Source organism: Pipistrellus kuhlii, unplaced genomic scaffold (assembly GCF_014108245.1).
Source record: "Pipistrellus kuhlii isolate mPipKuh1 unplaced genomic scaffold, mPipKuh1.p scaffold_m20_p_1, whole genome shotgun sequence".
NCBI classification, from domain to species: domain Eukaryota; kingdom Metazoa; phylum Chordata; class Mammalia; order Chiroptera; family Vespertilionidae; genus Pipistrellus; species Pipistrellus kuhlii.
Genome location: NW_023425404.1, coordinates 160554449 through 160698627, shown reverse-complemented (window position 1 = coordinate 160698627; position 144179 = coordinate 160554449). Strand labels below are relative to the sequence as shown.

General features: G+C 38.4%; 2 protein-coding genes, 1 non-coding gene and 1 pseudogene across 8 annotated transcripts; 2 read left to right on the top strand and 2 right to left on the bottom strand.

The window, feature by feature from the left end:
- Window positions 1-34341: 34341 nt before the first annotated feature.
- Window positions 34342-88110, bottom strand: CENPC (centromere protein C). 5 transcript variants are annotated; one of them, XM_036415061.2, is made up of 19 exons: window positions 87885-88106; window positions 85759-85805; window positions 84597-84667; window positions 83795-83889; window positions 82228-82333; window positions 74945-75227; window positions 73662-73877; window positions 68900-69489; window positions 65039-65230; window positions 60657-60948; window positions 58665-58811; window positions 57447-57529; window positions 50406-50465; window positions 45300-45404; window positions 44387-44515; window positions 39622-39717; window positions 37800-37954; window positions 35647-35737; window positions 34342-34554 (listed from the first exon to the last, which is right to left on the bottom strand). In XM_036415061.2, the coding sequence occupies exons 1-19, from the start codon at window positions 87900-87902 to the stop codon at window positions 34484-34486; spliced, it is 2847 nt and encodes a 948-aa protein (XP_036270954.1). In that variant the 5' UTR covers window positions 87903-88106; the 3' UTR covers window positions 34342-34483. The 5 variants fall into 5 exon arrangements, with proteins under 5 accessions (XP_036270954.1, XP_036270969.1, XP_036270983.1 ...); XM_036415076.2 differs by lacking the exon at window positions 45300-45404 and having other exon boundaries at window positions 87885-88110; XM_036415090.2 differs by lacking the exon at window positions 65039-65230 and having other exon boundaries at window positions 87885-88107.
- Window positions 88111-98462: 10352 nt separating this feature from the next.
- STAP1 (signal transducing adaptor family member 1) lies at window positions 98463-139431 on the top strand. 2 transcript variants are annotated; one of them, XM_036415025.2, is made up of 9 exons: window positions 98463-98672; window positions 111839-111910; window positions 116495-116608; window positions 118551-118607; window positions 121480-121652; window positions 123330-123458; window positions 129202-129271; window positions 131811-131907; window positions 139370-139431. In XM_036415025.2, exons 1-9 carry the CDS (start codon window positions 98553-98555, stop codon window positions 139429-139431), a joined length of 894 nt encoding a protein of 297 aa, XP_036270918.1. In that variant the 5' UTR covers window positions 98463-98552. The 2 variants fall into 2 exon arrangements, with proteins under 2 accessions (XP_036270918.1, XP_036270900.1); XM_036415007.2 differs by lacking the exon at window positions 139370-139431 and adding an exon at window positions 133253-133689.
- On the bottom strand, window positions 106763-107844 carry LOC118705903 (annotated as a pseudogene).
- LOC118710236 lies at window positions 124107-124218 on the top strand. The gene has a single exon (XR_004985340.1). It is a non-coding gene; the product is annotated as a U6 spliceosomal RNA (small nuclear RNA).
- Window positions 139432-144179: the final 4748 nt, after the last annotated feature.

Genomic DNA, 144179 nt, shown 5'->3' with positions numbered 1-144179 from the left:
GAGCCTCAGAACGGAGCGCCCCGAACTCCCGGTCTGGGCCAGTCCCTGGGGACCCAGGCTGGGCAGGGGGAGACGGGGCTGTGAGGTGGAGTCCTGGGAGCGCGGCGAAAGGCCGAGCCCCCGGAGTCGCGCACACTGCGCGCAGAGGACAGTCTGTTGACTCTGATCCTGGACTCCCCTAGCGGGAGAGAGAAAGAAAGCTCCAGACTGGAGGATCGTGACGAGGAGCAGGAGCCCCCGCTGGACACCTGCCAGCCCGGTGCCAGCAAGGAGCCGGGTGACGGGGCCTCCAGGCGGGGGGGTGCCCCTGAGCCTTCGACCACTGAGCACAGGCAACAGAGCCAAGGACCGGGGATGCTTCCTGGGCGGCGCCAACCCCAGCGACAGGCTGAAGCAGCGCAGGAGCCCGCGGAGAACAAAGGGGTGCCACAGGCCAACCTGCTGAGATTCCAGGACGGGAAGGAAGAAACAATAGAAGTTCTCAATGTGAAGAAATCAAGTGAGAGCAAATGATAGTAAAATTACTTAAGAAAGAATGCAAAGTATATCTTGAAAAATCAAAGACTAAGTCAGAACTCAACTCACCAGCCAACATTGCAACATAAATGCGTTTTTTAAAAAAAAGAAAGTAAGAAAGAAAGAAAAAGGGACAGAATGTTGGAACAGCGGCGACCAGACCTAGAGTGGCCAGGCACAAGGCAGTGGCAGCCGGACCCGGAGCAGCAGCGGCCAGGCCCCAGAGCAGCAGCAGCCAGAACCAGAGCATCAACGGCCAGCACTGGAGCAGCCAGACCTGGGGCAGGGGCAGCCAGGCTTGAGGCAGAGGCGGCCAAGCCCAGGGTGGCCAGTCCAGGAACACCCAGACCCGGAGTGGCCGGGCCCGAAGAAGCCGGGCCCAGAGCAGCCGGGTTGGGAGCAGCCAGGCCCAGAACAGCAGAAGCCAAGCCCAAAGCATCCAGCCCAGGTGCGGCCAGGCTCGGAGCAGCCGGGCCTGGGGCAACTGGGTCCAGAGCAGCCGGGTCTGGTGCGGCCAGGCCCGGAGCAGTGGCTGCCAGGCTGGGAGCGGCCAGGCCCGGAGCAACCGGGCCTGGTGCGGCCAGGCCCGGAGCAGCGGCTGACAGGCTGGGAGCAGCCAGGCCCGGAGTGGCCGGGCCCGGAGCAACCGGGCCCAGAGCAGCCGGGTCGGGTGTGGCCAGGCCTGTAGCAGTAACAGCCAAGTCCAGAGCAACTAGGTGGGGAGTGGCAGTGACCAGACCCGGAGCAGCGACTGCCAGGCTGGGAGCGGCCAGGCCCGGAGCAGCCGGGTCTGGTGCGGCCAGGCCCGGAGCAGTGTCTGCCAGGCTGGGAGTGGCCAGGCTCGGAGCAGCGGCTGCCAGGCTGGGAGCGGCCAGGCCCGGAGCAGCCGGGTCTGGTGCGGCCAGGCCAGGAGCAGCAGCTGACAGGCTGGGAGCAGCCAGGCCCGGAGTGGCCGGGCCCGGAGCAACCGGGCCCAGAGCAGCCGGGTCGGGTGTGGCCAGGTCTGTAGCAGCAACAGCCAAGTCCAGAGCAACTAGGTCGGGAGTGGCAGTGACCAGACCCGGAGCAGCAACTGCCAGGCTGGGAGCGGCCAGGCCCGGAGCAGCCGGGTCTGGTGCGGCCAGGCCCGGAGCAGTGTCTGCCAGGCTGGGAGTGGCCAGGCCGGGAGCAGCGGCTGCCAGGCTGGGAGCGGCCAGGCCCGGAGCAGCCGGGTCTGGTGCGGCCAGGCCAGGAGCAGCAGCTGACAGGCTGGGAGCAGCCAGGCCCGGAGTGGCCGGGCCCGGAGCAACCGGGCCCAGAGCAGCCGGGTCGGGTGTGGCCAGGTCTGTAGCAGCAACAGCCAAGTCCAGAGCAACTAGGTCGGGAGTGGCAGTGACCAGACCCGGAGCAGCAACTGCCAGGCTGGGAGCGGCCAGGCCCGGAGCAGCCGGGTCTGGTGCGGCCAGGCCCGGAGCAGTGGCTGCCAGGCTGGGAGTGGCCAGGCTCGGAGCAGCGGCTGACAGGCTGGGAGCAGCCAGGCCCGGAACGGCCGGGCCCGGAGCAACCGGGCCCAGAGCAGCCGGGTCGGGTGTGGCCAGGCCTGTAGCAGTAACAGCCAAGTCCAGAGCAACTAGGTGGGGAGTGGCAGTGACCAGACCCGGAGCAGCGACTGCCAGGCTGGGAGCGGCCAGGCCCGGAGCAGCCGGGTCTGGTGCGGCCAGGCCAGGAGCAGCAGCTGACAGGCTGGGAGCAGCCAGGACCGGAGTGGCCGGGCCCGGAGCAGCCGGGTCTGGTGCGGCCAGGCCCAGAGCAGCGGCTGCCAGGCTGGGAGCGGCCAGGCCCGGAGCAGCCGGGTCTGGTGCGGCCAGGCCAGGAGCAGCAGCTGACAGGCTGGGAGCAGCCAGGACCGGAGTGGCCGGGCCCGGAGCAACCGGGCCCAGAGCAGCTGGGTCAGGTGTGGCCAGGCCTGTAGCAACAATAGTCAGGTCCAGAGCAACTAGGTCAGGAGCGGCAGTGAACAGACCCGGAGCAGCGACTGCCATGCTGGGAGCGGCCAGGCCCAGAACAGCCGGGTCTGGTGTGGCCAGGCCCGGAGCAGAGGCTGCCAGGCTGGGAGCGGCCAGGCCCAGAGCAGCCGGGTCTGGTGCGGCCAGGCCAGGAGCAGCAGCTGACAGGCTGGGAGCAGCCAGGCCCGGAGTGGCCGGGCCCGGAGCAACCGGGCCCAGAGCAGCTGGGTCGGGTGTGGCCAGGTCTGTAGCAGCAACAGCCAAGTCCAGAGCAACTAGGTGGGGAGTGGCAGTGACCAGACCCAGAGCAGCAACTGCCAGGCTGGGAGTGGCCAGGCCTGGAACAGCCGGGTCTGGTGTGGCCAGGCCCAGAGCAGTGGCTGCCAGACTGGGAGCGGCCAGGCTTGGAGCAGCGGCTGCCAGGCTGGGAGCGGCCAGGCCCGGAGCAGCCGGGTCCGGTGCGGCCAGGCCCGGAGAAGCGGCTGTCAGGCTGGGAGCAGCCAGGCCCGGAGCGGCCGGGCCCGGAGCAATTGGGCCCAGAGCAGCCGAGTCGGGTGTGGCCAGGCCTGTAGCAGCAACAGCCAAGTCCAGAGCAACTGGGTCAGGAGCGGCAGTGACCAGACACGGAGCAGCTGGTTGTGGAACAAACCAGAGCAACAGAGGCCAGGCCCGGAGCAGCCTGGCCCAAAACAGCTCGCTCCTCACCTGTCCCTGCCCCACGGCTGCCTCTCAGACATGGCTGGAAACTTTTGCGGGAACTTGAGGGTCTGCTGAATCAAGTGATGAAGGCTTAGATCTGGATGTGTTGAGTTAGTATAGTCCTGGGGTGTTGATCTGTGAGTGCCTTGGGTGGGGCCTGGATGAGGCTGGTTGTCCTATTAGGAAATGTCTTTTGTGTGAAGTGTATCATTGGGCATGTGGAGGTATTATTGATATGAGAAAATGCTAAGTAACAGATTTGCTATCTGAAAAGGGATTTACTATCGGGGAAAGGGAGGGAGGAAGAGACTGAACATAAACTGTGCACCAATGGATGAGGATGAGGGGGCAGAGCGTGGGGTGGGAACCTGGTGGAGGGGGGAAGAAACGAGGAACCTGTGTAATAATATGAACAATAAAGATTGATTTAAAAAAAAAAATAAAAAAAAAAAAAAAAAAAAAAAAAAAAAAAAAAAAATGTTTATGCAACCCCACTGCTCACTGACTCTATGACAGATTTAAAAACTTGCAGTTTATTTACGTAGTAAAATATTACACAGCCATAAAATATATCGCTACAATCATCATTATGTATAAATTTTAACAACATTATGACAAGTAAAAAAAACAAGCCCCAAAGACAGTGTATAGAAGGATGTCCTTTTCCAAAGTTTAAGAATAAGCAAAAGAAAATGTATTATTTAAGCAAATAGCTCTATGTGCCTTTTTATTTAATTTATTGGGGTGACACTAGTTAATAAAATATATAGGTTTCAAGTATACTGTTCTATAATAATACATCTGTATACTATGTGTTCACCCCAATCAAGTCTCCTTCCATCACCATCCACCCTCGACTAAAAAGAAAAAAAAGAAAAAGAAAAAAGAAAAAAACTCATAAGTAAAGACAACATTATTCCAGAGGGAAAGGCAGGTAACAGGAGGTAGAAGAAGATATATGTGATTTTTTTTTTTAAAGGAAGAAAATGACCATCATAAAAATTAAAATAGTGTTTACTTTGGGAGATGACACAGGCGATGGGAGAGGGACAAACACCCAAGGAAATACAGTTACTGGTAAATACAAAGGACTGGATGTTTATGTCCCCCCCACAAAAGTCAGATTGGTTTGTTTCAGTTTGGTTCAGTTTTAGAAGGAGGAAGATAATATCTGGAACATGAGTCTGGAAGCCATAGAATCTTATCAAAGGAACTACTTCCTCCAACTTTCAGTTTTCAAACTTTTCTCCTCTATACAGAAGGGGCAGTCATTGGCAAAAATGTGGCTAACCAATCTCTATACTCATGTCCTTTTTCTCTTAGTTTGTCCCCTCAACCCTTTACATTAAGATACCCTTTATCATCTTACTAAAGCGGTCCCTTGGCCTGGCCTGCAGAATGGGCTGAAACCAGCTCTGCAACTAAGGGATCCCGAATTGTGAGAAGGCACAGGCCAGGCAGAGGGACCCCACTAGTGCACAATCGGGGCTGGAGAGGGACGAAGGAGGTTGGCCAGCCAGGGAAGGACTGCGGGAGGGCTCCAGGGCATGTCTGGCCCATCTCACTCAGTCCTGATCTGCTGGACCCTAGGACTTACTGGTGAGAGCATCTGCCTCCTGGTGGTCAGCACACATCATAACAAACAGTTGGGCAGTCTTAGCATATCATTAGCATATTATGCTTTGATTGGTTGAACCAGTGTTTCCCAAAGTGTGGTACTTGTACCCCCAGGGGTACGGGAAGAGTTTGGTGGGGGTACACGTTGCACCAGAGTTTGGTGGGGATATGCACTGCACTGTGCTTAGCTGTGCCTAATTCTACATTCTCATGAGTAAGAGGAGTACTCAGCATTACGAGAATTATAGAAGGGGTACACATATGTCAAAAGTTTGGGAACCACTGGCGTTGAACGAACTACTAGATGACCAGACACTTAGCATATTAGGCTTTTATTATATAGGATTCTCTCCAGTCACTCTTCTACAAAACATGGTTTTAACAAGAAGCCTGAACTTTTTTCCTCTTTAATATATTCCTCTTCTCTTCTCACTAAATACGTTCTCAGGGCCATCTCAACAATGATGGCTTCAACAGTCCTAAATGATGATAAATCCCAAATTTACACAGTTCTCTCCTGAGCAACAGAATAGTAACTCCGCTCTTTTGTCATCTCCATTTGATGTCTGACTGACACCTTTATTTAAAACATACAACAATCACTATTTTTAACCCTCCCCCCTCAAAAAAAAAAAAAATCTGTTCTCCTTCCTTCCCTCCTTTAGAATGATGAATGCTACCACTGATACTGGAGGAATTAAAGGCCCAGGTCCCCCCGACATGATGTTCTTGAGGCCCCACTGAAATGTGCACTTTCAAAAGTCTCCCCCCACATACACACCGGAGAATGGGATGTGCTAAAAGGCTTTATTTGTGTGGAGTTCCATTTCTCAGGTTTCAAAGACCCCTGCTCCTTAACCTAGTCCTGAAAGAAAGGCAGCTGTGGGTCCAGCAGAGCCAAACACAAGGCCAGTGTCCAGAGCTTCTGATCCATGTTGCATCTGGGTGTAGTTCAGCATTCAAGCCAATTATTGTAAAATGCATTCGTCCGTTGTGAGCCTGCAGTGGCCATGCCCCTCCTGGCCACTGATTTGTTCCCAGGTGTGACTGACAGACCGGTGGACACCTTCCAATGTCATTCAGACCTTACTGGGTATGCCTCTAAATGGCTTTTGTCCAGACTCTTTCCCCAGCCATCAGTGGGGAGCAGACTTTGAGTTAAACTATTATAGCAAAGCTGTATAAATGGCATGCCTAGATCATCTAGTTCTCCCTTTTTTGTTCAATAATAACCAGCATCACTGTCAGTCACCCCGCTTCTAGAACCATGGTTCTGGAGTTAACCCTAGACCATTTCCTACCTTTCAATACCTGGGACAATGTTGCTAGCTTTCGCATGGGACACCTGGGCAAAGACCAATGGTTAGGAAGGAAGACCGTTCCTAAAGACATGAACCCCACCCATGATTCCCCTTATGGAACTGTGGAGGGGTGGGACATGGATTTTAAAAAGACCGGGTTCTATGTTATCGGGTAGAACCATAAGCCAGAGGAATTGAAGTTACTCAGTTTTACTGCTAGTCTACTAAGACATTGAAAAAGTCAAATTACATAGTTTGGATGTCTGTTTCTTTCACTATATTATAACTCCCTAGAAAGAGTGGGCTATGTTGCCGAAGCCGGTTTGGCTCAGCAGTAGAGCGTCGGTCTGTGGACTGAAAGGTCCCAGGTTCGATTCCGGTCAAGGGCATGTACCTTGGTTGCGGGCACATCCCCAGTAGGGGGTGTGCAAGAGGCAGCTGGTCAATGTTTCTCTCTCATCGATGTTTTTAGCTCTCTATCTCTCTCCCTTCCTCTCTGTAGGAAATCAATAAAATATATTTTTTTTTAAATAGAAAAAAAATAAATAAATAAATAAAAATGGTGGGCTGAGTTTTACTAATCTTTGATTTCTCCATGCCTACTATGGTACACATGTTTCCCAATATATAGTAGATAGCGATACTATTTATTGTTTAAATGAAAAAAGTCAGTATGAACTGTAACTCTGCAGAGCTATTTACCTGAGTCTGACTGAGGAAATCTGTCGGCAGAGTGAGCCACCCTGAGCCCTGGTCACGGAAGGAGCCACTCCTCACTGCGCCCATAGATCAGGCTATTCCCACGGAGAGAAGCATTTCAGAGCAGGGTTTCCTGGTTGCTTGTCAGCAAGTTATCTTGCACTTAACATATTTTCTAGCTCCACATAAATAAGCAAACGGTAAAAGAAAGAAGGGGAAAAGGCAAGAGTTCAGGAACACATAGCTTGCAATGTTTTGGAAATATTTGCCTCCAAGGATTTGGCAGCATGATTCATAATCCTTTTGTCTTTGTTTTTGTTTTTTCCTGAAGCATCAACAAATAATATCATCAAGAGAAGCACAATGCTTTCACAGAATGTAAATGAGGTGAAATAAAGAGGATGTTATTCCTAGCAGCATAAATATTTACCGATCTGGTTAAACTTTATAGAAATCGTGATGAATGGGTGCCTGCCCCTGGTCAGGGGAGTGCTGTACATTTGTTGTAAGCTTACCCACTGGAAACGGATTGTTTTCTCTCTTCTATAATTTTAATGTCTTTTTAAGCACGTTCATTTATTTACCTGGTGGGATTCCACAGTTTTGTCAGGTCATTTCCTTTATGATATAAGAACCGATGTCAGATGTTCATTGTGGTGACACTTGTAAAGCCACCCAGTGGAATATAATGAGGCCTGCAGTCAATAAATTAATAGTGTTGACCTGAAAAGAATAGTCAAAGCACAACTTCTCCCCACCAGTCACGACTGACTACTAACTGCTCGACAAATGCCATAAAAAGAACACTGTGCCATGGCAACCCAGCAGTCTCACTTCAATGGTGGGTTTTTATTTAATTTTTTTTTTTGGGGGGGGGCGAAGGGAGGGTGGATGTGCGTTCACATGCCCACCCATAGTTAATAATAACTTCTAAATCTGGCATTTCCTGATAATGCAACGAGCTTATACAGCAGCTTTCATCCAAGACCTTAAAAATGCCTAAGATCAAGCCAGCGTTACCCGCATTTGAAAGATAAGAAAACCCCCAAAAGATTATGCAATCTGCCCAAGGACAAACAGAAAAACGTACTAAAGCAAAAATATAGCTTAAAGTAATCAACTCCCGGTCTGTCTGTTGTTCTAATTAGACAACCCTCTCCTGTGCTGGACTTGAAACTCTGCCTTAGGTTCTCAGAAACCTCCAACGGACCACTGAAGTCCAGGGAATGTCCCCAAAGGGCTGCGGTGGTTAATTGAACATCCTGCAACTTGCAAGATCCTGTTATTAGTCTCATTAATTAGTGTAAAGCATTTCTCACGAAACAAATCCTCAAAACACACGAAAATTAAGGATTTCCCCCTTGTTTTGTAGTTTCACAAATTAAGTCGTTAAAAACAAATTATTATCTAAATGAACCTGTCCCATTTTCACTCACAGCTCCGGGAAAAAGAAAGCTACCAACTGTACTCCGTTAAGGTCACTGCGGAGAGGCTGGAGGTGCAAGGCCTCCCACGAGTAACCTCTTCTTGGTGCAGAGGACGCACTGAATGAAGCAGCACACACAAAAAAATAACTTGAGTAAATTGCCTCACAGGCAAAGCTCTCAAAACTACTGAGGGATAATGTCTAAGAGATTTCCCTTTCAAGTTTGGGCTGCTGCATTTGCTAATCCCTAAAACCTGACCACCTTTCCACTCTCATCTCTCCTTCTTCAAAGTCAATTCCTGCGAGGCCCAGCTTGGGTATCACCTCTTTTCCTGGGTCCTTGCCTATCCTCTTTTTTCTCTCTCTCATCCCTCCAGGCTAGAATATAGTCCTCCTCTGTGCTCCCATGACCCTCTGGGTTTCTCTCTATCAACCACCTAATTTCTAGTGTTTGAATGATCTCTCCCGGCGTTAGACTGACCTCCAAGGAAGCAGGGCAAGTCTTTCCATTGTGTAAAAGAGAGAGAGGGAGAGCAGCTAGTGATTATTGCTCATTTCCTGTGATCCCGCTTGATACATAGAAAAGTTTAGGAAAATCTTCCAAACTGGAAACGAGGACTTTCCTATTTCAGCCCCAACAAGTAAAGAGCTTAGATGTTGTCGCCCTTATTATCCTCACAAGAAGAAAGCTAAACAAACTGAAATGAATAACTTCTTGCACCCATTAGGTAACTGAAATTGCCAGGGAAAGAGCCATTCCAGAGTCTGAAGAAGCAGGTGGATCCAGAGTTGGAGCCAACATCTGCTCACCTGGACAGGTGGTGGATCCAGAGGCAGAGAGGAGATCTGCTTACCAAGAGCGATGCCCCCGGAGCCAGGAGCTGATAGAAACATTTAAAAAGCAATTTTGAGGAATCGCGGAAAGCTGAGTGTGGACTAGTGTGAGAGTGATAAACTCTTAAGGAGCCCCCACACTTCTGTGGGTTTTGCCTCCAGAACCTCACCAGGTATTCATGGTGGAAAGCCAAGACATCTCCTTGTGGCTCTGGCAGAGGAGAGGGGGAAACCACCCCTGCGAAGTGCCTGGCGCATTCTCCACAACAAAGGCCTAATTTCCAAGGAAAACAAGCTTTGCCACAGCTTTATCACATCTGGGGAGGGCGTTTTTCTGACTCCAACTCTCTCCAGCCTTCCGATATCACAAAAGGGGCAAAGTGAAACTAAGACACACTTGTGAAGACCGAAACCCAGGTCCACTAACAGACTGAAATGTGATCACAGATTGCAGAACCCTTCCCTTGCCCACACCTTACCACCACACCAACAGGGATGCAATGTAATAGGCATGGACTAAGCTGAAAGGGCTGTGAGGTGAGGACTCTATGCAAGGAGAAGTTCTTAGGGAACGACAAAGACAACAGGGAAATGTAAGATAAGGACACTCAAGGAATTTGAAGACTCTGACACCGAAGCTACAGCAAACATTAAACACGGCCTAACTCCTAGTCAAAAAAAAAAAGCCAGAAACCTTCACACTAATGGTCTAGTCTATTCACCTCAAGTCCTGTAACTCAATATAACATACACAAACTTCAACAAAAATTATACAGCATGCCAAAAGACAGAAAAAAGACACAGTTTGAAGAGGCAAAGCAAATACTAAAACCAGAGTCAGATAAGATATATTTTGGAATTATCGTATAGAATATTTAAAGTAACTGTGACTAATATAATAAGGCCTCTAATGGAAAAAGTAAGACAACATGCAAGATCAAATGGGTAATTGAAGCAGAGAGATGTAAACTCTAGGAAAGTATCAAAAGAAAATGCTAAAAAGCAAAAACACTTCGAAAATGAAGAATGTCATTGGTGGCTCATCAATATACTGATCACAGACAAGAAAGAATTTGAGACATTAACAGTAGGTAAATAAAAACTCCCCAAACTGAAATGCAAAAAGAAATAAAATGATATTTTTAAAGAAAGAACACCCAAGAACTGTGGTATAATTTCAAACGGTATAGCATAGCCTCGCCAATGAGGCTCAATGGTTGAGCATTGTTCCAGGAACCAGGAGATCACGTTTTGATTTCCCATTCAGAGCACGTGCCTGAGTTTTGGGTTTGATCACCAGTTGGAGGCATGCAGAAGGCAGCCAATCAATGATTTTCTTTCATCATTGATGTCTGTCTCTCTCTCTCTCTTCTTCTCTCTAAAATTAATAAAAATGTATTTTTTAAAGGTATAGCATATGTGTAATTGGAATACCAGAAAAAGAAGAGAACAGTATGAAAGGAATTTTTGAAGTAATAATGGCTAAACTGAGACATATCATATTCAAACTACAGAAAACAAATGACAAAGTGGTGAAAGAAGCCAAGGGGTGGGTAGAAGGGGTCTTACCTAGAGGATCAAGGATAACAATTATAACAAACTTTTCAGTAGAAATCATGCAAGCAAGAAGAAGAGACTGAAATATCTACTGTTAAAAAAAGAAAATCAAAGTTGAAAATAAGATTTTAAAATGATTTATCAATTTTATAGGGAGAGGGGATGTTCTTTTTAACAACTTTCTATATAATCCTACATAATAAAAGGCTAATATGCAAATAGACCAAACGGTGGAACAACCAAATCAAAGGAACAATAGGTCCCTATGACATGCACTGACCACCAGGGGACAACATGGCAGGCATTGGCCACGATGGGATGGTAGAGCAGGTGAGCGGGGGTGCCAGACAAAGGTGGAATGCAGGTCACTGTCACTGATGCGAGCCTCTGATGGTTACTGAAAATTCTTTGCTCCCACGTGCTACATTTCCACCCAGAGCTGACATCTGGAACCTTTCAGTCCGCAGACCAACACTCTACCACTGAGCCAAACCAGTTTAGGCAAGTTCCTGATCTTTTGGTACAAGATTTAGCGTATCAAGATCTGGGTAAATCAAGGTCCTATTTGTTCCTCATTCGAAGCACATGGATAAAGATAAGAAATCAGTACTGATAACAGGATTCTGCCAGTGCCCTCGGGCTCAGCTGATAAGAATTAAAAGAATGTTCATGTGCCTTTCCAGACGGTTCTCTATAGCAACCTGCAGGGATCAGACCGAAACTGGCAGTCTGACATCCCCCAAGGTTTTTTTAAAATAGATTTTATTGATTTTTTTACAGAGAGGAATAGAGAGTTAGAATCATCAATGAAAGAGAAACATCCATCAGGTGCCTCCTGCACACCTCCTAAGAGGATGTGCCCGCAACCAAGGTACATGCACTTGAGCGGAATCAAACCTGGGACCTTACAGTCCTCAGGCCAACACTCTTATCTACAGAGCCAAACCAGTTAGGGCAATGATTTTTAACTTTTCCCATTTTATTTTATTTTATTTTATAATATTTTATTGATTTTGTACAGAGAGGAAGGGAGAGAGAGAGTTAGAAATATCGATGAGAGAGTCATCGATCGGCTGCCTCTTGCACAACCCCTACTGGGGATATGATGCCCGCAACCAAGGTACATGCCCTTGACTGGAATCGAACCCAGGACCTTTCAGTCCCCAAGCTGACGCTCTATCCATTGAGCCAAACCAGCCTCGGCAATTTTTCCCATTTTAATAGGTGTGCAGCAATATTTCCTGGTTTTAATTTGCATTTCCCTGATGACTCTCAAGGGATATTAAACATCTTTTAACATGCTTATTTACCTCCACACATTTTCTTTGTGGATGTATTTATTTCCTCAAATGCTCTGCCTATTTTTTAGTTGAGATTTCTGTTTCCTAATTGAGTTTAGAGGGTTCTTTATATATTCTTGATGAAAGTCTTTTTTTTTAAATATATTTTATTGATTTTTCACAGAGAAGAAGAGAGAGGGATAGTTAGAAACATTGATGAGAGAGAATCATCGATCAGCTGCCTCTTGCACAGCCCCTACTGGGGATGCGCCCGCAACCAAGATACATGCTCTTGACTGGAATCGAACCCGGGACCTTTAAGTCCGCAGGCCGACGCTCTATCCACTGAGCCAAACCGGTTTCAGCTTAATGAAAGTCTTTTATCAGATATATGGTTTGCAAATATTTTCTTCCAATTTATGACTTATCTTTTCATACACTTAAAAGAGTGTCTTTCAAAGAGAAGTATTTAACCTTGATAATATTCAATTTATCAATTTTTCTTTTATAGATCATGCTTTTAGTATCATATCTAAACAATTGTTGCCTATATCAAACTTCTCAGATTATCACTCACTGAGTTCTCACATTACCAGGAAGAGACATGCCCTTGAATGTACATTTTCCTATACCACTGGGTTCCCTAAAATAGGCACAGATTGTGTAGTCTCCCTCATTAACTAACATCCTATGTAAAATTTACATTTCTCTAGGAATTAAAATGAAGACAAATACATACAGTATGCAGATGGGGTTCAGGATAAGCTATCCCAAAATATAGTACCTTGGCATAATTTAATATTTTAACCTCTGAAGCAGGTCAGAAAAGTCTCATGTGAGAGGTGCCCTCCATGCACCTGGAGGGAAGGAGCGTCCTTATCGCTAAAGATCAGGAAGAATTCAAACCAACAGGCAGGCTTTGCTCAGTTTTTCCCAGTTTCCTAGGCTCACCTCATGCTCTCTGGCCTATCTTATTTCTTTACCTGCCCACTCTTCATCAAACTGAGCCTGGCTGGGAAGAAACTAGGAAAATTCCTTGGCAAGTGGAATGGGAAAACTGAGACAGTTTCATGGCTGAGCAATTTACTGCCAGACAATAAGTTCAAGGTCCTATCTTCCCTAACCAGAGACACTTAGAAGCAAATGGTTTCCACATTCCAGACAGTGCAGGGTCAGGCTCACGGTGGTCCAATCCCTTTTTGGTGACATTCTAGGAAGGTGAAATTGATCAGAGAGTAAGCTTAAACCCTAGTGCTCATTTTAATTCATCAACATATCAAAGAACAAGCCTAGAAAGCTGATGAATATTCTGATTGAGACCTCCCCTTAAGTTCACACCTTTAGAAAACAGATGAAAATTTTTAAGACAAAGGACACAGTGTGATCGCTCCCTTGAACTCTCCCATGCACCACCCCCAGGTCCCACATCTTGCCTTCTTTTCTCAGGCATGTATCTTGGCTTCCTTCCTCCTAAGCTTCCCAGGAGCTTGAAACCAGGGGAGTGGCAGGCAGCAGCAGCTCCTCCTGGGCTAACCCCCTGATGCTGTCTCTAATTTTGCCTGTTTCCTGAGTCCACACAGCCCAGAAGGCTCACTTCTTCTGCCTCTGTGACTTTCTTTCTAAAGAGCCAAAGCAGCCTTGCCTAGGCTCACTCCTGTGGCCTGGTCTGAGCCCTTTCTTTGTTTTCACTGTCCCAGCTTTAATGAACGTACTCTCAGAGTCACGGGGACTCATGTCATGAACTCTTTCCTGAAAGAAGCCAAGAACCCACACATCCCAGACCATGCCTTAGTCTCAGTCCTGTTCCAGTCACAAAACCTGGTAGGAAAGACTAAGGAATGTTTCTTTGAATCTCTGTTACCTTAATGAAAGCTTCATGTCACATAAAACTTACATCAAATGTATCCTTCTCTCTTGTTAATCTTTGTCAGTTTAATTTTCACACCTAGCTGGTAATCTTAAAAGAGACAAATAAAACTTCCCTACCCAACAAAATACAAATAAAGGTGAATGCAATTGAAAAGACATTGATACCCGGCAGGTGTCTGTAACTGAGGGCTCATTCGTCCCCGAGGACTTAAAAAAGGAGACTGTGGAAATGACCATTCTCTGTGGACAGGGACCAAATGTCGGTCTGACTTTACACATTCAGAGCATGTGGTTTTTTATGGTGATGGTGTCTTCTCCTTCTTCAAAATGCCAGGGGAAACTCTCCATAAGCACTCCGGCACCTTTTAGTATGGGAGGCCTGCTTTGTAATGGAGTCATTATCTCGCTGAGGACTGAGTAAGAGAAAGTGTTCCTTCTTTCCTGTCTGTATTAAAGTGCCTGCTCCTTGACTCAGTTATTTAAATGAGGGAGCAAATAGCTCCTTGTTCTAATTTTCCTTATCAGCCTCCACAGGGCCCATTTCAGGCTGTCTGTGAAGTGTTAGAATGCAATTGTGTGCTTGAATAAAAAGGAGAAACTGAATTAGAGCCTCTTAAGACCATTATACTGTCTTATTTAGTGACACTGTTTGCTTCACCATTCCTAAGCAATGACCTAAGTGTTCTTCCCGAGTAATAATAATAATAATAATAATAATAATACCCACATTTAACTAGCACTTTACACTTCACATACATCATCCTTTTTGATTCCTGCAACAATGTGGAGCAGATCAGGGGGCCTGCGCTGATCATCAACTTACAAAGGAGGGGTCTGACTCAAGATTAAGTTAAAACTTCAAAGCCAGGGTTTGAAAGCCGATGAGCCTGGTGTTGGAGCAGAGCTGCCCTCCCTTCGTGGGAGACACAGATGGCCATAAGGAGCTCAATACTGAGACTCCCTGCAAACCTCTAGCGAGAGGCCTCTGGACCCTAACTTGTTCAATGATTAGTCTTTAAAGGGACAGAGGACAGAAATGAGGCAAGTCACAAATGCTTCAAGTTAGCAGGCATAAACCTGAATATTTGTTTTTGATCCATCCATTATGGAGAACATCATTTTTTAAAGTGTTTGAATTTTTGAACAGCTGTTTTAATGTGTCTTTATGTAAATATTATCATAAAATATTGTCATATTGATAGCTAGACAATATCATTTGGATATTGTCATATGTCAGGAAAAGTCCACATTTTATAAGATGTTGTCACAAATGATCTTTGATTGTGAATGACTCCAACAAGTGTTTATGCTCTTTAAGAAATAAACATAATCCTGGAAATAGTTGTATAAACCAATTTCGTGACAAATTAAATTTTAAGAATTTTCCTTATTTAATATTGTTAACAAAAAAAACATTCAAACCTGTAAAGAAATTTTGTGAGTTTATTTGAGTCAAACTGTCAACAGTTGCTAGGAAGCAGAATATAAATGTATTGGAATAATGCTCTGGAGAATGGCAGTTTTTTACCTTGTTTTATACATTATAATCAAAGGAGAAGGTGTAAATGGGTTACATGAAATCTATTGGTGATAGATTAGGGAGGCAGGGAAAAAGCAAAGCAGAGTGTGAGGGTGAACCTCTGGAATTGTATAAAAAGTAAAATGGTAGACACATACTTCTTTTAATATGTATATATATCTCCTACATACTATTATAAAAAGAGTAATATGCAAATTAACTATCACACTGCTACACTCACAAGCCATGCCCACCAGCCATGCCCACCAGCCAATCAGAGAGAATATGCAAATAAACCCAATCAAGATGGCTATAGCCACAGAGAGCAGGAGAGGGGCTTAGATTTCCCAAACAACAGAGGAAGCCAAGCTTTCCGCCTGCCCTTGCCAGCCTAAGCCTCCACTCAAGGCTTCAAAGTTTCTATTATAGAAGGTAAACAAATCCAAACAGAAATGGCTGCCGCCACAGAGCAAGCAGAAGGCTTGGCTCTGCTCCAGGCTACAAAGTTTCAATTGTAGAAATAAATAAATTCCAGATACCAGGGCCTCCATTTGGGCTGCCAGGGGGCATGGCCAGCTTGCAAACCACCACAGGCCCCTTGCTCAGGTTGCCCCACTCCCCAAGGGAACTCCCACCCTGATCTGGGACATCTTCAGGACAAACCAGCCAGCCCCCACCCATGCACCAGGCCCCTACCCCATCTAATAAAATAATAATATGCAGATTGACCATCACTCCAACACACAATATGGCTGCCCCCATGTGGACACAAAATGGCCACCACAAGATGGCCAGCAGGGGAGGGCAGTTGGGAGGCACCAGGCCTGCAAGGGAGGGCAGTTGAGAGGGACAAGGCGTGCAAGAAAGGGCAGTTGGAGGCAATCAGCCCTGCAGGGGAGGGCAGTTAGGGGTGACCAGGCCAGCAGAGGAGGAAAGTTGGGGGCAAATAGGCTGGCAGTGGAGCAGTTAGACATCAATCAGGTTGGCATGGTAGTGGTTAGGGGGTGATCAGGCTGGCAGACAGAAATGGTTAGGGGCAATCAGAAAGACAGGCAGGCGAGCAGTTGGGAGCCAGCAGCCTTGGATTGTGAGAGGGATGTCCAACCAGATCGGGCCTAAACTGGCAGTTGGACATCCCTCAAGGGGTCCCAGATTGGAGAGGCCTCTAGTATATATATATTTGTTTATTTCAGAGAGGAAGGGAGAGGGAAAGAAGGATAGAAACATCAATGAAGAGAGAGAATCACTGATTGACTGCCTCCTGCACACTCCCTACTGGGAATCGAGCCTGAAACCCAGACATGTGCCCTTGGTTGGAATCAAACCTGGACCCTTCAGTCCACTGAGCCAAACCAGCTAGGACGACACATACTTCTTTTACTTGGTGGATGCAGGATACTTAACAGTCAATAATTAACATGATAACAATAATAATGAAGGAATTTGTGGTCTCCATCCTTGCACCCAAGTGCATTTGGTCCTGTCCTGGGGGGTCCAGAAAAATGGAAGTTACAAGTTACTCTGACATTTAACAGGTTTGTTATCTTAAATGCAAAAAGACAATAGCCTCAGTAAGGATCAAAGTTTATCTTTGTCATGGAAGATAGTGACCTAGGACATGACTATCAACAATAAACCACTTTTTAATGAATTTTTTTTAATTTCAGGCCATCTTTTGTGGTTACTTTAAGTCTCTTAAATGTGCAAGGTTGCCTTGCAGGCCTTCCCTAAATTAATCAGGTTAGCATGTGACCCTTTTTTCGTCCACAATATAATTCCTATTTAAATAATGCAAATAATCTCCACTTGCCTAACTGATCCATTTGTATTTTGAATAAGTATAAGGTTTTATTCAAGAGGAATGCATGTATATGACTTTTAGATATTTCAATTTTCAGGCTTTTTTTAAATATATTTTATTGATTTTATACAGAGAGGAAGGGAGATAGAGAGTTAGAAACATCGATGAGAGAGAGTCATCGATCAGCCGCCTCTTGCACACCCCCTACTGGGGATATGCCCGCAACCAAGGTACATGCCCTTGACTGGAATCGAACCCGGGACCTTTCAGTCCCCAAGCCGACGCTCTATCCATTGAGCCAAACCGGTCTCAGCTCAATTTTCAGTTTAAAATCTGCTATTGCATTGTTGAACTGCTACTATATGCCAGGACTCTGCTAGTGACCTAACAACCAAACACTGGTTGACTGGTCACTATGATGCACACTAGCCACCAGGGGGCAGATGCTCAATGCTGCTGCAGCCTGGAGAATGGAGTGGAGTGACAGTGAGCCTACCAAGTGGTGGCAGAGGTGGGTGCAGGGAGGCTGGGATGAGTGGGAAAGGCATAGTGCCCGGCCAAGGCTGCCTCCTCCCTGGCTGCCTGCCACTTGGGGCACTATTACACCCCTTGGGGGATGTCAGACTGCCAGGTTGCTGTAGAGAGCGGTCTGGAAAGGCACATGAACACTCTTTTAATTCTTATCAGCTGAGCCCGAGGGCACTGGCAGAATCCTGTTATCAGTGCTGATTTCTTATCTTTATCCATGTGCTTCGAATGAGGAACAAATATTAGGTCTAGTAATAATTAATGTCGTTTTCTAATACTTTTTTTAAAATCGAATTTATTTAAACAATACAACAAAATTTAATCAACAATATAGTTGCCGTTGTTTTCTACTACTTGTGCCCAACGCTCAGGAAGCATTTTAATCCCTCTGTTGTAAAATTCTTGTGATTTTGATGCAAAAAATTCGGTCAATGCATTTTTGAGGCATTCTTCATTATTAAATTTTTTTCCAAGAAGAAAGTTTTGCAAAGAACGAAACAAATGGTAATCGGAAGGGGCAATATCAGGAGATTATGCAGGTTGAGGGAGAACTTCCCATTCCAACTGGCGCAGTTTTTCAGCAGTGATTCTTGCAGTATGCGGTCGTGCGTTATCGTGGTGAAGAATTACGCCCTTCCGTTTAATCAGCGCTGGTTCTTTTTCTCTTAAAGTTTGGGCTAACCTTTGCAATCGGGCACTATACACTGCACTTGTAATGGTTTGGTAGATGGTAAAAGTTCATAATGAAGAATTCCTTTAAAATTCCACCAAACACACAACATCACTTTTTTTGCATGCAAGTCAGGTTTTGGCGTGGGCTGCGGAGCCTCATTTTTGTCCAACCATTGAGGCCGCCTTTTCAAATTAACATACAGCACCCATTCTTCATCTCTGGTAACAATTTGCTCTAAAAACGGCAAATGGTTTTGACGAGAGAGGAGCGAACTGCAAATTGTGACTCTTTGATTATGGTTGTTGTCGGTCAACTCATGAGGAACCCATTTTTCAAACTTTTGGACTTTGCCAAGTGCACGCAATTGATTGGAAATTGTTTTTTGTGAACAATTTAAAGTTGTCGCAAGCTCTTGTTGGGTAATTTGAGGATTTTGCACCAAAAGAGCTTGAAGAGCTTCTTGATCAAAATTGGACACACGGCCTCGACCACTCTTGTCATCTAACGAAAAATTTCCCTCGCGAAATTTCTCAAACCAACGCTGGCATTTTCTGGCGCTAACTGCGTCTTGACCAAGAGCACTACAGATGTTTTTTGCAGCCTCACTTGCTTTTCTTCCTAATTGGAACTCGTAAAGCATGCAGTGCCGAATATGCTCTTCATCCGCCATCTTCTTAGCCCTAGTTTTACAACAAAAACCAAACCAAACACAAACTTTTTCAAGCAAAACTTGTTAATTGCACTTCACACGTTCTGTAGATACCACGTGTTTGAAGGTTATGTCAATACAAGTCAACGCCAAGCAAGATTTTAAACGAATGTTTTAAAACGACATTAATTATTACTAGACCCATAGGACCTTGACTTACCCAGATCTTGATACGCTAAATCTTGTACCAAAAAATGAGGAACTTGCCGAAACTGGTTTGGCTCAGTGGTAGAGCGTTGGTCTGCGGACTGAAAGGTCCCAGGTTCGATTTCGGTCAAGGGCATGTACCTTGATTGCGGGCACATGCCCTGTAGGGAGTGTGCAAGAGGCAGCTGGTCAATGTTTCTCTCTCATCGATGTTTCTAACTCTCTATCCCTCTCTCCTCCTCTCTCTAAAAAATCAATAAAATGTATTTTTTTTAAAAATGAGGAACTTACCCAGATCTTGATGAGTAGGATCTGGGCACACCCAAAACTCCTTTTGACCTTAAACTCCCCTTTGGAAACCAATAAATGTGCTGTGTTATCTGTGGTGGGTGTGGCTGCCTCTCCATCAGAGAGATGGCGCCCACCTATCGCCCAGCTTGATGAATCTATTTCTGCCTCTTGTCTCTTTCTTTCTCTAATTTTCTTAATCCCCAGCTCCTCCACTCAGGAACCTGTCGCTTTCCATGCAGGACGTGGAAAACAAAGAAAATGCACACCGCAGTTGCCTGAGAAAATCTGGCCAAAACCAGCAGTCTGATACCCCCGAGGGGTCCTGGATTGCAAGAGGGCACAGGCCAGGCTGAGGGACCCCACCAGTGCACAAGTCCATGCACTGGGCCTCTAGTTCAAAGATAAAAATCCCAACCCTGTGCTCAGGTTACTAACAACCCTAAGTGGGAGAAAACTAACAAGGAAAATTATCTTCTTCCATATTGGATGGTTTGCAAGTCCCCAGAGATTTCTAAAAATATTTGAGTCATTAACAAAAATAGCATCTTATCTTACTTAGACTGAAAACTCTAAAATGTGGAGCTTTGGCAAGGTTGAAAGGCCATGCAGATGGTAACGGGAAGGGAAGGGAGGCAAAGGAGGTTGTGAGACGATACAGTAAGGCACCACTGTGTGGGCTCTCACCTCAGAGTGAGCCAGAAAGCTGCTGAGCAGGTGTTAAGCGGTAAGCAGAGTGTATTTAAAAATTTAAGAGTCTGAGGGAAAATTGATTTGAGTCGGGCAGAACCAAACGGGAAGCTGTTAGGATCACTCCACTGGTGAGAGCTAGAGTAAAGACTTCTCTGGAGAAGCGGAAGCAAAGCAAGGAAATAATTTGATTGGCTGTAGTTTTAGCTGCTGCCTTATTTGGGAAAGCCTCATTGGCTGTTTGTAAAAGGTAATCTTTGGGTTTTGATTTCTTAACCTTGAGGCATTTGCTTATGTTTGCATATATATAGGCTACTAAGGTATTACTGCCAGCTCTGTTTAATGGCCCCCTTGTTTAATTAACTTAGCACAGGCCTGTGTACTAGTAAGGGGACTCCTTTGGAAAGGCTATAAGGAGCTACTCCTCAGAATAGTCCTTGCAAGAGGGGAAGAAGGGGGAGCTTATGTTTCAGTCTTCTTTAAAACAAATAATAATAATGATCAAGGTTCATCCCCTGGGAGAGCTACATTGTGCAAATCACGCCCTTCTGTTCACTCAGGAAGTTAGTTACCACTCCCAGGGGATGGTGTTTTACTCAAGTCCAAGCAGGGATGGAAAACTTGGTGAGAGTAAAGGAGAGAGAGAGGGAGGGAGGGAGAGAGAGGGAGGGAGGGAGGGAGGGAGAGAGAGAGAGAGAGAGAGAGAGAGAGAGAGAGAGAGAGAGAGAGAGAGGAAGGGAAGGGAAGGGAAGGGAAGGGAAGGGAAGGGAAGGGAAGGGAAGGGAAGGGAAGGGAAGGGAAGGAAAGGAAAGGGATAGAGGGAAGGAAGGAAGGAAGGAAGGAAGGAAGGAAGGAAGGAAGGAAGGAAGGAGGGAGGGAGGGAGGGAGGGAGGGAGGGAGGGAGGGAGGAAGGGAGGAAGGGAGGGAGGATGGAAGGGAGGATGGAAGGGAGGGAGGATGGAAGGGAGGGAGGATGGAAGGGAGGGAGGATGGAAGAAAGGAAGGAAGGGAAAGAACTTTGAGATAGTATTCATTCTCATTTCTATGTTATACACTCAATACATAAAACAGTTACATATCTGGTTTTTACTTCCATTACTCATTGGGGTAGGGGGGTGGATCCCTCAGCCTGGCCTGTGCCCTCTGCCAGTCCGGGAGCCCTGGGGGGATGCCTGACATCCTTAGCATTTCCATGGAGGCAGGAGAGACTTGCACCACTGCCACTGCACTCGCCAGCCATTAGCCCGACTTCTGGCTGAGCAGCGCTCCCCCTGTGGGTTAGTGTCTGCCCCCTGGTGGTCAGCACAAACCATAGAGACCGGTCATTCCATCATTCAGTCATTTGCATATTAACCTTTTATTATGTAGGATACACTGTAGATGAGACCCCCTAGAACCATAAGAAGTGCAAAAAATTCACTGTTACCTCATTCTCAAATTGCCCCTGTGGGGCTGTGCTGCACCTTGGGAACCACGGGGCTTGACACTTTTCCTCTCTGAGCTTCATTTCTGAATACATACACGTATACCATGGGAATTGTAATCTCTTCTCCGCCTACCTCACTGGGTTGTCAGGAGGAGGTTCCGAGCTAATAAACCTAGAAATGTTTCATCAAGTAAGTGATGTCTAAATGGGAGGGAATTGTTATTTTTAAGCTCACGGGTACCCTCGCAGGTGGCAGGTGCTGATTAGGGGAGGAGGGCATGATTGTTTCCTGGGGCTGGAGCTATGGAAGCTTTGCAGAGGGTTCCATAGGCCTAGGAGGGGTGGGCTCTGGCCAGCAGCCCTGTAGCAGTGGTTGTCCCTGGAGGCACTGGCAGGGAGCAGGGCATTAGGGGGACTCTAGGGGGGGGCGGTGAAGCCAAAGGGGGAGTGACTGTCAAACCTTCCCTCTTGGCGCCATTCTTTAAATTGTACCTGGCTGTTTCACAGCTGTACCTGCTCAGGGCAGGGCTCCAATCTCCTGGAGGGGGGTTGGGGCTGGGCCAGGGCGGAGCCAGGTGGGCTAGGAGGGCGGGTTTAGCCGCGCTGCCAGCGAGGGGTTCAGTGTGCTTCTGCTGTGGAGACAGCACTGCTGGGGGGGAGGAGAGGGAGAGGAGGGTGTGACCTGGGGGGTCTACTCAGGCCTGTCTCTACCCAGGTCCTGAGTAGTTGGAAGGAGAGGTCTGCCCAGCCCCAGCAGAGGGGGCCAGGCAGCAGCAGGCCATGGGCCACGGGTGTCTCCGGGCGTTGATGGGTGGTCACAGACATGCTATTGTTGTGGGCGCCCTGGAGGGGGTGGAGGGGAAAGAGATCCGGAGTCAGAGGTGTGGGCTGCAGCTACCCCCAGGCTGGGTCTTCCCATTCCCTGTCCCCCCGGGGGTGCGGGGGCTGGGGTAGGGGACAGGGAATGGGAAGACCCAGCCTGGGGGTAGCTGCAGCCCACACCTCTGTGCAGGGGGATTGGAACAGCTCCCCATGGCTGCTTCCTCTTCCTTCTTTGCAGTCTGGGCTCCTGTCAGGCTCTCTCTTCAGACCTCTGGGAACTTGGCTCCATCTCCCCGGCTGCTGCTGCAGGCACAGCCTCCTGCTGGTCTGTCATTACTGGGACACCATAACGGACAATTAGCATATTACCTCTTTACATGTATAGATGTCTCCAGTAGCTGGCACTTAGTACTTGCTCAGCAAATACTGGGTCAATTGAATAAATGGACAAGAGTGCTCAAGACTTCATCACTGAGTTGTTAGCATTCAGCAACACCTCGCTAGCTCTCTGGTGGTGTAGATTTATATATTTTTATTCTTTATCACGTTTTTGAATAATTTTTTCTCAATGTGTATAAATATTGTCAACTTACTTTTTTTTCTTTGTGTGTGTGTTTTTATTTTTTATTGATTTTAGAGAGGACAGGAGAGGGAGAGATAGAAATATCGATGAGAGAGAATCATTGATCAGCTATCTCCTGCATCCCCCCTGTGAAAGAAAAAAGCCACATGCTAACCTGACAAGCTCAGGGAAGGCCTGCGTGGCAGTCTTGCAAACCCAGAGACCTAAGATAACCATAAAAGATGGTTTGAAAATTAAATATCTAACAGGTTATAGTAGGTAGTCATGTCCCAGATATTCTCCCAGACAAAGATCAACTTTGATCTTTTTACTGAGCCTATTTGCCTTTTTGCCTCTAAGATAACATATCTGTGAGATGTCTGGGTAATTTTAACTTCCCTTTGTCCGGAGCCCCTGGGGAACAACCAAATGTGGTGGGCGCCAGGACTGATGCCTCAAATTCCTTCTTTATCATGTTTATTGTTCCTGCACTCACCTGAGTACAGGTCCATCATTTTACTTTTTATCCAATCCCAGGAGTTTCCCACCACTTTGCTTTCTCCCGCCTCCTTACTCCATCACCAATGAATTTCATGTAACCCACCTATGTCCCTCCTTTGATTTCAGTGTATAAATAGAGAAATGTAATCCACCATTCTTTGGAGCATTATCTCAATCCCTTGAGGTTCTGCTTCCCGGCAATTGTCGACAGTAAGGCTCAAATAAACTTTTAAAAATTCTTTACAGGTTTCAATGTTTTTTTTGTTAACACCCCCTACTGGGGATCGAGCCTGCAACCTAGGCATGTGCCCTTGACCGGAATCAAACCCAGGACCCTTCTGTCCACAGGCTGATGCTCTATCCACTGAGCGAAACTGGCTAGGGCTCTTTGTGTGTTTTTAAAAGTCTTCCTTTCCTTCTTTGTTTCTATCTTTGTTTTGTGTTTTGTTTTGTTTTAACAATGGAAAGAAATTAGAGGGAGGAAAAAAGTATATTTTTAATCATGGATGCTGCCGGGGTCACTCAGAGACAGGTGTCCCAATGCTGGCTCCCTTGTGAAGCGAAGCGCATGTGCGCTTCCTTTTGGGGGGAGTGGAGGAGGAGGGGGTATTCTCCCAAAGCCTGTACTCTGCAGAGTTCCTTGATGTAGGAGGTCTGCTCCAGCTCAGCTTCCCCCGACACTGTCTAAGCTCCCACTTCTGGTGGCCCACCCCTCAGGCTCCTTCTCCAGGGGTCCCTCACTGGCCAACCAGCCTCTTAGGCAGATGAGAGGAAGGCACTGTCAACTTGGCTCAAGCCAAGCTTCCTCTGAAGTATCCTGTTGTCCAGGAGGCTTCCTTCTCACAGTTATGGCCATGTGAAGGGGTCAGTGATTCCTCTCCCCAAAAAGAAAGGGCAGGGGAAAGGAAGGAGGGAGGGGGGAGGGAAAAAAGAAAACATATAAAACTGGACAAAATTATCACAAGCGATCTTTTCAGGGCACTAGACATCCTCACTCCAAGCTATCGATCTTTGTTAATCCTCCCCTTCATCTGATTTTCTGGCCTCTGTCCTTTGCATCCAGATCACTAACAGATGATTTGACAACGAAGCTAATCTAATTGCTGCTGTGGTGGTATTGCTAAGTATGAATGATGTAATGGATTAGACTCTCTAGATAACACATTTGCAGTGCATTGGGTCCTTCAAAGTCTTACCTATAAGAGAAAGGAAATACCGTTATATATTTTTGAGCACTTTCACAAACCAATGATGGGGATATTTTAGATAGGAAAGGGAGTGATTCTTAAATCTATCATGTATCTAAGTTGCTGCTTCCTCTCCTTCCTAAGAGCATTAAAATCTATGTTTGTACTTAGAGAGAATTATCATCATTTTATAAGATTTTTATGACACCTTTTGAGATCATCAAAGACCTCCTTATGTCATATAAACTTGGGACTAAAATTCCCTGCACAAAATAATATGGTAGCTTGTGGAAAGCTTATACATGTAATTCCCAAATGAGACCAAATATCCAAATTCTCCCTCCAGAACCTTGATTCCAATCCTTATTCTGATTCACCTTCACAGAAGCTACATGTGACAGCTGAGAGGTACTATAAATTAAATGGTGGTCAAGTCTTTTTCTTTAATAAAGTTGAATTTTCACTATTAGTCAGAAATTGATTTTGAGCTATTTAGATAGGTTCAGAGCACCACCTGCTGGTATAAAATGTAAGGCCATGCAATTTTCTATTACCAAAAAGCAAAACAATAAAATTTAATTTCAGAACAAAAGGAATTCATATATGTAAGAACATGCATATTATTTTCCTGAAATTCTTTGAAACCTTCTAAGGAGGAAAATCACTGAACTCAGAGTTAGAAAACCTGACTTGGCTCTACCAGTTTCTAGCCAGGGCTCTATGAGCAAGTTTTTAATATCACTGAGCCCCAGGTTCCGATCTGTAAAATATGGGTTGAAAACATTGTTCTGGATGAAATAAGGTATTGTAGGACGCTGAGGAAGGATGACAAAAGTGTCGAGGGCAGGGGAGTCAAGGCAGAATAAGGAATTTACTTAAACATTGATCCCAAGTCCTATGAGATTTGCAGTTTGGTGGAAAAAATGAGAAGGTCCTGGTAAGAGAATAAGACATTGTATAAGGTTGTAGCCTGATAAGAAAAAAGTAAAACCTAGACCTAGAAAAAAACAAAAAGGCAAGAGATTACGAGGTGAGAGAAAAAGTTAACTGTAAATAAGGAAGTGAGAGGCCCAGAAGGATAATAGATAACAGAATCCAGATGATGACGATGACACAAGAGTGGATAAGAGTAAATCACACTGGGGTAGCAGTACTTTGCGCAAGGCTAGGTGTTGGCTAAACTGTCCAATGAGCACTGAATGGTCAAAGGCAGCAGAGAGAAAACACCATCAGCAGGAGTCAAAGTCTTTACAAAATATGAGGGAAAGGTCGATACAACAAGGAGGCACAGAGGGTGGTGTGGGCAGGTGGCACCAGTGGAATTTTTGCTTCAAGACCGTGATTTCCTCAATGTCTCCAGATAGATAGATAGATAGATGTCCCAAAAGTCTTAGTGTAGTTTTAAGCTTTAATAACTCCAAAATTATAAATACCACCAACTTGCAAAATATATCATTTGAGGTATAACTAATTTAAATACTATTCACTCTTATTTACTTTTGTGGCTTTTTAAATATAAATTTCTAGTTTTAATTTGTAGTTTCAGTCAACATTTGCCATCTTCAATCAGAGCAACATAATGTATTTATTCAGTTAAGATTGGTTAAGACCAACCAAACTACTAAGATTCACAAGCACCTCCTCTGCCCCCAGCACCAGTGGAGGCAGCTTTGATTCCTATTTCATATAAATAACTACTTGTTATAAGGAGGTTGAGTCTCCTTTCCTTCTCAGTATGACCAAGTTCACAAAGAAACACGTATTTACACACATGTACACATAAACCAATTCAAAAGCCTTGAACTTGGGAAAGCTTGCAAGTTTGTTGCTGGAGGTACACAAAGCAGCTAGTCCACTATTAAGATGTAGCATCATTTCCATTTCAAAAAATAAGGTCCTACCCCTGGGAAAATGTTATTAAATGGCCCAGAGAATAGCTTAGATTCCCTGGATTTTAACTTGTTCTATCTTGTAAAAAGAATAAACTACATAAAAAAAAACCAACAAGCTACAGTCAATTTTATTACCAATAGGGTGTATGTTATATATTAGGTTGTGTTCAAATATGATTTATTATATTTTATACTATGCATGAAATGTATTTTCAAATGCAAATTTAAAAAACAACAACTGACACTGGGTTCAGGAGTGAGAGAGTAGAATAGTTAAAGCAAGGACTCAGATTACCTGGGTTGAAAATGTGGTTCTACTACTCTAGCACTTCAGTGAATTAACCACTTTTTTCTACCATAAAATGAGGACGGTAACATTACTACTCATCTCAAAGGACCATGGGGAGGATTTAAAGAAATAACATATAGAGAGCCATAGCAATACACCAGAGAGGTTGTCTTTTATTATATAAATTCAACCTTCTTTCCATCAAACCTCTCCTCCTCTTTTCCTCCTCCACATATTAGAATGGACTACCTCCAAAGTACTGTGAAGTGGGAAGTCACCTAACTAGATATCCTGAATTTTCTTTTTCCAAATCCACTGTGGAAGTGTTCTCCCTTTTCTGCTTTCCCCTCCCTAAACAAGAATTTAGGACCAAACTGTAAAACAATGAACTTCATCTGACTTTCAGTGAGATTTTAGCATATTTCATCTCCGTGTCTACTCACGATAGTTGACTTTAAATGTTAAATCTAATTCTTAAACCAAAGAGAAATGTGTATTCTTGGCGAGACAAATTCTATTCGTTGGTGTTCCCTGAACACAAATGAAATGAAGATTATTAAAAGTTTAAAATATTTTTGAAAACTAGACTATTATGCCTAGTTTTAGCTAATTTATTAACCCTTCCATTGAATTAATGATGGTGTTAAGTAGGATACATTACTTTGGAGGAAAAGCCTTGGAGATTAGAGTCCTTCTCCTGCCATCTTGTGGTTTCACTCCCACACTGCAGTGTGTTAGATGTCTATAAAAGCTGTATAGATGCATTCATTTGTTCACGAGTATAATTCTGGTTTGTCTCAGGATAGTATTTAAAGCTTCCATTTAAAACTACCAGATGACTGCATTTGGTCATTCCCCCTCCCCTCCCGCCCCCCCCCCCAGGCAAATGCCATTTACTCAAATATCCAGTCTTGATTAAAAGGGAGAATGTTTTCACATACAGCTGTCAATGAATGAGACACGCCGATCAGAGGAGCAGCTGACTTCCCAAAGGAAGGCTGAAACTTGCAGTTCTCTGGGATTCTTCCATAGAAGGTGCATTCTCTACACGTGTATCATTCCTGGTTTCTATCAGGACAACTGATGCCCCTGAATATGCCATCAATACAATTCAGACTATTTAAGTTGGAGATAAAATGTTAACTCTCCATTCTCATATTTAGATAAACATTTCCTTCACCTGCCTCACTTCATTCAAACTGCTGACAAAGTGAGAGCCTGAAAGTTACCCTCATCTGCAGAGCCCTCTGCAATGGTGAGAAAGACACAGCATCAGGAATCACTGTCACTGTTCAGGACACTTTAAATGATCTAATCCCTGGTTTACTTTTATTTCCATCACAGACTTAAAACATAATCTTATTTACATAGCACATGTAAGACAAAAATTCTCATGTTTCCATTGCTCAAAAAAAAAATCACTATCTTTGAAACTAAAATACAGCCCCAAACTAAAACTAGCAGGTCCATAATGTTCCAACTAAAATTCTAACTGAACATTGGATTGCAGGTACATCCATCCATCCTTAAATAATGCCCTGCTTTGTCTCAGACTGTTACAATACACTAGGATTGCTAACCTGGATCAGTTATCTAGTTAGCGATGGTTAGCTGAGTCATCTGTATCTCTTAGCTGAAGTCTTATCACTGCTCTGTATTCAGTGTATTGTAATATGTTGTTTTGGTTGAAATATCTGAAGAAAATCTGATCATATATTGAGAATAGATATGCAGTTGGAAAAGGGAGGAGTGGTAGAGGGCATAGAGAGAATAAAAAGTGATGGAAACAATTAAATAATAAAGTACTGCAAATTTCTATATAAAAAAGGGAGGAGTATTTTAATAGCCTTTCTAGATTGTAGTGTATATTCTTTGATACTATGACAAAACTTAGTGCTACTGTCTTAAAGGTTAATTGCAATGTTACATCTGAAAAAACATTAGTGAGTTTTTTTTAACTCCAATGTTAAAATCCATTTTTCTCTTATGCTTTGAATGAACCTTTTACTCATACATGATTTTGTATCATACATGGCTCTTTTGAAAATATTGACTCACCAAGGCATGCAAATCTTCCATTAGTTACCAAAAAGTTACTTTAACTTTCTTATCCAATTGCAATATTTTGTTCTGATACAAAAACTAGAAAAACAACAAGATAGTAATTTGCACCTACTTGGCTATAATACCAATAAAATACAAAAAACAAACAAACAAATGTTGACAATGATATAGACAGATTGGATCCCCAGTGCATAGCTGGTGGGAATATAAAATGGTATATCTATAGTGGAAAATAGCTTAGTGGTTCTTCTAAGGGTTAAATGTAAAATTACCAGATAACCCAGCAATCCCACTCTTATGAATATACCCCAAAGAACTAGGAGGATTCAAATAAATACTGTACAACAATGTTCATAGCAGCATTATTCACAATAACAAAGCAATGGAAATAACCTAAGCATCCATCAACAGATCAAGTGATAAACACAATGGGGTATTTACATCACAATAAAAAGGAAGGAAATTCTGATACATGCCACATGAATGAACTCTAAAATATTACGCTAAGTGAAATGAGATAGACAGGACAAATACTGTATGATTCTAGTTTTCTGAAACACCTAGAATAGGCAAATTCATAGAAACATAAAGTAGATTAGAGGCTACCAAGGGCTAGAAGTGAGTGTGGAAAGTTATTGCTTAATAGCAAAGTTCTTATTAGGGATGATGAAAATGTTTTGGAAATATCAATAGATAGTGGTGATGGTTGCACAACACCGTGAGTATAATTAATGTTACTAAATTGTACACTTAAAAATTATTAAAATGGCAAATTTTATACCATGTGTATTTTTAACCAATAAATATAAATTGTAAAAACCATGATAAAATACACACAACTAAGGAGACAGTATTGTGTGTGTGGTGATTAAGAACAGTTTAAGTAGCCGAAACAGGTTTGGCTCAGTGGATAGAGCATTGGCTTGCGGACTGAAAGGTCCCAGGTTTGATTCCAGTCAAGGGCATGTACATTGGTTGCGGGCACATCCCCAGTGGGGGGTGTGCAGGAGGCAGCTGATTGATGAGTCTCCCTCATCGATGTTTCTGGCTCTATCCCTTTCTCTTCCTCTCTGTAAAAAAATCAATAAAATATATTTTAAAAGAAGAACAGTTTAAGTAATTTCTGACAAAATACTGAGATTTTTTATAACATGGATGGACCTTGAGAATATTATGCTAAGTCAAGCAAGAAAAGGTAAGAATGTTTCACTCACATGTGGGATATAAAACTGAAGCTCGTGGACACAAACAGCAGTGTGGTGGTTGCCAGAGAAAAGGGGGTGGGAAAAGGAAAGAAGCCTAATATATGGTGATGGAAGAAGATTTCACTTTGGGTGGTGGGCACAGTGTAATATACAGATCTTGTAACACAGAAATCCAGAACTGAAACTTATATGATACTATTAGCCAATGTCACAATATTTAATAAAGACATTCAAAATTTATTTAGCATAATTTGTGCTCTAGATGTACTAAGCATGTTTATATCAATTTGAGTTTAAGACAATTTGAGTCAAGTATAGAGCAAACTATTAAGAGAGAAAATGTTATCAAATATATGCAAATCAAGTAGAACATGCATGTAGACATAGGCAAATTCTTCAAAAACAATTTATCAGAACTAGAGACAGAAAACTGAATATTCTGATACTTATTAAAGAAGAAAAGTTATAATTTAAAATATTCCTATAAAAATATCAAGACCTGGATAGTTTTACTGATAATTCTAACAATTGCAAAGGAAATATTACTGATCTTACAAAAGAAACCATTTCTAATTCATTTTATAATGTTTAGAGCCCTTGATATCAACACTTGACAATGTCATAACAAAAAGAAAAACCAGATTGCTATTCCCTAAAGGGCCTACACATATTAAAAACAAACAAACAAAAAAACTAACAAAATAGGAAGAAACTGAATACAATATTTAAACAAAATAGTACATCATATCCAAGTGGGCTATACCCCCAAAATGCAAGGGGAGATCAAAATTTAAAAATGTAATTCACCAAGTGGTATATTACAAATGAGAAAATCATATAATCATTTCAATATAGATAGATCCTGGATTTTAAAAAATCTTAGCAAACTAGTAATGCAAAGAACTTCCTCAATCTAATTTAAAGAAATCTATTAAAAGTTTATAGCCAATATTATACTTTTGGGTGGAATGCCATTAAGATTGGGCACAAGACAGCATGGCTGTTTTTTCTAGCCAATACTTTGCCGGAGGTCCAGTACAGTAAGTTAAGAAAAAGAAATATAAAGTACAAAGACTGAAATGAAGTCAAAACTCTTTACCTATAGATGTGATGGTATATATAGAACACATTCATAGAAAATCCTAAGCAATCTTTGAAAAACAAAACTAGTGACTGAATTTAGCATAGTCACAGAAAATAAACTTTAATAGTCATTCAGCATTTGATGGAGAGAGGCGTCACTAGGTGATTTCATCATTGTATGAACATCATAGAGTGCACTTACACAAACCTAGATGGCATAGCCAACCACACTCCTAGGCTACATTGCTCCAAGACTACAAGCCTATACAGCACGTTACTGTACAAAACAGAGTGAAATTAGATCAAGCACAAGAGAAAATGATGCACTCGAGACATGGCAAAGGAGATGAAGCCTCTACCCACGTAACACACCATAACAGCTTTACAGCAATTTTTTTTATAAGTAAAATCTAAAATGATAAAAAGTAAATACATAAACCAGTAGTATGGCCATTTATTATAACGTATTATGTACTGTAATTGCTATACTTTTATACGACTGGCAATACAGTAGGTTAACGCCATCATCACAAACACATGAATAATGTGTTGCATTATGCTAAGAATGCTATAATACATAATCACTAGTTGATGGGAAATTTCGGTTCCATTATAATCTTACTAGAGGCCCAGTGCACGAATTGGTGCATGCATGGGGTCCCTCAGCCTGGCCAGTGGTTGAGGCCAATTGGGGGAGAGGGAAGGGCAGCGAGCCAAGAGGAGGGGCCAAGGGAGGTTGGCCAGCCATGGGAAGTTGGCTGTGGGAGAACAATGACCACCAGGGGGCAGCTCCTGCATTGAGCATCTACCCCTGGTGGTCAGTGTGTGTCATAGCAACCAGCTGACTGGACGTTCAGTCATTCAGTTGTTCAGTTGCTTAGGCTTTTATATATATAGATAGATGAGACCACCATCATAGATGCAGTTCATTGTGGACCAAAGCATCATTATGTGGCACATGACTGTTTGTAAAAATCAACTGTACTCTGTAGTTTAGCCACAAAACTTGAAAAAGAAAATTAGAATAGCACCAAACATTGCAATGCCTAGCAGTAACTTTTTTTAATTAGCAACTCTTACCTCTACATTGAAACTATAAAATAACATCAAGAGAAATTAGGATCTAAATAAATGGAAAGATATAGTATTTGTTGAAGAGGATATAATAGCCAAAATTATCTAGAAACTCTGAAGCAAAATTAGAAGACGTACAGCATTTGGATAAGTTTTCAACAATGATAACTGGGTATCCATACAGGAAAGAAATTTGCCTTTGACCCCTAACTGACATAATACAAAAGATACTGAGATGGATCATAAAAAATAAAACAAACATAGAACTTGTAGCTTCCTGCCCTGGATGGTGTCGCTCAGTTGGTTCTCCCTTGCACTGAAGGGTTGTGGGTTCTATGCTGGTAATGGAACATACCTACGTTGCAGGTTCAATCCCTGGTCGGGGCATATACGGGAGACAACCGATCCATGTTTTTTCTCACATTGATATTTCTCTCTCTTTAAAACTAATAAAAATGTATCATTGGGTAAGGATTTAAAAACAAGAACTTGTATCTTCCTAAAGAGATATCTTTTAAAAGCCACTGGAATGGCTAAAATTAAAGACTGATAACACCAAATATTGGCAAAGATATTGGCAGTTCGCATAATTTGCTAGTAGGAGTGTAAAAATGAAACAATCACTCTGGAAAGGTGTTTGGCAGTTTCTCATAACATTAACTATACACATATACTTTAACCTAGCAATTCCATCGTAGATATAAATCCGAGAGAAACAAAAACTATGTCCATTAAATAACTTAGTAAGAATATCCACAGCAGCTTTATTCATTAATAGTTCAAAACAGGAAACAATGTCCAAATGTCCATCAAGAAGAAAAAAAGTGGTATATTCATATGGAATTCCATTCAGCAATAAAACATAAATGACTGATATAGACACCACAGTGAATGAATCTTAGATATTTGCTGAATGAAAGAATATATTATGAGTTCATTTATATAAAGTTCTAGAACAAGTGAAACCTACCTACAGAGGTAAATAGAATAGTGCCACAAGAAGTGAAACTGGGGTAGGCAGGAACTGACTTAAAAGAGAAGCTACCTTGAATTTCAAGAATTTGTGAGTTACTTAGGTGTCAGATGTCCTCATCAAAAACGCATTAAACTGTAATTAAGGTCTATATATTTTACTACATGTAAATTATATCAATAAAATAAATGCTCCCCTTCAAAAAAAATAATTGAGCCATTACAGGTGATGGTCCAAATTTTCACCACTCTAGGTAAACATGGAAACACATCTAGTTATATAACTCTTGATTTGGAAAGCAAGTATACCAGTTTCTCTAGTAATAAAAAGTTTATTCACATATCAAACTCTTAAACTTCTTATGGAGACACTAAGAAATATAATCCCAGAGCAAGCTTCATATAAAAAGTGATACATTTACATTGATTTTTTCTTTTTTTAAAGCAAGTTAAAGCACACTTCTGTTGAATTGTAATTCTGACAAATGAAACTAAGATTTTGGGATAAGTATGAGTTGTGTGTGTGTTTTTTTAAGAGTTTCTTAAAATAAATTCAGAAATAGTTGCTAGCAACTTGTTTCTGACATTTAACCATTTCCCCCCTAAATCTCTTCAGTTTTCTACATCATCTTTAACGCATAGTAAGAAGAAAGCCTGAGTCATTCTGTAATGACCATCACACTGATACTCCTATTAATAGGAAGATAGGTTCTAGGCAGAAGCATTATTGTGAAACCTACAAGTTTGAGAGAGCATGATTTCAGACTTCTAGCCGCCTAAACTGTGAGACAATATTTTGTTTTAAGCCATTAGGTTTGTACTATTTTGTCACAACAACCCTAGGAAAGTAATACAGATGTACCACTTACCACAGTTCTCTATTATTGGATTATTTTGATTAGTAACTTAAAATTCATATTTAGAAAATATTTTTAATTGAATAAACACGTTAATCAGATCTCTTCTGAAGAAGAATGCCCTATATTTCACTATGGGAACAGTGATTGTGGCATTCTTCTTATGGTATAAAAATACTAAGAATATGGGCATCATTACAGGCTTTGTGTATATTCGTAGAGAAATTAAAAGATACATATAGGAGTTTGAAATATTTACCAGGTACAAGTACACACAAAACTAATAAAATTTTTATTTAAAAATATCACAAGTAATTACAAATCAAATGTCCCAACTACATAAACTATCATATATGTGAATGCATGTATGCATATAATATATATACACGTATTTAAATTTTGCTTCATCTTTCATCTTTTTATCTGAGTAAACAGAAGAACACTTTCCTCATTCAGAAGATTTTTGATGTTGTAATAATTACCTAGAAGTGATAAGAAAATAAAATTAAAACTTACTCCCATCAGATCATTTCTTTTGATTAAATGTTTGGCCATGACTAAGATAGTTAAAATATATGGTACCCAAAATCAATTCATCTAACCCAAAGTACCTCTAACTTAACTCCATTAATTGAAAAATCCAAGAGTTAACTACCCCCTGTAATCCACATAAGGCTTAAAAGGATGTAAATTTCACATCACTTTGATAGTAAACATAAAAATAAATTAGACAAGGATGCAAGAAAATAAAATCTCTCTGAGCTCAATGGTTATTAGGGTTCGGGACTGCTATGGGTGCCTTTAAACTAGACATATGTATAAATAGGTAACTAAAAAAGGTAAAACGTTTAGTAAAATAAAATCTAAAAGGGCAAATGCTACTCTTAAATAAATTAGGTAATAAATAACCGCTAAAGTAAGATACAGATTAACAACAAACAAAGGCAGATTCATAGCATTGAGTACCATACTGTGACTTTTATATATTAGAAATTGATACATACTAAGATGAACTTAAGTAAATATAAAGTGTTCATAACAGTGCTGACATACATAAAAGACTATATAAACATAACTACTATTGCTGTCTTCTTTCATTAGAATGTAAGCTTGATGAGGGCAGGAGTTTTTGCGTTTTGTTATATATCCCACATTCTTTGAGCAAAGCTTAACAGACTTTCAATAACATTTGTCAAATGAATGAATGAACAAATTAAAATTCCTATTTCCAAAGACTTGTGTTCTTCAATAACTGATGACTATACTATTCTATATGTTTAAAATAAGCTGCTAAAAATTGTTTGACTACATAATGTCTTAGAGATAACACAAGGGAAATAATTTTTCCTCCAACCTGGATACAACAGTTTTTCATATTCAGTAATAAAGACACTAACTCATTCAATTTTCATGTATTGAAACACTAATGTACAAAATGCAAAGAAAATATTTATCAAACTTCTTTGGCATCAGTCACAAACACTTCATTTTGACCATACTACATTTTTATGTGCTCATGAGCAACTTCATAAATATTTAGCCATGTGAAAGAAAATGACTTCAATTACTCTTACCTGAAGGAACATAGAATGAATCTCCAGTTGTTATTATATAAGATGTTTCATGTAAGGTACATAAAAGGTCACCAAAGTTAACATAAAAAACCTGTAAAATTCAAAATTAAAATCTCATTTCAAATTGAACCATCACAATCATACTCCAAAGAAACATAAGAAATGTGGTAGATAGAATAACTGCCTTTGAAATATGTCCATGTGCTATAATCTCTATAATTTGTCACGGAATATAGCAAAAGGGACCTCAAAATGGAAGGATTATCCTGGATTATCTAGATGGGCCCTATCTAATAGTGTAAACCCTTACCACCCAATTTTTATCTGCCACACGTGGGTGTGGGACAGACCAGCAGTTTGCTGTCTCCACCCCTCCTACCAGTCTCAATGTGGCTTCTTTAATTCTCTGGTTTTGAATGGTGGCTATTCTGTAGTTTAGTTGTAATTTTGATGTGGTCAGTATTCAAGGTTTCATATCTTTCTTCAATGAAAACATCTTCAAGTTAGATCCTGAGACCTTATGATTCAATCATCAAGGTCTTTGAAAGTTCGCTACCAGGTCTGATAAAAATATTCCAAGTTCTGATAAAAATATTCCAAAGGCCTGGAATCAAGACATTTCTCAAAGAAACTGGATCTTCTAAGTGAGTTACTGTTGCTTTTTTGTGTTTGTTTTTATATTTGGGAACATTTATTGCCTAGCTTTCAAATATTTCTACACTTTGCTCATTTGGTTATTTTCTCTCTTCTCCTGCTTTATTTATGTTCTTCACACATCATTTACTTCTATATTTTTCTACTTTTTACTTTTTGTCTTCTGGAAAAGCTACCATAATTTTTTAGTTCTTATGTAAATTAATTTTAAGAAATATATGACTGCTTCCCTCTCTATCAAACAGATTCTCTAGCACTAAGTTTGAAGGAAGAGTTAATAACCTTTGCTATTTCTCCATCTTATCCCTCTTTTGTTTCTCAAAAACCTATATTTAGATCTTGGATGGCTAGCTCAGGTGATTGGAGCATTGTCCTGTACACCAAAAGGTTGTGGGTTCGATTCCCAGTCAGGATACATTTTGGTTGTGGGTTCAATCCCTGTTTGGGGCATATGCAGAAGACAACTGATCGATGTCTATCTCTCTCTCTCCCCCAAAATTAATAAACATGTCCTGGGGTGAAGATAAAAAAACAAACAAAAACCCTATATTTAAAAGTGCTTCATGTTTTAAAAATGTAAAATTATTCCCCTTTTTATTTAAAATAAAAAGATCTAATTTTCATTATAAAAAGTTAAAGGCAATATTTAGAAAAAAAATCAACTTAATCAACTAATAAAACATATTATCTTTCTACAGTTTCTTCTAGTTTCTGTCATTCCATTTCTAAACTGTAGCCAGAAATAAAGAGAATATTTTACCTTGCACAGTTTGCTTAAATGTTTATCTCGAAGGTCTGCTTGTATGGCTATTCCTTTCATTGTTAATATAAACTCAAGGGTCCAGATGCTCTTTTTTCTTTTCAGTTTGCTGCTTTTTTTTTTTTTTTTTTTTTTTTTTCAGCAAAAAGAACTATTTTGAATGCACTACCCCCAGTAACTCATGATTTCATAGATTCCTGAAATGTTACTTCTGAAAATTGTGTCTTAGATGTAACATTTTTTAAATGCTGGTATAATATTAAATGTTCTTAAAACTTAAAAGGGATTTTAAAATTCTATAATTTTCAAACTCAAAATGCAGAAATATCATATATACTAGCTCCCAATTTTCAATCTGCTGCTAACTACTTACATCATTTGGAAGAGGTTTTTTAATCTTTACTGCTAAACTGCATGATTGAAGAAGTGAGATTTAGAATAAATCTTAATAACCACCTCCAAGACTAAAATTCTAATAATTTCTGTGCAAACCAATATTCTAAGATTTACTCAAGTAATAACTATTCCTTAAACTTCTGAATTTCAAGGGCACACTGCTATACACTAAAACTGAACTTTTAAATAACCCTTGGTAGATTAACTTGAAACAGATATAACAAAACAAAACAAAAAAATTATCTGGGCACTATAAGGAAATAGCATTTTTAATGCCTCATCATACCCAATAAAATATAATAGAAATGTACCAAAGCAAAAATATATGGAGAAATATACTCACCAATGTATCCAGGCCAACATGCTGCTTTCCCTTTTCTTGCTGTGGCCCTAATATCAATTTTCCAGTAGAAAAAAGGGGTGTATCCAATGTTTTAAACACTCTCAACTCATCCTGCTCAACTGAAAAAGTGTATGTATCTCGTGGCCTTAAAAGCTCTAAGGGAAAAATTGTAATATAAGTATAAAGCAACAGCAAAGACATTGCTCAACAATATAACATATATACACATAATTACAAAACTCATTTCTAGATATATACCTGCCTTAGGGCCCTCGCAGATTTGGCTCAGTAGATACAGTGTCAACTTGCGAACTAAAGGGTACCAGATTTATTCCAGCACATACCTGGGTTGGAGGCTGGATCCCGCCTGCCCCCAGTTGCAGGTGTGCAGGAGGCAGCCAATCAATGATTCTCTCTCATCATTGATATTTCTCTCTCTCTCTCTCTCTCTCTCTCTCTCTCTCTCTCTCTCTCTCTCTCTCTGAAATCAATAAAAAAGTATATAAAAAATAAAATAAACCTGCCTTAGAAAGACAAAAGAAATGAAATAAAGATCATTGACTCAGGTGCTAGAATGCAAAATGTCAAATTCTGTCTTACAAGCTGTATAACCTTAGCCAAGTTACTTATCCTTTCTCTGTGCTTACATTGCCTTTTCTATAAAATAATAATAGCTCACCTATGTTAAATATCAAATGAGTCAATTTGTGTAAAGTATTTAAAGCTCTGGCACAAAGTAAACATGAAAGTCTTAACTTTAACTGATTATTAAATAAGATTTTTATTTATCAGGTAAAGGCTCTAACTGGAGTTCCTAACTGTTTCTTACAAATTACTATTTCCCTTTTGAATTTCTTTTTACTCATAAAATTTTGCAGTTCAATAATAAATACATTCTTCTATCATCAGCTTCTGACTGTTTCCTTGGATATTTTGGAATGTTTTCTATATTTCATATTAAAAATAGAAAATACATAGAATATAGAAAATAAACAGACTCAAGAAACATATAAAATATGATGAACTCCTAACAATAGTCACAACTTTTCTAACCTGGTGCAGTACAGCAATGTTTTTAAATGTGAACATCTTAGAGCTTCTCTAGTTGGACCTATTTGTTTTATGACTTAGGATAAACTGTCCTTGGTACTCACTAAAACAGTCATAACAGTTGTTTAAACATTTAATATTTCCTGGTTGGTAAATACCTAGTGTCTCCTATTTACTCCCACCACACTACACACATTCCTTGGGACCTCCAATGGCCATCCAAGACACTGTTTAATGCCTATTCAATACAGCAGCAGATTTCTGCCTTGTGTCAACCCTAAGGTTAAGTGGCATCTGTTTGGCTGATTGATGCACTTGCTAGTCATCCTCTCAAGGTTTCACGTCCCAGGTATCACTACTGGAATCTCACTGCCAAGAAGACTATCTAAATCCTGCCCACAATTCCTTTCTGGTCTCATAGTAAGAGTGTATCCTAGTGTCTGCCAACTAACTTGCTACTCTTCCCCCAAAACAATCCTCGTCCCCACGTCAAAGAATGCCTGGTTTTCCTACTGGGGAAGCCAACAGTCCTAATGGTAGCACTTAAATCCCAGAGGACAAATGCATGGTGCTATATGCCCCCTGAAAGTTGTTTGCTGTCAATGCTCCCCACAATATTCCTCATATGGCTGTTTATTGGAATTAGACCCTCTACTGGACTTTGGCTCGGAAAGAACTAGGAGAGGAAGAGAAAGTAGACAGGTCATCAAGCCAGCAGTTTGTACTTCTTAGCTATTAAATTAAGCATGTTCAATATCATTCCTGATCTTACCCATGAGAATCATCTTTCTTGTTTCCGGATCCCTTACCCTCGTTGGCTGCAAAGGATCTCCCAGAGGTATATTCAGATCTATGACTAATTCTTTCTCTGAAAAAGAAATACAATTGAAATATAAATTACCTAGTTAAAATTATTTTCAATTTTTTTTAAAAAAATCTAGTATGAAATAAAGCTTTGGACAGAAGAAGAATTGCCAGAGGCATAACAATCTCTTCCTACTTATAAATGAACATTGATTCACAGTAACTCCAAAACAATAATTTAATATAGAAGCAAACATCCTAAATTTCTTATTTTCTGTAGGCCTGTTGAAACGTGACAACTCTTCAGCTTTTGCATCAAGAAGTTAAATGGTTTTGCATGTTCTCTAAGATAGCAGGAAGTATGCAATACATTTTAGAAAGAATTCATCAAGAAGTCTATTTTAACCATATGAAAAAGGTAAGCTTCATTTGACAGGGCTATTTACTAATGTGGAAATGTTTTACACTATGCTATTAATGATTTTTATTTTTAAGACTAAAATTAGTTTGGACTACCCATTAAGATGGCAGAGTAGATAAGCCTTGTGCACTCCACCTCTCATACCCACAGCAAAATTACAAAATTATGGAACCACCACCTGGGAGGACCACCTGAAGACAAGCTGAACAGAAATTCCTATAACTAAGGACATAAAAAGAAGGCACCTGGAGACTGGTAGGAGTGAAGACATGCGACAGGATGCTCCTGTATCTACTTGTGGTGTTAAAAATGAGGAGATTTATCTTAGCTGTGGAGATGCCCCTGAGAGTGAGGGACCCAGACCCACACTAGGCCTGCCACTCTAGACCAGCGGTCGCCAGTTGGTGGTTCCTGGACCACTGGTGCTCCGTGGGGTCTGAAAGGTTGGTGACCACTGCTCTAGAGTACCAGTGCTGGGAAAAATGAGTCCCCACAATATCTGTGAACTTCAGTGGGGATTCTGTCTGGATGAGACAGAGAGCTACTGGAGACCCATGCAAACCCAAGCATAGACTCACTCATTCACAAACATTTACCCTAAAATTGAGTCAGGACAGCAACTCAAAAAGTCCTTGGGACATTAGAGGAGAAAATGAATTGTCAGGCTTCAGGGCAAAGGTTGAAGGGGCAGCTCTCTCTGGACAAAAGTGCCATTGTTCCTTTGTTGAGCCCTCCCCATGCAAAGCCTACAGGAGCAGGTGGATGCCAAGTCTGAGTCTCCTGGCTAACAACACTCCCCCATGCCCCCTGTGATTCCCTGAGGACCTACCCCACCTAACTCCTGCACCTGGTCTAAACCTCTCTCAGGGGTGTTCCACGCAAATAACTTGCCTTAGTCAGTGCTGGGGACTTCCCTAAAATCTTTCAAAGATCCACAACCACAGGTAAGTAGTGGCTGGCCTTGGTATGCTCTGCAATAGTGACAGCTGGTCCAAAGCCCAGCAGTGACAGCTGGCCTCAGTTTGCAGCATAGCTTTTCCCTGGTGCCTCCAAGTTCAGGACAAGCAACAATCACAGATCACACTGTAGCTCTTACCAGATGGTCCACACAGGACACAGTAACGACTGACCTGGGCCTGCACCACAGCTCCTCCCAAGAGGCTCCAGAACTAACACACACAGTGTCTGGCTTCAGACAGTAGCAGGGCACCTTACAATTAGTTCTATAAACAACACACCTAGAGGGTGAATTCAGTAGGCACCACAGTCCTGCTACAGTGAATCCCACTTTGTGGGGCCAGACCCCACATAACACTTGTCAGGTATAGTTAAGGCCATTCCACACAGCCAGTCAGCCAGAGTCAATCCTACCAACTGATGAGCCAAGAGCAATGTAGGCTCAACATAAAGGCACATAAAGGGACACACCAACTACGGTGACCAGAGAGATTGTACATAGGTGGTTAAATGGATAAGAAAATAAGACCCATACATATGTTGCCTATAAGATTAAAATGCAAAACACAAAATAATAAAACTCCTAGAAAAAGAAAACATATATACTTTCAACAATAAAAATTTTAAAAATAAAATAAAACTCACAGAAGAAAACATAGGCAGTAAAATCTTATACTTCACCCTAAGTAACAACTTTTTGGATACGTCTTCTCAATAACCAAACAAAAAACAATCCAATGGGGTTACCTGAAACTAAAGTTTTTGCACAGCCAAGGAAACCACTGAACCAAACAAAAAGACAACTTACTGAATAGAAGAAGAAATCAGCCCGTGATACTTCCAATAATGGCTTAACACCCAAAATTTAGAAAGAACTCATACAACTTAGCAAAAACCAAGAAATCCAATTTGAAAATGGCCAGAGAATCTTAATAGACATTTCTCCAAAGAAAACATAGCTACCAACAGACATGAAAAAGGATCAATATCACTAATCATCAAAGAAATGCAAATTAAAATCTCAATGAAGCATATCCTTTCCAAGTAAATTTTCTTTCTCTCTTTTTTTTAAAATATATTTTTTATTGATTTTTTACAGAGAGAAAGGGAGAGAGAGATAGAGAGCTAGAAACATCGATGAGAGAGAAACATCGACCAGCTGCCTCTTGCACACTCCCTACCGGGGATGTGCCCGCATCCAATGTACATGCCCTTGACCAGAATCGAACCTGGGACCCTTCAGTCGGCAGACCGACGCTCTACCACTAAGCCAAACCGGTTTCTGCTAAATTTTCTTTCTCTTAAAGACTTAGAACCATGGGAACAATTGGCCCCCTTTTTCTAACTTTTCAGTGAGCTTACAGCAGCCCCATCTTGGCTAACTTTTTTCCCATAATGTTTCTAGAGAGCCAGAGCAGCCTTGCCTAATCGCCTGTTGCTCCTTTTATTCTAGGTTTTTCCTTGTTTCACTGTCCCCACCTTTAATAAATGTATTCTAAAAATCAAACTAATTTATTAATTAATTATATTAAACCACAATGAGATACCACCTCACTCCTGTCAGAATGGCTATCATCAATAACAATAAACAGGAAGTACTGGCAAGAATGTGGAAAAAAGAGAACTTTAGTGCATTGTTGAAATGTAAATTGGTGCAGTCACTATATGAAACGATACACAGTATGAAAGTTCCTCAAAAAAATACACAAAAAACTAACTTATGACCCAGAAATTTCACTTCTGAGTATTTACCCAAAGAAATCTAAAACACTATATCGAAAAGCTGTGTGTACCTCTATAGTATTGCAGTATTACTTATACTAGCCAAGATATGAAAGTAACCTAAGTGTCCATAGATAGACCAATAGATAAATTGTGATACATATACAGGTAGTCCTCAGGTTACGTCGGACTCGACATATATCATTTTGTGGTTATGTCACCATTTCCCATTTATTTATTAAAAAAAATAATAATAAGTTCCATCATTTCTACATATATACATATGTATTTTATGGGTTTTTTTATTACTTATTTACTATAAGTAAAGGTCAGGATTGTTATCTTTCTTTTAATTTTATTTTGTTGTTTCACTTCATTACTGCTGTGTATGTACTCCATGTGAGTGACATATATGCTTATGTAGGTGGGTTCCGACTTGTGGCAAAAATCACATTACACTGATCTCAAATGTAACCCGAGGACTTACTATATACAATAAAATATCAATTGGCCATAAAAAAGAATTAAAGATCACCATTTGTGACAACCATGAATGGACCTAGAGGGTATTATGCTAAGTGAAATAAGTTAGATAAGGACAAATACCATATGATTTCATTTATTTGTAGAATCTCACTCATTTGTGGAATATAATGAACAACATAAACTTATCAATAAAAACAGATCCAGAGATAGAGAAGCATGAATCAGGCTGTCAAACCACAGAAGGAAGGTAGGAGAGGGTGGGGGTAAGAGGGAGAGATCAAGTAAAGGACTTGTATGCATGCATATAAGCCTAACCAATGGACACAGACATGGGGGGTAAGGGCATGAGTGGGGGGAGGGGTAGTAGGAAGGGAGAGTAAGGACACATATGTAATACATTAATCAATAAAGAAAAAAAATTAAAAACAAAAACAAATGAACAACAAAAATAGACACAGATACAGAGCACAAACTGTTGCCAGATTTGGTGGGGTGGGGGTGGTGTCAGTGGGGGGCTGGGTAAAAAAGATAAAGGAATTAAGAAGTACAAATTGATAGTTATAAAAGAGTCAAAGGATGTAAAGTACAACATAGAGAATATAGTCAATAAGATTGTAATAATTATATATGGTCCCAGGAGATTACTAGGCTTATCAGGGGATCACTTCCTAAGTTATAAAAATATCTAACCACTATATGTGTTGACCTAAAATCAATATAATACTGAACGTCAACTGTAATTGAAAAATACATTAAAGAATCTAAAAATTAAATCAATTTACTTTTAAAATCGGGGGTGGGAGAATAGAAGACATTAAAAAGCGAATTACCCGCCCTGCCACTGTGGTTCAATGTTTGGGTGTCTTCCTGTGCATAGAAAGGTTGCAAGCTCGATTCCCAATCACAGCACATTGCCTGACTTGCAGGATCAATCACCAGTAGGGGACATGTGGGAGGCAGCCAGTTGATGTTTCACTCTGACACTGATGTTTTTCTCTCTCCCTTCCTTCCTCTATAAAACTCAATAAAAAGTAATTTACCCTAATACCCGAAGTTTTCATAGGTAATTTCAAAATTAGAAAAAAGTTACTTTTCAAAGCACTTTTATAAAATAATGTAAATGTAATTTTCAGAACTAAGTTCATACTTCTTTCATCATTATCGAGACAGATCCTTTTCCTGTTATCTCTCTGCTTGGCTTTTTTCGTTTCTCCTTTTGCCTTTCTTTTAGATGATACTGTTTCTGGAGACAATATTCCACCAATTACAAATCCTCCTGAAATTTAATAACAATAACAAAAAAAAGATAAAAGTATTATACATGTAAAAGTGAAAACTTTGAAGCAGAACTCTAAATTATTACAGCAATTTCTTTACAAAATACAAAATACATTATTATTACTATATTCTCTAACTAGTACTTCATATAACATAAATACCAACCCATTTCACTAATGACTCTACTATCCTAAATCTAGAAGCACTGGTTAAATGATTACATGGGGAAAAAATGATTAAATGACCTCTGATGCTTAAAAACAACAGTCGTCAGTAAAGGTTTATAACAAATAAACAAAAGGCAGCAATGAAATAATTATAGCAATCCACAGCTGAGTTTAGTCCTTTGATTTTAGATTTATCCATCAAAAAGAAGAAATAACTTCAGGATAACACTGACTATACTTTCTTGCCCACCCTCTACCATTGCTGTAGAAATACATGATGATGAAAGGGAATGAGATTAATAATTAATAATTAATCTGTTCCATAATTATAATTTTCTCATGTTCTAAGTTATGCATAATTTTATGCAATTAGAAACCTTGTTACATGGTATTGAAATAATAACACTCTATAAAGCCACACATTCAAAGTACTACCAAAAAGAAAAAGAAATCAGCATCTCTATAATAATTAGAGAAATCTGGATCTCAATCTATTCTTATTACATTTTGGGGCATATAATGAATAAATATGTAGCACATAATGTAAACAAGTAAACTGTAGCAATCTTCATAATTATTTTTTTTTATTCTCAGACATTAAAGTGTAAATTTTACCTGATTTCCTTTCTTGATAATCTACTCGCTCCCCCCGCCAGTATTCCAAAGGTTTCAATCGTATTCTCTTGGTCCTGCGCAGGTTTGGTGTGTTGGAGGGCAATACTGTATAAAGATATTAGACAAAAATGAAGACATATAAATGTTTAGTTGAATGATACTTGGCAGTGGAAAGAACTTTCTAGAACATTAACAATGCTTTCAGACAAGACATTAAAAAAAAAAAAAGGTTAAAACATAATTAGTTGTGCTAATAATTAAAGAAATGCCAATGAAGAACTAGGCTACTAGATTGGCAAAGATTTTAAAAAATTGATAATACCCAGGGTTAATGATGTTTAAAGGTACATAGGAATTTTCATATTTTAGGTAGAAATGTCAAATGAATGAAGACAATTTGACAATACCTATAATTATAATACTCTTTCACTCAAATTTCATTTCGAAAAAATGAATTTGTTCACAAAAATGGACAAAGCTATAGGTATAAAAAGTTATGGTAGTTCTATTTATAACAGAAAAATTTAAATTGAAAGCCATCTAAATGCTCCATAATAGGAAATGTGTAAATTGGGGCAATCATATGTGTATATGTTTGTGTGTATAATACACATACACACTCTCTTTATTTGAACAATGCAAAGTTTTATATACTAAGCTGGCTATATAATCAAATTCCTATGTTGTTATTTTTGTTTGCTAGTGCTGTCTAAATTTCCCAGTCTAACTGTATTGTTTAAATGAAAACCTCCTTGACTTTTCTTATTTTTTTCTTACATATTTTAGTTACTAGTTGTTTAATTTTTTATCTTCGTTATAAATTGTTCTTGTCATTATGGTCCGCAAACTGCAGCTCTTTGGCCCCTTGAGTGTTCTAATGCCACTTCTTCAAAATAGACTCACCCAGGACGAAAACCAACTTCTGCGCATGGGCCACAAAGTTTCAATCGCACTGTATGTGCGCACCCGCACGTGGTATTTTGTGGAAGAGCCACACTCAAGGAGCCAAAGAACCTCATGTGGTTCAAGAGCTACGGTTTGCCGAATGCTGTTCTATACCCTTCATTCAACACTTTTATTTTAATCTTAAATTACACTTTGCCTAATATTAAAATTTCACTATTTTATTTTTGTTTACATTAGCCTATGTAATTATTTAACAAACGTTTATTTTAAAACTTGTTTTTAGGTGTTCCTTAAAGCATATAGGTGAATTTGTATTATGTGTGAATTCAATTACACTTAATGAAATAATAAGTCTGATAGTCTCTATCTGATAGTCTCTATCTTAGTAGAGGAATTCAATTCATTCATACTTATTTAGTGTAACAACCTGACTTTTATTCGTTCCATCTTATTTTATATTTACAAGTTGTATTAGTGATACTTCTAATTTTTATTGGTTTGATAAAATGATCATTTCTTTTCTGCTCTCTTCTTGGTAACTTTAAAGTTGTACTGTGCTTTTTCACTCTACTATTGCTTACCTTCCCATTCCTGACACTCAAAAACAAACTCTTATTTTTTTCATGATTATATAAAAAACTATATTCCTTACAAAGATAAGCTATTCTCTTTTTTGTCATCTAGTAAAAGGAAACACTTTTAGATTATATTCGTCCCCCCTTTTCAACTGGAGATATGTTCCAAGACCTCCCCAATGGATGCCCAAAACTGCAAATAGTACCAAACATTATATATACTATGTTTCTCCTCTATACATACCTTTTCACTTAAAGGAAGCCAATTTGGCTCCTCTTTGGCATATCTGAATTGCTAGCATCACTATTCTTGCACAATTGGACCATTATTAAGTAAAATATGGTTACTTGAGAAGATCCAAGATGGCTGCGCCCAGGTGAACACCTAGCCGCAGCCGCACACAACAATTTCAATAAATTACAACTAAAATATAAAACGGACATTGCCCAGAACTACAGGAAGGTTGACTGACTGGAAATTCTACAGCGAGAAGCAAGGAGAAAACCAGAAGGAGGCGCGGAGGAGCTGGAAAAGCCCAAGGTATGGAGACACGCGGAGCTCGTGGAGAGGACGGAGCCGGAGAGGAGGGAGGCCGAGTGCCTGGCGGGCGTTCTCTAGCGGAAAGGAGATAAAACTCCGACTGTGCTGGGCCCCTGACTGCTCTGAACCCCAGTTCCAGGCCAGACCCCGGGGACTCAGGCTCAGCCATAGGGAGCCGGGCTGTAAGGCGGAACCCCGGGGAGAGGCGAAAGGAGGTCCCGGAGGTGCGCACACTGCGCGCAGAGAAGGGACGGTAGGCTGTGCCGCGGGATTGCCCTGACGGGAAGGAGACCTGGGCTCCAGACTGCTCTGAACGCCACCTCCAACTCCACTTCCAATTGAACTGAACCCTAATACCGGGCTCATTGTGGGAGAGCATAGACTGTTTGGCAGCAGGCGAAAATCAAGGGCACCTTTCTCTCAGAGGCGCTGGCAGCGAGCACTGAAGGACCTGCATAGGGCGGGGCTGACGGAAGCCAAAGCTGCAGGCTCCACCCTGAAATCCCGTCCCATCTGTAACTGCGAAATGCGACAACAAAATAGATCACAAACAAAAGAAATGGAGGACAAAAAGCGTCTGGATATAGAGTTCAAATCTACGCTTATAAGGTTTTTCAAGAATTTCTTAGAAAAGATGGACAAGGCCTATGAGGATATGAAAAGAGATCAACTAGAATTAATAAGGAGTCAACAAGAAATGATAAGGGATCAACAAGAAATAAAGAATACATTGTCTGAAATAAAAAATATTTTACAGAGTCCTAAAAACAGAAGGGAAGATCGCAAGAATCAAGTCAAAGATTTGGAACATATAGAGCCAGAAGACACTCCTCCACAGAAGCTAGAAGGCAAGAGAATCCAGAAAATTGAAGATAATGTAAGAAACCTCTGGGACAACTTCAAGCGAACCAACATCAGAATTATGGGGGTCCCAGAAGATGAGAGAGAGCAAGATATCGAAAACATACTGAAAGAAATAGTGACAGAAAACTTCCCCCACCTGGTGAAAGAATTAGACTTGCAAGTCCAGGAAGCACACAGAACTCCAAACAAAAGGAATCCAAAGAGGACCACACCGAGACACATCATTATTAAAATTCCAAGAGCAAAAGACAAAGAGAGAATATTAAAAGAAGCAAGAGCAAAGAAGGTAGTAACCTACAAAGGAGCACCTATACGATTGTCAGCTGACTTCTCAACAGAAACCATGCAGGCCAGAAGGGAATGGCAAGAAATATTCAAGGTGATGAATAGCAAAAACCTACAGCCAAAAATAATCTACCCAGCAAAGCTATCACTCAGAATCGAAGGCCAGATAAAGAGCTTCACTAATAAAAAAAAGCTAAAGGAGTTCATCACCGCCAAACCAGAATTATATGAATTGCTGAAGGGGGTTATTTCAGAAGAGAAAGTAAACAAAGATAAAAATTATGAACAACAAATATGTAACTATCAACAAGTGAATCTAAAAACCAAGGAAATTTAAAAAATCTTATGAACAATATTAACTGTTGAATATAATAGAATCAGAGGTATGGAAGGGGAGTGAACTGTTTGTTCTTGGGGAAAAGGGGAGAGGGGGGCGTGGGAAGAGACTGAACATAAACTGTGCACCTATGGATGAGGACAATGGGGAGAGGGAAAAGGGCAGAGGGTGGGGTGGGAACCTGGTGGAGGAGAGCAATGGTGGGGGGGGGGGGAGGAACATTTGTAAAAAAATGAACAATAAAAACTAAAAAAAAAAAAAAAAAAAAAAAAAAAAAAAAAAAAAAAAAAAAAAAAAAAAAAAAATATGGTTACTTGAACACAAGCACTGCAAAGCTGCAACAATATATCTGATAACCCAGACAGCCACTAAGTGATTAAAGCATGGATACGCTGAATCATCCATGAACAAAGAGATGACTCACATCCTGGAATTTTATTCACTTATGTATAGAGATATATCTTTTTCAATAATTCTGTCTGCCAGTTGATAAACTCATTCAAACTACAGATAAAACTATTATCTGCATGTTTTGTCTGTTGTCTCCAATGTTATTTCCACTGACTTTATTTTTTTCTCATAGTTTTCATCTTTTATATTTCTGCTTTGAGGAATTTCTTCCATGTCAATACTAGCTACTAACCGAGTCCTCAACAGTGACTATCTTTATATTCAGTTCATTTGCTGACTTTTTAAACTGAAAAATAGTAATTTAGAAGCAGAAAGTCTTCTATGCTGGAACTGAACCTCTGTTAGTGCTCATATTTACTTTGTCAACTGTTGTCCATATACTATAGAAGTTCCACCACGCCGAAGTTGCCTCCTGTTCTCAGGAATAATGCTTGTTTTCCTCTTTGGTTACTGGAGCCCTTGCCCAGGGACATTTTTTCTTCTGTTTGCCTATTCCTGACTCTACTCATCATTCCACTCCAAGACAAGAATTAAGTACTACAAGTTATATCAGATGGGCTTCCAAAATACTAACTGAGATATGAGTTTATGGTTGAAGCAACTAGAGAAAGCTCCATTCATACTGGATCTCTTCAGTTATAGCACAGGAGCATCCACAGCCTCAAGTATAGGAAGAAACAGAAAAGCCACTCTAATTCCACAAAGATGAGAAGTGCCACGAATCTTGACTGGCAAATATCTCTTTGGGGAAGAACCATGGAGTTTTAATCCTCACATGGGCTTTTGCATGGATGGCCCAGCTCCCAGCCTACTATAATATTTAGCTATCCAAGCTATCTCTTTATTTAGGAGTGAACTGGGTAAAAATGAGTAGGGAAGTTGTCAAGAATACCATTTACTTAGCAGTTATATTTTATAGAATTTTCCATCCTAGATCCTTAGCCTAGATAAGATCATGTTCCTTACTCTGAAACAAAGAATGAGAACTACAGAATTTACATATTGATAATAAAGAAACTCACGTGACTTATGATGATTTACTTATGAAATTCATAAAAATTAAATATGTAGTTTTAGTTCACCTACCGATTAATCCAAATAATATTTCTCCTACTTGAGAAAAATTAAGTTATATTTAGAAACAGGTTTTATAATATAAATACATTAAAAGAAAAAAATAATCTTACCTAATTTGTGATGTATTTTGTTCTCTTGTGTTACTTCAGATCTTTTTACTCTTGAGTTATCTGCAAAACGCAAAAGATAATTTCATAAACAAGGGCACTAATTTCATGTTGAGCTAAAGTATATTAACTGGTTAACTTCAGTATAAGTATTTTAAATAAAATTAGATCTGAAACAGAAAACCAGGATGGAGGCATAGGTAAGTACCTAAACTGCTGCCTCTCATAACAATTTCAAAACTACAACTAAAAGACAGAACAGACATCATCCAGAACCACAGGAAAGCTGTCTGAGTGGAAATTCTACAACTAGAAGGAAAGAGAAAAGCTCACAGAGAATCAGAGGAGCTGCAAAGGGTTGAGGTATGGAGACACTCACAGAGAGGAAGGGAGGCTGAGTGCCTGGCTGGCTTTCTCTGGCGGAAGGGAGAAAAAAGCTTCCGACTACACTGAATCCAAGTTCTGGGTGAGCCCCTGGAGACCCAGTCTGTTATGGGGGAAATCTGGACTGTCAGGCAGAAACTCAGAGGAGCCACAAAAGGCAGAGTCCTGGAGGCGCACACGCAATGGGGGAGGGGGGGGGTGAACGATGCTGCTCAGCCAGAAGCTGGGTTCATGGCTGGCAAGTGCAGCAGCAGTGGTGGGAGCCTCTCCTGCCTCTGTGGCAGCACTAAGGACCCCTCAGGGGTCCCTGACTGAAAAAGGGTGCAGGCCAGACTGAAGAACTCCCCTGCAAGTGCACAAATGTCATGCATTGGGCCTCTGGTATCTCAATTAAGATATTACCAAAAAGAAAAATATCCAATTTACAATGAAATCCTCTCTGGCACAATTAGAAAACTAGTCATTGCTTGAAATCTTCCCACAGCAGTCTTAGAGGCAGCTGGTGGAGTCAGAGAAGGAACAAAGCAAGAAATAGGAACCAGTTTCTCACTACCTGAGAAGGAGTTTATAAAAATAGACTCTGGCCGAAATTGGTTTGGCTCAGTGGATAGAGCGTCAGCCTGCGGACTGAAGGGTCCCAGGTTCGATTCCAGTCAAGGGCATGTACCTTGGTTGAGGGCACATCTCCAGCGGGGGGTGTGCAGGAGGCAGCTGATCAATGATTCTCTCTCATTGATGTTCCTAGCTCTCTATCCCTCTCTCTTCCTCTCTGTAAAAAATCAATTAAAAAAAATATATATATATATATATATATATATATATATATATATATATATATATAATTTTTTTTAATTGGACTGTGCCAGATGTACTGATATGAACTCTTAATTTCTAAATGTAAATACAGAAATAGATATAGATGCTTATGTATGTATACAGTGTAGATATATAGGTATGTGTGTATCTATTTTGTATTTCAGTCCACTAAAAGAACCTAGAAGCAATGATATTCCAGTTAAATGAGCACACCAAACACCCAGATCTGAGCTTCTACATGCCATCCTCCATTAAAAAGAAACTAGCCTTTTAGAAGAAATAACTGATTCCAGAGTTGAGGCATGGGAACTAGAACATCCTAACCCAATAAAATAAGAAAGTATTCAAAACATGATAGAAATAATAAAAGGGCATAGGGACCAGTTGAAAAGATACCTACTAGCCAAACATGGCAAAATTTGAGTACTAGAATAAACAATAAATGTTACAACCCCTTAAACAAAACATTTACTCCTATATAATAAAAGTCTAATATGCAAATCTACCGAATAGTGGACAGAAGAGCGAAATGACCAGTTGCTATGACACACACTGACCACAGGGAACAGATGCCCAAAGCAGGAGCTGCCCTAGCATGCAGACTCCAGGCCAGCCAAGGCCCTCAATAGCCCTACCGGTCACTCCACAGACTGGCCCTGATTATTGGCCAAGCCTAGGGGACCCTACCTGGGCATGAATTTTGTGCACCTGACCTCTAGTAATATAAATAATGCATAAACAAATGGTGAAGGGGATAAAAAAACAACAACAAAAAACACACTATTTCTTATAGAATGCTAATTGAAAAGTAATTAGAAACAGAAATAGCAAATAATTTGGTATCACTAATGGCTGATGGTTCAGGTAGGAATGTTAATGGGTGATAAGATTGATGTGGAAGTTTGAAAAGAAATAAATTATTAAAACAGTATCAGAGCATCACTCCACAAAACACATCTACACTAATAAAAGAGAAATATGCAAATTGACCATCACTAAACGACACACACCATCCAATCAGGAGTGAATATGCAAATTAGCCCAACAAAGATGGAGGCTCCCCTCCCCCCCAGCTGCTCTGGGCCTCTGGGCAGCACGCATGCAGGCATGGAGCAGCTGGGTGGAGCAGGACGCCTGCTCTGAGAGGGGGAGAAAGGGCAGAGGGTGCTACAAGAGAGGTGTTCCGGCCGGAGCGAAGACTGAAGGCTCTGGCTGTAGCGAAGACTGATGGCAGTGGCCAGAGCAAAGTCTGGGTCCTGGCTGCCTGAGGAAAACTGGTGCCAGCAGCCAGGGGAAGGAAGGTCTTCAGCCAGGGAAAGGAAGGTCTATTGCATGAATCTTTGTGCAACGGGGCCTCTAGTCAATTATGAAAAAGAAAATCTGTATCTTTAGAGTAGCGAAATCTAGCAATAACTTGAGTAGGTGATCCAGACTAACATCATCAGTAGGAGATGAGGCAACATTGTGCACCTTTTAACATGATGCGCAAAAAACAAGCATCATTTCTGTAGTATTTATGTCAAGATGTACCTGGCTGGTAGCTAATAATAAGGAAACATCAGAGAGACCCAGGTTGAAGGTCATTCTAAAGAATGAAAAGCTTGTACTTTCTCAAAAAAAAAAATAAAAAATGTAATGGTCAGAAAAATTAGTAAAAGCCTAAGACTAAGTAAATGTTCCTTATTGAAGGAAACTGAAGGTAGAAGAGAGCCAAATGCAATCCATGATCCTGGACTAGATCCAGAACCAGAGAGAAAAAGGAACACTGGTGGAACTGCTGGTGAAATCTGCATGAAGTACAGAAGGAATACAGTAAGTCCTCACTTAATGTTGTCAATAAGGTCTTGGAAACTGTGGCTTTAAGTAAAACAACATATAAGGAAACCAATTTTACCACAGGCTAACTGATATAAGTAAGGGTTAAGTTCCTAAGGCATATTTCTGATCACAAAAGCCAAATCCTCAAATTTCTAAAGTAAGACCCAAAACACTTCTAATATTGCAAAGAAGACCATTCTTTTGCAACCCACTTATTCCAGTTCAGGGTCGCGGGTGGCTGGAACCTATCCTGGACACTCAGGACAGAAAGGTAAAAACCAATTCTGCTCAGAACGACCTTCTATAACAGAGAGCACTCACAAATAAATACCCATATTCACTCAGACTGAAACGATTTAGACATGCCAATTCACATGATGTGTATATCTTTCGGGTGTTGGAGGAAACCAGAGTACCTCAAGAAAACATATGCAGACATGGGGAGAACATGCTAAGTCCACACAGACAGTATCCCTGGCCTAAGAGTAATTATGTTCTTGTCTTGCATTACACAAACATATACTAAGACAGTGGTCGGCGAGCTGCTGTTTGCTGCTCTGTTGACTAATGAGTTTGCTGATCACTGCGTAAGGCATTATCCTTACCCAGAAGTTCTGACTTCAGGTTAAAGACATCAGTACATTATTAAAATGTTTTTTAAGTGTTTTTCTCTAGCAGTGATCAGCAAATTGATTAGTCAACAGAGTGGCAAACCGTGGCTCGCGAGCCACAGTTTGCCGACCACTGAGCTAAGACAGAATATATTTACAACTTGCTCTCAAAAGTTCAGAAGAGGCCAATGGTGGTAATATATATAATCTTATATGTAAGGAAGGCAAGGAGAAAGATGAAACAAATGTTGTAAAATGTTGACAACTGTTAGAATCTAGATGAAGGGGACACAGGATTTCTGGATAAAGTCTGTAATCACTTTAAGTTACTTTTTAAAAAGCAGCACAGACACAACTCCTGAATTTCAAAGATTAAAGAATCCTAATAAGCATGGAGATGAAAGAAAACAGGTTGTCAACTAAGAAAAAGAGAAAGAAACCTGCCTTCAAATCTCTACTCATAAACATTAAGTATGATGAGACAAAAGAGCAACAGCCAGATAGTTTAAAGAAAAAATGATTATGACTCAAGAATATTTTTACTGCCCTAACCTGTTTGGCTCAGTGTCTGCCTGAGGACTGAAGGGTCCCAGGTTCGATTCTGGTCAAGGGCAAGTACCTTGGTTGCAGGTACATTCCCAGCAGGGGGTGTGCAGGACGCAGCTGATGGATGGTTTCTAACTTTCTATCTCTTTCCCTTCCTCTCTGTAAAAAAATCAATAAAATATATTTTAAAAAATAAAATAATGAATGGATATATATGTTTTTTAATATATTTTTATTGATTTCAGAGAAGAAGGGTGAGGAAGAGAAAGAAACATTAATGATGAGAATCATCGACTGATTGCCTCCTGCATGGCCCCCACTGGGGATCAAGCCCACAAAGGGCATGTTCCTTGACCAAGAAAATTAAACCATGGCCTCCTGGTTCAATGAGCCACACTGGCTGGGCTGAATATATTTTTTAAATCCACACAAAAAATATTACATTATTCAACCACCCATGGAAGATTTATAAAAAAGAATTTTCCATGAATTTTATGTGTTTTAAACATACTTTGGAACACAAAGAAAACCTTAATAAATTCAAGAAATAAATAATATAGGCCAATGTTCTCAGTATAAGAAATGAAACTAAAATTATTAACATAGAGCAAAACAAAACACAACTTCGTAAAATAACAGCCAACATTACATATTTAATATATACTATTACAGCAAGGAATCTGTATTAATCCTTATATCAATCTATGGGATTAGAATTGATATCACCATTTTACAGCTGAAATTAAGAATACTGGAATTTCTTACTTAAGAGAACATAGCTAATAAGTGGTAGAGCTGGACTCATTCCCAGATTCCTAACTCTGCAGACCAGGTTCTTGACTAATGCATTCCTAAGTAACTCTTAGATCAAAGAAAAATCACTATAATTGATACACTACAATAAGAAACTACTGAAAAAAAAACTATAAAATTAAACTAAAACTTTTACTCAGAAAAATTCACTGCTTTTTATTTACCAGATAAAAAGTAGAAAAATAAATATAGAAAGCATTCAACCTAGAGGAGAAAAATAACAAAATAAATCTAAACGCAGGAGAAAAAAAATTAAAGGAAAAAAGATTTAGTGAATTAAGAAAAAAATAGTACAACATAATATTCTAAGCACACATTCTTTAGAGGCATAAAAAAAATAAAACTCCATTAACATGCATTTTTAAAATCTTTATTATGGAACATTTCAAACATATTCAAAATAGAGAAAATAGTATAATGAACCTGATATACTCATCACTCAGCTCTAAGAATCATCAGTACATTACTAATCTCATTTCACTTATGCACCCTTACCAATTTAAAATTTTGAAATATTGAAGTATAATAGATATCTTAAGTGTCAATGACTTCATTATGTCCTACTTCAAAGTAAGGACTGTCACTCTTCCCTATTATCTTTCTCCCTCTCTCACCTAAGTATAAGAAATTACAACATATAGTAAGGCTCACAAAAGTAAGTATTCAATACTCATTTGACATTGCTGTTAATTTAAATATTAGGTCTAGTAATAATTAATGTCGTTTTCTAATACTTTTTTAAATCGAATTTATTTAAACAATACAACAAAATTTAATCATTATAGTTGCCGTTGTTTTCTACTACTTGTGCCCAATGCTCAGGAAGCATTTTAATCCCTCTGTTGTAAAATTCTTGTGATTTTGATGCAAAAAATTCGGTCAATGCATTTTTGAGTCATTCTTCATTATTAAATTTTTTTCCAAGAAGAAAGTTTTGCAAAGAACGAAACAAATGGTAATCGGAAGGGGCAATATCAGGAGAATATGCAGGTTGAGGGAGAACTTCCCATTCCAACTGGCGCAGTTTTTCAGCAGTGATTCTTGCAGTATGCGGTCATGCGTTATCGTGGTGAAGAACTACGCCCTTCCGATTAATCAGCGCGGGTTCTTTTTCTCTTAAAGCTTGGGCTAACCTTTCCAATTGGGCACTATACACTGCACTTGTAATGGTTTGGGTAGATGGTAAAAGTTCATAATGAAGAATTCCTTTAAAATTCCACCAAACACACAACATCACTTTTTTCGCATGCAAGTCAGGTTTTGGCGTGGGCTGTGGAGCCTCATTTTTGTCCAACCATTGAGGCCGCCTTTTCAAATTAACATGCAGCACCCATTCTTCATCTCTGGTAACAATTTGCTCTAAAAACGGCAAACGGTTTTGACGAGAGAGGAGCGAACTGCAAATTGTGACTCTTTGATTATGGTTGTTGTCGGTCAACTCATGAGGAACCCATTTTCCAAACTTTTGGACTTTGCCAAGTGCACGCAATTGATTGGAAATTGTTTTTTGTGAACAATTTAAAGTTGTCGCAAGCTCTTGTTGGGTAATTTGAGGATTTTGCACCAAAAGAGCTTGAAGAGCTTCTTGATCAAAATTGGACACACGGCCTCGACCACTCTTGTCATCTAACGAAAAATTTCCCTCGCGAAATTTCTCAAACCAACGCTGGCATTTTCTGGCGCTAACTACATCTTGACCAAGAGCACTACAGATGTTTTTTGCAGCCTCACTTGCTTTTCTTCCTAATTGGAACTCGTAAAGCATGCAGTGCCAAATATGCTCTTCATCTGCCATCTTCTTAGCCCTAGTTTTGCAACAAAAACCAAACCAAACACAAACTTTTTCAAGCAAAACTTGTTAATTGCACTTCACACGTTCTGTAGATACCACGTGTTTGAAGGTTATGTCAATACAAGTCAACACCAAGCAAGATTTTAAATGAATGTTAAAAAACGACATTAATTATTACTAGACCCGATAAAAACACAGCATACCTATTTCCATATGTATGATGCCATAAAAAATCAAGACAGTAGAAAAAGAAAGATAACTTACCTGAATTTTCCTGAACTTCCTCATCATCTACATCTGAATTATTCTTTCCAGACATTAAATAATTCTTGAGCCTGGAAGGTCCACTTAAGAAAAATAACGCAAACTATAAAATCTGTGCTTTCATAATGCATATATCTAATAGTCTATCTTAAAGGTAATTTTTCTCCTAAAAATTGACAAAAGGTTTCTTTCTTATAAAACCAGTAGCAATGTTATAGGTTATCAATAATATACTTACTTGCTGAATAAAACAAAGAATCTATAATTTAATTCTATAACTGACTGTCAAACATGATAAATTCTGAATTTTATATAGCCTTTTAAAGTAACTCATTGACCAGCGTTATGAATTTAACTCATATCAAATAACATTTAGATAAAAATAATTATAATAAAAAAAGTAGATATAAATCAACTTAATTAAAAAAAAAACTACTACCAAAAACAGGAATTTAAATAATGTCCAGAAATTATATGAGATGATTTAGCTTATCTCAGTCCTAGATACCTTTCCTCCTATTATGTATCTATTATAGTCCTTGTAGTCATAACCCATCAAACAGTAAAGAAAAGTTAGTTATCCTTTAAGGCTGACAATCTATAATTATCATTCCTTCATTTTTAAAAAGGGCATATGATTTCAGATATTATAAGAGTAGGTTAACTGGTTTGCCCACTGAATATACCATATCGAAGAATTTGTGGAATTCCTTTCAAGAGGCAGGGCCTAATTCTCTTCTCCTTTAATGTGGTCTATACTTAGTGTCTTGATTCTAACGAATAAAGTGGAAATGACAGTATGCAACTTCAATAACATTAAAAGACACTCTGACCTCCACTGAAGTTATATTTTCTCTTAGATCACTTGCTTTGTGAGGGGTTAGCTGCCATATTGAACAGTCCCATGGAGAGGACAAAACTGCAAGAAACTGGGGCCTCCAGCCAACAGCCATATGAAAGAGCCACCTTGTAAGTAAACCCTCAGGTTCCAGTCAAACATTCAAAGGACTACATACCAGACCGACATCTTAAATACAATACCTCAGGAAAATCCTTGAGACAGAACTAGCCAACTAAACCAATCCCAGATTTCTGACCCACAAAACTATGAAACAATAAATGTTTGCAAGCCACTATTACATTTGAGGCAATATGTTACAAAGCAATGAATAACTAACATAATGAAGAAATCCTATAATTCTTAGAACACATGCATACCTTCCTTCCAGAACTAAAGTTTTAGGTTCTTCCGAATCAGAGTCAGACTCTGCTGGTGTCTTGCATGGATGTCCATTGCTCTGAGGTTTTAGATGAACATTTTTTGCAGTCATAACACTATCTTCATATTTTGAGCTTCCTGCAACTCTATAAAAATGAAAAGTTTGTAATTATTTACATTTCTTCATAAAACATTTCTTTCAGAAACAACACACAGGTGGGTAGACAATTTTGTTAACAATAACAGCTAACGCTGTTCAAGTCTTAGGACTTACAATTAGCCCAGGAAGGAAATTTGATTCAAAGACCTACCAAGAAAGTACTAATTTGAAAAATTCTGAAAAGAAAAATGGCACACAACTGGCCTAAGATGGAAATGAGGACACAGAAGACATTATCTACGGACATTTTTATTTTATATACAACATAGTTAATCTATCACAGTGTTTTAGAAAATTTACCAACAACTGAAATTGTTTTCTTTGATACCCCTAGTCAGCCTATTTCTTGTTATATATAATGCTACAGGAAACCTTTTACACATATACACAAGAAAACATATATAAAATGTCCATGAAAAATTTTTTTCTAATAGTGAAAAATTAGAAAACTTTATCAAGAGGCTAGATGAATACATTTTCATATGCCCATATAAAATGATACTAAAAATTCAATCAGCCACTTGTTTTTTTAGGTCCTAAGAGCTAAGAATAATTTTTACATTTTGTAAAGGTTACATTTTAAATGGTTAAGTATTTATATAATAGCTTTGATTTTGCCTTTTAGCCCAAAAGCCTAAAATATTTACTATCTGGCCCTTCAAGGAAAGTTTGCAAAGCTCCACTATAAAGGAATGAAAATAAATCATTTATCAACATGAATAGTCTCAAATGTATACAGTGACAGTGGAAATAAGAAGATAGAGTAGGGTATATACAATCTGAAACCATTTTTACATAATTTTAAAACAATACAGCATGCTATTTATATATACATGCATATGTAGGAAAAATATAAAAACATCCATGATAGTGATACCTACCAAATTCAGTGTAGTGGCTACCTCTAACAAGGGAAAGAGGAATGGGCTCAACAAAGTCACATATGAGATTTCAATGATCCCTATAATGTTTTATTTTTTAACTGAGATCATGGAGAATCAGGTGTTACTCTGATTTGTAAATCTGAAATATTTCAGTTAAAAGAAACGGAATGAGAAAGAATGATAATAGCGTGAACAAGTTAAATAAAATGTGTATGTGATTTCTTTTGGTACCATAACGACATACACTAATATATTTTAGGGCACTCTATTAGATATTTATTTGTTATATCTATATCATCTTACAGACTTACACATAAAATGTATTTATTTGTTGAATGAATGAAAGAATGCTATAAGCAAAAATGCATAAGAACAATGCTTATAGGTCAGAAGCCTGTTTTAAAAATAAAATGCCTTGAAAATTAAAACTATAAAAAAAAATAATAATACTTAATTCTCCAGGTTGTTAGGACTGATGAGAAATCACTGAAAGCACCTAGCAAGTACTTGGTACATGATAAGCACTCAATAATATGTTAATTATTACCATCTTACGAGGAGTATTATGATGTATTCCTAATTATGAAATTCACATTAATGTCATTCAAAAAGAAGCAAATTAAACTATATACCTAAAAATGATTAAGATGATAAATATTCTGTTCTGTTTTTTACCATAATAAAAGAAAGCAACTCTCGGGCAAGAATAATACTTACATTATCACTCATCTCTCATGTGCCAAATATTAATTGCCATTTAAATATGAGCAAATAAATTCAGAGCACTGCTTTGCTTGGGGTGTCACCCAACTAATAGCAGAGACTGGCTACCATCTCTGTCAGGCTGCAGAGCCCTTTATGCTAAACTATCTTTCTATAAATGATCAAACAACACAAACTAGTAAATGCTGAACAAAAATAACTATATTTAGAATAATAGACATTACCCAGAATGATCAACATCTTTCTTTTTAGCCATGTCTGCCTCATCACATTCCAAATACTCATTTGGGGAAGAACCAGAAATTTCATCATGGTCAATAATTCTTCTGGAATCTTTTGCATTTAAAATCTTCTGTGTTCTGGAGCGGCCTGGATTCACTTTCTTCTGACCTTTGAATGGAGCAGTTTTTCCCTCAATATTCTTAGATGATTGATTTGATTTTTTAGCAGATTTTCGCCCATTGTTGTCATGTACTGATAATTCATTTCTTACTGAAGTACTGTTATAAAAAAGACCTGAAAGAATCAATGATAACTTAAAGTTAACATAATATTTATCCAATGATATAGCTCACCAAAATACTAACATTATATTTACATATAAACACACAAACACCAATTCCATTGCCTACATTTGTTTCCAAATAAAATTAATAAACTATGCTTCTTTTCCATTTCTTGATACATGCCTAATACTCTTGTAGCTGTCCTTATGTTTTGGTATTCCCCAAGGTTCCAGCTTCATCTTCTCACTCTATGTACTTTCTTTGAGGCACCCATGTACCCATAACTTTAATTACTACCTATCAATACATGCTATTATTGTCACCTTCCCTAAAATCTGCCCCTCTGGTTTTGGTTCCTATCTTAATAAAAAGTAAAACTATCTACCCAGCTATCTGGAGCAGAAATCCAAGTCATCCAAAAACTCCTGACCCTACCCAAAATCAATCCCTAAACCCTCTCCATTCTCCTTTTGTAATGCCTCTCAAATCTTCTTTTAAGCTCTCCTGCCTGTCAAATAACAGAAACCCACATCATTTCTTTTGTTTTTTAATATACTTTTATTGATTTCAGAGATGGAAAGAAAAACATCAATGAGTTCTCCAAAGGAGTAACAATAGTATTTAACATACTAACTATATGCAATTTAATCCTTATTAACAATTTAAGGAGATAGAATTACTGTCAATCGTAGGTTATGGAGTGAGAAACTGAACAAAGTAATCTACCCAAAGTAGAGAAATCATAATTTGAACTCAAGATAACTCCAAAATCCAAGGAAGGTTGCAATGGAATAAATACTTATTGCTATTAATTAAAGATCCTAACAATTCAAAAATTCATAGACATAGGGCCATGTTTGTACTAGTCTCTCATTTGTTGATCTAAATGTGCCACCATTCCAGGCCCGGAACGCCCGGGCCCGGAGCAGCTGGGCCCAGAGCAGCCGGGTCGGGTGCGGCCAGGCCCGGAGCAGCAGCTGCCAGGTTGGGAGCGGCCAGGCCCGGAGCAGCCGGGTCTAGTGTGGCCAGGCCTGGAGCAGCAGCTGCCAGGTTGGGAGCGGCCAGGCCCGGAGCAGCAGCTGGGAGCATCCAGGCCCGGAACAGCTCGCTCCTCGCCTGCCCCTGCCCCACGGCTGCCTCTCAAACATGGCTGGAAACTTTTGTGGGAACTTGAGGGTCTGCTGAATCAAGTGATGAAGACTTAGATCTGGATTTGTTGAGTTAGTATAGCGCTGGGGTGTTGATCTGTGAGTGCCTTGGGTGGGGCCTGGATGAGGCTGGTTGACCTATTTGGAAATGTCTTTTGTGTGAAGTGTATCATTGGGCATGTGGAGGTATTATTGATATGAGAAAATGCTAAGTAACTGATTTACTATCTGAAAAGGGATTTACTATCGGGGAAAGGGAGGGAGGAAGAGACTGAACATAAACTGTACACCTATGGATGAGGACAATGGGGGAGGGGGAGGGGGTGGAGGGTGGGGCGGGAACCTGGTGGAGGGGGGAAGAAATGAGGAACCTTTGTAATAATATGAACAATAAAGATTGATTAAAAATAATAATAATAATAATAATAATAAATGTGCCTCCATTGATAGTATCTATATATGTAAATGTTACCTTGTCATCTACAATCTTTATATGACCACCTTCTTTAAAATAAAACTTTTTTACAAAACAAAAGCTGTACAAAAAAGATTCAACATAGGAGGCCCAAGAATCTTTATAGATAGACCTGCTTGCAAAGTAAGTCCTTGAACTTGAACTTCAGAAGGGTTCCCATCATTTCCTAGTTGATAAGTATGTTTTAGTATGCCTAAAATGCTTGTGTAAAACATATGATTTATGGGAAACACTTGTTTTCCTTCACGGAGCCTGGAATTTTAATAGTTGCTAGCAGAGGCTACCTAGGCGACCACCCCCAGAAAACCAAAACCTGTGCACTCAACTTTAATTCCCTTCCCAGTTCCTAGTGATCAGCATTTCACACATCTATCATAATTCATTGCTGGAGGAATTAAGTGCCTCCTGAATGGGAGAAGACGCTTGGAAATTCTAATGAGATTTCCTTCAGACTTGAACGTGCATTTTTTTTCTCTGCTAATTTTGCTTTGTATCCTTTCCCTGTAAGGAAACATCAAAATTCCATTATTGCCTCTCCCACTTCACTTCTACCTAATAACCTTGCTTATCATTTCACTGAGAAAACAAATATGATCAGAAGCGTATATCTCCCCACCATCAACTCTACCATCCTACTTCCATCTCTCCCCATATATTCCGCTTTTCCTCTTTTACATGACACACAATGTCCTGGCTCCTGTCTAGGAATAATGCTTGTACTGTGCACTAGATAATATCTGCACCTTGCTTACTCAAGGACTGTGATCCTGTATTTTTCTTCTACCTTCCTACAAGGTCATCTTATCTTTAAAGTACATTTTTATTAATTTTAGAGAGGTTAAGAGAGAGAGACAGAAACATCAATTATGAGGGAGAATCTTTGATCAGCTGCTTCCACCCATACATATGCTGGGACAGGGAATCAAACCATGACCTTCCGATTCATAGGGCGATGCTCAACCACTGGCCCACACTGAGCAGGCCCTACAAGGTCATCTTAAACAGATAAGCTGATGTAATATCTTAAATATTTAAAAAAAAAAAAAATCTTTCCTTAACTCCACATCTGTTCTGACTCCTTATTTCTCTTTCTAACTCTAAATCTTCAGTAGTTCCTGTGAGTTACCTTCTAAATATATGAATCCAGCCCAGCCGGCATGGCTCAGCAGCTGAGCGTCGATTTATGAACCAGGAGGTCACCGTTCCATTCCTGGTCAGGGAACAAGCTCATGTTGTGGGCTTGATCCCCAGTTTGGGGCATATCTCTCTCTCTCTCTCCCTCTCTCCCCCTCTCTCCCTCTCTCTCTCTCTCTCTCTCTCTCTCTCTCTCTCCCTCCCTCCCTCCCTCCCTCCCTCCCTCCGTCCCTCCCTCCCTCTCCTTTTCTCTCTAAAATCAATAAAAATATAAAATAAAAAAAATAGCCGAAACCAGTTTGGCTCAGTGGATAGAGCATCAGTCTGTGGACTGAAAGGTCCCAGGTTCAATTCTGGTCAAGGGCTATCTGGTTGCAGGCACATCCCCAGTGGGGGGGGGGGGGGGGGGTGTAGGTTGCAGCTGATCGATGTTTCTCTCTCATCGATATTTCTAACTCTCTATCCCTCTCTCTTCCTCTCTGTAAAAAATCAATAAAATATATTTTTAAAAATAATAAAATAAATAAAAAATAAATAAAAATATGAATTCAACCCCTTTCATTTCTTCCCTCCAACAATTTAACTAGGGTCCACGCTTCCATTTTTACCAAGCCCTAGTTTCCTCTGTACATGGCAATAAGAATAATCATGTTAAAAGATGAGTCAAACAAGTCACTTTACCATTTAAAATCCTCTAGGAGCATCCCAATACACTTCATCAAAACGTATCATTGCCTGCCTCTCTGACTTCATCTCCCCTGGCTTACTCTTCTGTAGCCATACTGGCCTTCTTGACTTTCCTCAAGCATGCGCCATGAACAGATATAGATACTATTCCCTTGGTGTGGAATGCTTCATAAAGTTATTTATGTGGCTCCCTCTACTTTTTTCACACATGTGCTCTGAAAGATTATAATGGATTCTCAGCATGGCCTTTCATAAAACAGTACTATGCTCTATTCTCTTATCCACCCCCATCCTGCCATCTATTTTCCAACTCTACCCTTATCTTCTTTATTTTTTATTACCCCATCACTTCATGAATTAAATATCTATATTGTTTGTCTTCTCCCACGAGAATGTAAGTCCACAGAAAGCTAAAATAGTTTGCTTTTTGTTTTGTTTTTCCACAGACATATCCCTATATCTGGAATACTGTACATGATAGAGCCTCAGTGAATATTTTTATAATTAACTGATTTAATATTTCTATTGATGACCCAATTTCTTTGCCAATAGATTTTTCTCTGGAAAATGAAAGTATATATAAATCAACATAAAGCCTCTTAAAGAATGATTTTTGGGGTGCTCCTAATAAACAATTTAAATAAAAACATACTTACTTTGGTCTGATTTTACCATCCACCAATTAGATGGACGCCTGGAAATTCTTTGACTTTTCGTGACAGTCAAAGTAACTTCTTCGAGTATAAGATTGTTCTTCCTGGATCCATTTGGAAAATTTTCCTTTTCACATTCCCTATTTTTCCTTTGATTTGCTGTATGAGGAACATTGGTGCTACTTTTCTTACTTCCTAAATTAAAGAAAACCATATAAATAATTCATAATCTACACTTTGATGTTTTCAGAAAACCACAACAGATTTAAAACAAACAAACTCTCAATTATACACACTTCTTTTTTTTACCCTGTGGGCTTTTCTTCATTTCTATATTTTTAAAGTTACATATTCTCAATAAGATCTCTAACTTTCTGTCAGTTAAATGCAAACTTTTTATAAGTATATTCTGAAAAGGAAAAATAAAAGATATGGTTCCTTCCAACTACTTACCCATGTCCCAAGTAAAAAAAGGTACCTACTGCTTTCTGTTCTGAAATAATTCATGATTTCTGTCAATCTAATTTTTCAGAAGAGGTTTAAAGTGAATTTTCAATAAAGAGATCTTTCATATACAAACAAAAGAATGACTGTGAACATAATTTATAAAGAGAAAACAGGTTGAAAAGAAACAATGAATATGGCAGGCTAACTAGATAATTGACAAGATTTGGCATCAATAGTAATTTCATTTTACTACCAAGGCAAATAAGTAAAAAAATAATCTAACAGAAGGGATAGATAAATTCTAGTTTTATTTTTGTGACTGACAAACAGGACGAAAGGGAAATCAGATAAATACGTGCTAATTTAATATAAATATTGCAGCTGAGATGGAAAAACCACCAAAATGGATTTAGAAATAGAGAATTTAATTTTTTCAGAAATATGTTTACAATATTAAGTATTAATAAACAAAATGAACATTTTTCTTGCATAAAATGAAGAAAACAGCATATTTATTAAGCATCTGAGACAAAGATTACTTCAAAGTCCAAAGGAGAAATTAAAATCCTATCAAATAAAAAAAAAAAATAGGCCGAAACCGGTTTGGCTCAGTGGTAGAGCATCGGTCTGCAGACTGAAGGGTCCCAGGTTCAATTCCGGTTGGGGGCATGTATGTTGGTTGCGGGCACATCCCCGGTGGGGGGTGTGCAGGAGGCAGCTGGTCATTGTTTCTCTCTCATGGACGTTTCTGGCTCTCTGTCTCTCTCCCTTCCTCTCTGTAAAAAAATCAATAAAATATATTTTTTAAAAAATACATAGAGTAAGTAAACTGCATGAAGGTATGTAAAATAGAGCAGGCATTACATAGAATCATATAGAATAAAAAGAGAACATAATAGGATTTAAAAATCTGAAAAGTGAAGACCAGAGCTTTCATTAAAAAGGCAAATTTGGGGAAATAAATCAAAGAGAGATGATACCTAATGCAAAGGGATATTTTTCTCAAGGTCTGAATGTAAAGGAAGTACAAAGAACAAACAAACGTGGGGAATATGTAGTGCATCACAAAAATTTACAGGTGAAATAAGGAAAAGTAATCAATAAGGACATAGAAGGAAATCAAACTAAAAAAATAGGGAGAACCAAAATATGACATAATTAGAAGTTAGTAGTATTTAATTAGGCTAGAATGAAACTGAATCTTAGTCATCCTTAGTACCTACAGCCTACAACACTGTGTTTAGCATAGACTCTCAATAAATAGTCTGTGAAATAATAAATTCAGATTGAAGTCAGTGTTTCACTAGGCAATAAAATAGGCAAAAGTGCTATCCACCATGAGTTATTTTGGAATATTTAGGTTGGTATTTTTTTTATTTTTATTCACAAACCTGCTATACCAGAATCACCTGGGAGAGACTGCTTAGAAATACAGAATTTAGGATCCACCCTAACCACTTCTGCCTGCCAGGCTGATTAATGCCTAACTGCTCACCTACCAGCCTGATTGCCCCTAACTGCCTTGCCTGTTGGCTTGATAACCCCCAACTGCCATCCCCTGCAGGCCTGGTTCTCCAACTGCCCTCCCTTGCAGGCCTGGTCACCCCTAACTGCCCTCCTCTGCTAGCCTTTCCGCCCCCAACTGCCCACCCCTGAAGGCCTGGGTCCCCGGCAACTGCCCTCCCCTGCTGGCCTAATCACCCACAACTGCCCTCCCCTGCCAGCCATCTTGTGGAGGCCATCTTGTGTCCACATGGGGGCAGCCATTTTTTACCACATGGTGGGTGGGCCATCTTGTGTGTTGGAGTGATGGTCAATCTGCATATTATTCTTTTATTAGATAGGATACTAGTGGGCCTGTGCACGAAATTTGTGCATGGGGGTGGGGGGAAGTTCCTTAGCCCCACCTGCACCCTCTCCAATCTGGGAACCCTAGAAGGATGTCATATTGCCGATTTATAGGGATTGGGCCTAAATCAGCAGTTGGACATCCCTCTCACAATCTGGGACTGCTGGCTCCAGCCACTCACTTGCCTGCCTGCTCACCCCTCCTGCCAGACTGTTTACCTCCAACTGCCCCCTTGCTGGCCTACTTACTTCCAACTGCCTCCACCCTGCTGTCCTGATCACCTCCAATTGACCCCCACTGACAGCCTGCTTATCCCAACTGGCCCCCTACTGGTCTGCTTACCCCCAACAACCCCGGCCCCCACCAGCCTGATCACCACAACTGCCTTCCCGTCCTGGCCTAATCACTGCCTGGCGACCAAGCTCCCAGCCCTCCTCTAGTCCTATCTAATAGAGAATATGCAAATTGACCATCACACCATAACAAAAAATGGCTGCAACCACAGCAGAGGCAGGGATCCATAACACAAGATGGCTGCACCCACAGCAGAGGCCAAGTTCCTTAACGAGCACTCAGCAGGGACCTGAGGCTGCACCCTCCTCCTGGTGGGCCTTGACAGGGGACTTCTGGCCACACACCTTGCCCAGGAGCCAGGCTGCGGTCCTCAGGCTGCACCACCCACCAGGCAGGATTTGACAGGGATCTCAGGCCACTCACCCCATTCACAGGGCTTGATGGGAGACCTCAGGCTGCACACACACACACACACACACACACACACACACCCCTCCTCCTGCCTCAGAGCTAGGCCAGAGGACCTGAGACTGTGTCCACCATCTGGCGGGGCTTGACAGGGTTGACAGGGACCTCAAGGCATGCCCCCTGCCCCAGCCTGGGCTGGGAGACCTCAGGCCACGCACCCCACCCCAGCGCCAGGCCAGGCAACCTGAGACCATCCCCCCACCCTGTTGGGTTTGACAGGGGTGAGGCTGGCTGGGGCTGGATCAAGACTAATAGGGTTGGTGCTGGCCAGGTGGGTCTCACGCGATTTCGAGGTGCACATGGGTGGGCAGGGACTTGACTCTGGTTCCTGTGACGCACCCCAGATTCTGACAGGAGGAAGGTTTTCATATACATTTTACTAATTTTCTTTCATCTCTTAGACTTGTATTACAGAGAAAGGGCAAATAGCAATTTTTAAATATTTCCTCTAATTAATTTCCTTTTAATGTGCATGAATTTTGTACACTGCGTCACTAGTATTTAAATAAACCTCAAGAATATATGATGCTGTTTTATTTGAGTTCTTGTAATTATCTGGTATACAAGTCTTTTCCTCTCACACTTCCTTTATTTGTGCTCACCATGTTAGAAGTTACACAAAATTCAAGCCAGTTGGAACTAAATTACATGTAAAATAAACAGATTCTATAAAACAGACTATCGGCTTTTAAGGTTCTTTGTAGATTTAGGTTTACTTTGCCTATTTTCCAAAGTTAAACTGGAATATTATCAATACAAAAACACACAGAATAATGTCTGTAGTTATATTTAATATAAACACTTACCCACAGGTGGCACCCGTTTTTTGGAAATATGAGCATTTCTCTTCTCTTTACATGCTTTCATACTTTTGTCTGAATTTCTTTGTGACTTGTCTTGGGCAATAGGTGACATATTTTTATCTTTACCTTGTTCCTTATCAACCTGTTCTTTATTGACTTTAAGTTTTCTTTTCTGTTTTTGTGTTGTAGTCCTTTTGTTTCCAGATGATTTTTCTGCATTTTTGGAATCCATTTCAGTTTTTGTAGATCTACTTTCGATCTTATCTGTCAAAGCACAATTCCTACCCAGATTTCTTTGATCCGAGGGCTGAGATTTCTCTAGTGGGTGAGCTTTTCCAGAATGTTTGTCATTTGTCAAAGTTGTAGGTGTTACATTGTGATGTTTTTCTCTTGACATCTTACTTTGAAGGAGTGCAGTTTTCTCAGTAGGGGATACTGTGCATTGTTTCCCAGGTATAGTCTTTCTGGGTATAGTAATCCAAGAATGACTAGCAAAACTATCTGATTCATCAATTATAAATTCATCCTCTAAATTCATATCAGTTGCAGGAGATGACTGAGGTGGAGCAGTTGCTAGATGTCTAAAAACAGGACTAAAAAAAGATGTTGTAATAAATAATTGCTCAAAAAAAATAAAATAAAGCTTTACCTTAGCTCAGTGAAGAAAATAAAATAACCTACCGGTATAAATAAAATATATGTATCTTTTAAACAGCAGTTCACATGTCTCCTCAATTTTCCTTTACCCTTTATATTTTATATTATAGAAAGATAAAAGGAAAGGTCTATGTAAGGGCCTGGCCTGCCCCCTCTCACAGTCCAGGAGCCCCCAGGGTCAGGAGGCAACCCAGCAATCAGGGGAAGGCAACGACCCATCACACCTCTGCTGCTGCACTGGTTACTTGAGCCTTGGGCAACCCTAGGCAGCTAGGCAGCTGTCATCCGAGGCTTACCTGCACCTTGGACTGGCCCTGGATGGCTGGGGGGACAGAGGGGACTGGGGAACTCTGGAGGCAGGCATGCAGAGCGGCCGGGCCAGCCTGGGGCAGGCCTGACCTTGCCAAGTGCCTACTGCCCTGGCAGCGCTGAGGAGACTGGGTGCCACTATCTTGTGGCTGTGGGCACCGCCATTTTTGAGGGCAGAACATTCAATTAGCATATTCCCTCCTTATTGGCTGTGGGTGCTGCCATCTTTTGCGATGGCATGAGGGTCAACTAGCATATTCCCTCTTTATTAGATAGGATAACATGATCACAATCATTTATAACATTAATAGGATCACAGAAATTTAGAGCTGGAAGAGAACCTATACATCAAGTAATTTGATGTCCCTCCTACCTATTTTATACTTATTTAAAGGTTGAAATCCAGAGATGTGTAAATATAGTCCAGACACATTGACTGATAGCTCAAAAATGCCTCCCATTATTACATATAATGTTATATTAAATTATCTATTTGTATAGATCTGTTTAGATTTCTTCTCATCTAAATTAGGTTTCCAGAACCAATTTCAAAATGTTGTGGGGGTTCAGCCCACACAAACAAACAATTCCCAGACACCAGTAGCATATCTGAGAATTCAACTCAATTATGATGCTATCTATCCAGAGAAAGTGTCAGATGCCAATATTATAGTTCAATCTTTTAAGAGTGCCCTGCCCCGATACACACACACTTCAGATGCTGCCACAATCCCATATTTCCCATGTTTCTAATCAATGAGGTACAGACTGGAGGTTCTCAACAAACCCCTCCAAGTCAGAATGCCAAGTCAGAATGCCAATTGGAAGCCCAGATTGTTACCTGCACTGCTGACCAACTGTCTATAAATGAGAGGTTCCTATAATCCCCTCTTTGGATTTAATTTGATAGAACAGCTCACAGAACTCATAAAAACATGTTACTAGATCAATGGGTTATATTGTAAAAAGATATAACTGAGGAAGAGCAAGATGGAGGAGAGGCAAGGTTTGTGGGAAGGCACTCCAGGCTTGTTCCATCTCTAAGTGTTTATGAACCAGGATGCTCTTGGCCTTTAATGGAGGTTTCCTTACAAACTTATAATTAAGTAAATCACTGGTCAAGAGTGATTGGCTCATCCTCCAGCTTCTCTCCCCTCCCTGGAGGTCTGGGGTGGGGCTGAAACTTTCAACATTAATCACAAGGTAATTTACACTAGCAACAGGCTCCTATTCTCACCAATGCTTTCCAAAATTCATCTCATTAACATAACAAAAGACAACCCACCCACCCCAACTTTCAACACAGAAAATTCCAAGAGTTCTGGGAGTTGTAAACCAAGAACTGTGACCAAGGACCAAATATAAATGAGAAATATGTTTTAGTCACCTGATGACCAAATATTCATTTCTTATAAATCACAATATTGCAATATCCAAAACATGGTTATTCTGAGATACCTAAATGTCTAATATCTAAGAAACTACTACTAAATTATATTACACAAAAATTCATTCCAAGTAGGAATAATTCACCCACATTTTCATGCATGTTCCAATATTGTAATCATGGTAAATAAATACATGTTGTATATCTAGAAAAATCTAGTAAGTGCATTGGGATTAAGCATTACCTCTTCCAGGTAGTTGGGAAAGCTTCCCAGAGAAGGAAGAAATTATTCAAAGGATGGTATCCCTCCAAAATTCATAAATTAAAACATAATCCCTGCTCTAGCCAGTGGATAGAGCATTGGCTCAGTGGACAGAGCATTGGCCTAGGGATTGAAGGGCCCTGGGTTCGATTCTGGGTTGCAGGCTTGATCCCTAGTAGGGGCCATGCAGGAGGCAAGTGATCAATGATTCTCTCTCATCACTGATGTTTCTATTTCTCTTTCCCTCTCCCTTCCTCTATGAAATCAATAAAAATATGTTAAAACAAAACCCTAATCCCCAATGTCATCGTATTTGAGAGTGGGGCCCTTAGCAGTTGATTTAGGCCATAAAAGTAAGTGGTCACGAATAGAATTAGTACCTTTATAAAAGAGGCCCCAGAAAGCCCTCTTGTCACCTGCTACCATATGAGGTTATAGTAAGAAGATAGACATCTTCAAACCCGGAAGCAAACTTCACAGACACTGAATCTACTCAAGCCCTAATTTTTGGACTTCTCAGCCTCCAGAACTGTGAGAAATAAATTTCTGTTGTTTATAAGCCATAGTCTATGGTAGTACATTATAGCAGCCCTAATGGATTAAGACAACACTTTAAAGCGCAGAATAGAGAAAGATGCTCTCTGGCTAGATGGAAAATCAAGGAAGTCTTTGTGGCATTTGATCTAGATCTTGAAGGATGGATAAGACATGGTCATGAGAAAATGCAAAGAAGACACTCAGAAGGAAGAGCAAAAGCAAAAGCAATGAAGCAAGAAAGCACCAGGAATAGCCCTGTCAGTGGTTGAGCATTGACCTATGAACCAGGAGGTCGCGGTTGGATTCCCAGCCACATGCCCTGGTTTCAGGCTTGAGCCCCAGTGTGGGGCAAGCAGGAGCAGCCAATAAATGATTCTCTTTCATCATTGCTATTTCTATCTCTCTCTTCCTCTCTGAAATAAATAAAAGTATATTTAAAAAAAGAAAAGGAAAAAGAAAGCACTAGGCCTAGTGAATAGTTACATCTGACTATAGTAATTAAACATAAAATTAAGTTTACTCATTAGTTCATTTAAAAGAACATTAAAAAAACAATTATTTTTTGGACAGATATAATTAGCCCATAAGTGTAACATATTTGTATTAGATGGTGGGGTTAACATCCATAAATAAGGTAAAAGACTCCAGAAAGAGAGATCTCTACCCTAAAATAGAGACTGAATAATGAATTTCATTCATTTCTCCAATATGTTTTTATAAAACCTTCCTAACATATTCACTAGCATTCTGATATATGTCACAAGAAATTCAAAAGAAACTCTAGAATCCTAGAAAGGATTTATGTCTTAATATATCATAAAAACAAACAAAAACAGATAAAATACTTAAACTATAATGCAAGGCATGAAACTATTTTTTAAAAATACTGGAGTTTGGACTTGGAAAAAAACTAGAAACCTAGCATGAACTTTAATTAAAAAATAAATAAATAAAGATAGGCATATGGCAAGGGGAAAAAAGTATGCCAAAGCAGGGAATACTACAAATATGTATGAATAAGTTGGTAGAAGGACAAACTAGGGAGAGTAAAGGCCTTATATACCAGCTGACAAATCTGAAGTTTATTCTAGACTAGTGGTTCTCACCCTCACAGCCATTATATCTAGTTAACTCTAATATGCAGCCACAGATAAGCATTACTGTTTTGAAATTGTAGAACCACTGAAGGTTTTTCAGTAATCAGAACAGATTAAAATGTACTTTACAACTATTCTTTTATTAACACATATAGAAGAGAAAAAATATTTAAAACCCTTAAAAATGAAATACACAGGCATCCTGACTTAATTATATTTCTAAATACTCCCTTCATTCTTTGATAACATACAAACTAGAAAATATTGATGAGCAGAAGCAATGAAAGCTGAATAAATTTACATTCCTTACAACAAATTTCATGTCTATTAAATAGTGGTTTTAGGGTGATTCACTGGTAAGACATTACATTCTCCTTTCAGATTGGGCATCACTTCAATTAACATCAGTGTCAATCAATTAAAATTCACTTCTAGTTAACATTCAGAATCCTTAGATGTTGTTTATAGAATGTGAAAGAAAAAAATGTCTCAAAGGGAAATTTCTCAATAACTCACCTGGATTCACTTTTTCTTTTTAAAGTTTCTAAAAACAAGGCTGAAAAACTCTTTTTAGCTCGTGATTGAATTTCAGATTCTGAACCTTGTATTATTTTCTGAGGTGTTTCTGGAGGTTTTCTCTCTTCTGGTCTTTCTGATACTTCATCCTCTATATCTGATATTTTAGTCTCTGTTTCTCTTTTCTTCAAAATATCTTTATCTTCAAAGTTTAACCTAAAAGGTTAAAAAGAAGGCAAGCTGAATGCTCAACAGTTTGTTGAGTTAAGAGTATTTCTGAACTCCCGCACAGTGACAACACAGATCTCTTAGAAAAATTTCCACTGAGCCTTTATTTAAAATTTATAAATGATAATTTGCAACCTCTTACACTAAAAATGCAAGGCAAATCACTCAGAAAAATTAAATATGTATTTGTCAACAGAAAAAAAATTAAAAAGGTAAGTCATACAGTAATAAAATATATAGCTTATAGTAATATTTCTCAAATATTTAATATGAATTTGAATCATTTGGAGAATCTTATTCAAATGCAGATTCTCAAATTACGTCGTTTTATTTAGCATCATTTCACTTTGACATTGATGAGATGCCAAAGAAACTTAACTTCTGTTTATATAAATTAGCCTATGGTAAAACTGGTTTTGTTATACTTCATTTCATTTAAAGTCACAGAACTTATCAATGACAGTGATGACTTACTGTATTACTAACAAGCTTCCAGATAATGCCATTGCTCTGATCCTTAGCCACAGACCACACTTTAAATAGCAAAATCTTAGAATGTACATAAGACCCTAGACAGAAATTACACTTATTGCACAGATAGGAGCAAAAGTCCTTGAATGATCTACTTTGCTTCTTAAAGGCCAGAGGGAAAGTCCCCCAAAATGGACACGAGTTTACCATAACTCATCCTTAATAATCCTTATCCTTTGCTATACTAAAAATGATCCGATATACCCAACCTTGTAATTACAAATAATATAGAGAAATACAAATTGCTTCTCTTAGAAAGTTAGAAAGAACTTATTATCAGGGGGAAAAAACATTTTCCCACAAACGATAGAAAAGTTATTGCCAGTTTCTCTGCTTCTCTGAAGTATACTTTAAGGCCTTCCTTATTAAATATAAATGTGATATATACTGAATATATGTTATATTCTTTTTCTAACATGTTAGTAATCCTCAAAACTGAAATATATAAAAGATTAAATTACATACTTTTGGATATAAAATGTAAAACTCTTAGTAGGATTAACATTTAAATTTTAAAAGCTCACCTTTTTTTGGTTTTAAGAGAAATCTCTGTACTTGAAGATAACACATTTGCTGATTCTTCAAAAGCGCAGGTCTCTCTCTTTTGGCCAATAGATGAAACATCATTTTGTGGTACAGATGTTTTTGCATTCAAAAGAACCAAAGGTGAACCAACAGATAAGTAAAATTCCTCATTGCCATCACTGTGGTGATCTTTGAGTTTTTTACTTGACATTTTTCTTGAGTCAGGTGTTTTAGAACCAACATCAGCTGCCAAAATTTTCTGAGGAACCTCATGAGCTTGAACTAGAAAAAAATTACATGAAGATATTTAAAAACTTTAAGTAATATCAGAACCTTTTTAAAATTCATCAACAATTTCATTAAAAATAATTTTCCGAAGACTCACTGATAATTAAGTTTATAATCAAAGACCTACAAGTAAAATATATAAGTACATACTTTAAAAATATTAATTTGTGAAATTAATGAACTAAAATATGTATTTGGTTCACATTCTGAAGTTTGAAATGACGGAAATCCTAAAACAGAAAATTCATAATTTTATTGATAGTCAATTTATTCAAGATCTAAATAAATCTATACATGGCTAAAACAATATCTAAGAGAAATTAAGAAATTCAATCTTTAGGTTAAGAGTCAGTAAATTAGGGCAGTTAAATGAGCACATCTTTCTTTGTACAAGTAATACACATATATAAAATAACATTTACAGGTATATACAGATATAACAGGTATGTTTATATAAAGAGAATATTTACACATATCTTTATATATACATGTCTCTATCTTTATATACTTGAACCTTCAAATATCAATGACAAAGTAGAATGGTGAGGCAGTATTCATATTAATATATACTCTTAAGAAGCAAAGATTAAAAATTAAAAATACAAGCAAAAATGACTTTTGATTTTGGAACAAGATGGCAAAAATTCACTTTTTCCTGCTTTTCATACTAAATACAACTAAATTTCCTGGTAATTATTCATCAAACAACAATAACAGAACTCTGAAAGCTAGAAGGAAGAATGCAATATGCTGTTGTTCCTCAAGCCTTAAGGAACAACAGACAATGTGGTTAATCCCCAGGGTTTTGTTTATATTTCATTCCCAAACTGGGCTCTAGAGAAGCCTACAATCCAGAACGGCCCATAGGTAAAAGAAGATGGAGTAGAGAGCCTGCATTCTCTGACCAAAAGACTTAGAGAAGGAAAACACTCAGAGACATAGTGGGAAACTCAAATGGCCACTCCACAAACCAGGCCTTGCAGTAGCAGAGCAAAAAAGCCTTAGGCAGTGTCAGGCCCGCAAACCCCTGGGCCAAACCAGTCCCCACCTTAACTATCAGCCACTGCTACACAGACCACTGTTAGAATTGATCCACTGGTAGTATTGACACGCCAGGTCATCCCAAACCTTACTCCCAATGAGGGCACCAATAAAGATCCCTTCCCAGCAGTTTCCAACACCAACTTCCTTGGGTAAGGACATCAGGATGCTTAAGAAAGCACCTTCACACAGCATCAGCAAGAACTGATCTGGAATACCAGCATTATCAGAAAATTAAACAGACCATTATTAGGAATCTAAACACTTAACTGTCATAGGAAATAAAATCCACCTACACATTAAAGCAAAATAGGGCAACTATATGCTACAACAAAAGATTTAAATACAATCAAGTGTCTCCTTAATATAATAACCAAAATATCAAGGATACATTCAAAATGATTCATCATACCAAAACCCAGAAGAAACACAACCTGAACAAGAAAACAGAATCAGTGGACACAGATGGACCAAAAGGAATCAGATGTTATCGGGTCTAGCAATAATTAATGTCGTTTTTTAACATTCATTTAAAATCTTGCTTGGCGTTGACTTGTATTGACATAACCTTCAAACACGTGGTATCTACAGAACGTGTGAAGTGCAATTAACAAGTTTTGCTTGAAAAAGTTTGTGTTTGGTTTGGTTTTTGTTGCAAAACTAGGGCTAAGAAGATGGCAGATGAAGAGCATATTCGGCACTGCATGCTTTACGAGTTCCAATTAGGAAGAAAAGCAAGTGAGGCTGCAAAAAACATCTGTAGTGCTCTTGGTCAAGATGTAGTTAGCGCCAGAAAATGCCAGCGTTGGTTTGAGAAATTTCGCGAGGGAAATTTTTTGTTAGATGACAAGAGTGGTCGAGGCCGTGTGTCCAATTTTGATCAAGAAGCTCTTCAAGCTCTTTTGGTGCAAAATCCTCAAATTACCCAACAAGAGCTTGCGACAACTTTAAATTGTTCACAAAAAACAATTTCCAATCAATTGCGTGCACTTGGCAAAGTCCAAAAGTTTGGAAAATGGGTTCCTCATGAGTTGACCGACAACAACCGTAATCAGAGAGTCACAATTTGCAGTTTGCTCCTCTCTTGTCAAAACAGTTTGCCGTTTTTAGAGCAAATTGTTACCAGAGATGAAGAATGGGTGCTGTATGTTAATTTGAAAAGGCGGCCTCAATGGTTGGACAAAAATGAGGCTCCGCAGCCCACGCCAAAACCTGACTTGCATGCGAAAAAAGTGATGTTGTGTGTTTGGTGGAATTTTAAAGGAATTCTTCATTATGAACTTTTACCATCTACCCAAACCATTACAAGTGCAGTGTACAGTGCCCGATTGCAAAGGTTAGCCCAAGCTTTAAGAGAAAAAGAACCTGCACTGATTAATCGGAAGGGCGTAATTCTTCACCACGATAACGCACGACCGCATACTGCAAGAATCACTGCTGAAAAACTGCACCAGTTGGAATGGGAAGTTCTCCCTCAACCTGCATATTCTCCTGATATTGCCCCTTCCGATTACCACTTGTTTCGTTCTTTGCAAAACTTTCTTCTTGGAAAAAAAATTTAATAATGAAGAATGCCTCAAAAATGCATTGACTGAATTTTTTGCATCAAAATCACAAGAATTTTACAACAGAGGGATTAAAATGCTTCCTGAGCGTTGGGCACAAGTAGTAGAAAACAACGGCAACTATATTGTTGATTAAATTTTGTTGTATTGTTTAAATAAATTCGATTTTAAAAAAGTATTAGAAAACGACATTAATTATTACTAGACCTAATATAATTATTTAACAAGAATTTTAAAATAGCCATCATAAAAAGTGTTTTAACAATCAATTCTCTTGAAACAATGAAAGCACAAAAACCCTTATAGATATAGAAGTTACGAGAGACAGTTTTTTGGATTTTTACCATTCTTATAGGTATGCAGTGGTATCTAATTGTTATTTTAATGTAAAAATCCCTAATAACAAGAATGATGAACAAATCAAAATCACAATGCAGTACTACTTCACACCTATTAAAATGGTTATCAAAAGCAAAACAACGAAAAAACAGAAAATAACAAGTGTCAGTAAGGATGTAGAGAAAGTGGAATCCTTGTGCATTGCTGGTGGGCAACAGCATACAATTAAGATAATCTCTTCAATAAAAGGTGTTGGAAAAATTGGATAGATATACGAAAAAAATGAAACTAGACCGCCAATTTATACCATATACAAAAATAAATTCAAAATGGATAAAAGACTAAAATGTAAATAACGAGACCTTAAAAATCCTAGAAGAAACCATAGGCAGCAAAATCTCAGACATCACTCACACCAATTATATTTGCCAGTAAATCTTCTAGGGCAAGGGAAACAAAGGAAAAAAAATAAACAAATAGGACTACATCAAAAAAAAAGTTTCTGGGCTGGCCCATGTGGCTCACTGGTTGAACAGCAACCTATGAACCAGGAGGTCAGGTTCCATCTCTGGTCAGGGCACGTGCCGGGGCTGTGGTTTCAGTTCCCAGTGGGGGGCATGCAGGAAGCAGCCGATCAATGATTCTCTCATCATGGATGTTTTTATCGTTCTCTCCCTCTTCCTTCCTCTCTGAAATCAATAAAAATATATTTTAAAAAACTAAAAAATAAAAAGTATCTGCACAGAATTTTAATCATCAACAAAATGAAAAGGGGTCCCACTATATGGGAGAACATTACTTGCCAATGTTACATCTGATAAGGGGTTAATTTTCAAAATATATCAAGAACACATATAAATTAACAAAAGGAAGACAAGCAATCCAATTGAAAAAATGAACAAAATAATAGACAGTTCTCCAAAGAGAACATTCAGATGGCCAAGAGACACATGAAAAAATGCTCAGAGTCACTAATCATCAGAGAGATGCAAATTATAAAAAACCATGAGATATTACCTCACACCTGCCAGAATGGCTACCATCAACAAATCAAAAAATGACAAGTGCTAGCAAGGATGTGGAGAAAAGGGAAACCTAATATACTTCTCATTTTGTGCATGAAGCAAGACTTTATTAATATTACATATCATGATATTCCAACACTCTATGATTAAAAAATACAAAAATATAACTAATAATTTTAAGTAAACATTAATTTTATTAATTAAATGAATTACTTTTATTATTCAAACCACTTGTCATCTTTCTAAAAAAGTATTATAATTTTTATATGGGCTGCTTAAAGAGGCTTTGTATTTGTTTTAACAAATGTCTATTTGCTAAATGTGGGTGACTAGTTGGTATGAAATATAAAAAATTTAAATTGTAATACTGCTGATGGAAATGCAGACTGGTGCAGACATTATGCAAAACAATATGGAGTTTCCTCAAAAAGTTAAATATGGAACTGCCATTTGACCCAGTGATCCCACTTCTAGGAATATCCTAAGATACCAGAAACACCAATCAGAAAGAATGTATGCATCTTATGTTCATACTAGTGTTATTTACAACTAGAGGCCTGGTGCACCAGTGGGGTCCCTCAGCCTGGCCTGCAGGATTGGGCGGAAACTGGCTCTCTGACATCCCCCAAGAGGTCTCAGATTGTGAGAAAGCTCAGACCAGGCTGAGGGACCCCACCAGTGCACTATCAGGGCCAGGGATGAGCCCGGGAGCTGGGCAGCCAGGGAAGGAATGCAGGAGGGTTCAGGGAGTGTCTGGCCTGTTTCACTCAGTCCTGATTGGCCAGACCCCAGCAGCAAGCTAACCTACCACTCAAAGAGTCTGCCCCTGTGGTCAGTGCACATATAGCAAGCAGCTGAGTATCATTAGCATGAATCATTAGCATTTTGATTTGCTTAACGGATGGTTGGACAACTGCACACTTAGCATATTAGGCTTTTATTACATAGGATAGCTAAGATCTGGAAACAGCCCAAATGCCCATCGGTATACGAGTAGATAAAAAAGCTGTGTACATTTACACCATGGAATACTATCCCATATAATTAAAGCCTAATATGCTAAGTGTCCAGTTGGCCATTCAATCAATCAAAGTGTGATATGTTAATGATATGCTAAGGGTGCTCGAACACTTGCTATGACATGCACTGACCACCAGGGATCAGATAGTTGACTAGTCGACCAGTTGCTATGACATGCACTGACCACCAGGGGAAAATGCTCCAATCGATAGATTAGCTTGCTGCTAGTGTCTGGCGGATCAGGCCTGAGATGGGCGACATACCCTGGAGCCCTCCCACAGTCCTTCACTGGCTGGCCAACCTTCCGCATCCCTCCCCATCCCTGATCATGCACTGGCGGTGGGGTCCCTCAGCCTGGCCTGTGCCCTCTCGCAATCCAGTCTAAGGGAACCCCCCTCCCTCCCCCAAGTACATGAATTTCAGGTCTCTAGTGAAGCAATAAAAAAGAAGGACCTCTTTGGGATAGCATGAAGGGAATTGGAGAATATTATGCTAAGTAAAATGAGCAAGTCAAAGAAAGACAGTATATGATCTCACTCATATGTGGAATCTAATGAACAAAATAAACTGATGAACTAAATAGATCCAGAGATACAGAAGCATGGCACAGACTGACAAATCTTAGAAGTGGGAAGAGGGAGAATTTACATGCATAATCCATGGTCACAGACAAGTGAGGTAAAGGCATGGCAGATGGAGAGAGATGCATGGAGTAGGCAGAAAAAGAGGGATATCTGTAATACTTTCAACAACAGAGATAAACAAAAAAACAACAACACAGTTTGGTGGTTCCTCAAAAAATGAAAAATGCAACTGACACAGTAACTTCTTTTTTTGGATATATATCCTAAAGAACTGAAAGATATATCTATAGATCCCTGTTCATAGAAGCATTATTCACAATAGACAAAAGATAGAAATCACAGAAATGAAATTAATGGAAAAATATCCTCAGGTGAGGATAAAATAAAAAATAAAAAATAAAAAATAAAAAAAGAAAGAAAGAAATGCCATATCCTATGAAAGAGACATCTTGAAAATGCCTAAAAAAAAAAGTTGTCATTTTCTCATGGTGAAGGGACTGGAGTCTGTTGATGAAAACACCTTGGCGGCTACAGCAGCCAGCAGTGGCAGCAGCAGTAGGGTAATGGGGGTGGAGCGTTCTCCTGATCAGCCCAGTCACCTCCCACTGAAGGAGGCCCTATGTGGAGCAAGCCTAAGCCATCAGCAGGACATCCCCTGAGGGGTTCCGGTCTGTGAGAGGAAACGGGCTGGGATAAGGGACCTCTTCGCCCCCCCAACCCCCCAGCAGTGATGGCTTATCTCTGTCCCATAAAGTCTGGGGCAGGACACAGCAGTGATGGCTTATCTCTGTCTGGGCCCCGTAATCATATGAAAACTTGCTTACTCACATGACTAACATTTGAGACTGGCTGTGGGCTAAAGGACTATTTCTGTCTTTGTATTTCTCTCTGTAAGTGGGCTAATTTGGCCCTCCTCATAGCATGGTGTGTGGGATCCAAGGGGATTGAGGGGTAGGGGATGTTCATATCCTAAGAGAAAATTGAGAGAACCAAACAGAAGCCATAATGGCCTTTTACGACCTAACTTTGGGAAGTCACAAAGTACTACACATTTGAAAATTATTAAAGCTATCCTGTATAGTCCCTATAATAATTCTTATTTAGTTAATGTCTAAAACAAAGAAATAATCATATAAAACTTATTATTCATATTTAAAAAAATAAAAATAAAATATACTTGAGAGGGAATCAAAAACAACTTCATTTCACAATTCTCCCTAAACTTGGCCATGACTTTGTCACTCAAGCCAACACATGCATCACCTGCAACGTTTCTAACTTTTTAAAGCTACCTAATGTATCACAGAATCATACACCTTAAACCTATGTGATTTTATTAACAAATATCACCCCAGTAAATTCAATAACAGATAAAAATAAACAAACCTAGGCAAATAATACCCATGGGCATGCCACCAACCTGATATGCTGACAGCTTCGCTTGGTTCTGGAGTGACCTGCAGAGAGGCTCCTTTCTTTCTTGAAGAAACTGGAACTGACTTTGAATGTGATATCTGGCAGTGAGCCTAAAGGGAATCCAACATTAGATCTACATTATTAAATTACCAATTCCGATTAAACACATTTGTTTTTAAATTGGAAAGCAAGTACTTAAAAATAATAAACCAGCTGGCAGAGCTGTATACTTAAAATTGATTCAACTTTCAAAAATTAATATATCACATTGGAAAGTACTCTTAATTCTTAAAGAAATGGATCGGTGTTCATTCCTTGCAACCAAAAGGTTATTTATGCTTATTTGTTTGTAGTAAATATTATTTTTAGCATTACATGATTTTTATCTCTAATTAGTATTGTACTTTTAAATATTTTCTCTTTAATCATTAGTTTCAATAACTCTATTTAAAGTCTTCCATTTTGTAGCTTTAAATCAACCTGTACTCTTAAGATAGATAATCAATAAAATATTAGGTTCCCCAGATAGCAATTAGATGGCTTCGGTTTTCAGAAAATAACCAAATTTGCCAACCTAGATTATTCGATAGAAACTTCAAAAGTTTCCCACTTTCCTGAAAAACCAAATTTAAGTATTTTTTTTAAGAAGTGAAAACTGTGTTATAATTTGATCATTCAAATTCTCAAGCCTCCAACTTCAAACACAGGAAAGGTCAAATCAAAGTGTTCACAAATACTTCCAAATGTTATAGAAAATCAACAGGAATGTAAGATTCCCTTTTAAAAATAAGACAACTAAAATGTCCCTAACTACACTGTGTTTTGCTTCACTCATTAAAATATGAACCCTCCCACGGCCACAGCACCGCGTGCCCGATCTCGTCTGATCTCGGAAAATAGGAACCCTGGCCTGGCTGCTATGACTCAGTGGTTGAAGGTTGACCTATCCATCAGGAGGTCACGGCTCAATTCCCAGCCAGGACATATGCCCAGGTTGTGGCTCGATCCCCACCCAGGGGGCCATGTAGGAGGCAGCTAATCAATGATTCTCTATCATCATTTTTATTGATTTTAGAGAGAGAGGGAGAGGGAGAGAAACATTAATAATGAAAAAGAATCATTGATTGGCTTCCTCCTGCACAAATGGGGATCAAGCCCACAACTTTGGCATATGCCCTGATCATAAATTGAACCGTGACTTCCTGGCTCATAGGTAGATGCTCAACCACTAAGCCAACAAAGCCAGGCAATTAAACATATATATATATATATATATATATATATATAATATATATATATATATATATATATTTTATTGATTTTTCAGAGAGGACGAGCGAGGGATAGAGAGTTAGAAACATCGATGAGAAAGAATCACCAATCAGCTGCCTCTTGCACACCCCCCACTGGAGACACGTGCCCACAACCAAGGTACACGCCCTTGACCAGAATCAAACCCGGGACCCTTCAGTCCACGGCCGATGCTCCATCCACTGAGCCAAACCGGTTTTGGCTAAAATATATATTTTTAAAATATATTAAACCTGTACCAGCTTTTCTTTTTGACTTACCTCTCTGCTTGGTGACTGAAGACAAGTGTCCTTTATTTTAGGTGTTGAACAAACCATTGAGTTTGCAGAATTAGTGCTAAAGTCATTGGCAAGACCTAAAAAATAGTAAGAAAATTTTAAGAATGAAATACAATTTAAAATCTTCTGGTTACAATTAAAAGTCTTATATGACATTAAGAAGTCTTCTGATTCTTTAAACACAATTAGCTTAAGTGAAGTACAGACATTAATTTCAATATTCAAATGTAAATAGAAGGAATCAAGAGCTACAAAAGACAAATAAGATGTTAAAATATGTGCCAGATTTTCGGGGCTTATAACGGAAGATACTTTTCCATAATCTGTGTTTATTTATTTAATTGGCCTATTTTCCTATTCCAATACCTTCTGATGCTGACAAATATTTAGAAAAGTTTTTGCCATAATACACTATTTCTTTAGAACCTGGTATAAATAACCAAACATTACTCCAAGCTCTCCAGTGACCACAAGAATTCTGCACATTTATTTCTAATACATAAAATACTTTCTTTTGTATATAATAATTATTTATGTATTTCCAGACTACAGGAATCAACTCTAAATTAAAGATAATGACAATTGTTTTCATTTTTGCCAGTATTATCCTCAGGATACCAGGAGATAACATGAAGAATTGTACATGTACTAAAACTTCCTGGGAAAATATTTTGCAATATTTAAATGCTGAAACATATTTGTTGCATCTGTCATTGACAAATATGACAAATTTTTATCTTCATCCAACCAGACCCTCAAAGTACATTTGGAAATGAAGCCTTACTTTGTTCTTCAAAACAGTCTTGTAAGAGTACCAATATGTTCTGGCCTTGCCTCATATTAATGACAGGATCCCTAATATGAAGGAAAGAAGGAAAAATGTTAATATATAATTTCCAAAATATATTTGTTATTTAAGTTGCCATCTACTTTAAAAATTCTCTATCTCATTATTATAACTTATTAATTTACTTCATGAGTAAAATATCAGCTTTATTACCTGAGGACAAAACAAATATTTGATAATCCAAAAGTTCCTAGAAAAACATGTGAAGTAGTATGTCATTATCTACATTAATAATTATACTCCTTGATCAGAGAGCCATATTTAAAGCTATTTTAGGTTACTGCTGTATCAAAACAAGAACATAAACTTTTTTGAACAAATACGTCCAGTCCTGAAATGCTTTTTTAATAAGGACTCTACGATCACAAGTACTAATAGCTCCAAGTAACACTGTCTTTTCTACAAGTTCTCAAATGCACTTTCAATTCAATATCATTAGCCTTAATGGTAGTTTATGAATCAGTATAAATTTTTTAATTAAAAATTGTATTGAGGTCATTATAATTTCACATAACAGTTGTAAGTTATTCATTTTGTTCCCCCCAAATTTCAAATACATCCTATAAAACTTTAATTTACTATCACAACTGATATTGATACAATGCACCAATCTTAATCAGATTTCTCAAGTTCTACATCTGTGTGTGTATAATTAGTTCTACTCAATTTATGATATCTGTAGGTTCAGACATCACCACCACAGTCAAGGTACTGAACAGTTCCATCACCACAAATATCCTTCTACTGCCCTTTTACAATACCCACCTTTCTTTTAGTCCCACTGAACAAGCTACATCTTTTTATTACCATTTAATCCATTCTACTGAGTGCCTTCTTTTCCCATGGCTATCAGTCATAATTGAGACTGCTGCTTTCAGGTCCATCATTCATTGGGTGAATTTCATTTTTCAAAGACACTAAGTCATTGCATTGCTTCCATTACTATGTGTCTGTTAATATGAAATAACTAAAATGACTGTACTTTATGGACATAGAAATCATTATTTTAGCTGGAGGTAATATTTTTCCTTCATTTAAAATTTCTACATTATGGGAAGAAAAGGCATCTTAAATTTTATATAAGTTTATTTATACTCACCTGGAAGATTGGCAAAATCTTCTTCTGTAACCATTTTTGAGATGATCCTAAAAATAAAGTATATTGTCAATTTGGTTTCTTTGTTTAAATATATTCAAATACAACTTATCTTTAAAGTAATTTCACCCCCAATCTGAGCATGCCAGAAAATATTATTCATTTATTTATCAAGCAATTACTTGTTAATTGCCAATTAGAGGAATAAAGAGGAATTCTTCTGTATTTGTTTCCAAACCTTTGCTTGTATTATTTCTTCATCCTCGGATTTACTCCATCCTCTTCCTCCTCTTCCTCCACATCCCCCCATAACTTTTCCATCATCAAAACCCTAAGTATTTGGGCATCCAATAACTAAAGTTGGTTGACTAACAATATCCACTTATCAGGGCTCCGCAGGCAGAGCCCTCTAAAATAATAATAAAGAACTAAAATGGCTTAACACAACAATGAAAAATAGAATGGAAGAGAAGACCATCTATGGACACACACATTTACCAACTTACGGAAAATAAAGGAAGCATGATAACTGAAGAAACAAAATGAAAATAGTATTAGCCTAAAGCAAACTCAGAGAATACTATTTTTGAGAAGGAATGAAGCTGATATGTCCTTAAGTAAGTGAATGGGTAAACTACGGATTATTCAGCACTAAAAATAAATGAGCTATCAAGCCACTAAAAGACTTAAAGGAACTTTAAATGCATATTCCTAAGTGAAAGACACCAGTCTGAAAAGGCTTCAGACTGTGTGATTCCAAGTATATGCCTTTCTGGAAAAAAGGAGAACCTGGAGACAATAAACAGATCAGTGGTCATCTGGGTAATGGGGGTGGAGGATGAATAGCAAGCATAGAGAATTCATAGGGCAATGAACATACTCTGAGTGATACCATGATAATGGACACATGTCATTCATTAGACATTTGTCCAAACCCATAGAATGTACAATACTAAGAGTGAACCCTAATGAAAACTATGGGCACTGAGTGATAATGTGTCAATGTAGGTTCATCAATTGTAAAAAAATAAAATAAAATAAAAAATGTATCACTCTCTGGTGGAAGAGGCTATGCATGCGTGGGGGTAAGGGGTATACTGGAAATCTCTCTGTACCTTCCCCTCAAGTTTGCTGTAAACCTAAATATATATATATATATATATATATATATATATATATATATATACACATATACATATATATATATATAGTTGTTTTTATTTTTTATATATTTTATAGATTTTTTTTTACAGAAGGGGAGAGGGGTAGAGCTAGAAACATCGACGAGAGAGAATCATCCATCAGCTGCCTCCGGCACCCCCCCCCCCCCCACTGGGGATGTGCCTGCAACCAATGTACAAGCCCTTGACGGGAATCGAACCCAGGACCCTTCAGTCTGCAGGCCGACGCTCCATCCACTGAGCCAAACCAGTTGCGGCTAATGTTGTTTTTAAATGGTAAATTTTATTCCCCTTCTCTTCCCCCAATAACCTTTTTCTTTATTCTATAATGTATGTGTTCACAGTAAAAAGTACACATTACACCACAGTCATACAGCACTCTGTGCACACAATAACGTTACACAAATGGGAGTCAAGCGATGCTGAAGATCTTCTTAAAAAGGGAAATAGAGTAGAAATAGAGATTTAGGATAGAGGGTGACGTGGGTTGGGTAACACACGGTCACCAGAAGCGAAGTCGGAAACACAGAAGCGTGAATACCAAGGTGGTTCCGAAACATGTCAACAAAGACGGTGGCTCCCTCGGGCCACTCGCAGCTTGCACTTTCTCAGCGCTGCCCCTCAGAGAGCGTCCTCAACACCAGATCGGCCATGAACACTCTGCTTCTTCAGACCGGCCCGGCTGCAGCAGAGGCACGCTTTAAAACCATGGATAGGACCGGGAGCCGAAAGCAGAAAAGACAGAAAGTCTAGAAAGCAGACATGACAAGATTCCCCGCAGAGAAAGATGCCCTCGGAGCCGCAGCTCCAAGAAGCCGCGACACGTCAATGCACTAACTGCGGCTAGGAGCAATCTTTCCGGATCGCAAACTTTTCGCGGGGCCCTCCCCCTCCGAAACCCCCAACAAGTCACCGACTCCGCCGCCGCCGGCCGGGCCCGCCACTTACCAGCCCCGACGCAGCCATGTTCAGGCTCGGCTCTGCGCGCGCGGCGAGCAGAGGGCGGGAGCCCGCCCGGGCCGACTCGAGGAAGCCCCGCTCGGCGGGAGGCCTGAGGGAAGCAGCTAGCGGCGAACCGGAGGCGCCGGCGTTAGCGGAGGCCGGAGCGGGGGCGCGCCGCGCCCATGGGCTCTGACGCTCACAAACACGGAGCCCCGCCGTCTCCGCAGTTTGAATTGAGCTGCACATGCGCAAAACGGGCCGCGCGACCCATAGGCGGAAAGCCGTTACAGGCCCGCCCCCTCATTGGACCCGCCCGCAGTTCCGCCCTCGCAGCCCCGCCCTCACTTCCCTGTAGCCCCGCCCTAACTTCTACGTAGCCCCGCCCTATCTTGTCCCGTAGCCCCGCCCCTTTCCCCCTCGGCTCGCCCTCCCTCCCCTCCCGCGGAGGCTGAGTGTAAAGCTGGGCGTGTACTTGGCCTGCGTGGCGCTGGGAGCCGCCTTAGCTCCTGGAGCGCGGTGTAAAACTTTTCAACGATTCTTTTATATAGAGCAAAAAGTAATACTTCTATTTTTTTATTAAATGAAGGTAATATTTTCATGATGCATTGCCAGCAAAATGTCACGTGAATAGTAGATGAGAAGTCTTGAAACCTGCTCAGCCTGGTCAGCTATGTCATCCATCCAACACAAATGGTAGCACCTGTTCTGGGTGTTTTCTTAATTAGATGATGGGAAAGCTAAATTAGATTTCCTCCTACCTGACACCCCCCCTTTTTTAACACTATTAGTTTTTTTATTTTTATTTTTTTAAAATATATTTTATTGATTTTGTACAGAGAGCAAGGGAGAGAGATAAGAGAGTTAGAAACATCGATGAGAGAAAGTCATTGATCAGCTGCCTCTTGCACACCCCCTACTGGGGATATGCCCGCAACCAAGGTACATGCTCTTGACCGGAATCGAACCCAGGACCTTTCAGTCCCCAAGCCAAAACTCTATCCATTGAGCCAAACCGGTTTCGGCTTGATTGATTTTTAGAGTAAGGTGACCAGACGTCCCGCTTTTGGCGGGACAGTCCGGATTTTTAACGATTTGTCCCGCGTCCCCTGGCGTTTTAAAACAGTCCCGATTTTTGGGAAGAATCTCTCAAAAAATCGGGACTTTTTAAAAACGCCGCGGGACAAATTGTTAAAAATCGTGACTTCCCGCCAAAAGCGGGACATCTGGTCACCTTATTTTAGAGAGACTGGAAGGGAGGGAGGGGAGGGGGAAAGAGAGAGAGAAATGTAAGAGAAAAGCAGGGATTGGTTGCTTCTCCCACGCACCTGTACCCTCCTCCCCCACCATGGAACCTTTAAGCTTGGTTTATCAGTATGACACTAACCAACTGAGCTACCCAGCCAGGGCCCTACCTACCTACCATTTTATACTTGTGATTTCTACTTTTAAGCCTAACTCCTGCTGTCCTCTAAATGAAATTTTGAAATGAAATTTTAATCAGCAAATACATTACTTATTGAATAAATTCATTAATCAAGAGTTGAGTAAAGGCCATTTTTTCTTTTTCTTTTTTCATTTTTATTTTGTGTGTGTGTGTGGGGGTGTATGTGTGAAGGGAACATGGGTTACAAATTAACTCTGAAATCTGACAAACTTGGGTTCCACTATACTGCCACTAATTTTGCCATAATGGGCAACTTAATTAAAATATTTCTCAAGTCTCCTGTCTGTTAGTAGGAATAATATAAAGTTTTGAGATATTGGATCAATTCCTTTTAAGATCTAGATGAAATGCCTGGAACATAGTAAGAATAAATAATATAAATGGTTGTCACGGTAATTTTTAAACTTAGTCTAGCAGAAGTTTTGCCAATTAGGCTATATTATATAATTTGGTGCTGTCATATTTGGTATAGATAAAACTATCACTTATTGAGGTGTATGTCCTATATGCCAAGTTCTATTCTAAATGTTCTCCATGCAGGAAACAACTTATTTAATTCTTAGGACATTTCCATGAGAGAAAAGGACTAATATTCCCATTTTATATACAACAAAACTGGGACAGGGTTTAATTAATGTGCTCAAGATTGCACTACCATTACAGGACAGAGTTGAGGATGAAACCTGGTCTTCCAACTCCGGAACTGAGCACTAATCACCACACTTTTTACCTCTCAAGGGAAAACTTTAACAAGCTCAATCATTGATGCAAAGTTCCACATGTAAAATTATATCCCTCTGGTTCCACCAGCAACAGTAACTCTCAGAGGTATTTTAAGAAACTTGAAATTCAGTCACATGAAAAAAAAAAATTAAGCTGGCTATACAAAGTGACAGTAAGGAGGAGTAGCAACTGGAAATCTCATACATTACTAGTAGGAATGCAACACGGTACAGACACTCTGAAAAAGAGATTGGCTCTTTCTTATAAATTTTAACACACACTTAACATATGACCCAGCAATTCCGCACTTGGGTTTTTACTCAAAAGAAATCAAAATATATATCTACACAAAGAATTGCATACAAATGTTTATAGCAGCTTTATTAATAATGGACCCAAACTGGCAATATGCTCATTAACTGCTGAGTGTATAAATAAGTTCCAGTATATTCATACATAGTACTCCCCAATAATAATAATAATAATAATAATAATAGTCCAGCTGGTGTGGTTCAGTGGTTGACCTGTGAACCAGGAGGTCACAGTCAGATTTCTTGTCAGAGCACATGCCTAGGGAAGGGAGCAGTTGATCAATGATTCTCTCTCATCATTAATGTTTCCATTTCTCTCTCCCTCTCCGTTCCTCTCTTAAATCAATAAAAATATATTTTAAAGCATTGTACTAGAACATTAAAGGCTATTTACTGTGTGATTCCAAGTAGGTGACTGTTGCGGCAGGAATAGGCCAGATTTTCCAGACAGGAGTAGGAATGGGGTTCTTGGGGTCCACTGAAATAAGAATTTTCAGAAGCACCCACAGAAGGATGGGATATGGAAAAAAGGCATTATTTGCACGAGGTTACATTTCTCAGTTCCCATTTACCACTATACCCAGTAAGGTCCGAGTGACTGCCAAGCACTTTGCCACGTCAGTCAGACCTTATGGGTATAGTGTCTATCTGGTCTTCCCTTTCCTCCTTTCCTATTAAATAATAACCAGGGTGGAAATATTTTGGGAGGGCTCAGGAGACGGTCTTAATAGAGTATCCATCAGCTATCCAGGTGTGCTCTTTCAGGGCCCTAACGGCCTTTTGTAGTCAGTTCCTCTGCCCATCCCACCTTATCCCCTGAAACCACAGATCTCACTTCTGTTCATTTAGTTTTATGCAGTCGTGATGCTGTTGTAATAACCTGATTATTAAAAAATGAAAGCTTTAGCAAAGTACTATCAGAGTTTTGACATAAAAATTACACTCCAGAAATCAATTTACTCTAAAATTACAACAGAGCAATTATAACCTAAAATTTGCTAATGTGAAATAAACTTATTTGTATAGTTTTGAGTTTTATCTCTTCATATAAAATTTCATTTTATATATGTATATATATATATATATATATATATATATATATATATATATATAAAATTTCAGAAAGGAAGGGAGAGGGAATGAGGGTTAGAAACATCAATGATGAGAAAAAGTCTTTGATCATTGCCTCTTGCATGCCCCCTACCAACCGACCAAGCCCACAATCCTAGCATTTGCCCTTGACAGAATCAAAACTGGGACCCTTTAGTCTGTAGGCCAATGCTCTGTCCACTGAGACAAACCGGTAGGGGTCATTATATTTTTTTTTACTTTTTACTGCCAAATATTGGTTCACTTGTTATGTACATTCACTTGAAGCAGCCTTTCCTTACAAATTTATCCCAGGAAGAAAGGCTCCAACCAGATTAGAAGTGCACTTGCAATAGGTAGCTAGGTGGCAGCAGCGTTCACAAAAATCAATTTTGCTGTGCAATGGGTCCTGAAAGTCTGCATCAAATCCTGAATGTTAAAGTACTATATAAATTGACCCCCCTTAACCTTTTCTAAGTTACCTCTATGCTTACCATTTGATTGTTAGTTGCAATTATATTCTGTTATATATAGATTTTTTAAATTTTTTTTTAACAAGGACATAACAAATACACTATTATTCGTGTCGCCATTCTGTATCTCAGTTTATTTCTAGTCAAAGTAATCCTTACATCAAGAAAATGAGGTCTTGTTATTTAAACAATGCAATATACAGATCATGTGTCATAGAAATCTACATTTTAAAAAAATATATTTTATTGATTTTTTTACAGAGAGGAAGGGAGAGAGATAGAGAGCTAGAAACGTCGATGAGAGAGAAACATTGACCAGTTGCCTCTTGCACACCCCCTACTGGGGATGTGCCCGCAACCAATGTACATGCCCTTGACCAGAATCCGACCTGGGACCTTTCAGTCCGCAGACCGACGCTCTACCACTGAGCCAAACCGATTTCAGCAGAAATCTACATTTGAAACCTATGTAATCTTATTAACCAATGTCATCACAATATATTTAATCTAAATAAATTAAATTAAAAATAAAAAAGGTAAATATATAGAAATAAACAAAACAAATTTAGATTTTAAAAAGCTTAAAAATACAGTTCTGCATTGTAATGTTACGCTTGCAAATATTTACATTACTTTGATGGTACAAAGCAAAAATTTAAATAATGCACATTTATATTTATTGACATAGAAATGTGTTCTAGACACATTACATAAAAAATGTAATTCATGGCCCTAGCTGGTGTAGCTTGGTTGGTTGACTGTCACTGCATGCACTGAAAAGTCACCGGTTCAAGTCCAGGTAATAGTAATAGATTGCAGGTTGAATCCTGGGGATTGGGTACCTGCGGGAGGCAACTGATTGATGTTTCTCTCTCTCTCTCTCTCTCTCTCTCTCTCTCTCTCTCTCTCTCTCTCTCTCCCTCCCTCCCTCCCTCCCTCCCTCTCTTCCCCCATCCTCTATCTCTGAAATCAATAAAAAAAAATTTTTTTTAAATGTACTTTATGAAACAGTGTGAATTTGATTAGCCTGATTACATAAATATATCTAGAAATAGAGAAAAAGTGCCCAAAGAAGTGATGATACCCATCCAAAGAGTGCTAATTGCAGATAGTAGAGTAATATATGATTTTCATTTTCTTCCTTATGCCTTTCTGTTGTGTTTAAAATTTGTCTAAGTAAGTTTTCTGTTTATAATAAGAAAAAATAAATCAATCATTTTAATTTCAGTATGGATGAAATATGTGTTTATAAATTCAAATACCTGTAAAAATTTATAAACAATGAAGTGCCAAAATTGTAGCTTGCAGGCAATCCCTAACAGTAAGAGATTTATGAGGTGAAGGAAATAGGTAAGACAAGACATGAGGCAGATATGATGTACAGTTAGTTGATTTAGAAGAATATATGTAGTAGAAAATGGAGCTAGATTATGGAGTACCTTCAATGTTAGAATGACTTTTCACTTATTCCTATAGACACTAGGGAACTGTATTGATGAGAGGTAAGTTACATAGAAAATAATTCATGATCACTAATTTTGGTTTAAATAAAAAAGGCAGGGGAATCTACTATTGTAATAGGACCTACTAATTCAACTTACAGAATTGTTGAAATAAGGAATTTTGGGCATTCAAGAAAGACCCAATGCAAAACTGACTCACCAAGAGTCAGCTGCTACATGTACGGCTAGGAAGCAAGCTGAAAAATTAGGAGGAGGATGCTAATGCTGGAATTTCCAAAACCATACTGACACTGAACAACCAGGAAGCCACCACAATCACAAACTGCCCTGTCGAGGAAACAACCACAAATCAGAAGCCTGTATGACCAGGAAGCCTCCTTACTGCTTCTGGCTCCAGAAGCACCCCATACCTGCCAAGATAGCTTTAGAAAACTGAGTTCCAGGCCTTGGCTCTCAGCATCCATGAAAACAATGGTCACACACTAGGACTTCTGATAACATTACCACAGAAAAAGCAGATGCCTACAGACTATGCTTGCTTCTAGAAAAACCAAAGGCAGCCTGAGAATAAAGTCTGTCTCCGTTCTGCCTTGCTAAAGCTAAATGCATTCCCAAATCCAGCTGCAAAGGAGTCTGGAAAATTTCGTTTTTAGCTTTTCAGCCTCTGCAATAAAGAATGGCACACTAGAAGAGGTTGGCATGGATATTAAACATCAATCTATTTTGTCTCCTAAACAAGCACTAATGGATCTTAAGTGAAGTGAAGGGGAAGGAAAATGTAGACCTATCCTCATATATTTTGAGTTTAAAGTGGTTAAAACAGAATTCATTATTGCTCTATTCACCCTCGCCCAAACTATCTCCTTATCTGGAATTATCAGCTTCTCTTAAAACTGTCATTGTTCTGTTATTTATCTCATTTAGAAATCTGTGATTCCTGTATCTATATGGCATCTAAGAAATATTTTTCAATAATATAACTTATTAAATGTTTCCCCACACTACAAAAATAGTGTGAACATATAACTAGAAAAACTCTCTTTATCATCCTAGAAGAAACTCTGTACTAAAATGAAAATTACAAGGTTAGCAAATAAAGTCATTCTAATAGAACAGTAATATCACTTCCATAGCAGTGATTGTCACTTTTGGTTTTCTGTCCCAAAAGACATACATAGAGGGAGTAACCAAAACTATTAGAGATGAGAGTGTTTTTTTAATAGTTTCATTTAAAAGGGCCCTATTATAAAAGGCCTGTGTGACCTGCTTGAACACATTGCTGGTACTCAATAAATAGTGTTGAATGAAAAAATGAACCTCACAAGCAATGAGAATCCCTTAAGGTGTTTTAAGCAGAGGAATGACTTAAAGAGACTAATTCTAAATGAACCAGAGGAGAAAAAGAGTGATAAGTAGACTATTTAGAAGCCTACTGTAACTCTAGACAAGAGTGATTTAGCCCACCCCTTCATAGCATAGGTTGAGAAGCTGTGATTCCAGAGCAGTTAAGTGGTTTGTTCAAGGTCTCAGAGCTGGTTAGTGGCAAAATTGACTTTTCTCCCTACTCCCAAACATTTTTCCTTTGACATTACCTAACCTACAATTCATTATTCAACACCTAAAACTTGAGAAATCCATAAGAGGATTTCTATTGTAATGGCGCAGTGGTACAATGATCCTGAAAATTGTGAACAGGTATAACTGGTTAGTAATGTTTCAGCAGGACTTCTGCATTGTGTAGATTTGGGAAGTGTTTTTTGTTGTTTTCTTTTTTTTTCTTCATTTTTTTACTAAGGTATTATATGTGTACATATCTTACCATTGCCCCCCCACTTCACCCCACTCCCATACATGCCCTCATTGTTGTTGTTTTCTATTTTTTGTTTTTATTGTGTGTGGTTTTTTTGGAGACAGTATTTGAACTTTGGTATATTATGAATTAATTTGACTTGCAAATCAGCAAACTAAAGCAACTTACAGAGGTTCATGAACTGGCTTTTTAAAAAATTTGCATCTGTTTTTAAAGATAAGAAAAAATATAAAAAATAAGAAAGATAAGAAAAATATAATTAGATCATTATTTCTCAAAATATTCCTACTTTTACATTAAAAAAAAATCTTTATTGTTGAAAGTATTACTGATGTCCTCTTTTCCCTCTAGCCTGCACCCACCCTCAGGCCTTTACCACACTATTGTCTGTGTCCACTTGTTAGGCATATATGCATACAAGTTCTTTGGTTAATCTCTTCCCTCCCACCCACCCCCACCTTCCCTCTGAGATTCCACAGTCTGTTCCATGCTTCTGTGTCTCTGGATCTATTTTGTTCATCGGTTTATTTTTTCCTTTAGATTCCACATAGGAGTGAGATCATGTGATACTTATCTTTCTCTGACTGGCTTACTGGTATTTCGCTTGGTATTATACTTTCCAGGTCCCTCCATGCTGTCTCAAAGGCTAAGAAATCCTTCTTTTTTTACTGCTGCATAATACGTAAATGTTGTATTTAGATCATTATTTCTCAAAACATTCCTATTTTTACACTTTTTAAGAGGTGTTATTGTTTTTTGCTTTGCTCCCATGCCACTCTCTGGCCATAAAGCCAGTGACTACTTTTCTTACCTCCTGACCACTGATGATTCCCAGCATTCTCCCTCCTTGCTTCTCCTTATTGCCAGTTCTCAGCCCTCCTCTCACTTCCTTCCTGTCTTACACCAGCTACCAGCTGCCAACAGGGAGATTTGGTCACTTATTAACTTGGGAGGTTTTCTTTTGTTGTTTGACTCATTTTTAAAATTACATTGAAACTAAAAAATAGTGTGAATTTCTCTTAAAAAAAATGAAATTGGGCTTAGATTTTATCATTTGAAGGTTTGGGTCATAGGGAGCCGGTCTCCAATGTAAAGGCAAAATGATAATTCTGAAGTGTTGACTTCCTATATGTTTCAAATTATTTTCATTTTGATAACACACTTGAACATTTTTCTCTAATTTACTAATAATCTGTCTGTATTGTTGTACCTCACTTTGTAGACAAATTCGGTGTCCCACATCTACTGCTGCAGATCTAATGGAAACCTCAACTGGTGGAGGAAAGCATGTGTTCTCCCCATTAGAAAAGAAGGATCAGCCCTAAGCCGGTTTGGTTCAGTGGATAGAGCATCAGCCCAGGGAATGAGGGTCCTGGGTTCGTTTCTGGTCAAGGGCATGTACCTGGGTTGTAGGATCCCTGGCCCTGGTCAGGGTGCATGCACTCTTGCACATCAATATTTCTCTCTATCTCTCCCTCTCCCTTCCACTCTCTCTAAAAATCAATGGAAAAATATCCTGGAGTGAGGATTAACAATAACAACAACAAAGGAGTCATCAGTTGGAAGGTGCCTGGCTTGCTTCGGTTTCTGAGAATAGGCTGGTTCAGATGTAGAGAATGCTCAGGCCCAGGCTACTCAATCAAGAGTTTTTCTGAAATATTGAGGGTGAAATATCAAATGGTGGAACTTCTCGGGACCCTGCAAAAACAAACCAGAATTCCTCCCAGTGTTCCTTCTTCCATTATTCCTTTTCCAGGATTGAACTAACTCCAGTCTCTCAGTGACCATTCCCCACAGGGCACTGTTAGTTGCATTTTGGTCCCAGTGAAGCTCTGTAAATCTCACTAGATAACAGAAAGGACCTCATCTAAACATCACAGCATGAGTGATACACAGCTCAGAAAGCATAAAATAACAAAAATATATGTTATTTTTTTAATTTAATTTTTTAAAATATATTTTATTGATTTTTTTTTGCCCCCCTCCCTCCCTCCCATACATACCCTCCCTCCTCAGAGTTTTATGTCCATTGGTTGTACTTATATGCATGTACACAAGTCCTTCGGTTGATCTATTATCTCCCCCAGATCTTCCTCCCCTCCCCACTGTAATTTGACAGTCTGCCTGTTGCTTTACTGTCTCTATATCTTTCTCTTGGTTCATCAGTTTATAATGTTCTTTATCATCCACAAATGAGTGAGGTCATGAGGTGTTTCTCTTTCATTGATTGGCTTATTTCACTCAGCATGATGTTCTCCAATTCCATCCAGGTTGCTGCAAATGATGAGAATTCCTTCTTTTTATGGCAGCATAGTATTCCATTGTGTAGACGTACCATAGTTTTTGGATCCAATCATCTGCTGACGGGCACCTAGGCTGTTTCCAAATTCTGGCTATTGTAGATTGTGCTGCTATGAACATAGGGGTACATATATCCTTTCTGATTGGTGTTTCTAGTTTCTTGGGATATATTCCTAGAAGTGGGATTACTGGGTCAAATGGGAGTTCCATTTTCAGTTTTTTTTTTAGGAAACTCCACACTGTTCTCCACCAGTCTGCATTCCCACCAGCAGTGCACGAGGGTTCCTTTTTCTCCGCAACCTCGCCAACACTTGTCGTTTGTTGATTTGTTGATGTTGGCCATTCTGACAGGTTTTAATTTAATTTTTTTTTAATTTTATGCTCAGAAAGCATAAAATAAAAGTTTGAAAATGTAAAGCTTTCTCTGCCAAACATTTTGTGAAATATCCATTGGTTACCCAAAAATTTAAAATACTGACCAAAAAGAAGTGGAAAATTTCATGTTCCCATCTCTGTGTTTTATGCTTAGTGGACCATCAAAATGGGCATGGAATAAAAGCTCCATTTTTCTTAAAATTTAAACAAAGCCTGGTCCTGCAATACAACAGAAATAGTCCAAATAAAGTTCACTTATGAATTAATTTTTAGTGGAGTTAATCAAAGTCATGCCTTCTGGGGATAAAAATGGACAACAATTAAAACAAAATGTAAACAAATGTGACCTTGAAGTCTCCTCTAAAGCCCAGAATCTCCAAATGGGTTCCTTTCATCTTCAGGTGATGTTAATCTTCTGTTTATTTTGTTATTGTCGTTCCAAGGACATGTAGTTTATTCAGACATTGCTTTCTCAAAGCTGGTCTGTGCCTGTTTTATCTTACCTCATAAAAAGTAAAGGAAAGAATGTGTGTGTGTGTGTGTGTGTGTGTGTGTCCTGTTAGTGGTTTAAAATCGAGTTGGGACTTCCTCTTTGAACAGTTGCCTTTTCCTCTCACACAAGGTAGATCTCATTTTGTTTGAGACTGGATACAGCTGAAACCAAACTACACACCCACAAGAGAGCATGATGGCTAAGAAGCCCCCGAAACCAGCCCCTCGGAGGATCTTCCAAGAAAGGTTAAAGATCACTGCTCTGCCTTTATACTTTGAAGGTTTTTTATTAGTCAAGCGCTCAGAACACCAGGTAAGTCCACAGATGATAATGGTAACTTAGCAGCTTCTGTCTGAATAGAACGTGTATTTCATGGTGTTGTGATGTGACTAGGACCTCCTTGTTTCTGTTGCGATTAAACCCTCTTCCTGGAGCTCAGAAATATTATCCCATTCTTGCACAACTTAAATACAATGCATTGCTTAAACATATGTGTATATATGTATGTATTATACAAGGGCGGGCAAAAGTAGGTTTACAGTTGTTCATATGGAAAAATACATGATACAAGAATAAACCCTGAGTTTTACATACTCACAACTGTAAACCTGCTTTTGCCAACCTCTGCATATGATAACATAAAGTTTTAATACTAAGTTACTAAGATAAAAAAGTTCAATAAGCTAAACTTCCAAAGAATTAATTTACACATCACAGATTTTGGCTTAATAGATGAAATGTTTCCTGTATTTTTCATTGCAACTTACTACTCTGCTTCCATGATGACTTGTATCATTAAGATAAAATATTACGATTGAAATTAAGCCTTCTGCTCCTATTCTCAGTTGTGTGAAGTTTATAAATAAGGATCAAATTATTTTTCTAAAGTGGTAAACTTTTGTAAAAAATGTGAAAATGGTAAAAGTAATACATTATGTATAAAGTTTAACTTATGTATAAAGTATGCTTTAAAAATACTGTTCAAGATTGTAAGTTCAAAAGATAAAAAAATTTAAGAAAGAATAATAAAGGATAATACATAGGGTGCTTTGTGGGTGGTATATACTCCACATGACATAAATACATTCTGTAAGAAAATTCACAAAGCATCCCATTTCTTTTAATATATTTGTATTGATTTCAGAGAGGAAGGGAGAATGAGAGAGAGATAGAAACATCAATGATGAAAGAGAATCATTGATCAGCTGCCTCCTGCACATCCTCATCTGGGGATCGAGCCCACAAACTGACCAGGAATGGAACCGTGACCTTCTGATTCATAGGTCAATGCTCAACCTCTAAGCCATATTTTTAAAATGTAAAAATGAAAAATCATAGTTAAAATCAGTGCTTTTAGAATAGCAATTATGAATAATTTGAAATTAGTGAGAGAAATAAACACAGTGCCTGTTACTAAAAAAAAAAAAAAATCACTAACAGCTCAAATTTTATGAAATTTTAATATTAATTGAAACTAGAAAAATTTAAGTGTTTTGAAAAATGCCATAAGAAGTATTTACTACTAATAATATTAATATTTTTTCCTGTGGATTTATTATTACTTAGGGGAAATTGTGTATATGAAAATATTTATAATGGCACATATTTTTTCATACATAATAAGACCATTTATTATTGAGAATAGTAAAGACATGGGAATTTGTATTCTGTTATGGGTGCTAAATATGCATTTTTAATATTTGTCAGTTACATTGGATTATTTTTTGCGTGAATTTACATGCTTTAAAAGTGAATTCAGCCTTGTCACCATCGGTTAGCCACATTGTCACACTTTGCCAGGAAAGAGAAGTTGGAAAAAAGGAATTTCTAATTTAAATTTTGTCATTCATTGGTTGTTTTCCAAGTATTTATAGTAACTGTTTTTGATATCAGATTCCTTTTCATGTTTAAAGAAGGCATCCCCTTGGTATGGTTAAGGGGAGAAACAGGATTTTAGAGTGTCAGTAAAACATGACTTTACCTGGTTTTGCTACTTACAGCTTATGATCTTATACAAGTTAGTCAGTCTCCTTGGGACTCAATTTCCTCACCTATCAGATGGAGAGAACATGACTTGCCTCCCAAGGTACAATGCCAGGGATACAGTAGGCGCTCAGTCTATTTATCCATTCAAGCAACACCTATCGAGTGCCTCCTATGCAATAAGCATCACATTTGGTACTGGAGAATATGAATAAAACACGAAGACCTTACTTGGACAAGGCTAAGTTTAGCCTTAGCTGGTTTGGGTCAGCTGTTAGAGCACCGGCCCTCCAGTTCAATTCTGGTCAAGGGCACATAGAGCAGCTTGATCCCTGACCGCTCCCACCACTCCCTCCAGCCCCCCACCCCCCACCACGGGGGCAACTAATCGATATTTCTCTCTGTGTCTCCTCCTCCTTTCCACTCTGTCTAAAAAACATCAATGGAAAAAAATATGCTCGTGTGAAATTAACAACAACAAAAAGGGGTAAGTTTAGTAAGGAGCGACGACTGACTTACCCAATTACATAGCAAAGAATCTTTTACTTGTACGACAGGGAGAACAGAGCAAGAGAGTGACAAAAATTATTACTAATAGGGTGGTTTCAAGGATTAAAGGGATAACAATGTAAAACATCTGGCTCACACCAAAGGCTAGATTCATTCTCTTCCTATTCATTGTTTTTTATAATATTCTTATTAACATAATAAAATCAGTTTTGAGTCTACAAGTAATGTGGCTCAAAGGAGAGCTGTATTGATAGAATGTCTGAAAACGGAAGCTGTGAGGAAAAGCTAAGGAAAATAGCGGGATTTCTAAGCATATGGCCATACAATGTCAAGGAACCTTTGAAAGGAAGGTGAGCCAATGGCATATTGAAGGTCATCTTTGGAGCTAATGTGCTGAAGAGTTGGGAGACTCTGCAGAGTGTTAAGTGAAATCTCTGTTGAAGGAAATCAGAACATTTGAGCTAGAGGATGTATAACTGAGAAGTAACCTGGTTTATAAGGTTTATTACATGTTAAGAGGTGTGTCTTAGCTCCATTAAAAGTACCGAATCTTCACAGGAAAAGTAATGTGGAAAAATTTACTTTAACCACAGCACTAGAATTGTGGATTAATCAGGAAGATTTATTTGATAATAGGATCTATAAAATGACACAGTGGGGCATCAACTGCAGCACAGTTCTTATAAATGGGGAAAATGCCATTTTTTCTGGAACTGTTTGAAAATAAGAGAGCATCTCAGTTTCTTCCATCTGTGATATGCTAACATTAAAAACAATATGTGTAATATGTCTTCTTTTTAGCCTGAACATAAGAATGTGGTCATCATAATAATATCAAAATAACATTTCTCTTACTAGTCCTCTAGTTGCCAGTAATTTCTTTAGGAAGATTTCAGGGCTATCTCAGGTGCGTTTTCTTTTCTTTTTTTAATTTTTAAAAAAAGCATATTTTTGCCCTAGCCAGTTTGGCTCAGTGGATAGAGCATCTGCCTGCGAACTGAAAGATCCCAGGTTTGGTTCTGGTCAAGGGCACATGCCTGGATTGTGGGCTCGATCCCCAGTGGGGGCCTTGCAGGAGGCAGCCGATCCATGATTCTCTCTCATCATGGATGTTTCTATCTCTCTCTCCTTTTTTCTTCCTCTCTGAAATCAATAGGACATATATTTTTAAAAATACACATTTTTTATTGATTTCAGAGAGGAAGGGAAAGAGAGAGATAGAAACATCCATGATGAGAGAGAATCATGGATCGGCTGCCTCCTGCATGCCCCACATTGGGTATCGAGCCTGCAACTAGGGCAAGTGCCCTGACCAGAATCAAAACGTGACCTTCTAGTCCATAGATCAACACTCAACCACTGAGCCACGCTGGCCAGGTCAATTTTTTTTTTCTTGCAAGTTTATTTTGTATTGGTTTCGGGTGAACAGCTTAGTGGTTAGGGAAGGAGGGTGGCCAGGTCAGTTTTTAAAAATAACACACCAGCGGGGAGGGGAGGGAGATCTGGGGGAGATAATAGATCAACCGAAGGACTTGTATACATGCATATAAGTACAACCAATGGACACAAAACTCTGGGGGGGGAGGGTAGGAATGAGGGGGGGGAATGGTAAGATATGTACACAGATAATAATTTAATAAAAAAATTTAAAAAATAACACACCGTTTTCAAGGTTTTTACACACAGATCTCTAATATAAGACTATCAATCTATTTAGAAATTATATACTTATACTTGTGTACTAATGCTTTAAGCAAATTATTAGAGATATGCAAAAAAGGAATTAAGGAAGATGAAATATAATTAGATATTTTAAAAGTTTCTTCCTCTTTGCATACCTCTGCAGTTTATGTGTCCCATTTTGGAGACCACTATACATCCTTCCTTAAGCAAAGGCACTTTGCTTGCTCATGAGAAAAAGGAGAGTTTTTTTATTGGGGACATGGGATAGAGAGGAACTTAACTGGATTTTGCATTATAGCCCATTTTTACTAGTTATTAATGAGAAAGAGCACTGGAAAGTCAGAAGATATAAATATCAGCCCAACTATGGAATGTGGGCAAGTCTCTTAAGTCTTTTAATCTGTTCTTCTTTTGTAAAACTGAATGGGTTGCTGTGATGATCAAATGGGCTATATAATAATGGGTATATTTTCTTCAGGTTGGCAGATGGCATACATCATGCTGGGCTTTTAAAATATATATACTCATCATGCTGGGCTTTTAAAATATATATACTCTAATATATATATATATATATATATATATATATATATATATATATATATTCTAATATATATACTCTTTCAGAGGGGAAGTTAGAGGGAGCGAGAGATAGAAACATCAATGATGAGAGAGAATCATTGATAGGCTGCCTCCTGCACTGCCCCACTGGGAACTGAGTCCACAATCTGGACATGTGCCCTGATCAGGAATCAAACTGTGACCTCCTGATTCATAGGTCGACACTTAACCACTGAACCTTGCCAGCTGAGCTCATGCTGGGCTCTTAAAGTCCTATCACTCTAATCCTTATAGTAACTCTTCTGGATAGAAATTATTTTATCCCCTTCACAGATGAATGAGGTGTGGCTCACAGATGCGATGGTCAAGGTTCCTCATCTAATAAGGAGCCTCGTTTGGAATTTATTGCCAGCACTTTACATCATCATGCCGCCTCTCAAACTGAAGTTCTATTTCCATTTGATTGCGGGCTTCCAAAGGTTGGGAATGTCCAATCACTAGATTCTTTATCACACTGAGCTCAATGGGAAGCTCGGTAATTTCAAACATTTGTTTAATTGCATGAAAATGAGATAGGGACCTTAAACTCTATATAAGACTATGTAATGATTTTGAAGCAAGCAATACATTCAGTAGTCCCATTTTAGTCCCTTTTCTTACTTCAGTGACTCAACATAAGTGATTGCTAAAAAGTAAGAAACTTTGTGCTAATTGTATTTCATTCAAAAATGAGTTCTTCAAACTTAAATATATAACTAGATGTTGCTTATTGAGAGTGATATTGTCATCATTATTATTTTTGTTAATCCTCATCAAGGATATTTTTCCCATTGAGTTTTAGAGAGAATGGAATGGAAAGGAAGGGGAGAGAGAGAAAAACATAAATGCAAGAGACACACATCAATTGGTTGACTCCCCATACACACCATGACTCAGGGCCAAGGATTGAGCCTGAAGTCCAGGTATGTGCTCTTGACCAGAATCAAATCTGTGACCCTTCAGTCCATGAGCTGATGCTCTGCTCAGTCTAACCACTGAGCAACCAACCAGGGCAAGAGAGTGATATTTATACAAGACTCAGATTATAATGCTGTTATTCCTGAGAACTTATCAGAAACTAATTAAGACCTGGTCCATAGGTCTTTGCATATTGAATATAAGTTTGATCTGATCTTTTAGGTTTGTGGCTGTGGTTGGAGTTCACAGGACCTATTGCTATTTGTAACCTTATGTTTCCTTCAGGCTGCCTTTACTAAAAAAAAAAAAAAAAAAAAAAAAAAAAAGTGTTTTTGCTTCTTCTCTCTTTTAATAAATTTTCCTTAATTCTTCCCATAAATCTATATGCTCATTTACCAGTAGAACTCTCATTTTTCCCTGGCTAATACTACCAATTCATATCATTCTGTAATGACTAAACAACTCTGTAATTTTTCTCAGGAGCATAAATGGATGTCTGCATGTACATACAGAGGGAAATCAATAACCCTTGACTGGCTATTACTCTCTGTAGTTTTTCTGCCTGGTGGTGGGTTGATACGAATGAAGCTAATTAAAGCGATGAACATAGTGGCAGACTTTGACTTTCAGGGTTTCTCTTGTTTTCTTTCCCTCCAACAATCAGTCTCAAATTTGGACTTGATCTTAGATGTTATATGTCAGTAAAGCTACACAAGCCCATCGTTAATTTCTCTAACCAATATATCTACATTCTGATCTCTTCTCCAGTCCCCTTCACCCTTGTCCTTGTTACAAAATACTAGTGTAGCTTTGACCGGCTGCCTACATTGACAGGCTTACAACTAAAGCAGGATATGAAAGCCTTAAAAAGAAAGTTATGATTTTTTTTTAAAAGCTCCTAAGATAAACTTGAATTGTTTTATATTTTAGTCTCAAGTCAGATCTGAGAAAGTTCAAGAGAATTTTTCAATAAAGAGGCTACTCCCATGGTTCTTGCAGAACATCTGCTTTGAACTTAGACACAGTATATATTAGTAAGTTTCTCAAGCCATATTTCTCAATGCAGTTTTCTATCTCTTAACTTAAGGCTATATGAAAGTGTGCAAAGTATCTGTTAATAATGTGAGTAAAGAGGCAATTTTATTTTTTTTCAAATGTAATTTATATTGGTTTCAATGTAGAGTTTAGTGATTAGACAATCATATAATTTATATAGTGTTTCACCTGACATCATACATAGTTATAACAATATTATTGACTATATTCCCTATGACTATTTTGTAACTACCAAGTTGTAGTTCTTTTTTTAAAAAAAATATATATATTTTATTGATATTTAACAGAGAGAAAGGGAGAGAGATAGAGAGCTAGAAACGTCGATGAGAGAGAAGCATCAACCAGCTGCCTCTTGCACACCCCCTACCGGGGATGTGCCCGCAACCAAGATACATGCCCTTGACCAGAATCGAACCTGGGACCTTTCAGTCCGCAGACCAACACTCTACCACTGAGCCAAACCCGGCTTCGGCCCAAGTTGTACTTCATAATCCATTCACCAACCACCAGATTGTTCTCCATGTCTATGAGTCTGTTTCAACTCTTTGTTTGTTAATTTATTTTGTTCTTTAGAACGCACATATAAGTGAAATCATGTGATATTTATCTTTCTTTGTCTGACTTATTTTACTGAGCATAATACTTTCTAGGTCCTTCCATTCTGTTGCAAATGGTAAGATTTCATTCTTTTCTATGGCCAAGTATAATAATATTCCATTGCACATACTATGTACCAAGGGTTTTTTTTATTTTATTAACTCATCTATTGATGGACATGTGGCTTAGTTCCATATCTTGGCTATGTAAATAACTCTAAAATGAACATAGGGCTCATATATATTCTTTCAAATTCGTGTTTTGAGTTTCTTTAGATAAATAACCAGAAGTAGAATCGCTGGGTCCTAAGGCAGATCCATTTTTAAATTTTTGAGGAAATGCCATACTGTTTTCTACAGTGGCTACATCAATCTACACATTGTAGATTGAATGTTTTTTGTTTGTTTGTCTTTTTAGCGGCCAACATTAAGGATCCCAGATTCTATGTGCTTTACATACATTATTTCATTCAATCCTCAACAAGTCCTTGAGACAATAGAAGGATGGTTTCCCTACTCTATTCTTGGCCCCTTAATAGTGAACCCTTACACATACAAAAACAACACAGTAGTTATTATTATTATCATCATCAACATTATTATTACATTTCAGTGTTTTTACTATATTCACCGAGTTATGCAACTATCACCACTATTTAAATTTCAACATTTTAATCATTCTAAAAAGAAACCCTAGTAGCACCCCAATTAGAGAAATCAATAAACCTTGACTGGCTATCACTCTCTGTAGTTTTTCTGTCTGGTGGTGGGTTAATGAAGCTAATTAAAACGATGAACATTTCTACTAAAAATCCAATTATCCCCACCTCCCCTGCCCTGTACATTTTTATACTTGTTTGTTGGGACTTGCCCTTTCCCAGCTTGAAACCATTAAAATATTAAAATATTAAGACACAGGGGCCACACAAATGAATATCAACTAGTTACTTTTTTTTCCTTTGCCAAATAAGATTTTATTTTGAAAGTCATTTGAAAGACACTAAGACTCAATGGATATACTGTAGATCCAACATTCAAATTCTATTCAATCCCTATCAATGGTCTCTATCATGCCAAAAAGTTGCTTTCTTTGGTAATTCCTATTTTTAGCTTCTTGGAGAAGGGGTCTTTCCCCATAAGCCATCTCTTTCTTCCTTTCTTTCTTTCTTTCTTTCTTTTTTTCTTTCTTTCTTTCTTTCTTTTTTTTTTTTTTTTGTAGAGTAGAGCTTTATTTTCAGGAAATAGTGTATTTGTTGGAGATGAGGGTATTTAAAACACACACACACACACACACACACACACACACACACACACATCAAGGTTGTTCTAATATGTTCAACAAAGTGAGGGGGCTCACCCATTCCAGAGGTGGAATGGAAAGTTTCTCTAGTATTTGCTTGTCATCTTGCTGCAACCGGAAATCCACGCGTGGAAATGGCACCCAGAAACACAGTCCTATACAAAGTTGCTCCGTCTTTGCATCGGAAATCCTAACCATCGGACCTCCTGTTGAAGCTCGGGCAGCAGGCACGCAGCTCCTCCTCCAGGCCTTGGAAGGAGGCTCTGTAGATCTCTGCAGTTCTAACATTGACAGCAATGCCCCAAGTGATTGGAAGGTGGTTTTTGTTTTCTTCCCAGTCATTTAATTCTGTCACCCATAAGGTCACTATGTGAATGTCATCTTCTAGTCTGTCAGACTCACTAAGAAGTTGACGGTAAGTCTTTGTGTCACTGTAGCCGTCCACGAGGTGCACTTCCAACCTTCCACGTTGAACTCCAAGGATTTTATGGAGTTCATGATCAAGGGGACCTCAGCTTTGGGGTCAGTTCCATCACAATGTGTCAAGCAGGTAGCCCCATTACCTCCAGAAGCGGGTGGGCTCCAACGAGGTCCCCAGAGGACCTCGGCAGCTGCACTCGTTGCCCCTCAACTAGCAGTGGCATCATGGAAATCCAGCAGTCCCAAGAGGCATTGGCCTGCCCTGCCATAGTTATTGTGTTATTAATAAAATCAACCTATCTATATGTGGTTTAGATTTCAGGCCAAAACTGTGCTAACATCTTACTAGGATAGCCTTGGGTGACCTTGAATCACTGATTAGGTTTAAGAGTCACAGGGTCTCTTGGAGACCCTTTGCCCCATGGCAGAGAACAGAGCAGACCACCCACTCTCTCCTGGTAAGCTGAGCTGAGAGAGGGCAGGAAGGGGCTAAGGTGAGCATACTCCTCCCAAACTCACCATGTATGCAGACCTACTCTGGCAGCTCTATGGAGGATAGATGGGAGGCCATAAGAAGACAGCAGAGACAAGGTGAAAGGCAATTGTGATGCCAATAGCAATGCATCCTAAATGAAAAGAGGAAAAGACTTCTGTTGGGGCCGAAATGAGATGTGTTCTCTTGCCTTGTGAAACTGCTTGACTCTGAGATGTGTCAATTATATTTTGGGCACCTGGACTTCAGACGAGAGGAAGAATCTCTTTGCCCAGCTTTATAACTACTCATTTGGAGACCATCTATTGGCTGCTCCTTCAATCCTATGCGCGTTGGAACCGTTCTTTCCTATGGTAACTCGTTCTTGGTCAGGAGGCATCAGCAGGTTCATTACATTACATGATGGTCAGCTCTCAATGGGGAGGTGGGATGGAGAGGAAAAACCACAGGACTCAGACTAGGAAGCTTTGCTCCAAGTTCCATCTCCCCCCCTGATATAGATTGTTGCAGAAACACTACCAATTTGTTCAAGCCTCACTATATGCTCTCCCTTTTGAAATGGGACTTTTCTGCTCCTTCTATAAAGAAGCTGAGTCTAGTTTCCTATGGCTTTAATCTGGCCTGGGTCATGCTTTGGTAAACATGACAAAGGCAGAGGATTAGAAAGTACTTGCACATTGGGTTTTGCTCTCTTGCTCCCGGGAATCTGTCTGCCGGGATGAGAACAAGTCGAGGCTAGCTAAAGAATGAAGCCAGGTGGCGGGAGCCTCCAGTTGTCTCATTGGAGTGTTTCCCAACACCAACAGCCAATTCTGTGATTCTGTGAACACCAACTGGTTGCTGAACCATTCAGTTCAATTGTGAAGCTAGCCACCTACCCTGATTTAGTGCAGAATTCGCTGCTTAATTAAGGTCTCAGTTCCACAAGGCTGCCCTCCCGAACTTCAGTCACCAATTGCAAGTTCCTGGCCTCCCACACTTCTGATTGGCTATAAATCAGGAGTTGCCACGACCCCCTCCTAAGACTTGACAGTTTACTAGAATGGCTCACAAAACTCAAGAAGATGCTTTCCTTACATTTACTGGTAAAGAATACAAATGAACAGCTAGATGAGGTGGTAGATAGGGCAAAGTCTGGAAGGCTCCTAAGCACTAGTGAGTGCTTCTGTCCCTGTGAAGTCGGGGTGAACCACTCACTCAGCATGTCGTGTGTCCACTAATTAGGAAGCTCAGCAAATGTCATTGTTCAAAAGTTTTTATAAAGCTTAATTTCTAAAACCACCCTACTCCCTCTCCTTCTTGGAGGTCAGTAAGTGGGGCTGAAAGTTCCAACCCTCTAATCATTTGTTCTTTTGGGGACCAGACCCAACCTGAAACTCTCCATGGATTTTCTCTAAATCATCTCATTATTATAAACTCAGGGATGACATTAAGGGGCTCATTATGAGTAACAAAAAACACTCCTATCATTCCAGTTTTAGGATCTTTATGCCAGGAACTGGAGCACAAAGACCAAGTATATTTCTGACTATACCACTTCAGTCATTTTTTCTGCATTCCCAGGTTAGACCTCAGGCAAATAGTGAGGCCACCCTAGACAATTTGGGCATAAGAAGTATCGTCATTTAAAGAATCATCAGCCATCCATAGAATTATAAAAAAAATGAAAGTATTTGCTGTTTTAGTCCACCAAGTTTGAGGGTAAGCTTGTCACATAACAAAAGCTGACTAATATATTGATAGTATCTTATCAGCTATGAAGGCAAAGGAAGAAAACAGTTCTACTAAGAATATGAGAAAGATGGTTGTTGTAATTCAGAAAGAATATAGCCTTGAGCTTCCTGAAAGCCGAGACAAATAAAAACAATAGGTTATAGAGTTCCCATTATTTGAGAAAATAAGTATATAAATTATGAAGAGATGACATTTTTATGATCAAAAAAGGAATAAAGTATACGTTAGTATTAAAGAGATACAAAACACCATAATATATATACAAGTGTTTTCACATTTATAAGCAAACTAGAGACCTGGTGCATAAAATTCATGCACTGGAGGGGTGTCCCTCAGCCCAACCTGCATCCTCTCCAATCTGGGATCCCTCGGGAATGTCCAAATGCCAGTTTAGGCCTGACCCTGGCCTAAACTGGCAGTCAGACATTCCTCTCACAATCTGGGACTGCTGGCTCCTCACCACTCACCTGCCTGACAGCCTGATTGTCTCCTAACTGCTCCCCTGATGGCCAAATTGACACCTAACTGCTCCCCTGCCAGCCCAATCGCCCCCAACTGCCCTCCCCTGCTGGCCTGATCACCCACTACTACCTTCCTCTGTTGGCCATTTTTTTCGTGGCCATCTTGTGAAGACATGCAGGCGGACATCTTGTGATACCATGAGGGCATCACATGAGGGTCACCTAGGCTTTTATTAAATTATAGATGAAAACATTTTCTTCATATGACTTTCTAACCTTAATTCTCAATATAAGTTCAGATAATGCAATAAGTCATAGAAATTCAACTTACTAAACCCTAAAGGAAAGAATGTTCAACATGTCCATGCAACTGACTAAAATATATAACATAAGTTTTAAAACATACTTTTGGAAAGAGCTATGTATGAGGATAAGTCCTTAGATGTGGAAAGATTTTATTTCTTAAACTACCTGGCTATTCTTTTGTAATACAGACAATCTTCATAAAATATAAATTCCCCTTACTTAAATAAACTTTCATTTGGGTGAAATGAGATTCTGACTAGGTTATTTACATTTTTTTAAAACTTAAAAAGTTGTGAATGTATTAATAATAAAATGTGAATATGTGAGGAAGCTTGGTTGGAAAGTCTGTAAGGAAGATTCATGGAGGGACCTTGCTGAAGGCAGCAGCCTCTGCCTTGACTTTCCAAACAAGTCTGAGCTTCCAAGTGTTTTGCTGGAATCTCTATGTTTAGTCTTTTAGACCCAACTTGTAGAAACATGTGTTTTCTCAAGGATACTTATCCTGCTGGTTGTATCTTGAGGTTAATTTTAGTTCAAGCTGTTGTTACGATAAAAGCCTAAGGAGGCAGGCAATCAAGGCTGTTTTGGTGTCTCCTGCCAAGCAGCCCCTTAGAAACATGTCAGAGTAACCATTCATCTGTCGCTCAGGGTCTGCTGGTCAGTCCTGGCATGAATGTATTAATATAAAATTTCACCACAGGAATGAAATTTGGACTTCAAAGTTCAGCTTTGATGGTGTTATTTTTATCATTATTAATTGCTCACATTTCCTTGATCTATGTGTTACTTATTAAATTCAAACTATGAATCATGCTGTGCTCTGTGCTGTACATATATTAATTTATACAATCCTTTCCACTGTCCTAGAAGGGAGATATTAAATGTTTATGCTTGTCCTATGTTCTATCCTGGCCTCTTAAATGGCCCTTTTTACAGGTGCAAGCTTCCACTGAAACTACATGAAAATCGAATGTCTCAAATCAATGAGGAAAGTTTTGGTAAATGTTGTATTTAAACACAGATAAAGCTACACTTTATCTCACATTTTTTTTTATCCTCACCCAAGATATGCTTATCGATGTTAGAGAGAGAGGGAAAGAGAAACATTGATGTGAGAGAAACATTGATCAGTTGCCTACTACCGTAGCAGCTTCCTGATCAGGGATCGAACTTGTAACCTTTTTAGTGTATGGGGCCACACTCCAACCAACTGAGCCACCAGGCCAAAGCATTACTTCAAAATAAATTTGTGAAAGATTTAATCAACAATTAAATGTAAAATTAAGCCATAAAAATTAGGCGATTTATCTCAGAATAAAGAAGACTCATATATCACAGCAATTAAGCAAGTTACAAAGTAAAATTCAATAGGAAAATAGCTGAGTATTACACTGATGCTTATGTTTTCTTTCCCACAGGAATATAAACAATATTGGACAGAGTTGAGAGGAACTACCCTTTTCTTTTATAACGACAGAAAAAGCACAATAGTAAGTAAACATGTTCAGCTGATTCAATTTTTTCCCCAATGCACACTTGTCATGAATTTTATTATGGAATTCATTTGGGATTTTCTGTCTTTTAAGGTTAAAAATGTTATAGTAAAATCAATTCAAATAAGAATATTTCTGTCTACAAGGGCTATTAATTATAAAACCCATGGTAATAAAAATTTGTGGGCAATTCAGAAGAAGATATTAACTCATATTTTAAACTTTGCATTCTTTTTTTTCTGATACTGAGTAGATAACTTGGTGGAAAAGTGGAAATTTTAGCTATTCATCTGGACACAATTGCTTAATACCAAGTGATAACCTTAATTTCCCTCCTGTTGTCACATGCAGTTATAATCTGAAAGGAAATAGATGATCCTTAAAGCTTGATAACATACAATATGTCACTATTTTTTTTTTCTGGAAAGACAAAAGCATACCTCACCAAACAGGACTTCTAAGAACTCAAGCATGAGAAAAACAACAAAGAGATTATGATATTTATTTATTCATATTAATTTCATATAATTGATTTGTATTTTAATTTTTCCCCATACAAAAATTGAAAGGTGACTGTTTTTCATCCCCCCCACACAAATAAAATGCATTTTATGAGACTGAAGCGCTACCTACTGTGCTAAGGAGGCGGTTTAAAACGCATTTTATTTGCAAATGGTTGCCTACCTTGAAATGCTATGCTTATAATAGATTTTATGACCCTGTAACTTGTTTAAACAAAAACATTTTGATCCATGGATGTGGTTGCCTTAGAAGGTCATTATTACATATCTAGATCTTATGAAAGAAACAAAGAATGAGCCTCTATTCCACCTGCAGGCATTTCTGCACCATTAGTGGTAGACTAACCAGAAGTCATTAAAAAATATAATTATCTTTTACCAGAGTTCTGGATAGATAAGATTTATATAAAGGTGTTTTCAAAAACTATAATAAAAAATTTTAACAAAACTTATTTTTCTGTTTTCCCTTCCAACTTCTCACTGATGTCAGTGAAAATATGAAGACCCTATCCTAGCCCTTGTATAACACACATTTTGAGTGAGAAAGTTAATAGTTATTCCTCACTGTAAGAGGCAGTACAACTTAGTGATAAGAGCCTGGTCTTCAAGTAAACTGCCTGGGTTTTTATCCTGTTCCTGCCCTGTTCACTCTGCCCACTTGGTCTCTTGGGCTACTGACCTAACCTCTCTGCGTCTCAGTGTATCAGGCAGGGAACCAGTAGGAAACAGTTGATATCTCAAATTGGGCAATTTGAAGAGAGTTTAATAAAGATGCAATACTCAAAGCAGTGGACAGGATGTAGAAAAACCACAAAGGTTAGTACAGAACCCTGAGACTAGTAACAGTGCCCGATTACCAGGCCTGGGTATAAAGGAAAGAGAGAAGAGTGGGAGAGTTATATGAAGATGACTGTTTTGAGAGGAGTATGATCTTGGATTGAGGAAGCAATTGCATAGGATAATCAATACCTGATTTCACTCTCCTCATTCTTTTATCTCGTGCCAATGTTCACCAGCTGTCCAACCCAGCAGGAAACCAAAGGGTAAGGGTGCCCATAATGTTGTCCACATAGGTCCCTACTATGGTGCAGAGTGTTAGGTAATGAAGAGATAAAAGTGAATCTAGAGGAGCAAATAAACCATCTTCAACACACTCAGTTTCAAATCTCTAAACTTAGGATAAAAAAATAGCCTATCTCATAAAGTTATAAAAAGGTTTAAATGAGATAGTAAATGTAAGGCACATAGAGAGCATTCATGCATTTTACTTGTACTGTCTAATTTAATTCTCAAAACAAAAATGCAAAGTAGGTACTATTTTAATCCCCACTTTATAGAACTGAGTAGTCAAGTGCAAAGATTAAGAAATTGTACAAGACCAGACAGCAAAAGCAAGGAGTACAATCCAAATTTTGCATCCGAGATAGCATTCTTAACTACTATGCCATGAAGAGACTGTTCAATAAAATAATGCAGAATTGCCCACCTGTCAATTGCATTAAAAGAGAATGCAGAATTTTGGGGACAAGAGAAATCACAGGAGTGAAACAGGTGAGAACTGCAGATATTCAGCCTATGATAGGGAAGAGTTTATAGCTGCATTTAAGTATTTGAAAGGCTGTCAAAAGATCATGAGAAAGAATCACCAAACTTGTTTAGTGTTATAGCAATGAAAAGAAACTAAGATTAATGGATAAAAATTGCCTGAAGGAAAACTGTGGCTTAATATAAAACAAACAAACAAACAAACAAACAAAACACACAACAACTTGCTGGCAGGCCAAGCTGCATAGACACATAACTTCCAAGTTTGAGATGTTCAACATAGGCTAGATGACTACATAGAGGGATAGCCTGGAGGCAATTCAAGCATTGGATAGCAGCTAGATTAGACATATGACCTTACATGCTTTTTTCAATGCTACAATTAAAAACAAAAAGATATGACTTCCTTTTTTTCTAATCAATAGATCAGCGTACAGGCACTCTATCTAACTGGGCCACTTCTTCCTTTGTTACTTCCTCTGTCTCAGCAAAATTCACTGAGCTTAATCTAGACAGTCTATCAGAGAAAGTTTCTTATGTAATTTTAATTTATGTCCTCCTTCCCTTATACATCTCCTTCTATGTTTAATGTATCTTTGTTCGTTGAAAATAAATAGGCCATCCCAAATGTAACCTCAATTTTACCAACATAAAAATAACTCTGGAAATTACTTACTATTTTTATGTCCTACTTTGTTCAGAAAAATAATATAAATCTTATAAAAATATAGTAAAATAATTTATATTAGGCATAGTGGAGAAAAATAAAAGGAGAAAAAAATAAAGTCAAGAATGAAGTTAATTTAGCAAAGAAATTATAGCATAAAACCCCTACTATCCTTTCTAGAGGTGGTCTTAACATTTTTAATACTAGAGAGCAAATCTAGCTAGTTACATAAAAACTGGGCCATGCAGACTAATTACTCAGAAGAAATATTTTTATTGCACTGCAATAAGATAGAAGTTTCTTTTTTTAAAAAAATATATTTTATTGATTTTGTACAGAGACGAAGGGAGAGAGATAAAGAGCCAGAAACATCAATGAGACAGTCATTGATCAGCTGCCTCTTGCACACCCCCTACTGGGGATATGCCCGCAACCAAGGTACATGCCCTTGACCGGAATAGAACCCGGGTCCCTTCAGTCCCCAAGCTGACGCTCTATCCATCGAGCCAAACCAGTTCCGGCAGATAGAAGTTTCTTAATAGATTCCTCATAACCAGTAGTATGTGGTAAGTGTTGTTGAATAATGGCTTTCTGGAAAAAATATATGTATGAATATATGTATATAAATTATATTCACATAAAGAATGTACAGCATACAGTTAAAAATATATAATACTCTTTATTCTAATTTTCAAATAAAGCAATTGATTCTAATAAAAATTTTTTGTTGATTTTTCTGAATGCATACCAGAATTGCAATTCAATCCTGATATAATAAATGGAGTTATTTTCTAATACGCTGTTTTCCTAATAAATTTATTGTCATTAAATGTAATATTTAACATTAATGTTGGCTAAGATTTTTGTTTACATTAATAAATACAAGGAAGTAAAATAATAATGTTCTCAGTACTTCACCTACTTTTCAATGACATAAGCCATCTCTTCGTTGAATAACAGTTTTAGATTTATAGAATAATATTTTGTCAAATATTTGTTCAAAATTAAAGTTTCAGACACAATGAACTTTAAAGTTTCATCTGCATTATTAACGTTTTCTCCTTCAGTTTCTTAAGTCTAAACCAGACCAGAAAACTATGGCCTTTGAGCCAAATCTAGCCTGTGGCCCAATTTTGTACATTCTGTGAGCCAAGAATGTTTTTACAGTTATCAGGTGTTATAAAAAAAAAAAAAAAGAAAGAATTTGCAACAGAGACTTTATGTGATCCACAAGGCCCAAAATATTTACTGTCTGGCCTTTGAAGAAAAAAAAAATTCTGGCCTCTGCGTCAATAAAGAAAATAATAAATCAAGCCCTATTATGTAAGGTTTGCCAATTTCTATGGTGTAAATACTCCCATCATGCCTGATTTCAACCTATCATGTAACCTCACTGAAAATGGAGGTAGAAAGAAAGGCTAGGTAGCACACCATTATATAGTATGTTTAACACACAGAAATGAAGATGTAAATAACTTTAAGAGCATAGAGAATATTATGTGTTAATTAGAAGATTAATTTTGAATTTTAATTACCCTCTTTTAAAGTTAATTTATTTACTTCTATGTTTATATAATTTAACTTTTAATAATGTCTGGGTTTAACAATCAGCTAGCAAAATGCCTGAAAATGTAACAAATCAGCTTTTGCAAGCCTGTATAAGCCAGCATCAGCATACCAGCACATAATACATTTCCACCTGCCCTCTGAGTTGGGAAGGAGTGACACATGAAAGCCAGAATATCATGAAAAGTATAAATCAGTTGATATTATTTGCTTTCCTTCCTACTAAAATTATTGTATGTCACCCATGAAATAATTTAATGAAATTTCCCTTTATCTTTGCAGTACATTGACAAGTTGGACATAATAGACCTCACATGCCTTAATGAGCAGAATTCAACTGATAAGAATTGTGCAAAATTCACCCTTGTTTTGCCAAAAGAAGAAGTGCAACTGAAGGTGAGTGAGGAAGAGGTGTAATTATTCTGAAACAAGATGGGGTTATAAATAGCATTCACCTCTTCACAGCTTGGTGACTGAGGTAAAGAGGTGTTATGGGAGTGCCAAGTCCTATACTTTGTTAATATTTCTTGCCTTTTGCCAAGAACTACGGTTTTCTAAATAAGAACTTAAAAGGGCATGCTCAGTTGTTTAGTATACAAGCACAGTGAAACCATATACTCTGTCCTGTGACAAAGGCAGAGATACCACCTGGTGTTTATAAAAGTTGTCCTTGAGTTGATATTCAAGAACTTGATATTTTACCAAGTTCCCAGATGATCCTGAGACATGTTCAACATATTACATGTTTAGAACTACTAAATTAGACAAACCCATATTTCACAAATTGAGGGACATTCTGCAAGACAATTGGCCTATACTCTTAAAAACTACCAGTGTGAGAAAAAGCCAAAGAAAGACTGAACACCTGTTCCAATTACAGAAACTATAGAGTCATGACAACTAAATGCAATGTGTGATCTGGACTGGATACTGAATTAGAAAAGCAAAGAACAAGTAACCACACAAAAACTAAAAGCTATAAAGAGCATTATTGAGACAATTTGAAAAATTTGAAAAAGAACTGTATATTACATATACACAATTTGTGAAATATGGCATTTAATATCTATTAATGAAAACTCTAAACTCCACACTGGCAGAAATCAGTACACTCATCACTCAAAGTGAGCCAATTAAAGTCAACCAACAACTACAGTAAAAACAAAAAGAAAATTTTGAAATAGAATAAGATGCAATTGGAGCTGACCTTAAAAGCACTGGTCATTAAGCTTTAGTGTGCTACAAATCACTGGTACTTAGGAAATCCAAGCTCCACTCAATAAATCTGGGTCTCAGAATCTACATTTTAAGCAAACTCCTGCCCCAGATAATTCTGATGTGGTGGTGAAGAGTACAGGCAGGATGGAACCTAGGATGAATTCTGGTTGTTTTATTCATTGGTTGTGTGATTGTAGATAAGTTATTTAAGTTCTTTGTGTCTCGGTTTCTACACATGGTAGTAAGTCTACTCAGATGTAACCCTCTTACTGAAATCTACCTGGACTACTTTATTAAAATGGCAACATTTCCCCCCTCTATGGCATTCTTAATCTCTTTTAACTTGATTTTATCTTTCTATTTATTTCCTTTCTGATACCATAAAATTTACTATTATGTTTATTATTAAATGTACCCTGCTACAACATAAACCAGTACTAGAATAGTGCCTAGCACTAAAAGGTACTCAATAGATACCTGTTAAATAATTAAATCTATAAAAAATGATAGTACCTTTTGTCCAGTCGCCATGAATATTAAATCAGATAATACATGTGAATAGAATAGTAGCTGCTACTTATAAGCACTTAATAAATGTTGGTCATATTTGTAGTTTTTAGAGCTAACAATTATAAATTTTTAAGGACTAACAACATTGATTCTACCTGGTTGCCCTAAATTTAAAGCCAGTCATTGTTAAATACCAATTGGGGGATTACCATAAATTGACATACTGCAGAAATAAGTATGTTAACGTTTAAATTTTTTTTTAGTTAATTAAATTGTTTACTTGTTTACTAATAAAAATATGTACTCTGTCTTCTGATAAAACAATATTGAAATATTTCATAACAAATACACTTTAGTAGTTCTATACGAAAAGAAAAATGAGTTTATTCCATTCAACTGATTCTAAGTGGTTTAAAATTACAACTGAGTTTTTAAAACAATGTGCTTCAATAGAATAATATGCATTTTTGTTGATCTTGCTGATTTTTGATGGTATAAATATCTTGATTTTTTTTTCAAACAATCATGAAATTGGGAAGTTATTTGAAATTCATAAAAGTATTAACACTCATAGTCATGCCTGTGTTCTTTCTTTTGTCTTTATGTTTAGACAGAGAACACAGAGAGTGGGGAAGAATGGAGAGGCTTTATCCTTACAATAACAGAGGTAGGCAAGACATTACTTTTGATTGATTCATTCATTCAGCAACTATTTACTGAATATAAACTATGAACCATGCAGAGTAAAAGGATTTGAAGCTATAGAAATTGAAAAAAGATAGATATAAACTTTCAGACTTACTTGTGAAGTTTCTATTTTCATCAGGTGGATGGAGAGGGAGAAATAAAATAAGTAAACAAGCAAGATACTTTAAAATTGTGATTATTGCTATGAAGAAAACAAACAGGTCAGTGTGCTAACAGGCAAATAACAAGTGGTCAGGGAGATCTCCATTTTGCTAATAGCCTTTTGACACAGTGGTCCTTGTATATTCTGATATTTTAGCTTGCATAGCATCCTCTAAAATACTTTCCAAATCCATACTTACACATTTAACACATATTTATAAAATGCTAAATGAGATGGATTTTGTGAATAATATAGACAATATAATAGGGAGGGACCATCAAAATAAAACCCACTTTGAAATGTTAGTTTAGTAACTCTCAAGAAAAAGGGATGTTGATCTGTTCAACTCTGTGGCATCTTATCTGAGATCAGTAGCAAGATCTACTGCTTATGGTGAACAGTTGGAGCGAAGATAACTGCCACTGTTTTAAATAAAGCCACTGCAGCAATTGTCTTAGAAACGTAAGGTACTCTGATATAGCCCCCAAAAGAGCACCTTATTCTCTACTACTTTTAGTGGATAAGAAAGTTTTCTGTTGATTAGGGGAACTTAAATACTAGTTAAAGCTAGTTCCTCAGTAAGTACTCTGCAGTCACATGAAATGAGCACTTACACTTTACTGATAGGTGATGGATGTTGGGTCTTTATCTTGGCCAATAACGTGTAAAAGTTAGATGTTCAACTACCATTTGTGTAAGTCACAGGCGATTAAAAAGTAGTCCAGTTAAAGATATGAAAGACATGTTGACTTGGCTGGAGGGGGGAACTCTTTGGGGAACTGCTTTCTATTCCTCTGTTGTGCTAAAGCAGGATTTTGGCTGGGGCATTTCTTACACTGGGGGACAAGTATCCCAGTGGTATCTGAGTAGGTGTCAGGAGTACACTAGAACCACTGGTAAAACTTTGGGGTGCATCTTTCTGGTACATGAATTATACTTCATGTTTTGGCCCCCAAATTTTTGTTTTCTTTTCCTTGAGGAAAGGCTGCATTATTTTTAAATTAAAATGTATTAGGTGTATTACAGAATATAAAATGTAAGTGCATTTCCAAAAGAAGACAAGGTTCCTTAAATTTTATGTTTGATAAATGTCAATTTTGCACAATGATCCCAGGTTACTCTGTGTTATTGTTAGGAGAACTTTTGTAGAAGTTTGAGAAGCATAAGCTATAGTTGAAAGAGTTGAGACGTTGCTTTTGACTTAAAGAAAATGGAGTTTGAGTCTTGGTTTTACAACTTACTAGCTATGTGACTCAGAACTTATTATTTAGTCTTTCTGAGCCTGTTTTCTTTTTCTTTTTGTAAACTAAGATTCCTATCTTGTAGCATTGTTGTGAGGATTTTCAGTAACACATTGCTTGGGACATAATAGGTAATAATAAGGAGTAGCTGTTTCATTCATTTTTTCTTATTCTATTTTTTTTCTGGATTGGTATATAAGAAAATAACCCTATTGATTATTAGTTAGCTTAGTTATCCAGATGAATATTTTTGAAACTTTTGGATTGTGTACCCTTCACAGTAAATTTTTATTTTGAATTTCATATATATGTATATACATGAGTTTTAAAATATGAACAATAATATGAATTAATTAGATAATAAATAAATAGAAAATAAAGTTCTAGTGTTTTCTTACCAATGGACTTTCTTGTACACCCTGGGAAAGAATGTACCTCACTCTGGAGATCAAGATGTTTATATAGGGAATAAATAGTGATGGAAAGATAAAATTAAATTTAAAAATATATGTTAATTAGACATGGCTGCCTCAAAAGGTAGGCTAGGTAATGTTACACAAAGAACGAATTCTACCATTCAGATTACACCTCCCAAGAGCACAGAGCTGGCCATAATGAGGTCTATATTAGGGGTATAAATATAGATCAGGAGGATATTAAGTTACTCAACCCAAACTACATCTCCGAAAAGGTTAAAAAAACAACCCAGTAGCAAGTAGAGCAGTAACATAATTGTAATATGTGAATAAAACTATGAAATATACACACAAGCATACCAAAATATAGACCTCCTCTTGCTGATTCTCAGTCATCTAAAGAATAGTGCCATCTCACCCCCGTGTGACCATATGGTTGGTGGCGCTAATTCTAGCTTACCTGTGGGAGAGCTGTGCACTTTGCAGGTGCTCCGGGACTTCCCCGGCAGTGAGAAACAGTAAACTCAGAATGAAAACATGAGCTCTGTTGCTCTGTGAATTAGCCTGTCGTACTTTGCTTCGGGTTCTGATCAAAAGGGGCATTTCCTGGAGCAACACTGGACACCCTATGCAGGTTCTATGGCTTAGATGCAGGCGTCTTCAAACTACGGCCCGCGGGCCACATGCGGCCCGTAGAGGAGTCTGATCCGGCCCGCCAGGTTTTTTGGGCAGTGAGCGCAGCCGAGGTGTTACAGTAGGAATTAGTAGTTCATATAGTCCGGCCCTCCAGCTCTCTGAGGGACCGTAATCTGGCCCCCACTTTAAAAAGTTTGAGGACCCCTGGTAGAGGCTGTTTTAGGACACCCGCCCTGCATCAAGACTGTGTATTCCTGATTCTACCCATCCATCTCTGTCAGGTAACGGAAGCTCCTTAAGACAAGAACAGCCTCATCTTGGCTAAAAAAAAAAATTAAAAAAAAATCAGTTATGTTGCTTTCTTTCTTGTTTGCTTACTGTTTTAATTGGTTTCAGCTGTCAGTCCCCCAACATGTGTCACTCCTTCCTGGACAAGTAATTAGACTGCATGAAGTCTTAGAGAGAGAAAAGAAAAGGAGGATTGAGACAGAGCGGCTGCCAAACACATCTCTGGAAGAAGAGAGGGAACCGGTAGAGGATTATGTGGATGTACTGAACCCTATGCCAGCGTAAGGGCACCGTTAACTCCAGTGTATCTGTTAGATTGTTAATGTTAATTTCTATGTGTTAAGGAGATTCAGTCAATCACCCCATGAAGCCAGGGACAATAAGCTGCCTTGTGGATAAACAGCATATTTCTGAGTGCATGCCATATTTCCTCTTCTGTGTCATGATCAACAAAATGCAAAATGCAGATTTGAACCAACTCTCTTACCACACAGGAAATCCCCTGCCACCCACACTTTCAGACCAAACAGATCTTCTTTCCAAAGTTTAAACCTAAATAAAAACTGCTATGAGGAAGGAAGGAAGCAATATTTTTTTTCATTATGCAACTCTCGAATTGACTGATTTTCTGCCAGAAAATTACACCAATGAATAAAAAAAACCTATCTATCTATCTATCTATCTATCTATCTATCTATCTATCTATAGACACAGACAACAGTGTGGTGATAGATAGAGGGGAAAGGGGGGAGGTAGGTAGAGGTGGGCAAAGGGGGATAAATTGGGGAGGAAAAATATTTTGCTTTGAGCAATGGGCACACAATGCAAATGATGTTTCATTGAATTGTACATTTGAAACCTAAATGGTTTTGTGAACCAATTTAACTCTAATAAAATCAATTAAAAAATAAATGAATATTCTATGCAACTGTTCAATCAGTGGGTAGTCATTGTGCTGTACTTTGAAGGCACTGTGGAGAGTGGGTAAGGTGTTGGAAAAATGTAGAGACATAGAACCCGCTGAATTCAGCAACATCCTATCTCTATTTTTTATCATTATATTGTTAGAGTGTGACTAAGATTGTGAACGCTTTCCTCTGGAATCTTTGCCAAGTTCTCATCAGTGAAATTTGCCCTGTTACCACCTTTGACATCACGTTCTGATTTGTGTTCTTTCTGTACTATAATCAGTGAAACCTGCCCACCGTAACATTTAGCTGAAACCAATGACTCATAGACTGATAGGTTAAAAGTCACAGAGCGCTTCTTTTTCTTTTATGCTCAATAAAATAATATATGTTTTTACAGCTAAATAAAAAGAAGACTAAAATCATTGCTCTCCAATTAGAATATATTTGCTATTAACATTTTGGTATATTACATATCCTGCCAGATATTTTTCTATAACTATATATTTAATTGATTACAATACATACAGTAAAAGTGGGAAATGCTTTCTTAAAGATTTTACACGTAAAATCACCATCAAATGTTATAAAAAAAATTCAAATTTTACCAAATAGAGAGTTATTTAAAAAAAAAGATGAACTACCGAAGCATGTATAGAGATGTTTTGTATCTCTGGAAAGAAACCACTAACAACTATTATTTATCCAAGAGCCTATTATTATAAACTGAGAATGGAGATAGATTGTTAATTTTTATCTTAGGTTTTCAAATGGTAATGGTGATTATATACTGACCAGTAGATAATTTTTCAGGTCCCCTATGGTTAGAGAAAGAGGCTTTGGAGGCATGAGGGGAGGAGGGCCGTAAGCATACACGTATTTATAGTGGCACAGGATTGTAATAATAGTACTTATAATCATATCATTGCAGTTGTAATAATAAAGTTGGAGATTTTAAGAAAAGTTAAAAAATGCAGTTCTTAAAGTTACTTCAGAAGCATTTTTTCAAGTCATGATCTTTACCCATTTGTTTTTATCTCACCTCTGTAGATGTTTTTACCCAGTGTCTCGGAAAGAAGCAACTGAGATGCTTGAGAAGAATCCTTCATTGGGAAATATGATCCTGAGGCCTGGTAGTGACAGCAGAAACTTCTCCATCACTATTCGGCAGGAGATAGAGTATGTTTAATTAAAAATAAACAAACATATGGAACTAGTAAAAGTATGATATCACTTTAGAAAGCAGAGTCATAAAGTTCAGATTAGCATCCTCTATGTGTTATGTTGGGGCTAAGAATATAACCACAAAATAGGGAGTGGGTGATATACGTATAAGCAATATTAAAGACTGAGCCAAGGCTAATATTTGCAATAGGGAAGAATGATCAAATTACTTTGGCCCTGGATATAGTTCATTCATTCATTTGTTTGTTCATTCATTCATTCCAACAAGTACCCTGTTTCCCCAAAAATAAGACAGTGTCTTATATTAATTTTTTCTCCCAAAGTTGCGCTACGTCTTATTTTCAGGGGATGTCTTATCTTTCCATGCACTAGGTCTTATTTTCGGAGGATGTCTTATTTTAGGGGAAACACGGGTACTTATTGAGCAATTACTATGGACTAAGTGATATTCTAGGAACTGAGGATGCAGCAGTGAGCAAAACAACATCCCTAGTTTAAGGAAGTTTACATAATTGCAAGGAGACACAGACTATAAATAAATATGTAACCAAAAATGTCATACGTATGGTAATAAAGGCCTATGAGAGTTAAATAAACCAGGATGAGGGAAATGGGAATCTCAGAGGTAATAGAGAAAATTATGTGCACACTTTGGTAGCACATATACTAAAATTGACTTGATATAGAGAAGACTAAAGATTAGCATGGCCCCTGCGTAGTGTTTCATGTTTTTAAAAAAGAGAAAAATGTTCTAGTTGCTGTTGTTTTAATATAGAGTGGTCAGGAAAGGACTATTTCATTAACTGGCATTTAAACAGAGACCTGAAGGAAGTGAGGGAACAAACCTCAGGGTCCGGGACAAGATCACTCCAGGCAGCAGGTGCATATGTCCAGAGGCAGGAGAGGCTTATTTTGTTAAAAAAACAAAACAAAACAAAACAAAACAAAAAAACAGAAAAGGCCTTGGTGATGGCAGTGGGGTTCACTAGGAGAAAGTGGTAGGAGAGGAGATTCTAGAGGTGGGGTAGGGACTGATGTGCTGAGCCCTACAGGTCATTGTGAGGACAAGAGTTTTACTCTGAATGACATGAGAGGCCACTGGAGTGTGATGAGTAAAGAAGTGACTATGAAAAGGACCATAAGAGCCTCTTGTCAAGATTAATAATTTCTTTCTGGTAAAATGGTTTATGCTTGATAACATAAGTAACATTTACATGCACAAGTTGATTTTTCTGTGTAATTGGGGTGGTTGGATCTTTTAAGGTTCACTTCAGCTCTCGGTCTATGAAAGTTTATATTGCAATAGGATTTCTAGTTTAGTTAACATTTTCACAACTAATCTACATATAAATGTTTTTGTCACATATGAAAATATTCAATAAGTGATTCTTATTCACAAAAAAGGATAAACAGAACTTTGTTTTTTGAATTTGTTATTTTTTTCCTGAGGGAATTATTCTATTACATTTTTAAAGCTAGAATTTATCTATCAATGAATCTATCTACAATAAATATAAATAACTCTAAATTAGAGATTAAATATGAAGACATTGACAATGAAGAAAGGCAGTAAAAAGAAAACAATCACAGGAAAAATTAAACTTATGACATTATGGCTGCATGGCTAGTATGACCCATGGTCTAATCAGCTTTATTCACTTGCCAATTACTCTGTATACACTATCCATGAACACTGAATAGTGGCAAGAATGTTAGATGGTAAATCTGATTTTGTGTGTGAAGTAAGAGAAAAAGGGTCATGTGTGCACGCACACGTGTTTTCCACAATAAATATCTATGTCAATTTAATCTTTTGGGTTTATTATTTTTTTAAATTATAGACTAACATTTGGAATGAATGAGTTTCAAGTATATAATTTGGTTATAACTTATTTATCATTTAATTGACTATCTTGAAGCATATTCAACATAAATAAAAATTATAGATGGCCATCAAATATCAATGAACTTAGAACTCCTGGATTTTTCTGTTTAGTATATTCTGATTAAGGAGATTGTCCTTTTCCAGGGTTTAGGAAATTGAGTATCACAAAAAATATAGAATGTTTTTAACTATTTACTTCCACTTTAAAAATATGAAATATATAAAACTAAATTAAAATTTATCTTGCAGATTAAAAAAAAAAAAAGAAACCATCTAACTGCTTGGAAAGTAAACTAGATCACACAAGAGAATGATGAACTGTTTCCTTCATATTATTTTCTTTGTTGGATTGGCTGTTTGATAGATTTGCATGTGAACCCTATGCTACTATTTTGCATGAAACAAAATCCTGAGACCTAGCTGCTCTTTAAAGACTGTGTATAGGAGCCAGATCTCTTGTAAGGTAGTTTACATTAGCCCAACTTTTGCACTGTACTTTCTGTACAAGTGAGCTATGAAAAATAGATATTTTTCTGCTGTGTGGTTTTGGACAAAATACAAGTAGTTTCTATATTTAGAATATGAACTTAATGTCACAGCTTATATGTATATTTGTATTGTATTTATACTCATAAGAATCAAGCAAAAGAAGTTCATTTCAAAGTTATGCATTTCTAATTTTACTATACTCCCAGTTTGAATTAATATGTTCATACTTTCATACAGCTGATGGTCATAAGAATATAATATTTCATAAAACTAATCATCCCCTCACCTAAAAAATTCATATTCAGAAAGCAATGAGTAAAATAGAATGATTAAACTAGAGCATTCTAACACTGTAGTCAGTATAAGTTTATTTAGACTTTGAGAAATAGTTTATAACATGAAAAACATAAAAAGGTTAACATTTTTTAGCTGTTATTATACAAATTTTCCTTATGAGTCATATATATATATATTATATATAATAAAAGCTTAATATGCTAATTAGGCTGAAAAATCTGCTGGATGTCCTTCTGGACAAAGCCGTGGTAGCAGAGGCTAAGGCCGAGGTGGTTAGGGGAGATCAGGCTGCCAGGGGACCAGTTAGGTATTGTTATATGTGTTCTCTAATACCTCAAAACAGGTATTTTAGAATGCCCATATTTAATATCTTCTATTTAACAGATCATTTAATTTTAAAGGAAAGCTAGTGGAGAGTAGTAGCATTGATTAGAGAGCTTCATGTGAAAACTTGGCAGAAATCTAGACTATTAGGAAGCACCTGTGTTACCCGCAAAACTAATTCATCCTCTTACAGGAGAAATGTTCAGCTATGAAGTTTAGATGAGTGTGTCTGGTTAAACACTAGCTAAAAAGAACAAGTTGGATTACAAAATATCACGAAAGCAAAAAATTATCACTGTCTGTTCACATATCAGCTGGGGAAGGGAAGACTAGTTCTCAGGAAGAAGCAAAAGTCATTCAATGTCAAATTATCAGGTGACTTCTCTCTTGATGCAAAATATCATCCACCTTTACCCAGCTCAGTGGTATGTGAATTCATAAGACATAAAGCTATTCGTACAACAAACTTCATGGTTTGGTTTGGTTTTCTAAAAATAATCATGACTATGTGGTAAGCTAGCAGTATAAACACTTTGGAAAGCCATTGACCAAGAAAGCAGTAGAAAATAGTTACCCAACGTTCATTCCTTTGCAAAAATTGAGGTCAAAAGCTGAGAACAGGTATTTATAACCATACGTAAGGCCACACATCCTTTTTTAAAGACAGATTACTTCCCTTTCGAGGTCATACACATGAAACTTCAATATAGCAAATTTATCAATCTCATTTTGTCCCTCTCTCTTTATTCCTTTGGAAAACAAAATGTGAAAGAAAAACAAAGGCCTAAAATGAGTCAAAGCCTAAGTACCTGAATGGAATTTTTTTCTACCATTCTGCTTCAGAACTTAGTCCTATTAGTCAGAAGTTCCAAGAGACCCTGACAACCTTTGCTACTTTTTCTTTCACAGCTTTGCCATGAATGACGATAATGATGATATATATGATGGTTATTACTAACAACAATCAGTCCCCACTTAAAGGTACCCTTTATGGGTGTTGTGTTGAATGCTTGACAAACATTTTTTTCAGGCACAATAAAGGCAGAGACAGACAGTATTTCCCATGTTTAATGAACAAAGAGATTGAGACTTAAAAAAACCCTCAAAGGACTTTTCAAACATAATTCACAACACAGACCTATGAGCGAAGGTATTACCATCTCCATTTTATAGATGATAAAGGCTCAGAGAGCTTACAAAATACCAGCATGTGAATCCAGATCTTCCTAGTTATAAAGGCCAAGCTCTTTAAGCTTTCTATTCATCTTCTAAGATATGATAGTCACTTATTTCATAGGAATACAGGGATTCTAAATATATTTGGTGTGAGTTTTCATATGTAACTGCATGATTATAAGGTTTATTTTCATGGTAGAAATAAAGATAAAGCCAGAACTAACCATTCCAACAAATGGTAGATGTAAGACTTCTTTTGTCTGTTTTCTTCAGTCTGTACCTGATTCCTGAAGATTCAGCATTAAGAAATACTTTTTTTTCTTTTTCTCCTTTTTAGGAGGGGAGAGGGTTGGTTAGGTTTTATCCCATGTTTTGAAAGTAAAGTTCTAGAATAAACCATTGGAATAAAGTTATTAGCTGTTTCCCAACATGATATGAAATTGAGAGATTTGAATGTAACAGTAGAAGAAGAAAGGGTGAGTCCCTTGAACAGAAGTGTAGTTCAGTCCTAGAGAAATCTGACCTGGAAATGGAGGAGGAGGGATGAGAAAGGTAGGAGGCTCTGCAGATAAAACTTCACCTGATAGACACTTTTGCTTTAGCAGCTTCGGTAAAACGGACAGGTGTTGGAATTACTTTGTCTTTCAAGCAAATGGCAGTGTAATAAATGCTGTTTACTTTTCAACATTAGCAAAACTCTTGGTCCTGATACTGTTTCCATATGAATCAAGGGAATTCAAGGCAAACATACTATTGTTCAAAACTAACTGGCATAGACATTGACTTATGCTCTCAGTATAAATTAGTTCTAGCAAATAGCACTATGAGGTGGGCTCCTACAGTTTTAAATTTCAGTTTCACAAATACAGTATGCCTGAGGCTAGAATACCAAAATAACTAGAATGTGCTTCTTGTTCTTAAGCAATTCATAGTCAATAAAATAGTACAAATTTAGTATCAGAATGCTATGTGATTATAGAAGAGGAAGACATTAACATTCATCTGTTGTACTTGCATTCTCACACCTAAGTGTTCATATAGTATCTAACACCTAGCATTTTCCATACCTTGAAGTCTAAGATGGTATATAAGCAAGCAGGAAGAATAGTCATTGAGAGCTTTCTGACTGGAGTAAAAGGTAATTTGCTTTCTATTCCTCTGTTAATTTAGAGAATAAGTATTTTATTTGTATATACCCACCTAGGATTTTATAACGATGTCTACTTTGTAAGTTTCTGGCATTTAAAAGTATAATTCTGCCTGAAAGGTTGTCAGTTCTTGATTCCTGTATTTAATCCCTGTTTTTTTTTTGTTTTGTTTTTTTTTTTCACTGAACCAATCAATGGCCCAGGTTTCTTATATCCCTAGTATATAACTCCTTAAAAATAATATATATAGAAAACCAGGTATATAGAAAAACAAAAACAAAAAAACTACCATTTTCTCCCCTAGTCACTGAAATACAGGTTTTATTTTGCAGGTGATATTTTATACTCACTTTAGTTTGATTTGACCCAACATATACTCAAATGGATATTAACTTTTTTTGTTTTTTTCCCATTTTAGCATGCCAAGAATCAAGCACTACAAAGTGATGAGTGCAGGAAAAAACTACACTATTGAACTGGAAAAACCTGTAAGTAGCTATTTCCTTGTTGTTCATGAATTTTCTTCTGTTTCTTTCCATACTTACCTTATAGAACACAAAGAAAGGTGGAAAAGTAGACACCTTGCCTAGGAACAGTTCTGGAAAAAAACAGCCATGTCAAGGAGCCTTGAGGTGGTAGGGTGAAAAATGAGATGCAAGAGTAGGTGGATGAGGCAGAATAGAAGATAATCTGCTAAAAATTCTTTCCATTTTTCTTTTTCTGTAAATTTTTATCAATACAGTTGTTTCAGGGAAATATATTTTATTTAGCTGTTGTTTTATATCCCCCAAATTAAGTATTTCAATTACTTATTTCTTTATATTTTATTTTTTCATTACAGTTGACATTCAATATTTTTTAATATTAGTTTCAGGTGAACAGCATTGTGGTTAGATATGTATATACTTTATGAAGCGATACCCCTGATATCCTGCACCATACATAGTTATTACAACATTGTTGACTACTACCCTGTTTCCCCTTAAATAAGACAGTGTCTTATATTAATTTTTTCTCCCAAAGTTGCGCTAGGTCTTATTTTCAGGGGATGTCTAATCTTTCCATGTGCTAGGTCTTATTTTCGGAGGATGTCTTATTTTCGGGGAAACACGGTAGTATATTCCCTATGCTGTATTTTACATCCCCATAACTACCAATTTGTACTTTTTAATGATTTTTAAAAACTTAATTCTTTTTTACTTTATTTCAGAGAGAGAAAGGGAGAGAGGTATAGAAACATCAATGATGGGAAATAATAATTGCTCGGCCGCCTCCTGCACACCCCCTACTGGGGATCAATCCCACAACCCAGGCATGTGCTCTGACCAAGAATTGAACCTTGACTTTCTTATTGATGGGTTGATGGTCAACCACTGAGCAAACACTGGCCAAGTCAATTTGTACTTTCTAATCCCTTTCACTTTTTCACCCAACCCCACAATCCACCTCCCCGTTCATCTAGCAACAATCAGTTTGTTCTCTCTATCTATGAGTCTGTTTCTGTTTTGTTTGTTCATTTATTTTGTTCTTTAGATTTCACATGTAAGTGGAAACATATATTTGTTTTTCTGTTTGACTTATTTCACTTAGCATAATACCTTCTAGGTCCATCTATGCTCTCTCAAATGGTAAGATTTCTTTTTTATGATTGCATATATGTAGTCTATCTTCTTTGTCCAATCATCTATTGATGGGGTGCTTCCATATCTTGATTACTGGAAATACTGTTGCAATGAACAGAGGGATATAAATATCTTTTTGAATTAGTGTTTTGGATTTCTTTGGATAAAAACCCAAAAGTGAAATTGCTAGGTCATAAGTAGTTCCATTTAATTTTTTGAGGAACTTTCATACTGTGTTCCTATAGTGGCTACACTCTGCATTCCCACCAACAGTGCATGAGGGTTCCCCTTTTCCACATCCTAACCAACATTTGGTTTATTGATGAAAACCATTCTGACAGGTGTGAGGTGATTGGTATCTTGTGGCTTTAACTGCATTTCTCTGATGATTAGTGATGTTGAGTATCATTTCATATGTCTATTGGCTCTCTGTATGTCTTCTTGGGAGAAGTGTCTATTCAGGTCCTCTGTCCATTTTTTAAATTTTTTTTTTTGCTGTTGTATGAGTTCTTTATGAATTTTGGATATTAACTCCTCATTGAATGTATTATTGGCAAATACTAGTATTTTCTCCCAATAAGCAGGCCATCTTTTTGTTTTGTTGATGGTTTCCTTTGTTCTGCAAAAACATTTTTGTTTGATGTAGCTCCATTTTTGTTTTGTTTGTTTGTTTGTTTCCCTTGCCCAAGGAGATATATAAAAATAAAATATATTACTAAGAGCAATGTCAGATAGTTTACTGCCTATGTTGTCTTCTGGTTTCAGGTCTTACATTTAACTCCTCAATCCATTTTGAGTTTATTCTTGCATATGGTATAAGAAGGTGGTCTAGTCTCATTTTAATTCATGTATCTGTCCATTTTCTCCACTCCATTTATTGAATAGACTAGCTTTACTCCATTAGATATTCTTGCTTCCTTTGATTAATTCACCATATAGGCATGGATGTATTTCTAGGCTTTCTTCAATGTGCTTATTCCTAATGTGGAAAAAAAGCTGTGAATGCCTAGTCCTATAATACCCACCATCTGATTAAGGACCTACTCTCTGTCCTTGTTCCTCTACTCTAGTTCAAATTTCAGGAAGAGAGCATTTCTGATCTAACTTGAGCCTTATTCTCATGCAAAAACTGGGGAAGAGTAAAGAGTACCTAATTACTGTCCACCAAAATGTATCCAATAGGAAAGGGGTAATACTTTAACAGGAAATTAGCTATGATAATAAAGGAGAAATAAAATGCATGGGTAGGCAAAACTATTCAGTAAGCCATCGAGGTGAGATATGGATTCGATTCTCTGGAGGCCAGGGAATACACAGTAATCTCCATTAAATTTAAGTTGAGCTTTCTCTTCCTCTGTCTTTACACCGGAGACACTGAGTCTTCTCTCACTCTCTCTTTATACAGGTAACACTTCCAAACCTTTTTAGTGTCATTGATTATTTCATGAAGGAGACTCGAGGAAATTTACGACCATTTATATATTCAACTGATGAAAACCTTGGTATGTTCTTCATTTAATTGCTCTATTAAAGAAAGCAAAGCCAAACAAAACCAAACCCCAAATATGGCTTGTCATGTCTACTAGGTAGGACTGTAGTTCTGCTTTTAAATTTACCCATTTAGAAATTGTTTTTGTCACTGACCCTGTGAAAATAAGGGAATACCAGTATATCCTGGAAGGAGGATGGGCCCACTCTAAAGAAAAACCCTGAAGCATGTGCTATGACTATTAACTTCAGTGCATTAGTCTACTTGACTTTATCAAATTCAGAGATAAGAAGAAAACCATATATAGTCATGTAAACCAAAGAGGAAACTTAACGATAGGGTCTGTTAACACTGTCAAATGCTTCAGGCACATTAAAATGGGTGAAGATTAAGGAAAGACCATGGGAACTGGCCATAAGATAGTAGATGACTTGAGAGAGGTCTTATACAACCATAAAGAAAGAAGTCAGAGTGCAAGATAACAAGGAGTGGGTGAATGGTAAACTACAGATAAAGATTATAGATAGTAGACAGAACTAACTACAGATTTTGTGGGGCCACTTGTTCATAAATAAGAATTTTAAAACAGTGATAGCGATCATTAAACCAAGCATGGGACCCTATAAAATTGTACAGTTCACATGACCATGAAACTGGCCCTGTTTGTACTTTTTTTTTTTTTTTTTTTTTTTTTTGGCAGAGCAGGACAGGCTGGTTGTGAGTTTCTCTCCATCCTCAGAAACAATCCTTGATACATGGTCACTTGAGAAGCTATAAACAGGACAGATAAAAATATTTCCAGCTTGTTTGGATTCAGTTATCAAAACAAGTCCCTGTTCCTACAAATTATGAGGGAAAACAACTTTGGCTACTTATATCCAGGCATATCTGGAAAATCTCCCTAATTAAAAAGGCAGCAAATTTCCCCTGGCTGGGTAGCTCAGTTGGTTGGAGCGTTGTCCCGTACACCAAGAGGTTGCGGGTTTGATACCCACTTTCCGAGAAGTTTTTCTTAACATTGACTATGAAACATTCCTTCCTTTGACTTCTACATATTAATTCAATTTCTGGCTTTGAGACAACACAGGGTTTAACCACCTGTCCCTCTCCCACAAGTCTGTCATCTATAAATTATTGGTTCCTTCAGCACTCTCAGTCTCATCTTGCTCTTCTCTGGACACTAATATCTGAGCATTTCTCTTAAAACTTAAGCACAAGGGATGAACTCATTGCTATAATATGGCCAGCATAATACATTGCCTGGGCTTTATGCAGGTAAATACTACCTATCAGAAACCCTTGGAAATGAGCTATTAATACTATTAATGCTCCCCCCCCCCCCCCGCTTTCTTTTCCAGAGACCAAAGGATTTCCTATAACATCTTTAAAATAAATAGAAAAAAATAGGATGGGGGGGAGGGAAATCCAATGTAACTGGCCTCCTTCATAAATGATATTGTGTCAGTTACCTAATGCTATATAACAAACCACCCCCAAAACATGCTGTGCAACAAATCACCCCTAGAACATGGTAGTTAAATCAACAAACCTTTTCTTTGCTCAGGATTCTGTGTATCAGCAATTTGGACTGAACCACGCTCTTCACCTGGTCTCTAAGCATTGACCTCAGGCTCTCACATGAGATCTCAGAGCAGTTAAGGAGAGAAGGGTAGCTATATGTCCTGGGTTAGAAATTCTTAGTGCTGAGAATAAAGTTCAGAAAGTCCTCATGGAAGTTTTGACAGGGTCTGCCCTTTTAAGCAAAAAAATATTTAACAAAACCAATTTTATCATCAGCTAATTGACATATACAAGACTTAAGTTCCTGCAGCATCTCATCAACGCTGTAACAAAGCAACAATGAACTAAACCACACCGAGGACCTGCCTTGTTGGAGCTTTTAACACCGAAGCTGTGAAGTGAATAAATAATTCCAAGTGTGATATGTTTTATGTACAGGGACTGTATTTCTTTCTTTTAAAAATTATTTAATTTATATAGAATAGTTTTGGTGTATAGTCCTACCAGTTTTGACAACCACCACCACCACCACCACCAACACAATTAAGACACAAAGTATTATCACCTCAAAAAATGCCTTCAAGTTGTTCCTTTATAGTTAGCCCTTTTTATTTAAAATTTACCAATTTTAAACTTTTAAAATATATTTTTATTGATTTCAGAGAAGAAATAGAGTGAGAAATACCAATGATGAAATAGAATCATTGATCTCACCCAACCGGGAATCCAGCAACTCAGGCATGTCACCTGACTGGGAATGGAACGGTGATCTCCTGGTTCATAGGCCAATCAACCACTGCACCACACCAGTTGGGCTGTAGTCAGCCCTTTTTATTGTCAATCTCTGGCAACTACTGATGTCTTCCATTCTTATAGTTTTGCATTTTACAGAATGTCATATAAATGGAATCAAAGTCTGAAATCTTTTGACACCAATTTCTTTCACTCATCATGTCTAGATTCACACAAGTATAGCATGTATTACTAGCTTGTTCTTTTTTTTAAAGCTGAATAATATTTCACTGTTTGGTGACACCATTTTTTAAAAATCTACCTACCAATTTAGCCGAAACCGGTTTAGCTCAATGGATAGAGCGTCGGCTTGGGGACTGAAAGGACCCGGGTTCGATTCCGGTCAAGAGCATGTACCTTGGTTGCGGGCATATCCCCAGTAGGGGGGTGTGCAAGAGGCAACTGATCGATGACTCTCTCTCATCGATGTTTCTAACTCTCTCTCTCTCTCCCTTCCTCTCTGTACAAAATCAATAAAATATATTTAAAAAAAAAATCTACCTACCAATTTAAATGTATCAGGGTTTCCAGTTTTGGGCAATTATTAATTAAGCTATATAAATATCATTATAAAAATTTTTGTGTGAACATGTCTTCATTTCACCTGGATAAATCTCTAAGAATAGTGTATGTATCCTATCTAATAAAAGAGTAATATGCAAATTACCATCATTCCGCTACACCCATAAGCTTGTTGTCAAATATTGTATTTGCTTGTTGTCAAATAATTTTTCTTTAGAATTTTTAATTAGCATTTACTTTATATAAGCTACTGTGACTTATAAAAGCATTTCCTGGATATATAATTTTTAGTTTCTATATCAATTCCACTGTCTATATCTAAACCCCACAAAACTATTAAATTATTATTTGGTTATATTTTAAAAATATATTTTATTTTAGAGAAAGAGAAAGAGAGAGAAATACCAATGTGAGAGAGAAACATTGATTGGTTGCCTTCCAACCCATTGTTTTCCATGTGCCCAACCTGGGACCAAAGCTGCAGCCCAGGGATGTGCTCTGGCTGGGAATAGAACCGCCAACCTTTCATTGCACAGAATGGCACCCAGCAAACTGAGCCATTCCAGCCAGACTACATTTCATTTTTATTCAACTTTAGGAACATGTTGAGTTAACCCTGCAATTCACAGATCCTTATTTTCATCAGTCTGTATAAAATTTTTCATTTTATTTTTATCTGTACAAGATCTTTTTCTTGTGTTATTTTTCTACTTTTATATGTGGATCCTATTTTCACTGCCTCCATAGGCCTCACACTAATATTTTAATATTTTACATGTCTTCAAATATACAATTACCTACAAAATTTATAGAGTGTGTTTGTGTGTGTGTGTGTGTGCGCACGCGTGCACCCTTCATTTATATAAGTAGCATTGTGCTCATATTATTCCTTAGTTGTGGGGCTCAAGCCTGGGAGTTTTAATCTGGTCCACCATAGACTCCACCATATACCTTTATTCAAGCAGATTGCTCCAACTTCACACACACACACACACACACACACACACACACACACACCCCTTCATTTTTACCTCTACAAACCTTCAAAATTTCTCTGAAATTTGTACCCAGAGGTATATATGCGGTCTGACAAACACACTAAATGCTTTCCAGAAGTTTAGATCTTTACCAGCAATGCAAGAGTTTGAACTTCTCTTCACCAACAACCTATTATTCTTGTCTTAAACTGTTGTTACCCTTATGAATATACATTAGATGCTCATCCTAATAAGAGTAATATGCAAATAGACTGTACCTACACTACCCCCACAAGCCACACACACCAGCCAATCAGGTGTGAATATACAAATTAACCCAACCAAGATGGCTGTGGCCATGGAGAGAGCAGGAGGCTTGGGTTTTCCTGGCAATAAAGGAAGCCAAACTTTCGGCACACCCTGGCAGGCCCAGGCCTCCACTCAAGGCTACAAAGTTTCAATTATAGAAGATAAATAAATCCCAGATCCCAGGGCCTCCAGTTGGGTCACCAGGGTGTGGGGGAGTGCCCGGCCTGCAAACCACTTGCCCAGGCCACACCATGCCCCAATGGATGATCCAGGGCACCCTGATCTAGGGAACCCTGACCCAGGACACCCTTCAGAGCAAACCAGCTGGCTCCCACTCGTGCACCAGGCCTTTATCCTATCTAATAAAATCGTAATATGCAGATTGACCATCACTCCAACACACAAGATTGCTGCCCCTATGTGGACACAAGATGGCCAGCAGGGGAGGGAATTTGGGAGGGAACAGGCCTGCAAGAGAGGGCAGTTGGGGGCAATCAAGCCTGCAGAGGAGGGCAGTTAGGGGTGACCAGGCTGGCAGAGGAGGGAAGTTGGGGACAACTGGGCCTACAGTGAAGGGCAGTTGGAGGGGACCCAGACCTGCTGGGAAGAACAGTTGGATGGGACCCGGCTGCAGGGGAGGGCAGTTAGGGGTGACCAGGCCTGCAGAGGAGGAAAGTTGAGGGTGACTAGACCTGCAGGGAAGAGAAGTTAGGGGTGACCAGGCCTGCAGGGGAGGGAAGTTAGGGGCAAAGAGTCTGGCAGGGGAGCAATTAGGCATCAATCAGGCTAGCAGAGGAGTCATTTGGGGGTGATCAGGCTGGCAGGCAGACATGGTGAGGGGCAATCAGGAAGGCAGGCAGGTGAGCAGTTGGGATCCAGCAGTCCTGGATTGTGAGAGGAATCCCAGATTGGAGAGGGTGCAGGCTGAGCTAACTTCCCTGTCCCCACTCCCCGTGCATGAATTTTGTGCACTGGGCCTCTAGTAACTTTATATAGAACTGCCAAACTCTTTCCACAAATGGTTCTTTCTGCATCTGTGTCCTTCATGTCATGAGGATTCTAGTTGCATTCTCACCAGCAGTCATTAAAAAAAAAAAAAAGATTCTTATAAGTGTATAGTTGTCTCATGGTGGTTTTAATATGTATTTCCCTAATGATTATGTTAAGCATTTTTTCATGTTTTTTTTTCAATCATATACTGAATTTGGTAAAATATGTTTAAGTCTTTTGTCCATATTTTCATTGGGTGGTTTTATTGTGACTAAGTTTTGACACTTCTGTACATGTTCTTAAAACAGGTCCTTTTGTCAAATATGTCATTTGTGAATATTGTGTTTGTTTTTTTTGTATTATTTTAATAAACAAAAGAGAGCAGTTTTCAGTTTTGATGAAGTATAAATGATCACCTTTTGCTTACTTTTAGTGTTGTATCTGAGAACTCTTTCACTAAACAAAACCACAAAGATTTTTTTGCCGTTTTTCTCTCCCAGAAGTGTTAATAGTCTTATGTGTTACATTTAGGTCTTTGATCCACTTGCAATTAATTTTTGTTTAAGTGTAAGGGATGCATCAAGGTTTATTTTATTGGCATTTAGACATGTAATTGTTCAGCAACATTTGTTTTAAAAAAATCACCCTTTATTAAATCACCTTTGCATCTTTGTAAAAAATCAACTGATCATATTTTATTTTATTAATATATTTTATTGATTTTTTTACAGAGAGGAAGGGAGATAGAGAGCTAGAATGGTTGATGAGAAACATTGACCAGCTGCCTCTTGCACACCCCCCACCGGGGATGTGCTGGCAACCGATGTACATGCCCTTGACCGGAATTGAACCCGGGACCTTTCAGTCTGCAGACCAACGCTCTATAGCTGAGCCAAACCGGTTTCAGCTTTACATCAATTCTTTTTTTAAATTTAATTTTATATTTTATTGATTTTAAAAAAATATATCTTATTGATTTTTCACAGAGAGGAAGAGAGAGGGATAGAGAGTTAGAAACATCGATGAGAGAGAATCATCGATCAGCTGCCTCTTGCACACCCCCCACCGTGGATGTGCCGGCAACCAATGTACATGACCTTGACCGGAATCGAACCCGGGACCTTTCAGTCCACAGACCGACTCTTTACCGCTGAGCCAAACCGGTTTCAGCTTTACATCAATTCTTGATATCAGGAGGTACGAGTCCAACTTTGCTCTTTTCAACATTGTTTGGCCTAGTCTAGTTTCTTTGCTTTTCAGAGTAAGTTTTAAAATGAACTTGTTACCTACAGAGAAGTCCTCCTGGGTTTTGATTTGGATTTTGCTAAATGTGAAGATCAGTTCAAGGAGACCTGACAGAAGGATGAGTTCTCTTGGGGTTTCAGATGCTCATGCTGCCATAGCTACAGTGCAACACCTTGACTAGGGGCCATCTTCAGAGCAGGAGTAGAAAAAATAGGAAATGGAAAGGGGTGACAAAATGGGCTATTGATGTAAAATTCCAATAATTTTAGAAATATAACTGGGTCAGTCTGCTTTGGAATCAGGCCAAATTATTCAACTTCCCTGCATTTCAGATTAGGAAATGACATGAACAGATGGAATTAGGACACATGGAGACTCAAATAATCAGACTATCTTCTGTAGAATGACATTTTTCTTTCAAAAGCAGAAAGATAATAGAAAGGTGAACTGGAACAGTAAATGCAAGTGGAAATGAACTTTCTAAGAAAGATTACAAAAGGGTAAAACCTATCTTGATAAATAGTGCTGAAATTTTAAGAAAACTGGAGAGCCTTAAATTGTGCCAGGAATTTGGGCTCATAGCTGATTGGGGCACAGGTGCTATGCTTCAGCCCTTAGCTTTAAGTTGCCTTGAACTGGGAAATGGAAGTTGCAAAGCCCTAAGGGTTAAAATCAGGTGGCATGGAGAAAGTTAAGTTGTTTCCAAAGAAATGAAATTTTTGTTTCGTGTTAACCCATATCAGCATTTAGCGTTTTCTTGACATAAAGGGCAAGAGCAATGAGAGAATCAGAATAAAGATTTTACCTCAATGTATTTTTCCCAACTTCAGAAATTAAACCCCACTTCAAAATACGTTAGGGTAAATAATTTATATTAAGCTAACCAGCCTAAAAAAATGCTCCTAGAGAAAAATTTGTTAGGAACTAAGATATAAGTCAAGGATAAAATAAGAATCAAAAAAGCATCTGACTATTCAGTATTTAATTAACATTTATTAAACATACTATCAATGTTTCAAGTACAAGCAGTAAAATCAATTCATGCTGCAAATCAGGAATTGCCCTTTTCCTCGACATTGGATCTTTATTTAATCAAGGTTTCCCCCCCACAATTTCTATGCCAAGAACCCATCATAGAAGGGCAAAGAGAGAAGATGAAGAAAGATCTATGTATTGCATGAAATAAAACAGGAAAACCATGAATCTTGGTAAATGTGAAAGACAAATAGCTGGGACTTTCTCAGAACTAACCAAAGACACAAATCTAGACTCAAAGAGCTGGAAAAAAACAACTCCCGAATGGGCTTAGTAAAAGAAATCTATATCCAGACACATGATAATTAAACTACATAAAAGGAATGCAGATAAAGATCTAATATGTAGCCTGACAGCTGACTAAACAGCAACAGAGGGAGTCATAAGAAGAATAGAAAAATATCTCCAACGTGCTGAAAGATAACAAACATCAAATTAGAATTTTACATTCAACAAAAATATATTTGCAGGATGGCAAAAATAAAGATTTTTTATACAAAAGAATCATGAGCAAGTATTGCAGAGTGGTCTTTCACAAATTAAAATTCTGAAGGAAATATTCCCAATAGAAACGTATCCCAAATGGCAAGCATGAGTTAGAAAACAGAATAAAGAGCAAAGAAAGTGATATTGTGTAGGTAAATATAAACACTGATTCTCTTCTTAAAAAAATATATTTTATTGATTTTTTTTTTTTTTTTTTACAGAGAGGAAGGGAGAGGGATAGAGAGTTAGAAACAAACATCGATCAGCTTCCTCCTGCATACCCCCCACTGGGGTTGTGCCCGCAACTAAGGTACATGCGCTTGACTGGAATCGAACCTGGGACTCTTCAGTCTGCAGGTCCAACGCTCTATCCACTGAGCCAACCTAGTTAGAGCTAAACACTGATTCTATAAGCAAAATAATAAAAGTCTTGTAGAATTAAAAGACAACAGGATTAAAATGCACAACAGAAATAGAATATATGCCTATTGTATGCAAGTAGAAATTAGAGAATTATTCTAGTTATTATATCAGCATAAAAAATCATCCCAAAACTTAGTTGCATAAACTATCAGTGTTCTTGGATTTTCGTGGGTTAGGTATTTGGAAGGCACAGCAAATCTGGGGCCTGAAATCTGAAAGTTTTGCTTACACACATGCCTGACACCTATTCTCTCCATGTGGGCTAGTTAGGCTACCTCACAGTATGATGTCTGGATTTCAAAAACGAACTTTCCAAGAGGGAAATAGCGAGCAAGAAAGGAAGAGCCAAGAGAAAGAACTTTTCTGACCTAATGTTGGAAATCATACAGTTACATATGCTGCATTCTGTTATATTAGTTGAGGCAGTAAAAATATTTTGTTTGGGTTAAAAGGAAGTGGAAATAGACTCTATCTCTTGATGGGGGTTGGGAGTGTGTGACAAGCTTCTAGAAGATCATGTGAGATTAGAAATATTTTCAGAAACTATAATAATCTGCAAAAAGGTAAAGATAATGACTCACTTTAGTCTTAATCTGTAAATGCAAATTGTAAAATAAGGTAATTATCAAGAGACAAAAGCTACTAAACTAGTAAAGAGGAAAAGGTGTAATTATCAAATTAGGAAAAGAGAAACTATGTCATTTATATTAAGAAAGAATTTAACCTAAGGAATAGGTTAAATAGGTCTTGGCAGAACTCAAAATGTCAGCAAGGCACACAACTATTAAAAGGCAGAGGGTGAGATTGTTAGAACTGGAAGCCTAGCTGAGATACCCTGCAGAGTGCCAGAGTAAAGTTAGTGCCCAGAAAACAACCACCACCACTGGAAGAAAAGCATGCTGACATCAAGAAGCAATCAGCAAGGGTAAAAGTCTCTTCTCCCTTTGTCCAGCATTCTAGTCTCCTCCTGGTGCTCTTTATGGAACCTAAAAAAAGCCTAATGGTAAGGAGAAATGTAGTTTCCAAAACTTCAGAATACGAAAGGGTGTCTAGTGTTAAGAGAATTGGCAATAAATGGAGTAAAGAAACTAAGTAAATACAAATTTAAAAAGGTAAGAAATTAGAAAAAAAAAAATCACAGAACAGAAGATCCCCATAAAATAAAATGGCTTAAATAAATCTACCAGTAATTACATGGAATATAAATGGCCTAAGTGTTCCAGTTATGACATAAATTACCAAATTAAATTTAAAAAGCCCCAAAATTCAAACTCCGCTGATACAAAGAAACACTCTCCTAAAAAAATCAAGAGTCAAAGAGGAACCCCTAATGAAAAATAGAAAACATTTTAAATATTAACAATCCTATACAATAAAAGCCCAGCAACCAAAACAGTGGAATGACCAGAGACCAGAATGACTGGGGATATGGCCAGCCTGCAAACCGCCCAGCGGCCCCTCACCGACTAGGCCATCCCCCGAGCAGGGACCCCACCCTGATCCGGGGCCCCCATCAGGGTAGGCTGGCTGGCCCCTACCTGTGCACTAGGCCTCTATGCTAAATAATCATAAACCATATAGGGTAATATGTGCTTTGACCCTAAAGGTGGAACAACCAGAATGACCGCTCCAGTCATTATGAGGTGCAATGACCATCTCTCGGTCCATTTCCCCAGCTGGCAGGCTCCAATTGCCCCATGGTGAATGGGGGACTGTGGGTCAGTGGCGAGGACACGGGTGGCGCCAGGCCAGGGCCCCCATCTCACCGGTCACCCCACACACAGAGGGGGCAGGGCCGGCAAGCAGGCAGAATGGCTGAACTCTTGGTTCCTCCCCCATCCAACTGGCTCCGATCACCTGATGGCAAATGGAGAACTGGGGATGTGTGGCGATGGGGGGCAGGGCCAACTGCAGACAGCTGGGAAAGATGGCCCTGGTCGCAGGCCAGGCCTAGGGACCATACCCACACACGAATTTCATGCGCCCGGCCTCTAGTAAATAAATAAATACACATACACACAAAGGGTGGGGCAAAAGTAGGTTTACAATTATTCATATAGAAAATAATATAATAATTAATAAATAATACAAGAATAAACTGTTTTATGTACTTACAACCATAAACCTACTTTTGTCACACCCTTCATATATATCAAAACTGGAATGTGGCTACAACAGCGATTAAAGTATGATATAATGTAACTAAAATATTATAGTAATATAGAGATATTTATGACTTTTAAATTCATGTTTGAAGATAGGCTGAAAATGAATGAAGCAAGCATTCATCTCAAGAAGTTAGAAAAAAGAACAGTAAAAAAACCCCTAAAGAAAATAGAAAAAAACTAAGTAATATTGATAAAAGCAGAAATTAATGGAAACAAAAAGTAACATACAACAGAGAAGATTAACAAACACAAAATTTAAATCTTAAAAAAAGGCTAAACACTGTCCCTCTTTAAAGATTATATAGGAGGTCCAAAAAAATTTACAAATAATTATAAGAATCATTAGAGTTTAGTAAGTTTTTAGATACAGAAGCAATACAAAGACATCAATTATATTTTATACTAACCAACAGTTAAGAAATGAAATGGCTAAGTTATTCGGTTTAACATACTTATTTGAGAATATTTACAGAAGTTGGACAAAATGTATTTCAAAAATGTTGGGAAGGTATCAGAGTTGTCAGTAAACAATTATCAGGCTAATATCTTAGAAAAATAGAACTTCATTAAGGTGAACCCTTTGTTTAGGATCACTTGTTCTCTGAGAACTTTGGGAAATTTATGAGTCTACTGAGAAGGTGAGCACAGCTAAGGGGCTAGGGATTTAAAGATTGAATCTAGTGCCAGCCAAGAGGTGGGGGCCCTATTAACCCCAGCCCACACTTTGCAACCCTTCTGGATTAACAGGAAGAAAGGGTTAACAGGAAGAAAGAGCACTACTACAGTCTACAGTTCAGCTCTGTGTGACATGGATGACTTAGAAAATTTCAGTTTCTAAAACTGAGTAAAAATGATCCCAAACTACTAGTGCCCAAGAATCTGGTAGAGCATAGAAAAAAATTCTGTAAAGAATGAAAATGATCATACTGGGCATCAAATTGCTTCTACTATTTTTCAAATATAGTGTTGGCATACACTAAAAAATAGAAAGACATACAAAAATATAAAAAATGAGGATTAGCAGAAACAAAAGAAAAAGAAAAAAGACCAAGAGAATTTCAGATTTGGGAATTATTAAACACAGATTATAAAATAAAAGGGGGTTTTCATGTTCATATATACAATAGATAAAAGACTGAAAATTACAGCAAGACAATTGGAAACTGCAAGAGTGACAGATTTCCATATTTGCAAATAGAAATTTGAGAACTGAAAATACAAAGGGCTAAGAATAACCAAGACAGTCTTACTCGTTCTGCCCAATATAAAAAACAATGTATTAGCTGTAGTGATGAAAACAATAGACAGCACAAGTATAGAAAAGGAACAAAAAAATTCAGAAACAGATACATATATATCAATATCAGAGCAGGGTAAAAGTAGGTTTACAGTCGTTTGTATGAAAAATAATACAATAATTAATAAATAATAATACAAAAATAAACTGTGTTTCGTGTATGCACAATTGAGAAATAGGACCTCTCTATTGCTCAGGAAAAACTGTTATCTCTTAATTTTTAAGATATAAATACTCTATGACCAAGCAATCCCATTTCTGTTATACCTGCACTAGGAGATACACATAATAATGTTCATTGGGAACTGTGATTGCCCCAAACTAAAAACATCAGAATTGTCTGCAGTCAATAGAATGAATAAATTGCGATATGTTACTGTAAAGTTAAATTATACAATAATGATGAATGAAGTATAGCTACAGGCAACATGAATGAATTCCTTGTTCAATGAAAGCAGCAGCCACAGAAGAATATAGTATGGTTCCATTTACATAAAAGTTCAAAACCATCAAAAAGTAA

Excerpts from the sequence above, each read along its gene's own strand:
- CENPC (XM_036415061.2), bottom strand. Across the intron at positions 84,668-85,758 it reads AGATTTTGCCAATCTTCCAG|GGATCCTGTCATTAATATGA; the intron begins GTGAGTATAAAT and ends CCTTCATATTAG. Across the intron at positions 65,231-68,899 it reads AAAACGGGTGCCACCTGTGG|GAAGTAAGAAAAGTAGCACC; the intron begins GTAAGTGTTTAT and ends TCTTTAATTTAG.
- STAP1 (XM_036415025.2), top strand. The coding sequence starts at position 98,553 with ATGATGGCTAAGAAGCCCCCGAAACCAGCCCCTCGGAGGATCTTCCAA. Across the intron at positions 98,673-111,838 it reads TCAAGCGCTCAGAACACCAG|GAATATAAACAATATTGGAC; the intron begins GTAAGTCCACAG and ends TCTTTCCCACAG. Across the intron at positions 111,911-116,494 it reads ACGACAGAAAAAGCACAATA|TACATTGACAAGTTGGACAT; the intron begins GTAAGTAAACAT and ends TTATCTTTGCAG.